This window comes from Phascolarctos cinereus, unplaced genomic scaffold (genome assembly GCF_003287225.1).
Source record: "Phascolarctos cinereus isolate Bilbo 61053 unplaced genomic scaffold, phaCin_HiC Scaffold_4;HRSCAF=312, whole genome shotgun sequence".
Taxonomy (NCBI): Eukaryota; Metazoa; Chordata; class Mammalia; order Diprotodontia; family Phascolarctidae; genus Phascolarctos; species Phascolarctos cinereus.
Window position 1 is genome coordinate 671,987,118 of NW_027555847.1, and position 115,953 is coordinate 672,103,070.

The 115,953-nt window shown below is 48.1% G+C and overlaps 4 protein-coding genes across 4 annotated transcripts; 2 read left to right on the top strand and 2 right to left on the bottom strand.

The window, feature by feature from the left end:
- Window positions 1–412: 412 nt before the first annotated feature.
- Window positions 413–24,510, top strand: DDA1 (DET1 and DDB1 associated 1). The gene is made up of 5 exons (XM_020969355.2): window positions 413–513; window positions 14,276–14,356; window positions 14,965–15,016; window positions 16,719–16,780; window positions 23,633–24,510. The coding sequence occupies exons 1-5, from the start codon at window positions 511–513 to the stop codon at window positions 23,741–23,743; spliced, it is 309 nt and encodes a 102-aa protein (XP_020825014.1). The 5' UTR covers window positions 413–510; the 3' UTR covers window positions 23,744–24,510.
- A 5,396-nt stretch (window positions 24,511–29,906) lies between these two features.
- Window positions 29,907–53,509, bottom strand: ANO8 (anoctamin 8). Its single transcript, XM_020969336.2, has 18 exons — window positions 53,229–53,509; window positions 43,971–44,081; window positions 43,606–43,738; window positions 42,930–43,068; window positions 42,714–42,810; window positions 40,881–40,997; window positions 40,292–40,419; window positions 39,619–39,780; window positions 38,927–39,079; window positions 38,431–38,557; window positions 37,681–37,736; window positions 36,987–37,061; window positions 35,111–35,926; window positions 34,228–34,419; window positions 33,803–33,934; window positions 33,443–33,553; window positions 32,051–32,690; window positions 29,907–30,693 (listed from the first exon to the last, which is right to left on the bottom strand). The coding sequence occupies exons 1-18, from the start codon at window positions 53,341–53,343 to the stop codon at window positions 30,332–30,334; spliced, it is 3,666 nt and encodes a 1,221-aa protein (XP_020824995.1). The 5' UTR covers window positions 53,344–53,509; the 3' UTR covers window positions 29,907–30,331.
- Window positions 53,510–59,237: 5,728 nt separating this feature from the next.
- GTPBP3 (GTP binding protein 3, mitochondrial) lies at window positions 59,238–67,754 on the top strand. The gene is made up of 9 exons (XM_020969380.2): window positions 59,238–59,408; window positions 62,572–62,816; window positions 63,434–63,520; window positions 63,609–63,811; window positions 64,189–64,261; window positions 64,622–64,765; window positions 65,621–65,786; window positions 66,501–66,770; window positions 67,152–67,754. The coding sequence occupies exons 1-9, from the start codon at window positions 59,347–59,349 to the stop codon at window positions 67,381–67,383; spliced, it is 1,482 nt and encodes a 493-aa protein (XP_020825039.1). The 5' UTR covers window positions 59,238–59,346; the 3' UTR covers window positions 67,384–67,754.
- Window positions 67,755–73,051: 5,297 nt separating this feature from the next.
- Window positions 73,052–90,145, bottom strand: PLVAP (plasmalemma vesicle associated protein). The gene is given in 8 exon segments (XM_020969396.2): window positions 73,052–74,492; window positions 80,020–80,101; window positions 80,491–80,548; window positions 81,659–81,939; window positions 81,942–82,361; window positions 84,413–84,509; window positions 89,658–89,744; window positions 89,746–90,145. Coding segments are annotated over 8 exon segments (1,314 nt in total). The 5' UTR covers window positions 90,028–90,145; the 3' UTR covers window positions 73,052–74,485.
- Window positions 90,146–115,953: the final 25,808 nt, after the last annotated feature.

Here is a 115,953-nt window from a genome sequence, read left to right on the forward strand (position 1 = left end):
AGGTAAGCTCTTTGAAGACAAGGACTGTTTCACTGGCTTTGTGTATCAGTGCCTGGCACATAAGCACGTAATAAATGCTTGTGGATTTATTGTTTGATTTAGCTGCTATATGACACCATGCAATGAAACCTCCCCAGAAGCATACATCTCTGGTGTTCAACTACAACTCCCATGAGGCTCGAAAGCGAGCCTCGGTCTTTCTCTCCTCCCAACCCCCCCATCCATTTCCGGAATCCTGCTGCCTCAAACTCCTGGGCGGGGTTTTTTGCGCCTTCAACCAAGCACGACAGTGTGTAGGGTGGGCGGGCTCTCCATTTCAGCCAATAAGAATGGAGTAGTTTCGGTATTAGCCAATGGGAATGGGCTAAACGTCCTCAAGCCTCCGGGGCGGGGTAACCCGGACCAATCGGTGACGGCAGCGTCACGTTGGGCAGCGTCGAGCTGGAAGTTGTTCTGCGGCGGCGGTGGGGGCGGTGGCGGCGGCGGCGGCTGAGGAAGAGGCAGAGGAAGATGGTAGGTTCCTCTCCCCGAACCCATTCTTGTCCCACAAAATGGCGCCCTGCCCGCGGGGATGGCTCGGACCCGTGCTCGGGAGCCAGGGCAGGTGCCGCTGAGGTCAGAGCCCCCAGATCGGGCCGGCGCTGCCTCGGGTCCCTCCCCTAGCCCATTGTCGCCCCTCCCCCACCCTCCCCCTCCTCTCATTGTCGCCCCTCCCCCACACCCGCCCTTCCTTTACACCCCACCCTTCCCCCTTTCCTCGTTTCCCCTTCCCCATTTTCACCCCGTCCTCCTCCTTCCCCTATTTTTACCCACCTCCGTCGTCGCTGGTCCCCTCCTCCGTCCCTCTCATTGTTACCCCCATCCCCTTCCTCCTCTCACATCCCCCCAGCTCCCCTCTCCGACATTGCCTTCCATTGTCTCTTCTCTTTACTCTCCCTTCCCCCAACATTCCTCTCCCTCATCTTTCATCCTCTAGTCTAGACACACCTATCCCCTCCCCCACTCCCGCCTCCCCCTTGGATTCTTTTTTCCCAGTCCTCCTCCTCGATCCTTTTGTCTCCCCCCTTCCTCAAATCCTGAACCACCTCCTCTCTCTGTCCCTTTGACCAGCCGCTTGAAAACCCCTTCCCCAATCCTCCAATGACTCATTTCCTCTCCCTTTCATCTCCTTACATACCTTCTCCCTCTTCGGATATCTAAGGCCCTATGGCTTCGCCATTCTTGTCACTCTCCCCCTCCCCCCTTTCCCCTTCCACCAGTGGGACCTTATCTGTCCCCCTGGCCCCTGGTCTCTGCTGTCATTCCTCCTTCTAGCGCATCCTCCCCCATTCTCTTAACCTGGCCCTTCCCAGACGTAACAGCCTCGTCAGTTTATTGCCCTAGGGTACGCTTTCCTTCCCATCTTCCAGTCCCCTCCCCCTTTGCCTCATCCTACCACCCATACCCCCATACCCCACTTGTTGGTATATCTCGCTTATAGCAAAAAACCAAAACAAAACAAAAAACCGAAACCAGTTTCTGGTTAGCTGATGTTTCCTGAGCTTTCCCCCCTCCCCCATCCTTTTTCTTCATACCTACTCGTAGGCTAGAGCTTTCTCTCCCTGTCTTCTTTCTTTCTTTTCCTATTCCTTTTCCCCTTTCCCTTTTCCCTTTACTATCTCATCTCCCTCTCTCTATTTTTGTTGATTAACAGCATAACATAGAGGGTAAATAATGGACTCAAAGATGGAGAAACCTAGGCTATCCTGCCTCATAGAAATGAGCTTTGTGACCTTGGCACGAATCATTTAATCCCTCAGTTTTCCTGTCTGTAAAATGAGGATAATAATAGCATCCATGGCACATTTCACAGCATTGTATCAAATTTATATATACCTCCATATACATACACACACGTATACATATGTGTATACACACATGCATATATAATATACACATGTATGCATATGCATACACATATGCACACACATATATATACACACACACATATATATACACACACACATACATAGTACATTGAAACAAAGTGCTACAAAATGTGAGCAATTCTTACTATTTTATCCTTTTTCCACCCCCTACCCTCCCAACTGCAACAGTACTATCTTAGTGCCTGGAAGTTGGATTTTTCTCTCAAACTTTTTCTTGAGTATCATCCCTTTGGCCTTTTCCTGAAATATTTTTTTTCCTTTTCTTTTCTGCTGCTGAGTCCCTGTGGGGATACCAGTGGGACCTGCCTTTTCCACTCTCATGAGGTGCACATTGGGGCACTTCCCCACGAACTTCAGTGTTCATACCAGACTCATTTGTTACCCTCTCCCCTTCTTCCATGTTCTACCCAAAAAATCTCTTATCCATAGGACAGTCCCTCTGTTTCTTACCTGAGGGGGATAAAGGGGTTTCAGTCCTGTCTAGTTGGTAAGACTTCACGCCTCTTTGGGCAAGTCATTTCCCCTCTGTAGACTTGAATTTCCTCGTCTTTAAATGAAGGTGTTGGGCTAGATGATTTGTAAGGTCTCTTTACAGCCCTTATGATCTGTCTCATGATCTGCCCTGACCCCTTTCCCACCTCTGCACACACACCCCTTCGAATTTATAGGGGAAGGCAGTGTCTCATTTTGTTATTGTGGTTGATTGTTTCTGTTGCAGTGGGGAAGGAGTGTCAAGCAACCGAATCTACAGTTGGGTCACTCTCTGTTGAGCAGCATAATTGGACCTTTTAGCTCCTTGAAGCTCAGTGTGAAAAAAAAAGGACCTGTTTCTGGCCCCTTTTCTCCCAGGTCTTCTGTCTGACCTGCACTGCCATCTATCTTTCTGTTCTAGTCAGTTGCTGCTGCTGCTGCGGTTTTCAGCACACTTAACAAACATTTCAGCCACTTTTGGGAGCAGATCACTTGAGTGATTTCCAAGCTGAAGGAAAGAGGGAGGGATGTCCCTTGATGCCAGTGAATGAAGAGGCCACATTCCCTCCACTGTCCCTGTTTACCATTTTCTGCTTCCTGCCACGCCAGCCTCACTCTTCTGCTTGTTGCCTTTGGGCGGGGCCTGGGGAGAGAGATGGGTGGGTGGTAAGTGCTTCATGCTTAGTGGATGACTCCCTATGCATGCCCTTTGGAGCACAGTGAATAATCATTTCTACACAGTCCCATATTTTAGGGCTCCCAGCTACAGACAGTTGGGTCTCAGTGGTTGAGGCATCAGATTTTTCTCACACGTGGCCTTGTTTTCAGGCTGACCTAAGTCAGCATTAACTGAAAATCCTGCCTTTTCTGACACTCTTCCCGCCCTTTAGTGGTTTGTGTTGTGCTTCGGGTGGAGGATTGCCTGCTGGATGTTTGATGAATGCTTTCATTGGCTTTATCAGAATGTAATACCTGGACCTCTTCTTCCGTTTGTAGGGTTATTGATTGCAGTGGTTCTCAAAGTGTGGTTTAAGGTTGGGGGGAGGGTATCCCCAAGACCCTTTCAGGGGATCATCAAGGTCAAAACAATTTTTATAATATTATTAATATACTTTAATTTCTAATATGGTAAATATTGATAAGAGTGTAAAGGGATCCTGAGACCAAAAAGTTTGAGAGTCACTGATCTAGAACATAACAAGTAGACGGTTATGGGGTACTAGTTAGCCTCCACCGAAGGGTGCTTTGAGAGGATATTTTTTAATGTGGCCTTAGTAGTGTTCCTGGCTAGATTATAATTCCCCCTCAGAATAGGGCTTGAGAGAACGTCGGCTATAAATCAAGCCTTTTCTCATATGGCTTTTGAATTAACTCTTTGATCACATAGGATCTTGCATTTTTGCTTTTGGAAACATATACAATGTACTCCAGAAGTATGGAAGGTGATACCCTAACTTTACCAAAGGGGCTGTGTTTCAGCTCTTTGCTTTGGCGTTCAAGGTCCTCCATCTGTCCTCAGCCTGTGTTTCTGATCTTTTCTGCTGTTTCTTTAACCATACAGAAAGATTTGGTATCCCCCAAACATGTCTCATTTTTTGTTTTTTGTTCAGTCATTTTTTTAGTCATGTCTGACTCTTTGTGACCTCATTTGAAGTTTTCTTGGCAAAGATACTGGAGTAGTTTGCCATTTCCTTCTCCAGCTCATTTTACAGATGAGGAAACTGAGGCAAACAGGGTTAAGTGACTTGCACAGAATCACACAACTAGTAAGTATCTAGGGCCAAATTTGAACTCAGGAAGTTGAGTCTTCCTGACTCCAGGACTGTCACTCTATCCACTGCACTACTTAGCTGCCAGTGTCTCATATGTTCGTGCTTTTAATTCAAGGTGATTGAACAAGCATTCATTCAACGCCTACTGTGTGCAATGTTGTTTGGTGCTGGGCATGTAAAGATAAAATGACATTAGCCCTCCCCGAAGGAGCCCACAATTTTAATAAGCATTTATTGAGCACCTACTATGGGCAAGGTACCTATTCCTTAAAGGTTAGTAAGATAAAGTTTCTTTGTTTAGGATGATAGCATAGTGTTGTAGAAAGAAGACTGGCCTGGGAGTCTTAACCCTTGATGTTAGTCCTGGCTTTGCAACTAATTTGCTTTTGAGTCTTAAACAGATCAGTCAGTCCCCTTCTTTGTGAATTGAAAGGGTTGGACTAGATGATTACTTGTTCTTCTAGCTCTAAGATTCTGTCATTCTAATATGAAATATTAGGTTCAAGTCAAATGCTTCCTCTTGCATGAAGGCTTCCAGATTTCTCCCTATTTTAAAGGAGTCAAGATTTTATTATTATAGGTGTTCCCCGAGCTTCTTAAACTGTGGGTTTGGAGTTGAGACTTGCAGTTTAAGAAGCCCTGCCCTATGCTAACGTGGATCTCATCCTCTCTACTCAGTCGTAATTTGTTATAGCCAGAAAAATTGATCGCTAGGTATCAATCTTTTTGATGAGTCTTTCCAAACTTAGCTCTGCTGATGACAAGACCAGTAGATCCATAATGTCAGTTTTGTTGCTGGACTTGTATTCAGGGGTCTTTCCAGCTAGAGAACCTGCCAGTCAGTCTTCTTATGTTCTCCAGGCATTTGGAATACAAAGAAATGAAATAGTCACTCTCTTTGAAAAGCCTAGATTCTGTTGGGGGAGAGAAAACTGGAAACACATAAGTATCTACAAAATAATTGTTACAAGGCAATTTTTTTTGGTGGAGTTAAGTACTAGCAATTGGGATGAGATTGTTGGAAGTCATGCTTTTGCTGAACTCTAAAGGAAACTAGGGATCCTAATAGGGATAGTGTGCAAAGGCATGGAGGTGGGGAATGGAAGGTGAGTAATAATAATAATAATAATATAATAATAATAATACTAAGGCCAGTTTGGCTAGACCAGGAGTATGTAAAGGGGAGTAGTATATTTATTTTAAAAAAAGTTTATTTTTTAACATTCTTTTTTTAAAATGTTGAGTTCCAAATTCTCTCCAGCCTCTTCCCTACCCGTTGACAAGACAAGCAGTATGATTGATATCCATTATACATGTGAAGTCATGTGTATTTCCATATTAGCCATGTTGCCAAAAAAAAAAAAGGCAAGAAAAATAAGGTCTTTCACAGTTGATTGTCATTACAGTATTGCAGTTATTGCATGCTATGGTCTCCTGGTTTTGTTCACTTCGCTTTGTATTAGTCATATAAATCTCCCCAGGGTTTTCTGAAGTCATCCTTTTCATCATTTCTTACAGCCCAGGAGTTTCCATCACAGTCCTGTACCACAACTCGTTCAGCCATTCTCTAGTTGATGGGCATCCTCTTGATTTTCAGTTCTTTGCTACTACAAAAAGAGCTGCTATGAATATTTTGTACATATAACTCTTTTTCCTTTTTTTTTTTTTAAATCTCTTTAGGATACAGACCTAGTTGTGGTATTACTAGGTCAAAGTTATGCACAATTTTATAGTTTTTTGAATATAGTTCTAAATTGTTCTCCCAAATGATTCAACTGGTTTACCACTCTACTGTCTTTTATATGGTTCTACTCACAACTCTTACCAACAGTGCATTACTATATTATTTTTCTACATCCCCATCAGCATTTGTCGTTTCCCTTTTCTGTCACATTAGCCAGTCAGATAGGTGTGAAGTGATACCTCAGAGTTGTTTTAATTTGCGTTTCTCTATTAGCTTTGATTTCTTCTTCTGAAAACTACCATTTACTATCTTTTGACCATTAATTGAGGAATGGCTCTTATTTTTCTAAATTTGGTCCAGCTCCCTATATATTTGAGAAATGAGGTCTGTATCAGAGAAACTTAATGTAAAAGATTTTCCCCAGTTTCCTGATTTCATTCTAATTTTGGCTACATTGATTTTGTTTGTACAAAACCTTTTTACTTTTACATAATCAAAATGATTCATTTTACCCCTCCTGAGGATCTGTCTCTTAGTTGGTCCTAGATCCGTAGATCTGACTAGTGATTTTTGCCATGTTCCAAAGGAAAGAGCATTACCATGGCTGTACAGGAAGGTTAGAGCCAAGTTGGGAAGAACTTTAAATGCCAAACCACAGAGCTTGTTTTTGATCCAAGAAGACTAGGGAGGCATTGTAGTTAACTGAGCAAGAGGAATGACGTAGCATTTGAGAAGTATCAGTTTGGCAGCTTTAGAGAAGGGAAGGACTTGAAATAGGAAGACCATTAGGAGAAGGTTAAGCTGTGGGCCACAGACCCTTTATGTAACAGGGGGTCACCTGCCACTCTGTGATGAGTCATGGGAGGAAATCTTCGTTGGAAATCATTAGTACTGCAGTTTTTCCCTGGTCTGTTTGTGTCTTTGTTTATATCGTTCTTTCCTCTTCCCTGCTCCAAGACTATTTATTTCTCTGCTCCATTTATTATTTAGGGACCATATCTTAATTATCTTTGTAGCGCTCCTATTTTCTAGCATAGTTCTCTGAATATATAGTATGAACTTAAACAAATGTTGAATAAGTGAATGAAAATAAAGCAGATTTTTCTTAACCTGGAGTCCATTTAAAAATGTTTTTATATTTTGCATTGGTTACTTTTCTAATACTATGTATTTTTTTATATACACTGGAAAATGTTATTCTGAGAAAAGATCCATAGACTCCACCAGACTGCCAAAGGAGTCCATGACCCAAAAATAATATCCTCATAGAGTGGTTGTGAAAAAGACACTTTATGAACTATTTTATAAATACGAGCTTGTATTAATGTAGTCAATCCTTTACCCACAACAACCCTGGATATATATGATAGTACTTTTTATTTTGGTCTGAAAATATTTCTTCTCCTTCCCATTCCCTCTAAATGGCATAATTAAGTAAATTTTTATTGGTATCTTTTGTTTTTTACATCACCAGGATTTTTCCAAGTATCACTTCTTCCCACTTCCAGAAAGCCATCCCGTGAAACAAATAATATTTTTCAAAGAAAAAGAGAAATGAGACAAAAAGGTCAGCAGAATCAATGAATACATCAAAAAAGTCTGCAAATACATGCAGTGTTATCACGTCCATGGGCCTCCCACCTCTGTACAGGTGTGGGGTGGGGATGTCTCCTCTTATCTTTCCTTTGGAACCATTCTTGTTCTTCGTGATTTTACAATATCCACTTAAATTTGGGGGGGGGTGTTTCCATTTATGTTGTAGTCATTGTGTATATTGTTTTCTTTTCTCCGCTTACTTCATTCTGTACCAGATAATGTGAATTTTTCCATACTTCTCTGTCTTCATTATATTCATTGTTTCTTATAGCACAGTAATATTCTATTATATTTATGTACCATAATTTGTTTAGCCACTCCCCAATTAATGGACATCTACTTTGTTTCCAGTTCTTTGCTACTACAAAAAGTGCTGCTACAGGTATTTTGGTGTATATGGGGACGTTCTTTTTACTCATGACTTCTGTGGGTTATAAGCCTAGTATTAGATTCTCTGAGTCAAAGTGTATGGACATTTTAGTCACTTTAATTGCATAATTCCAAAGGGTCATAATAAATTCACAGCTTCACCAATGCGCTGTGTGCCTATCTTCCCACAACCCTTCCAACACTGACTGTTCTGAATGGGGCGATTTAACAGCAATGTGAGGAAAGGGGATTGTTGTCCGTTGTGCTTGAAGGCTCCCTATTGCTACTACCAAAGTGGAATGGGGACAGCAGCCTTTGGAAGCCGCCATCTTTTCTTGGGTTTAAATTTGGAAACATGATTTGGTGGTTGTTGTCCCTGACTCCATCAAGACAACATATTTCTTGAAAGTTGGGTCAGCTGTGGTTTTCTGCTTTAAGCAAGATAAGTTAGGAAACCAAGATTCCCTGCTTCCTGTTAGGCCACTGGACTCTTGCTATCTCATTGAGGCATGTGATATCTAGGCTGTATGGTTTCAGCTTGGAATTCTCGTCTTCTGGGACAGGCAAGGGTTTTTTCTGCACCAAACCCTATTGTATTTCTTTACGTGTGAGAGAAGGTATGACTGTTGTAAGAACTTGATTTATCCCAGTAACCCTTCTAGGTCCAGAGGATCAAATCTGGGCCTCTTGCCTTTGTGATCATTTATGGTATAGAATCACAGAATCCCCAAGTTGGACGAGCTAACTTGTACTTGAATAAGAATCTCTTCCATAGCATCCCTGACAAGTTGTCATCTGCCCTGCTCCTGAAGAACCCTGGTGATAGGGATGGAACCCACTACCCCTCAAGGAAGCCCATTTCACTTTGGGACTGTTGTCATTGTTAGGAAATTTGTCCTTACACGGCACTGAAGTCTGCCCCTAGAGCTAGCTTCCTGCATACTACTCTGTTCAGCTAAATTCAGTAAACATTTATGAAGTTGTTAACTATGTGCATTGCCTTTGCTTAGCTCTGGGGAAGGTAAAGAGTTAGGAGGACATGGTCCCTGCTCTTAGGCAACTCACAATATATATATCCCATTAACTGTAATGCAAAACAAAACATTTTATATATACATGATTTCTGTATAAGTGTGTGTATGTGTGTGTATGTGTGTATATATATATATATATATGTATATATGATAGATTGTTTTATGTATGTGTGTGTGTATATATGTATCCAAGGGAGAAAAGGTAATTTCCACCTTGGGGGATAAGGAAAAATTTCATGGAGTAGCAGGGCCTTGAAGGTTGGTCAGAATTCCAAAAGGTTTAGTTTAGAGGTATGGAAGGGAGAACATTACAGGTAAAGAAAACAGCAGGAGCAAAGGCACAGAGATGAGAAAACAGGATTTTCTTGAGAAGGGCATGTAGGGGTCACACTGGGTAATTCAGTTTTGCTGTGGTGTGGCACGTAGAGGAGAGGCAAAGGGTGAAGTCAGACCAGAAGGTGTTTTCCCCACTTCTGAGAGGTAGGTCAAGTCGAAAAGCATTTAGTAAGCGTCTGCTTCATGACAGGCACTGGATGTGCAAAGTCAAAACCCAGTCCCTGCTCTAATGGAGCTCGAAGTCTAACGGGGGAGACAGTATGCAAATGACTATGTGTGAACAAGTCATATGCAGAACAGATTGGAAGTGGTCTCAGTGGGAAGGTGCTAGAGCGTTCCAGGCTTGGCAGATAGTGAGTGGAAAGGCATGGATTTAGGGAGGGAGTGTCAGGGCATGGAGTGTAGTGTGGAAGGAGTGGTAAGGAGGCCAGTGACCCTGGATCCTAGAGGGCCTGGAGAAGTTTTTCGTAGAAGGGGTCAGGTTATGAAGGGCTTTAAAAGGAGCTTTTTGCTCCTGGAGGTAATAGGGAGCCACTGGGGTTTATTGAATGGGATGTGTGTGTGTGGGGAGGGGGGGGGTGGTGTCACATTTGTAGGTGAATAGGATGATGAGAGAAAGATGCTTGTGCTTAATTTTTGGTTAAGAGATAACAGCTTCTCACCATATCTCTTGAAACTTCTGCCTCCCTCCATTGATTAGGATAGGACTTTTCCACCTTTGATGTTGCTGAGTTTCTGATATAGCTACCAGTGGTTTTTGTAGGAGCCCTGCCTGAGAGCGACTATTAATTACACACTGACAGTCTCTCTGCTGAATGCCAGACAGCAACCTTAGCCACCCTGCTGTCCGTCATGATTGAATCTTTTGAATCATTTCACAAGGCTCTCCAAACTAGAACCCATTTCTCTGGAGGGTATGGTGACAGAGGTTGACTTTTTGCTGAGAGCCACCAAGACAGTTACCACCATTTCACAGCGTTAGAGATGCAGCAGTTAGCAGTTGTGAGCCTTCTCACAAGACTTCATCTTCCCCTTTGTGGTGTGGTTGGCAAGACTGGACAGAAGCATGATGAGGGAAGGCTAAGCAGTAGCCTGCAGAACTCTTGTGATCAGATGATGTATTGGTGACAGACTGCGTACAGTATTCACAGCACCTTTTGGTTCATCCTTCAGAAAGCCTGTAGTTTTCTTAGGCCTGGTGGCAAAACTTACCGAGCACCTCCTAGATCTTCTGTTGGGTTTTCTCAGCATGTTGTAGTAACGTAGTGGCAGTGATCTCCAAGCACCAAAGAGTATTACAGGCACCCAGGAGGGTTTTGTCCCTCCTGATTGTTACTGACTTATCAGTATCATGGAGTGGGCCCCTTCTGGATCCGTGTTTAAGTATCCCTCTGTTATCGCATCTATGACATGCTGTAGATGGAGAGAAGACCATATCTGTCCTGGGCCCCAAAAGAACATGGTCTTGCCTTCATCTTCTGGTCCCTTTTTCTCTTCTTAAAACTTAACTCTTGACAACGTGTCTTACACGTAGTTGATGTTTAAACAATGCTTATGCAATTGAATAAGCCCTCCAGCCTTCTTCCTATGCCCGTTTTTCCAGGCTTTGGGCTAGCGGAGTTGTAAGAATTATGAGAGAAGTGCCAGTTTAGCCTCTACCACATAAAACTGTGACTTTAGATAAGTAATTTTACCTCCCTGGTCTCAGTTTGCTCACATTTTTAAAAAGAGTTAATGATACTTAGAGTTTTTGCAAGGGCAGTAAAGATTATATATGCAAAGGGCTTTCTACGTGAAAGGGGCTACAGAAATGTGACTATTTATTGTTACCAAGATCCTCTTCACATGGGGCCTGTTGTTTTTGGCCTCTTACCTAGAAGCTTGGTTTCCCTGTCAGACTTGATGCTTGTTTCCAATATAGATGGTGGGATTTAACTGAATGTACCAGCCTAATTGAGTTCCAGCTGTTGTTGTAAGTAAGCATCTGAGCTCCAGACCTCTCATACTTGTTCTGGAACAAGGCCCATTTTAAGGCTACACCAGGAACCACTGGTGGTGTTTGAAATGTTTAGTGGAGAATGTTTCCCCTATTGTGCCCTGTGCTGGAGGCTTTGCTGAGCTCCCACTGGCAGCCCTGCTTCCTGGACACCATGGTCAGGGAACTTGGCTCTTTCTACCATAAAGGCCCTTGTATCATGGGAATGCAAAGACCCCCAAATTAATAGTCCCAGCCCTGCTACCATTGGCTCTGTGACCCTGAACAAATCACTTCCCCCTTTTTGGGTCTCCCTTTTACCATCTTGAGGGTATTGGAGTAGAAAGGACACTAGCATGATAATCAGGAGGCCTGGGTTCTAGGCCAGTCTCCATCAATGACTGGCTCTGTTACCCTGGGCAAGTTACCTTACCTTTTTTTTTCTTTCTTTTTTTTTTGCTTTTAGGCAGTTGGGGTTAAGTGACTTGCCCAGGGTCACACAGCTAGTAAGTGTCAAGTGTTTTTGGTCTGAGGCCAGATTTGAACTCAGGTCCTCCCGACTTCAGGGCCAGTGCTCCATCCACTGCATCACCTAGCTGCCCCCCCTTACCTTGCCTTTCTAATCCTCACCTCTGAAATGGGGGTAACCCTGTGTCACAGGAAGGTGATGGTGAGGAAAGCGTGCTATAAACCGTAGCCTTAAATGCATACATGCGCGTGCGCACGTGCACACACACATACATATACATATACACATACACATATATACACTCTTAAGTGATCTGTAAGGTCCCTTCTAGGTTTCATTTCTCTCTGTCATTTGTAGATTAAGCTAAATTATGAACCAGCTAGTTTTCTTCGTAGTCACTTTAGACCTGCTTTGCCTTGTCCTGAGTGTTTTGAAAGCAGCTGAATATCTATTTGAGAATTGCTGGTCCAAAGGAAAGAGCTCTGGCTTATGAGCCGAAGAACCAGGTTTCAGACCCCAGCTCTTCTCCTTACAGAGAAGGGGAGTGATTTACCCATGACCGAAGAGGTGGTATGTAAGTTCTATTGTCTCCTTTCTGCAGATGAGGAAATTAAAAGTTTAGATGATTTGCCCAGGGTTGCCCAGTTAGTCCTGAGGCCTACAGGATACAAATTCAAGTTTTCTTGGCTCCAGATGCAGCTTTCCATCCACTATGCAACTTAGTTGCTACTAGTAGTAGTAGTAGTAGTAGAGTAAGCTAAAAAGGGGAAGAATGAAGTAGTGGCAGAGCTGAAATGAGAACTTGGCTCTTGCATCTCCACCTGTTTTGCAAGGTTCCAGGTCTGTGTTTGTCACAGTATGTCCAGTGGACATCGTTGAGAAGATCGTGGTTTGGCCCTTCTGATTGGATGCTGATCAGAGATCCTTCAGTTGCGTTCATCTTGGTCTCTCCTTTTCTTCTAGGCCGCTTTCTTTCTCTAAGGATGACCTGTGGCGGATCAGCAAGGACGACTTCCTGCTAACTCTTCTTGGCTGCTCTTTACCTCCTCTCCTTTCTTCTTTCCTTTGGAAGCTACCATTCTTAGAACAGGAAACATTCTTTTTTCTTCCTACAAAGGCAGGGAATAGAATTGTCAGGCGGCTTTTGAGGCTGGAGAGAACAGTTACAGAAGACTGTCTCAATTATGTATAATCTTTGTCAACAGCTTAGTTCCTGAGTTCCTGTTGTTAAGAGCATTGTTTAGGGAGATAACTATTGGCATAAAAGGGAGGGCTTCCTAAAGGCGTATGATATAGATCTAGAAGAGACCTTGGAGACCAGCTAATCCACATCCTTTTAGGGGTGAGAACCTAAAGCCTAGGGAAGCTAGGTGACTTGTTCAAGGTCACCGAGGGAATCAGGAACAGAGCCAGAATTTGAACCAAGGTCCTGTGCCCACTCCACAACCCTGTACTTTTTCTCAGGACTTTCACTAAAATACTGTTCAGATTCTTCTTGGTGGTCCAGAGGTGTCCCTGGGTCCTCTGAAGTCTGTGCCAGCAAAGTCAGGGTATACCAAATCAGAAAGGCTTTGTGTGAAGGCTTGGTGACCACTAATATGCCTGTTGTCAGAAGATTAACTAATAGTTAAATGTGGAGAAACTTCATCATTAGAAGGTCAACATTTACTTGAGCCACAGGCAACTTAGGAAAGTGTTGTCAACACCTGTGAAACCACGGCTTCTTCAAATGATCCAAGTATAGATGGATGTTGTTACCAAACAGTGGTTGAGCACCCCAGTGTGGTCTTTTCATCCCACTGGGGGACTTGGGCAGCCTGAGAGCGGCCAATGGCCTTAGCATACGTCCTGGGGGCATAAACAGAGGGGAAATTGAAATAATAACATTTCTGTAGCACTTGACAGTTTACAAAGCACTTTGCTTACAATCGTCCTTTGAGACAGGCAGTACAAGTATTATCCCCACTTTGTAGCCCTGAAAGGTAAAGTGATTAGTGGTGGAGTCAGGTCTTAGGTACACCCAGGGCTTAGGACTCAGGTCCTACATTCTTTTTCATAGGAAAGGAGAAGAAGGGGGGGGGGAAGGGGTAGGAAAAGATAGGGATTAGATTTAAAAAAAAGCATTTCCTGTGATTGGGAGCTGGGGAGAGAGAACCCTGAGAAGTTGTTTTAGTTGATGCTTGCCCTGTTGTCTCTGGCCTTTTCCCACTTCTAAATCTTCTTTGGTGATCTTAAATTCCTTAACTATAAACCCTGTTCTTGGTGCAAATAACTGTTTTTGATGAGGGTGGGAGGAGAGAACAGTTGATGGGAAGGCCACTCAGTGCCCTTTGTGGATCTGTTCTCATGGAAAGATTCCAGGCCAGAAAGGAGCCTTTCTTTCTCCCTTCTTCTCTGGCCACATTGTCTGAAGGGTCCTGAATGTTGGGGAGCCTGCAGGAACCTGAGGGGTGGAATAGTCACGAGGTGACCTTGCTTATCACAAACAGTAAAGGGCATCATTGAATCTTCACCTGTGTGACCTCTATCCTGAGGCCCTGGAGATCAACCTCTACTCCAGTTGGGCTGCTGTCTGTTTGCTGGCTGGTCTGTCCATGGTCACTTACTGATGCTACAGGATCTCTTCTTGTGTCTTTTCCAGGCAGATTTTTTGAAAGGATTACCCGTCTACAACAAAAGCAATTTTAGTAGATTTCATGCTGATTCTGTGTGCAAAGCCTCGGTGAGTAGAGTTTTTTGAAGGGTGGGGTGGTGTTCCTAGAGACTTTGTGGAGTGAGGCACTTTGATGGGGTGAAATGTCCCTTGCCATGAGCCCCTTCTCTTGCCAGAGGGACCTTGGAGTTGTGGACCGAATTGGCTCAGGGGATCAAGAGCCCGCAGGTAGCAGTGGAGGGCACATGGTTCAGGTGTAGTATTGGTTAATTGTAGTTTACACTTTGTTTCATGTGCTTTCCTCACCTGAAGTGAAGACACAGCACTGTGGAGGGGGAAGGACACTCGCCTGAGGGTCAAGAGAGCCGGTTCTGGGCCCAGCTTGGACATGGAGGGTGTCTTTGGGCAAATGCTTTTTCACTCAGAACTTGTTTTCCCTTCTGTAAATTGAGGAATTGAACTAGATGATAATTGAGGTGTTTTTGAACTTTTACTATTTTGTAAGCCTCTATAATGACCTCACCATCTTATTTGATGCATCACATTCTGCCTCAGTCGCACAGGGGTGTGGTTAAGGGAAAGGGAAGGATATGAGCTCTCTTCATCACATGTAGGTGCTTTGGGGATTCCTCATCACCACGTGGTTCCTAATCTCCTTCTTCCCGATTCTCCTACAGAACAGACGGCCATCAGTCTATCTTCCCACAAGAGAATACCCATCAGAACAGAGTAAGTGAAGTTGCTTTCTTGGGCTGTTGTGCTTAGATGCCAAGTGGGGATTTGGGCCTGATACCCAGGAGTTTGGAAGGAGAGCATCCTCGCTCTGCCCAGGGGAAGGATGCTGGCGTGTCAGATCAGCTCTCAGTTAAGGCCAGCCAGACCCAGGCCAGCCTGAGGCTGTGGCCCAGAGTAAGTTGTGTTTGAGCAGCTGAGCCCAGGGAAGAGGGCCTTCCAGATCTCCGCCCTGCTTTTGTCCCCGTTGGTAGTGACCTAGCTTCCCGAGCTCTGAATTCTCCAGCCAGATCACCTGGTACCAAGCCTCACTCCTTCCTTTTGCTGAAGAGGGTGCTGTTACCTTAGTTAATTAAGCCTTGTTAATTCTTACCCTCTCATCTGGGAAATTTCTACATTTGGGCCATGACTAAGTGGCAGTTTGCTTTTTACCCAATCTGTGAAGAAAGGAGTTTGCTGATTAAGAGTATAATGAATAGTTTGTGTTGTAAAAACCAAACCAAACCAAAAAACCCACTGGGTGTCATGTCAGAAAATCTGGGTTCAAGGCCAGGTCCAGTTGCTGTGTTTCCCCTCCCTCCACCCCCAAATTCACGTGACCCTTAAGAAAGTAATTTTCCTTCTGTGCTTTAGTTTTCTCATCTCTAAAATGGGAAGAATAATGCTTGCAACACTTGCTCTTAGGGTGGTTTTGAGACAGTGTTTTGTAAACTATAAAGCACCGTGTAAAAATGAGCTGCTATTTATAACAGTAAGAACAACAGCAATGCTGACATCCGGAGAATGACTGTGCCCGTGGAGCACCAAGCCAAAACAGCTACTTGTCTGGGCCTGGTGTCTGCCATTGAGGTCCAGTGGCGGGAAAGCTTTTGGAACTGATGCTCATCAGTACTCATTAGACCGCATAGGGGCCTCCTCAAGTGTGGCCAGAGGAAGAACCCCCTCTGATGGAATGATGGCTCTGTGGACGTTTTCAATTAATCATGTAAATAGAATTTCATCCTGGAGCTCGTTTGGCCCACTTGGAAACAAACTTTGTAAACTCCTCAGGCATTTCAGGTACCCCACTGAAAACACCAATCTGCTCATTACAAATCATTCTTAACAAAAAGTAGATCTCCTCTGGACCTGGCAAAGGGCTGGGAAGTACTCTGTTTACCTTGTGTCCTGAAGGAATCCGGACCACCTCATCTAACCCCTTCATTGAACAGGGAAGGAAACTGAGGCTCAGAGAGGGGAAGGGACTTGCCTGAGGTCCCATGGTATGAGGTAGAACACTGTACTTTAAAATATTTTGTAGTTAGACTTTCCATTAATTCAAATTGGTTCTGGTGGTTGGAATTATGATTTTTTAAACTGTGCCTCCTCTGCAGCGCTGAAACGACACATTTGTGTCCTAAGCAAAGTTTACAAGTTACACCCTCCCCCCCTCCCCATCCATATTGGCTGCTGGCTGCTGGAGGCTTTGAGCCTCCATTGTAGCATGCCACTGAAACACCTAAATATGGAGAGCAGGATTTTCTGGTTGCCGCAGAGATTAAATACAAGCATTTATTAAGTCATATTCAGAAGTACTCCTTGTTGCATCCTCCCCCACCCCCCAGCACATACACGTGTTACATCCTAGACATCATAGGGTGATTGATGACAAAGCATCATTACAAACTGCTGCTTTCTGTTTGTGTCTCTGCCCCTCCAGTTATCGTAACAGAAAAGACAAACATTCTTTTACGTTACCTTCATCAGCAATGGGACAAAAAGGTAAGTGCTTAAACGCTGCCCCTTGGGGAGAACACCTTTCATGGCAGAAATAGGGATGTTCAAGGGGGCATGATGGAAGGCAGCAGTCCCTTGAGAGGCAGCCTCAATCAGTCACCCAACCGACAAGCATTTGCAGGTGCTCGCTAGGTGCCAGGCACTCTGTTAGGTGCTGGGCACACAAACCCGAGAAAGTGACTTAATAGTTCTTAGGCTTTGGGGACCATGATCCTTGCTTGAAGTCAGTCAGCTTCCTCCTTGGTGCTCAGCAGATGGCCTGACTTAGAGACCAGGGTCGCCTCTACTGTTCCTCATTTCCTCCTGAGTCCCATGTGGGAGGGAGGCATTGTCTAGCATAGGCCAGTGGTATTCTGGGAGAGCAGAGAATGACAGAGCTGAGAGGGACTGGCAGATTGACCAGCCAGATCACCTCATGGTATAGGGAACTGAAGGCCAGAAACAAAAATATTTACTGCAGATCATAAATAGAGCAGTTGGCATTGCCAGATCCAGGCCTCCTGATTCCCAGGTCAGGACTCTTTTAAAAAAAAGTTTTGTTAAGTTTTTTTTTGTTTGTTTGTTTTACACCAGAGTCACTTAGACATCCATTCCCCCCCCCCTCGCCATCCGAACCCTCCCTCAGAACCACAAAAAACAGTTAAGCAAAGCCAACTGCCACAGTGACTGTGTCAGAGAGTCTGTGGAACATTCCACTCCATAGACAGACCTTGTCCTCCCTCCTCCTGTGCTGAGAGGAGGAGGAAAGTGTCTTTTAGTATCTGCCTTCTGGGATTTGGGTATGTTTCATAGTTTATGGGTGTGTGCGTGTGTGTGTCTGCATGTATGCACGAGGGTGTGAGAGACCCTCATCCTCAATCTCCGTCCATATTTGCTGTGCCCCTGAGTAGGTTTGTCTTGTCTTTCTGCCGTCTTAGGTTCATGTGCACGAATGCATACACGGACGGACACACACACACACACACACACAACACCACACACACACACACCACACACACACACTCTCTCTCTTTCTCTCTCCCTCTCCCCCCCCCCCCCCCCTCTCTCTCTCTCTCTCTCTCTCTCTCTCTCTCTCTCACTGCCAGACTCCTGTTGTGTCCATCCTATGTCCCTGAGCATTTGGGAGATCCAGGGTTCCTGGGATTTTCTGTAGTGTGGCAAGGAATTGCTGTATAAGATAGTGATTGTGAAGCCCCTTTAGGAGAGGACTTGGGTTGTCACAGAATCCTAGTGCTGGGAGGGATCTTCACAGTCTCCTCTCTCGTCCTCCTCTCTTCCACAGCATTTCTGAGAGGGGGCATCCTGCCTTTGCTTGGACCCTTAGACCTCCAGGGAGAAGGAGCTTACTATCCAAGGAAGCGGCTCACTCCATTCATGAGCGAGGAGTTCTGGCGTAGTCTTATGTCTGCTTCCTTCTCACTGCAGCTCCCTTTGCTCTCGGGGATTGAGCAGAATAAGGCCCATGTCTTATTGGTTTTTTATGTTAGTTTTGTTTTTGTTTTGTTTTTGGCTAGGCAGTGGGGTTAAGTGACTTGCCCAGGGTCACACAGCTAGTAAGTGTTATGTGTCTGAGGCTGGATTTGAACTCGGGTCCTTCTGAATCCAGGGCTGGTGCTCAATAAGGCCCATGTCTTTTCCACATCCAAATGCTTGAAGACAGTTATCATGTTCCCCCCAGGTCTTTTTATTTCCAGACTCAACATCCCTAATTTCTTCAACCAACACGGCATAGTTTCCAATAAATCAGTGAACAACAAGCATTTATTAAGCATCTACTGTGTGCCAAGCACTGTACTAGGTGTTGGGGATACAAATACAAAAAAAAAAAGAAACAACTTTTAGAGACAAGGTATGTGTATGTAAGTACAGTATACAGAAAATAATAGATACGAAATAGATCCCAGGTCCTTCCTCGGGGAGGGAGGAAACTAGAACCTGGTACAATCAGGAAACGTTGCTAGTAGTCCTTATGTTAAGTCTTGAAGGAAGCCAGGGATTTTGTGAGGTTGAGATGAGGGAGGATGGCATGCCAGGCAGGAGGCACAGCCAGTGCAAAGGCACAGAAACTTCTAGAAGGTGGAGGCCTCTATATGAGCAACAGCGAGAAAGCCAGTTTGGTTAGGCCAGGAGGAATGTATGAGGGTGGAAAGGTTGGGACCAGATTGTGAAAGGTTTTAAAAGCCAAACAGAGAAATTTCTCTTTGATCCCAGAGACAATAAGGAGCCACTAGAGTTTATGGGGGGGGGGGCATGGTCAGATCTGGGCTTAAGGAAATCACCCGGGTGGCTGTGTGGAGGATGGATCAGAGCCGGCAGGGAGACCAGGTGAGAGACCTTTGCAATAGTCTAGGCAGGAGGGATGAGGTGGCGTGAGTAGAGAGAAGGGGTTTGATTTGAGATACGTGGAGTGAGACGAGTGTGCGTGTATTCCGGCTTATCGTGATCCTTGCTAAAAGGTGGCACTGAGAAGAATCACAATAGTGGACCTTTATCTGGAAGGTTATTTTCAGGCTGGCTGAGTACTGTCTCTATATGGCCACATCCTTGTGACCCCCAGTATAGAGTGATGCACCGAACCTCTGCAGGCTAAGTCAGATCCCATTGGGACAGTGGTTCAGTCCCTTTGTACCCGTAGCCTGGGACAGTCTCTCTGGCTCAGATTCTGCCTCTCTGCTACCGCTTCTCCTACCATCTGCCATCATTCCTGGTGACTGGCTTGTGGCCGATGTGCACATAGGGTTTACAAATGCAGGAGCGGGGAGGTTTGGTTATATGGCAGTGCATGCATGTGAAAGAAAAAGAGCTGATTGTCTTAGTGGACTGCAAGCTCCAGCAGGTCAGTTGTGATATAGTAGCAAACAAACAAACAAAACCGATTAGGTCTTAGATGGCTTTTATACAGGGGCAGTCTCCAGAATAAGGTAGGTGATCAGATCACTTTTCTCTGCTCTGTTTAGGCCACTGTTTGAAGTATTATTTTCTTTTTCTTTTTTAAATTAATTTATTTTAGTTTTCAGCATTCACTTCCATAAGATTTTGAGTTTAAATTTTCTCCCCCTTCCTCCTCACCACCCTCCTCTAAGACAACATGCAGTCTGATATAGGCTTTACATATATACATTTCTATTAAACATATTTTCACATTAGTCATGTTGTAAAGAATTAGAACCAATGGAAGGAACCACAAGAAAGAAGAAACAAAACAGAAGGGGCAGCTAGGTGGTGCAGTGGATAGAGCACCAGCCCTGAAGTCAGGAGGACCTGAGTTCAAATCCAGCCTCAGACCAGTCACTTGACACTTGCTAGCTGTGTGACCCTGGGCAATCACTTAACCCCAATTGCCTTAGGGAAGGGGGGAAAAAAACAGAAGAAAAAAAAAAGAGAGCAAATAGTGTGCTTCGATCTGCAGGCTCCATAGTTCTTTCTCTGGACGTGTGTGGCATTTTCCATCATGAGACTTTTTGGTGAAGTACTATTTTCAATTCCCAGCAAAGGAGTTTCTTAAAGTATCTACTCTTAGAGGTTCTAGGAGTCACTGGACTATGTTTAGCAGAGGAGTGATGACTTGGGCTTTAGGGAGTAGTCGAACTAGGATTTGAACCCAGATGCCTTAACTCCAAGTCCAGGGCTCGTTCTCCTATTGCCTTTCAGCCTCTTGGTAGGAGGGATTTCTGCTAAGTGAGCATTGGCCTCATTTCCCTCTGAGATCCCTTCCAACTCTGGAGTTCTCTGGTTGTTTATTACACTGGCTCTGCTTGGAGTGTTGGGCCTCGTTTGGTGAGGTGCTGTAATTTCATACTCTCCCTGCCTTCTCCAACTCCTGACTCTCAGATGTAAATAGTCCCCTCAGCTGAGCCTTCTGGCCAATGCAGAGGTCGCTGTTCCGTGCCAGTTAACTCCCTCTCAGCCCCACCTGCCCCTTGTTTGCTGCCATCCAAGATTGCAGAAAGAGTGCATTCTTAAAACTGCCTCACCTTTGCAAACCTGGCAGCCCAGCCAGACTGGAGGTATGCCTGTCCCCTGCCTTCTTTTCCTCCCTCTCCCTAGTAGATTGAAGGGGGGTGGCGATGGGGGGTTAGAGTTGAGAAAACTGTCTTTTTAGCTTCCTGCCTGTGTTCCAGGAAGAAATAGGCAGGGCTGGTATGAGGTTGGTAAATCAAATGTGAAGCACAGCCGGCCCAGAAACTGGGTTTGCTTTTGGCTTTATTCTCAATAGGTAAATAACAGCCCAGTCCTGCATTAACCCTGTGTATAGAAAATTCATCTGGCAGCCTTAGAGGGGTAGAAAGGGCCAGGGCTGTGAGTTAGCAGACTTCAGTATCAATAAGCCTTTGAAGAGAGATAAGGTACTCTGGTCACCACAGCTCACATTTTTATGGCTCTTAAAGGTTCTCTTGTGCTTAAGTGTGGACAGCCTGGCTCCCTCTTAGGGTCGTTGGGAGGAAAGTGCTTTGTAAACCTGAGAGGGCTTTGTCTTGGCTCAGCCACTCTCCTGCAGTCCAGCTTCTCTGGATTGCCTATTCCATGAGGGAGAGGGGCCAGATGTGATTCCAAAACCCTCTTACAAGGAGGGCCAGCAGAGGAATATTGGCCGTAATAAAACCATTTGTGTATCCCACTAGATGGTCCATGAGGATGCTGTAGGTTTGGAGGGACAGATTCTCCAAAGACTAGATCATGATCTTGTAATAATCACTCAGGCAGAAAGCTTCAGTTGATTTTATGAGGATGGCATTGTTGTAAAGGGAGAGGTAAAAATGGAACTGTGCTTGAACTCCTCGTCGTTGTCATAGCTAGCATTTATGTAATGCCTTTATATATCCTTTACGTATATTATCTCATATCTTCCTTACAACAACCCTGAGAAGTAAATAGTACTATGTTTATTTTACAGTTGAGGAAATTGAGGCAAACAGAAGTTAAGTGGCTTGCAGTGTTTTGAGTCTGGATTTGCACTCATTTCATCCCAACTCTGGCTCTATCCACTGGGCCACCAGCTGCTCCAGTTCTTTTCTTTAGCCATCACATACCATTTAACCTCCAGCTCGCCTCCACATTCTCCCCTTCAGACTTGTTATTGATAGCCTCCGCTCCCTAGAAAAGCCCACCTGGCCCCTGAATCACTCACCAGGACAACTCAGTGTGCAAACATGGGGGGCAGGAGGAGGGGTTCTTCTCCTCTCCCTGCCTCCCTTCCTAGGATGGTAAGACTTGTTGTCCTTCCCTGTTATAGTAGAGTAAGTAGAGGATTTGGAATCAGAAGGCCTGGTTTTCAATCCTGATTCAGCCATTTGCTAACTCTGTGACTCTGGACAAGTCACTTCATCTCTGAGCCTCAGTTTTCTGATGTAAAACGGGAGCAGTACTTGCCTACCTGGGGTTGTTGTGAAGCTTAGACGAGGTATATGCATAGATTGCTTAGAGAGTGGTACAACACCAGAGGGATGTTAGTCCTCAGAATTCCCTGGCAAGAGTCTGGTCCTACTGCCTTGACTCCAGAGGCACTGCCCTATCGAGGCAAGAATATTGCCCTCGGAGCCACAGCTCTGCCACTAATTTTAGCCGTTTGACCTTGGACAAATCAATTAGCCTTGGTTTCCTCTTCTGTAAAGTAATACCTTATCTGCCTGGACAGGTTGCTATCTTAAAGTCCTTTCTGTGTCCTGAAGATCTAAGATATCTGAAGGCAGGAATGTGATCCCTATGAAGGAATTTGTTATTCTGTTACACTGAAAAAACTTGTTAGGTGTCCAGATTATCTGGGCTGACCTCAGGAAGCGTGTAAGCCAACCCTTCCCTCACATGAGCCTTTGCTCTGGCATTCCTGACAGATGTTGTTCAGTCTCTGTCCTGGACAGCCCAAGTAGTGTCATTCTACTGTCCCTGGATGTCTCACTTTGTTTCCTTATCTCGCATGCTTCACGCTGCTCTCCTTGGTATGGAGATTTGTACTTTTTCAGTTTAACTCATATTTATTAAGCACCTGCTGTGTGGAAAGTCCTTACTAGGCTTAACTTAGACAGGGTCTGTTACCCCAAGGAATTCACAGCCTGGGGGTGGGGGAGACAACCCTTAATGGAGGTTGTAAAGCATTGTTTAAGTGCCTGCTAGGTGCCAGGAGTCATGCTGGCCTCTTGGTGGAGGTGATGTTAGAAATGGGTACTACAGGAGGAGTAGGGTTAGAGTTAGCATGAGCCCGAGGAGAGCCCAGAGCATGCTTGGGGGACAGAGTGGGAACCATTTTGATTGGAGCTTTGTTGGTGTGGTAATGAGAAAGGCCTTGGAATGTCACCATGGCTAGTAAAGCCAGCCAAGAGCTCAGAGGGGAACTATCCCATACAAACTACTTTTCTTAAGATGGGGAAACCGAGGTCCAGGGAGAGAGAAGTGACTGACAGGAGTATAGAATATAGAGCCAAACAAGTCCTTGGGGCTTGTCTTCTGTAGCCCCTTCATTTAAGAGGTGAAGAAGAAAGTCCCTGCCCTAGGCCAAGCATTACGTGAGGGCTAGAGCCGAGAACTGAGCTGGGCAGGTCTCCTGACTTAGTCGTGGTCATTAACTAGTCTGTCCCACAGGCTTTTGTCCTCAGACTTCGCTGGGTGAATTGTGACTCCATCGAGCAGTGGCATTTTAGTGGCTGCTGTACTGATGGGCGAGCAGGCCTTAGGGGAAGGCCGTCTTCTTTTCTGCAGCCCTCCAGGCGTTCAGGGGTCCATAGGGTTAGGGCTGGCCATCATTTTGTCCAGTCTCCTCACTTTGCAGATGAGCCTGAGGCCCAGCACAGGCTTACTCAAGGTCACCGGATGCTCACTTCTTCCTCTCTTTCTCCCAACCAGAATGCTGCAAAGAAGAGAGACCAGGAACAAGTAGAACTAGAAGGTGAGAGTTCAGCGCCTCCCCGAAAAATTGCCAGGACAGACAGCCAGGACATGAACGAAGACACTTAGGACTCTTGCTTTCCCTCGGCACCTTGTCTACAGGCGCTTCCTGTCTTGTTTCATCAGTGTGTAAGCCCCTTCCCTCCGCACTATGCAGCCCAAACCACTTCTGACTTCATAGGAGCCAATGTATTTATTTCCGTAATTTTTATTTATGTTGTAAAATGTATGGAGTGATGGTTAAAAGCAAGTCATCAGATGGTGTAGTGTAACATTGGTAGATGCTTTTTAAAAAAAATACATGGTCACTTTTTTTTTCCAGGTTTTACTAGATCTGTTACTTAATTAACGGAAGTAGCTGGGAAAAGCTGGGAGCCAAACACAGCCTTATGTGTCTGTCCCCTCTAGGGCTCGGGCTTTGCCTAGTCCCAGGGTCTGGAGGTGGGGTTTTGGTGACAGTGTGGCCTGGGCCTTCTGGCCTTACCCACAAGCTTCGTCTGGGACCTGTTGGAGCTCACAATGTTTCCTCCCAATGGCAGGGCCCCTAGGAGGCCAGTGCGTTTGCCTGTTGCTCCACCCTCAGCCTCAAAAACTGTTGGGCCCCTTCCTCATGGAGTTGGTCGGTTTAGAAGGTTCATTTTGGGCTTTTCTTGTGCCCACTGGGCACTTGACAAAGGCTGCATGTTGGGGCAGTCTTGAATGCCCCAACTGCAGGGCCTCCATTCCAGGAAGCTGGAGTTAACAACTCCTTTTTTTTTTTTTTAATCCCCCCCCCCATCATTTTAATAAGGACTGGCGTGTTCAACTTCTCCAATCAAATAAAAGGATATTTCTTATCCCACCTTGAGTATTTGATCGGCAGCACGTTTAGTACACTTTGCACAGGGGGAGCTATCTAGTCTGAGAACTGGTTGTCTGTCCTCTCCTCTTTGGCCATTTTGATTGAGTTCCCCCAGCCCAGAGTGTCGGTCAGGGCTGGCCCTTTTCCTGGGCTGGGGGCTCAGCTGTGGTACTGTCTAAAGGCATTCACAGTCATGGGCTCTTCCTTGGGTCTTCGGAGCTTCACTCGACAGAAGAACAGAGTTTCCCTAGGCCAAGCCCATGGCTCGGGTGTGTGCCGCTCTGGTTCAGGAAGACTGGCTGGGGGTGATGGCGATCTGCTTTATCACATTGCAACAGGGAAAAGAGCCGGCTCTCAACGAAACTGGCACTTGCCTTCCAAACTGCGTCGCTCCCCGGGGGGAGCCTCCAGACTCTTCGGCCTGCCACTACCCCCAGTAATGGGGTGGGGGGATGGACAGTAGGAATTCTTAAAGTGATAGTGCTGCCGTCAGAAGGGTTCTCGTCCCCCCAGCTGGAGCCAAACCCCGCTGGCCTGTGGATGCTCCAAGGTCCCTCAGCCGGGAGCAGACGTTGTGGCTGCAAGAAGCACAGGGTCTGCACCTCTGCAGATGTCACTTGGACTGGCCTGAAACACCTGGCTCCCCCTCCCCCCCCATCACCTCCTCTTAGGACTCTGTTGGCCGCTCCAGGCTTCGAACTCCTAGATAACGGAAATGATAGTGAGTACTAAGTGTTACTGTAAGTGTTACTGTTCGGAGGAAATAAAACTGAGTTTCTTGCAGTGCTGCAGATGGGAGTGGGATTGCCTGAGCAGGCCCCTTTTTGGCCTGCTGGCAGCAATGGGAGTCTTACACCCTCCTCCTTGAGTTTGATGGTAACTTTGAAAGCATTCAGGTCTCTTGCAAGCTGGGGGGTGGGGTGGGGTGGTCAGCATCTTGGCTGACTTTTCTCTCCTTAGAAATCAAAGCTGGCAGAGCCTCAGTTTGTTCTGACCCTGAGACACGCAGCTTCAGGCTTTACCCCCCTTTGTTTCCTGGCTGTTTCCTAGGATTTCAACCCTTGAGGGAGATACCAGCCTCCTCTGGCTTTGTGGGTGGACCTCAGGAGGCTTCTTTCTGAGGCTCTTGGTACTTGCAAAGTTTCTGGGCTAGAATTTGTGGGCCTTGTTAAATCCCAGCTCTGATGCAGGTGGTGTGTGCTGGCAGACAGTTTGAGAACTGAGAGGCCTTGCTCTCTGCCTGCTGCCAGATGGATCCTGCCGAAGCTAGAGTGACTGCTGCTTTCCGTGGAGTGGAAGGCAGCCTCAGCCTGGCCCTACCATGTCTTCAGTCAAAACTCGACCTTGCTATAGGAGCTAAGTGATCCCCCTTCCCCTCCCCTCCTCCTTCCTCAATTTTAGAATGGTGGAATTGTGAGCTGAAAGTAAATGAAAACATTTTCCTTTTGCAGCTGAGGATTTGAACCTATGTCTTCTGACTCTTTATGCAATGATCTTTCCACTCTGTTGTGGCGTTGGGTAAATTTAGGCCCAGAAGGGCACTTGGCAAACCTCTTATTCACCTCATTTCCCCTTAGTTGTGGGCTTGGGGACAGACAACCTGCTTAACTTTAAAGGGAACCAGTGGGAGAAAACCTCCATGCAAATACTTCAAGGTTGTTTCTCCACTAGAAAACCTTTCGAGCATCCCCATCTAAGCAATTCTAATAAGAGTAATCTCATATTTCTGTTAATGCTTTAAAGTCTGCAAAGTGCCCTCCATACAACAGCTCTGTGAAAAGAGGGGGAATGGAGTCTTGTCTTCCAAGATGGTGTTGCTGTCTTACGGATGAGTAGATAGAGTCTCAGAGAGCTGAGCTCACCCAGGGAGTGTCATCGAGGATTCAAGCCCAGTGTCCTGACCCTAAATCCATTGTTCTTCCCACTGTGCTCCAGGGTTATTCCTCAGCTCTCATGAAGGGCGGCTTGGGGAGATGAACCTGGGCCGGTGTCCTCCCTGGACACGACCTTCACACCAACACAAAGTCAGGGATATCAGAACATTTGGAGATGAGTTGGTATAAGAGGCTGTGCCGTATAAATGCCTCACTTTTTATTTTGTATGCCTGCCTTGGCTCCCTGTTAGGGGTTAAGGATTCCTCCTAGTTTGGGGGGCAGGGGGAGAAAGACAAGGGAAGGAGTCCTGGGGACTTGAATTATGGCTGGACCCAGGTGCTTCAAACTGTGGGACCAAGCAGGCCTGAACCTAGCTGTCTTTGTCCATTCCGCACTGATGTGAGCCTTGACTTTTCCCTTAGAAATCTCTTGAAAGTTAAGTGGAACCTATACTTAGCCAATCCCAGTAGGTTCCAGAGGCGCTGAGTGTTCAGTCATCGTGTCTTTAGCATCGCCTTGGGTGGTGGTAGTGTGTGTATGTGTCTGTGTGTGGGGGCGGGATTGTGATGGCCAGATGGAGGTGAGGGAAGGCTGAGAGGAACTGGGCAGATGCCACCCAGACAAGTAAGTGCCCTCCCTGTGTTCTCGGTGTCTGATCCCTTGAAGGGGGCTCCATCTGGGCTCCTGATATGGCTGCTTCCTGGGCTCAGTCTCTATGAGGGAAGGGGAATGTAGAGTATACAAGACTTGGGGATTCCTGGGAACGCTCCCATGGCATGGCTTTATGCTGCAGAATGTAATGTGGCATTACTCTTCAGGTCCCATGTGTTCAGATACTGAGCAGGGCTTGGGGCTAGCCTCGTCTAATCCCTTAATTTTATAAATGGAGAAACGGACCCAGGGAAGGGCTTGTTTTAGGTCCCTTAGGAAACTGCTGCTAGAGCCCAGGCCTCTTTCCATAGTGCCACCACTGCTTCCAGAGAAGGAACTATCCCTGGCTCCCTGCCAAGAAGTGGTTGGTACATTATTGTGGGTAAGAATTAGTCCTCATTATAAACCTTGAGGGCAAAAAGTGAAAGTTTATGATAGCCCAGAAGGGGGGGATCTTCCTTGACACTTTCACTGGGTTTTTTCCCCACTAAAATCACAGTATGGACCCCACAAAGATAAGTGAAGCTTTATTTAATCCCTCTGGATCTCTGCATAGTTCTTTGGCCTGTAAGTTGCTTAGGTACTGGAACAGACTTCACTGGTTGCTTAGATCTCCTGAGATAGTAGGTGTTCTTATGATATTCACCAGGTCTTTTAATGGCTTTCATGGAAGGCAGCTCATGTGTAACCTCTGCCCCCCCCCCCCCGTTCTGACTCCCCTACCTGCAAAAAAGGACATAGAATGTCAGGTGGCAAGGGCTTCAGAACAAAGAACAGAATGTCTTTCCTAGAAGGGAGAGCACAGCAGAGCTGGGAGGACCCTATAGAACACTGGATGTCAGAGCTGGGAGGGCCTTTAGGACACAGATTGTCAGACTGGGGGGCTTATAGAACACAGTGTCAGAGCTAGGGGGGCCCTTAGAACAGACTGTCAGAGCTGAGAGGACCCTTTAGAACATGGAATGTCACAGCTGTGGGGCCCATAGAACACAGTGTCAGAGCTGAGAGAACCCCCTTAGTACATGGAATGTCAGAGCTGAGGGGCTCATAGAACACAATGTCAGCGCTGGGTGGGGGGGGCCCTTAGTATACTGAAAGGCAGGGCTGGGGTCAGGGGAGACTTCCTTCCTGTCCTTCCCCATCGTGAGTTATCTGTTCCAGCCACATTGGCTCATCTGCCATTCCCCAAATTCGGCATTCCATCTCTTCACCTCCGGGTCTTGGTAGACTCTGCCCCTCTGCCCCCGCCCCCCCCAACCTGGAAGACACCAATTCACCCTTAGTATGGTTAGCTTCCTCCTGGGCTCTTAGGTGCCTTCCTGCTTCCCTGGCCTGCTCCACCCTGCCCCCTAGTGGTAAGTGCCCTCTAGATGCTCACAGTCCCTTGCATTTCCTGGTATCTGGGCCAGTGTTCTGTTCTCCCAGGAGAATGTAAGTTCCTTGAGAGTGGAGCTGTTTTTTGCTTTGTCTTTGTATCCCCAGAGGCCTAGCACCACCATACCTTGAACGTACGAATAACATAGGCAGTAAATGTTTGTTGAATTGAATTAAATTGAGCATGGGAATATCCAAACTGGAAAGGACATCTGTATATCTGTATAGATCCTACTTGATGGAATAGAAGGTCCTTAGGGCAGAGACAGTACAGGGTTCAGTTTGTTTTTTCTTTTTGTCCCAAATGCCTTGCACCATAGTAGGTGCTTAATATACTGAGCCTGTTTTTTTTTTTGTTTGTTTGTTTACCCTTCCTACCTCCCTCCCTGGCTGCTGTGGCTCCCAGCTGCCTGCCACCACCATAGAAGGGGTGGAACACTTCGTGTTCCTCTCCTGCTTGGTCTGGTTTATTTAATTTATGATATGAGGAGGCCCAGATCCCAGTAGGGGATTCAGCTTCCTGCTGGGGAGAGGCAATATTGGGGCCTGTGGTTTCATTCTGTAGCAATAGTCTGTGACACTTAAGGCCATCCTGCTATGCCTTACTTACCCAGGTGACTCCCAGCCCTGCACTTGGAAGTGGCCTAAGCAGTCAGCTAGTCTGACCGCTACATTCCCAAGTGCCATTTGGCTTCTGCCTGAACGCTTGCACTGATGGGGAAACTCACTACCTCCCAGGGCAGCCTGGTCCAGTGTCAGATCTCTAATAGTTATGAAATTACTTGTACTGAGCCTAAACATGCCTCACTGTAACTTCTCAAGTCTTTTTCTGCATTTGTGGGCTAAAAGACAATAAAGGTAATTTCTTCCTTCTGTCCTCCTTCCCAGAAACAGACTAGGCTGGCTTTAGGGTAGAGAAAGTTGAGGAGAGGCCTCTTGGGTCTTGCAGCTTTGGGTGTATACCCTCACCCCCAAGATATCCCATTCCCACCCTGACGCCCACAGAGCAGAAATGTGATTCCTCTGTTGCTTCCCCATGGGGAGTTCCAAGATCCTGGGCTTGGGGCCAGCCTCCCCTCCAGGATCACCAGGGTCCAGAGGCCAGAAAGAGGAAGCAGGGCACTGCTAAAAGGAATCAGGGGAGGGGGAAAGGGAGCTGCTTTCTGGGCAGAAACATGAAGCTCTTGTCCAGTCATCCAGGCTGAGTCTTGTAACGCTGGCCCCACTGGTGGGGAGGGAGGAGGCCCAGGTTGGGCCTGTTTTCTGGGCTGACTCCCAAATCTATTGGGCAGAGCCATGAAGAGAATCTAGCCGTTGGGGGTGACAGGGTTGGAGGGAGTTTGGGTTGTCCATGCCTGAATGTGGAGGTTGGGAGGAAATACTCCTAGTCTGAGGGTAAGAGTGACCCAGCCTGGGTGTTAAAGGGAGGGAAGCAGGCCTCGGGGTGCCCCAAGAGTCATCATTCCACTTAGTATTTTCCCACCAGACAGGTTTGTTGAAATATATTTTTATTGCATTTCTGCAAAGCTTACAAAAATATGACAAAATAAATTAAGAAGAAATCAAAATAATCCCCGTTAGGTATTTCCTTCCGGATTGAAAGAAAGAAGACGGCAAAAAACTTGCCTTTTCCTCTTCGCCTCTGATCAGTGGCCAACCCTCAGAGCCCTAGGGAGTGGGTGGGGAGTAAACATACTGGGACTGGTGGATCCTGACCCCCCAGTCCACTTGCCAGGCCAGGCTAGGCACATCCTAACCCTCTCCACTCCCTCCCCTGGCCTGGAGAGGACAGGCTGGCCATCATCAGTCGTGCTCAGCCTCAGCTCCTTGCATTAATAACTCATGTTGCATATGTGAATGAAGGAAAGCCCAGGGCTTCAGGAGTGGAGGGTAGAGTGGGAAAGAGGTGGGGCTGGCTAGTGCCACCCAGCTGGCCAGCAGATGGCTTGGGGGCTGGGGCTGGGGCTGTCATCTGGAGGCAGAGGGCAGGGCCCTGGGAGTGGGGGGCTGGAGAAGCTGTCATCACCCTGAGCAGGGGGTGCAGGGAGTGGGGCAGGGACCCAGGCAGGGCTTCCCGGGACCCGGGCACAGGGTGGGCACTCAGCTACATGGCCCTCTCTAGTGCCACTCCCCTCACCCCCACAACTCCAGGGGCCCTCCCATTGCCAGCAGCCTGTGGGCGGGGGCGTATTGGGTGATGGTGGGCAGGAGCAGCGTGGTGGTGCAGGGCTCCGGCGGTGGGCACGGGAGGGGACACCAGAAGCTGGCTGCGCTGTCCCTGCGGAAGGGGAGAGGGGGCAGTTCCAGTGCAGTGCCCTTGGGGGCTAGACCAAGAGGACTCGGGCCTCGCTGGCACTGCCCCTGCTTCACACTGGCTTCAGACAGGCTTTCAAGCCTTAGGGCAGCCCGTGGGCACAAAGTGGCATTCCCCAGTCTGGGGTGAGGAGTGGAATGTCCTTAGGGGATTCCCTCGGTATCAATCTCTCGGCTACTTATCTCCTCCATGAACCAGAAAGAGTCTAGTCTGGTCCCACCCCCACCCAGCGCTGCCCACAGCCCTGTGCCCCCATGTTGGCACCAAGCACAGAGGAGCTGGGCCAGGGTGGGTTTGGGGCCTGCCCTTACCCCCAAGGAAGGCTTTATTGCTTCTAGACAATGGCTCAGGGGGGAGAGGGATGGCAGGGGAAAGCTCATCGGGTCCAGCCCATGCCTCTGATCTCCTAACCCCTCCCAGATTGGGGGGTGAGAGGAGGGAAGGTTCCTGTCTCTTGCTGCAGGCCTGATGCCCACTTCTCACTCTGGCTCAGGCTTTGCTGGGCAGGGTGGGAGGGAGTGGTGGTATCAAACCAAAAAGCACTAAGGTGAAAATCCCCCTCTTCTGGTCACCCAAGGAGGGAAGGGGGTGTGGAGTCCTAGGGAGGGTCCCTCTGTTCCTGCCCATGGCCTGGCTGGGTTGAGCTTATCTGGAACAAGCCTGGGACTGTGGCTGTGGTCTCTGCCCTACGGAGAGGACTGCTCTCTTGGGGCCGACCCTTTGTTGAGGACAGGGACCCAGCCCCCCAGCTCAGCTCTGGGGTCTAAATACTGGTTGGTGACTGACTGACCACTCCCAACTGGCCCCTTCTCCCTGATTAAGGTCTCCTCCCAGAGGACAGGTCCCTGGGCCAGCCCAGCTGAGGAGCTGGGGGCACTGGGGTTTGCATAGAGGTAGGGGGGAGGGAAGGCCATGGAGGTGGGCAGGTCGGCCATGCGGGGGTGGCCTGTCCTAGGAGGGCAGGGCAGGAAATGGGGAGGGGGTGCTATCCAGGCCACCCTTGTGTTGTCTCTAGTACCCAGAGGTTCTAACACAGAGACTGAGGAAGAACGGAAGGAAGAGGCAGTAAGTGCCTTTGTCCCTCCTAGGGGGGACGTGGCTTCGAGGAGCTGCCCATACCTAAGGGGACTGGGGGTAGCCCATAGCTCTCGTACCATACCCTCTCATGTCCAGGGGTCAAATGCAGTAGGAGGGAGGAAGCTATGGCTTTTTCCCTCCCCAGCCAGGCCCCATTTGTCCTTGCATCTGCCCCTCAATCCTCTTCTAACTGGGACCCAGGTGTCCCCAGGTCCCCACCCCACCCCAAGTTAAAGCTTATGACCTGAGCCTTCGTCCTCTGCACAGGCATCGGGCTCCTCCCCACCGGCCTCATCTGCCAGCCCGGGACGCTGGGCCTTGCTGGGAGCGCCGTCGGGTCGCACCTGCCCCCCGCCTGTCCCGTTAGATGCAGTGGTGGACTCTGCCCGGCCCCCAAAGGGGAAGAGCTTGCCGGCGTGGAAGGGCTTGGGAGGCGAGTGGCTTCGCTCTTGTTCTCGCTTGGCTTCTGGGGACTTGAGAAACTTAAAGCTGAGGAAGGCAGGCAGGCGGTTTTCTCCCGTGGGGGAGGGTGCCTGCGGCTGACGGGTAGCTGGGCTGGCACCCCCTGCAGAGGATGAGGATGACGAAGAGGATGAGGACAGAAACTTCCCCTGCAGGGGGATCATGTGCTTGAGTTTCATGACATTGTTGGGGGCAAGCAGGGAGCCTGGCCTCTTGGGCCGGTCTGGGCCGGGCCCACCCTTGGCCTTGGCAGGTGCCTTCTCAGGGGCAAGATCTGGACTGCTGCCCTCAGCCCGGCCTTCCTCACGCCCAGCCTCACGTTCCCGTCGCGCGTGGTGCTCCGCGTGTCTTTGCCGCTCTTCCTCCTCCCGCCTTCGCCGTTGCTGCTGCTGGTAGTGATGCTGAGCCTGGCGCTCGTGTTTCTAGGGATAGCCAGGGGCATGAGCGGGAGTCAAGGGGTAAGGCTGGACATATGAGGTCCAGGTGAGAGGAGGGATGGGTGGGAAATGGGATGATGCTGTGGGGAAACCAGGCATTAGGAGACAAGAAGCGTGAGAGACAAGCAATCAGAGGTCAAGGGGCTAGAACTGGAAGGTCTGAAGCATTAGGCGAGGAAGAGGTATAGGGGTACGACCATGTGTTGGCAGGAGAAAGGGCATCCATGGGACAGGATTGGGAGAGTTGAGGAACTGAGTGGATGTCCAACTGGAAAGACCAGATATGAGAGGGGGATTGATGAGAGACAGGCAGGTGTTGGAGGGAGACTTGACAACTTGGAGCTGGGAGATGAGAAATCGAGGGGAAAGTGGCTTTTGGGGACTATGAGGGTCAGTAAGGGAGAGTGGGAGGGTGACCAGAGAATAGAGTACTGGGGAAGGGCTTGGGAGGTGATGAGGAATGATAGATGGGAGCAGACACCAGGACATTCAGGAATGAGGAAGATGAATTGGAGAGGTTTGGGGAATCACTAGGAGGGACCTGGCACTGGGAGAAGCAAATCCCTTAGGCTCCAACCACAGGGGGAGCTGAGCCTGGGCGGGGCACAGATCCTGGTCCTGAATGGCTTGGGGTGTCTCACTCTGGAGGGTGAGAGTAGGAAAGGATGGGGGGATACAGGACCTCCCAGTTGCATCAGACCAGGGCTGGAAAGAACCAGAGCTGGAGATGGTCTCACCTTGAAGGCCTCTCGCCGCTGATGTTCCAGCTTAGCCATCTCCTCAGCTACCCAGGCAGGGATGTCCGGGATGGCCGCCTGGATGAGGTACTTCAGAAACAGAGCAAAGTGCTGGGAACCGGCGGGGGAGACAGAGATATGAGTGTGGAGGAGTCCTTGAGGGACCCAGGGCCCTCCCTAACACAAAGACTGGCCCGAGCCCTCAAGCGCCATACAGAAACAAAGCTGGCCTGGGCTGGGCTGGGAAGGGAATGGATGCCATGAGCCAGAGGAGAAGACCTGCAGAGTTGAGGGGCTGCCCCCTTCCCCAACCCCTGTCTCCAGGGATGCCCTCAGAAGCCAAGGCTAGCCAGTCTGTACCTCGAGCACTACTACAGAGATAATGGCGGCCTCTGGGCTCAGCCACGGGAAGAGGCGTTGAAGTTGTCCGCACTGACCAATCAGGTAGCAGTTCACCACAATGGCCAGGATGCCCATGGCCTCCATCACCTTCTGCAGGGTCAAGGAGATGGACGGGGAGAAGTGTCAGCCCAGGCAGAAGGGCCCCCTTCCTCGCTTTCTCCTGGCCCCTTCTCCCTGAGTCCCGTGTCTGCCAGTGAGTTCTTGGTAAATCCCCATCCCCGTGGTCCCTCCGATTCCTCTGAGCCCTCATCCCCTCCAGAGGGACCATCTTACCCCCCACTCCCCACCGCTGAACGCTTATCCCCCTCGCTAAGCTCCGCGGCTGGGCCTAGCTAGGGACGCCCTTCCAGGTCCCGACTGCGGGCTCTGCCCGTGTGTATCACCTGCCACTGCCCGATGCTGTCGACACGCTGCCCGAAAGGCCGCTGGAGGCCCGTGCACAGCTTGAAGGCATCGCTACGGATCTCAATGAGGTTGTTGACCAGGGCACAGAGGGCAGCCAGGGGAAAGGCAGAAGAGAAGAGCACCACGTAGCCGAACTGTACAAACATCTCCTGGTAGTCCTGGAAAGGGTCCTGGGGGTGGGGGCAGGGCTTCAACACACACCCTGGTGCTTCTGCCACCTTCCCACCCAGCCCCCTCCTCTGCCTGCTGCGGCAGAATAGAGTCCATTGAGAACATGAACACAGACTGTCAGCACAGGGGCTGGATGAGGATTGTGGGGATAGCCTTTGTTTTCACTGTTCAGTTGTTTCAGCCCTGTCTGACTCTTTGCGACCCCATTTCGGGTTTTCTTGGCAGAGATACTGGAGTGGTTTGCCATTTCCTTCCTCAGCTCATTTTACAGATAAGGAAAACAGGGTGAAGTGACTTGCCCGGGGTCACACAGCTAGCAAGTGTCTGAAGCCAGATTTGAGCTCAGGAAGATGAGTCTTCCTGACTCCAGGTTTCCACTGTGCATCCTTAGAGACCATCTGGCTCTCCTTTTACAGAGGAGACTGGGGTCAGAGAAGCCCAAGCTCGCAGAGCAAGTCTGTGTCAGAACCAGCTATGTCCTTCAGCCCAGGATCATCCCAGCTGACACCCAGCTCCTCATCCCTCAGCGGATGTGTTACCCTCTCAAAAGGCCCCCAACTCTTCCTGCCCCATGTAGCTTAGGATGTTTCCTGATTACCTCAGTTCTGGTCAGTTCCCTCAGGGCTCAAGGGCTCTTCCTGCTTGGGGGCTGTCTGAAAGTCAAGCGCAGGCCCCTTCCACAGGACTCACCTCGTATCTTTTCATGCAGCTCTCCAGCTCGGCCTGGGTCAGCTGGGGGGAGTAATCTTCCTCAGGCGGGTCGATCCAGGATGTGCGGTTCTGCTTTCGCCGTTTGTCCTCCCCCGGGCCCAAGGCCTCGGCCTCATCATCACCAGGACCCTGGTCTCGACCCTCACCACCAGGCCGTTCCCCACGCGGGCCCCCAGGTGCTTCGAGGGGCTCCCGGCCAGGACTGTCTGAAGGCTCTTCAGCGTCCTCTTCATCCTCACACAAGGCAAACACGGCCGCCGGGTCCAGGCCCTTGTCTACCATGGTCGGGCTACCCTCTTCCAGGAGGCTCTCGGGACCTGTTGGGCCTGCCCGTCGCTGCCGCTCAGCCCGCTCGGCAAAGCTCACCTTCCTTAGCTTTAGGCCGCAGTCCAGAAGGCTTTCTTCCTCATCATCTTCCTCCTCATCGTCCTCATCCTCCTCATCATCCTCCTCCCCCCCACCGCCACCACCTGCCTCTTCCCCACCCTCCCCAATTCTCCTCCGCCGCTCTTCCTCCTCCTCCTCAGGGACCCCGCAGCCCCCGTTGAGGCACTTCCGACCCCCACTGCCACTGCCCTCCTGGGCCCTGGGCTCAGGAGGCCCCGCCAGTGGCTCTCGGGGCTGGGCCTCTGGGACAGGAGGCCTGTGAGTGAGCAGCTTCAGGAAAGTCTTGGAGAACTCCCAGAGGGTGCGGGCGCTCAGGTCCCCGCTGGTCAGCCGGCGGTACAGGTGAGGCTGTAGTACCTCCCGGATATTCTGCAGGAACTGACGGGTGATAAGCAGGGTGGCTAACATCTGGGGGAGAAAGAGGCAGCGTTGGGAGGGTACTGGGGAAGGAAGAGGGGGCGGGTGGGGAGGGGAAGGGGAGTTATCCTGTGGAGGGAACCTAGCACCGTTCACTAGTGTGACTTTAGGCATGATGGTCAATCTCTCCAGTCATCGGGCTCACCCTCCCTTTAATTCCCTGTGTGACTGGCCACATCATTTCCCTGTTTGAGCCTCAGCTTCCCCAAACAAACGTTGGAGGAGATGATCTCTGTATCTCTGAGCACTTGACAGTCTAGGTTCTAAGGGTGCTCCTGCTTTCCCGGGGAGTGTTAAATGAAAAAATGGTTTAGGAATCCCCACTGATCCCATCCCTCCTTTACCCAAGGACCTGGACTTCAGTATAGCCCAGCCCCAGGCACTTGATCAGCATTTCAGTGGAATTCTGGGTACTTAGTTTCCCCCATCTCCACGCCCCCTCCTTCTAGCGCCTAGCTCCCAGCCCCACACTTAGTCCCTGCCCATCCCCATCCCTGGCCTTGCTGGCCACACCCTCAGCATGACCCCACCTACGCCAGCCCATACTCTGGCCTTGGCCAGAGCCAGGAGGCCCTGGAAGGAGAAGAGGAGAAGCTGGAGACGGAGGGCAGCGTAGGGGACGACAGCCGCACGGAGCTGGCGCTCCAGGCTTTGGGAGAGAGAGAGGATGAGCAGGAGCTGTGGAGGGACAGACATAGGGACAGGACGGATGGCAGAACAGACAGAGAGACAGACAGAGAAACAGGCAGAGAGGAGAGGAAGGGCTCAGGAAGTCACTGGGAGAGGGGAGAGGAGAAGGGTGACTAGGTAACAGGGAGGGGAGATGGAAGGGATGAAGGTGATGGAGGACTGGAGTAGGTGGGGCTGCAAGGCGGGTCATGGGCTTGCCCTGGCTCCCGGCTCCTTGGCTTCCTTGTTCCATCTGCCAGAGAGAGGCTTTGGGGCTGAGGGCCAGGTCAGGGGTCAGGGGAGAAGGGCCAGGCTTTGGAGCCCAATTGGGAGCCAGAAGGCCTGAAATTCATGCCAAGGTCTTGGGGGTCGGGTCTCTTACCTCCTTCAGCCTCTCCATGTCCTTGAGGTAGAAACCGATGTAGAAAAGACTCAGGTACGAATTTACAAACTGGAACTGGGGTGGAGGGTAGGGTGGGAGAGATGGGGCTGAGGGGCTGGGCTGAGTCTGGGGAGCCCAGGACCTTGAGGCAGGCAAGGACGTCCTACCCCAGACAAGCCAGGCCCTTGCCAGCCTCAGTGAGCTTGAGGCTCACCCCCTTCTCCCCTCGCTCTAGAACATCCTCCCCAGTTTCTCTACTCAAAACCCCAGCCATCCTTCTGGGCGCCCCCTCTAGTAAGTACTCCCTGACTGCCTCCAGCCCACAGCGATGGCTTTCCCCACTGAGCTCCCATGGCCAGTAGAAACTGAACCTTGCATTTAAATAGGCAGCTCTTCCTCCCCTCTTCCCTGTCTTCCCCAGCAGTGAAGCAGGCACTGAGCAGACCACCCAGGATCACGGAACAGGGGGAGGCACCGAACCTTCTGCTTGAGACAGGGGCCCACAGACATAACCCAACAAGGTATCTAGGATACCAGGGGCTGTGCACATTCCAATTTGGGGACAGTGACTGGCTCAGCTGATTACATGGGAACTGAGATGTTTGGGTCAGAAAGCTCTAGAGAAAGTCCCCGGCTCTGGCGCCCTCAGGGCTGGAGCCTGGCCTCCGTGGCACAGACTAGACCCCTCACTCACCAAAACAATCTTGACGATGAGGTGTTTCTCATAGGCACTCTGTAGACGGTAGTTCTCTGCCAAAGGGAGACGTGTGAGGTGGGGCAGAGTTGCTGGGGTTGGGGGAGTCAGGGTCTTGGATGGTCCCCAGAGGGACATATACCCCCCCACACTCAATTAATACAACCAGAGGCTGGGTAGTTGAGCTGTGGGAATAGGCGGGTGCTGCCAAAAGCACTGGGGGGGCATCTGCTATTCTCCCACTAAGAGATTACTTGTAGGCTAGAGGTAAAAGAGACCCAGAGTCTCAGGGCTAATGTTCCCAAACTGTCTAGGAATTGCCAATTGCCTGGGTAGGAAGGCAAAGTTTAGGCCTCTGTGGAACCAGTGAGATTCTAGAGGCCCAGTATTTAATGGGTGGCTTTCCCTGGCATCTCTGTTATGTTCCTGCCGAGGTCTTGTGTGCTGGTTGGGGCTGTGAGCTGCCTGAGGTTTTAAGCACAGAGAAGACCAAAGGGCTGGGCAGTGACAACTCTGGGTCACAAGGCTACCAGAAGGCACATCCTTAATGCTCTTCCCTACTCTTTACGGCTGGCTAGCGTCAGAGGATGTGGTCCCCTGATACCCAGAAAGAAAAGCAACCAACGTTCCCAGCAACCACACTTTCCCCACCTCTCCCACCCCCGAGATATCTTGAGGGGCAGGGTGGTGACCTTATCCCTGAGGCCTGGAGTTTCATGTCTCTGGGAAGGGGTGGGGTCCCTTGCATACCCATGTCATTAAGCCAGTAGGCAAGCTTCTTGTAGGCCTCGGCAGAGGCACTGACCAAGAGGGCCAGGCCAATCTTGGGCAGGAATCGGACAAGGCGTGGCAGCCCCTTCACACTGAGCACCAGCTCCTGCCAGGCAGGGAATAAAGGGGTCAGGCCAGGACTAAGGGTGGAGGCAGGCGGGGCTCAGGCTCTTTGCAGCTGGGATCCTAGACTTTGCCTGGAGTTGGCATCAGGGCTCTACCTGGGTCTAAGGACTCAGCCTGAGGCTGGAGACCTGGATTCAGTATGGGGCTAGGTGCAGGGCTCAGCTTGGAAGCATGGTCCTAGACTTAGCCTGCGCTGGAGGTCCTAGAGTCAGCCTGGGGTTGAGGTCCTGGATGCAGTTTAGGGCTGGGGTCAGCATTTAGCCTGGAGTTAGAATCAGGGCTTTGCCTGGGGCTGAGGTGGGTCCCTGGTTCCTGGTCTTGGGGAGGGGGAGGTGGAAAGGCATCTCACCTGCAGTTGGAAGCAGCCGAGCATGAGCAGGAAGCCCCCGATGAGGCAGGTGGCACACACTGGCAGGCTAACCAGCAGCTGGAAGAGGAGTCGCTTCCAAGGTGGGTAGTAAAACTCCTCCACGTTGGTCACAGGACTGATCCGCCGGACACCCTGTAGAGGGAGGCAGTGTTGAGACCAGCCCTGGTCCCCCTGCTCAGGTACCTTCTATAGCTCCCAAGGGCACCCTCATTCTAAGGAGAAAGTAAACAGACTGGTATTCAAGGCCCTCTGCCATCCAGCCTAGGCCCAGAGGGTTTAGAGTGGGAAGATACCTTCAGGACCATCTTAGAGACAAGCCACTTCATTCTCCATGAGGAGCCTGGGGCCCCAGAGAGGGGATGGCTCCTGCCCATCCAACTAAATTGCAGGAGTCTTGGTCCTGATAGGAATCCCTGGAATGCCCTTCCCCTGCCCATCACCACCTCCAGGCAGCCTCCCTACTGCTCCCATCCCCAGTGCCTTCCCCTTGGTCTTCACGCACATTCTCCTCCCAGTGACCAGGAGGTCTAATCTCCAGTGTCCCCACCCAGCCCCCTAAGGGCAAGGCAGGACTTGCTCCCATTCCCGCAAGTGCCTAGGATGGGGTCCAGGCCTCAGGGGAGACTTGTGATCCTAGGAGAATGGGGATGGAGGGAGGGTGAGCGACTCACCCTGAACTGGGGCCGGGGCTCCTCGATGGCTTCTCCAGGGGTGTCCAAGGTCCCCCACTTATAGGCAAACTCGGCCCCACGGCGCTTCCACTCTTCCAGAAACAGTGTAGACCAGATCACATTGAAGATGGCAAAGATTACACAGCAGATGTCCCGGCTGGTCTGGGGGAATCCAGAGGGACAATGGAAGGAAAAGGACAAGGCAGGGACATCCCAGCCCTAGCAACTTCCATCTCTAATTCAGAGCCAATCAATCAATCAGTAAACATTTATTAAGTGCCTGCTATGTGCCAGGTACTATGCTAAGCAAAAGAGTGAATCTTCCTCCTATGCCCCGCCCCCCAACATGCTCTCCCTACATTATCCCATCTCTCATCATCTTTCTGTAATAACCCAATCCCAGGCTCCCTGGACCACTGTCCCTTATGACTTCTTGCACTGTCCCATGGCCCAAGTCTCCCCAGATCTTCCAAGGTGTTGACAAGTCTCCTTGGGTGTTTGCAAATCTCTCCAAGTCTCATTGAGTCTCCTCAGTTCTCCCCATCCCCCAAGCATTATATCTCTCTGGGGACCTGTGTCTCCAGATCTCCCTGGCTTCTGGGTAAATCTTCCCGAGTGTATCCTGGGACATCCATGTCTTCCCAGAGAAGGCTCATTCCCAGAGAAGGCTCACCTGGTCAGCCTCAGTGAAGGTATAGAGCACAGAGCCAAACACAGCTGGGTAGACCATGGCAGAGGTATAGAAACCCAGCCAGGCAAAATACATAGCAATCTTCACCCCAAAGTAGTCACAAATCTCATCTGGGATTGAGAGAAGCAAGCTTTTGGCCTGGGGCCAGATGATAAGGCCTAAGACATTCCCTCCTTCCCCTCCCCAGGATCTCCCTTTGGGACTGGGGAAAGGGGCTACTCTTGAACAGTGAGAGAGGGCTACATCTGAATGGGGAGTGGGGGCGGGGGGGGGAAATGCAGCTGGACAAGAAAGAGGAGGGGCTATATCTGTGCACTAGAAGGAAAAAGCTGCTTATGGTGTGAGGAAAGAGTTGAGAGCAGTTCCTCTTTACTCCTTGCCCAAGCCCAGGGCATCTCCCCCCTTCTCAGTGGTCTCCTCTGGACTACTTCTGGGCAAGGAGAGAGGGTTAAAGCTAGCTGGGGACATGTCCAAATGAGGCAAAGAGGAGAGGGGCCATGCTTTCTTCTTGATGGATGGGGAAGGACCAATGACCACAGAGGAAAGGGGAGGGCCCAAGACCCCACCTTACCAAGGGGCTGGTTCTCACATACAGCCTGCACCCAGGACTTCATGAGGCGGTTAAGAATCCTCTGCTCATGTACAGGGAACACCTGCTGGATGATTCCACGGGCGGCCAGCTCTGGGACTGGGGAAGGAGGACGGAGGCTTGTTAGGGTGGGGAGGCCAAGGAACTCAAATCTAGTCCTTGACAGCCACGCCTCAGTTACCAACTCTAAGGATGACCTTGGTTAAGTCCCCTCTTTGCTCTGGGCCCTATTTTCTGATTTCCTAAATGGGAACAATAGTCCCTTCATTTTTGAGTGGTTATGAGGATAAAGGTGAGACAGGGCTGAGAAGTGAAGGGAAAGGAAAAGAAGGGGTTTGCTCTCTTGAGTTCTGTAGAGCCTGACTCTTTGCTGACAGACTCATTTGTCCCCAAATAGCCATGATCCAGGCTGGGGCTTTCACTGAGGCATCCCCATAATCTCAGTGAATCACTTCCAAACCCCACCCCCACCCCACCATTCACCCATGTCATTCAAGGCTCTCTCCAAAGGACACAGCCTTCCCTTTCCTCGGTCAGCACCACAGACAGCGACACAGGGATCTACAGACCTACAGGTCTAAGGTGTAGCTGCAGTTGTCCTTGAAAGGCCCATAACTTTCAAGCTACAAACACAATTCCTACCTCTCCAACCCATTTCCCAAGCCTGGAGATACTCTGGGGGAACAAGATTCTCAGGGTTCTGCCTCAAAATAGGTTAGTATGCACGCACTACGAGCATGCATGTGTGGCTTTTTTGATCAGGAAACCTGGGTTCAAATCCCTTTTTCTATTTACTATCTATGGGACACTTAATGTGTCTAAGCCTGTTTCCTCATCTGTAAAATGAAGGGATTGGACTAGATGTTTCCTAAGATTCCTTCCAGCTTTGACATTCTAAGTCCTAAGGGCCTTCGCAGCTCAAAATCCTACAACTTTCTGACCTATATATGGGTTTGTACTTCTGTGTCGGTGGGACCTGAAATAATTTTTACAATGAGAAATATAGGCCTTTGGGTACTTTTCAGAGGTACTCACACGTGTTTTAAAGACAAGGGGAGAGACAAAGAGAGAGAATCTCACTGCCCAGGCTGTCAGGCCCTTAGGCTCCCAGTCCTGTCTAATCTCTATATTATTATTATTATTATAGCTATATTTATTATTACCAAATTATGTTAATTGTCAATATAATTATGTTACTAGAATACTTTCAGCAATTAGTGATAATTCTGATCCCAGCAAAATAATTATTCATTAATGGTTGCCATAATTATGGTATATAATAATAACCTTGCCTGTGCTAAGACGTTTTCCCAGTTATAATACCTGGTGAGGTGGCAAAGGATAATTCTCCCTATTTTATAGATGAAGGAAACTGAGGGCAGGAGGGAGGAAGTGACTTATCCAAGGTGACAGGAGTGAGGATAGAAATCAGAAGAGAATCCAGGTCTTCTGACTCAACGCTGGGCTCCTTCTCCCACCACACCACTGCCTCTCTAGCGCAATCCCAAAAACTTCTAAGGGTTCCCTGTAACGCACTTCTTTTAGGGAGGGCCTCTCTCTAAGCCCCTCCTTTGACCTGCTCACTCATTTGCAGGTTCTCCAAACCGAGATCTTACTACATCCCGTCATGTGGTGGTTCTCATGGCTCCGCCCCTGCTCCCCAACCTGCCCCACAGCGGGAGGGGCTGATGTGCTGGTGGGGGCTCTCGGCCCCACTCCTGCGACCCCACCTCTCTAGCAGGGTCACTGATTGGCTGGGCTGGCTCTTCGCCCCGCCCCACCGCTCCCCAGACCCTTCCCCTCAGGCTCACTCACTGATGGGCTGGTCCTCCAAGAAGCGCACATTGTGCAGCGCCTCCCCGGCCTTGGCCCGCAGGTTCTCCAGCCAGAAGCGGATGATGCTCTGCCGCTCCTGCGGGGGAAAGATGGGAGGATGGAGTGCCTCTGGGTCCTCATCAGGGCTGTCAGCGGAGGGGGAGAGAAGGGCAGCCCTGGCCCCCGCTGGCTGTGGGGCCGGAGGGAACGGCGCACCTGGGAGGTGAAGAAGCGGAGCTCACTCTCCACGTTCTCGTAGATGAAGTCCTCCTCGCAAGAGAAGCCCCTAGTGCCGCCGCCGAACTCGGCCTTCACGGCCTTCCGCAGCCCCAGCTCATCAGCCCCACGGAGCAGGCTAGGGGGGAAGGGGTGGGGTCACGGACCCAATCCACACCCTGATGTTCCCTCCCCCAACGGAGCTAGCCTCTGAAGGGGCGGGCTTTGGAGGAGAGAATGGAGGGACCGGGGAAGGAGGACGGACCCAAAGCTGGGGTGGGGAAGAGTGTGTGGGGAGGGAGCCCACAAGCTGGGGCGGGGAGTAGATGGAAAGGAACCCTGGAGCGGGGGTTAAATGCGGAGGGGTGATGGGAAGATGCATGGCGATCAATTCCACAGCTAGGGCTGTGGGATATGCACAGGGAGGGATCCCAGATGTGGAGGGATAGATGGGATCCCAAAGCTTAGAGGGAAGCAGTGGGGGAGGCTGAAGGGGCCCAGAGCTGGGGGAGGGAGAATTCACAAGGCAGGAGCCCAGAACTAGGGGGAAAGATGCTTGGGGAGGGAGTCCAGAGCTGAGGTGAGGCAGAGCTGCAAGGAAGGAGAGGGGGGAAGCTGGGCTCTGGCTTCAGCAGGAGTGGGGCGGGGTACTGGGAGGCCCGGAGCCTGAACCTGCCTCTCATAGGTGGCAGTGAGAAAGAAGCCGTAGGTCCTCGTGTGCCGATGGTGCCGGACTTGTACTATGAGTTCAGGGATACCCACACGGATGTGATTCAGAAGCCACAGTAGGGTGTGGTCGTCAGTCGTGTCTGAGGGTGGGGTGGAGACAGAGGAAGCAGAATGAGTTCCTTGTACTTGGGCACTGTGGTGACTGTCTCTTGCAGAGTCTTTGGGTCCTGGGCCTCAGAGCCTCTGTCCTACCCACCTCCCCAATACCTGCAGGGTCCAGGCCCCTGCTCTCCCCTCCCTGAGGAATCAGGCCTTCCCAGAAGTTAGGTCAAGGGTTTGCTAGAATACAGGGGAAGTGCAGGTCCAGGGTACCTGGGAAGGTCATGAGGACATCACAGTTCTCCGTGGGCACCGTCTTCATCCATGATTTGTGGGACATGATATATCGTCCTGCCTGTAACAGCCGCTTCCCAAATAGCTTGTCTGGGAAAAGGGAAAGAAAAGAATCACTGGGGCCAAGGACTGTGGCAGAGCGCTGGACATGAAGATGGGGAACCTGGATTCACATCTTGGTTCTGGCCTTTGTAACCCTGGGCAAGTGTCTTCATCTTTCTGAGTTTCAATCTGCTTCTCTGTAAATGGAGATAATGATCATTGTACTGTCAACCTCTCCGGACTTTGCGGAGGACAGAGGGAATGTGGTTCAGGGGAAAAAAGCACTAACTCTGGGTTCAAGTCCTGCCTCTGATCTGAAAGGTAAATCACTTTATCTTGCTGGGTCTCAGTCCCCCTGATCTGTAAAGAATGGGGATGGTCATCGAGGTCCCTTCCAGCCTTGGAGCTATGATCCACATCTTGTTGCTTAGTTGTTTTCAGGCACGTCTGACTCTTTGTGGCCCTTCTGGGGGTTTTCTTGGCAAAGATACTGGAGCGGTTTGCCATTTCCTTCTCTAGCTGATTTTACAGATGAGGAAATAGGGTTAAGTGACTTGCCCAAGGTCACATAGCCAGTAAGTGTCTGAGGCTGCATTTGAACTCAGGTGTTCCTGACTCCAGGCCTAGCATTCTATCCTGTGCACCACCTAATTGCCTTCCTATTCAAATGCGAAGTGTTAGAAGAATAAAAAGTGAAGTCTTACTAAAAATTAACCTCTACTATTTACAAGTGTTATCTTTTAAAAGAATTTGGGGAAAAAAAGAAAATAAAAGAATGTTGGACCTGGAGTCAAGAGATTTAGATTTTAATCCTGCCATTGAGGTAAACAGAGTTACAGCTAGAGCTCCGTCACCTTGGGCAAGTCCCCTAACATCTTTGAGCCTAAGTTTCTTTATCTGTAAAATGAGTGGGTTTGCCTGATAGATTCTAGGTATTCTAGAGTCCAGAATATCCCTTCCATCTCTAATTCCGTGGTCATGTGTTCTCAGGTTTGTTAAAGTGTGGATTATTCAGTTGGATTGTTTCCGTTTCTTGCTCATCTACTCTGTCCCACTAATCTACATTTTTTTAAACCACTACCAAACTGCTTTGAGGATGTAATAGTTTGAGATCTGGAAGAGCTGGGTCCCTTCATTGTTACTTTTTGTTCATTATTTCCTTGGATATTCTAGACCTAACTTTGTAAACTTCTCCTTCAAACCCTCTCCCATTCCTCAGTTCCCTATTTCCGAGGAGGGCATTGCCATCTTTCCAGTCTCCTGGGTTCACAATACTGTGGAGACACCTTTTATTCTTCATTCTGTCTTGTCTCCCCTCCTCACAAGACTTGCCAAGTAATATCAATTGAAATTGAACCCTCCCCCCAAACATCTCTCACATCTACGCCCCCTCCCCCTTACATGGCCACCAGTCTAGTTCAAGCTTTCATCACCTCTTGCCTGGCCGATTGAAACAGCCTCCTAATTGGTCCCTGCCTTCATCCTCCCCCTTCTCCAGTCCATCCACACAGCTGATGATATTCTTAAAGCACAGATCTAACCATGTCACTCCTCTTTCTTAGGAAGGTCCAATGACTCCCTCTTGCCTTCAAGATAAAATACTAACTTCTCCATTTGGCATTTAATGCCCTACATCATCTGGTTCCAGCCTGCTTTTCCAGACATACTGCACATTATTTCCCTTCATGTACTCTCTGTTTCAGCCAAACTGACCTACTTGCTGTTACCGGTATCTTGCTGCCAAAGTGATCTTTAAGCACAAATCTGATGTCACGTCCCCTACTCCATATTAACTCCGATGGCTCCCTACTACCTCTAGGATCAGCGAGAAACTCCTCTGTTTGGTTCTTAAAGTTCTTCAAAACTTGGCCCCAATCTATTTTTACAGTCTCGTTATACATCTTTCCCCCTTCCCACACTGTATTTTATGGGCCAGGTAAACTGGTCTTCTTCTGTTTCTCAAACAAGGTGGTCCATCTCCCACCTCTCACTTTGTACTGGCTCTCTGCCATGTTTGTAATGCCAGCCCTTCTCACTTCTGCTTCACTGAATCACTAACTTACAAGATGAAGCTTGAACATCACATTCTACACAAAGCCTTTCCAATCTCACCACGCTAGGCCCCCCCCCAAAATAAATACAAGTACTTATTTTGCATATACAGTATTTATTCTGGATATATGTGCTTCTATTCATACATATTTCCCCTAAAAGAATGCAAACTCCTGACAGCAGGGATTATTGCATTTTTTCTGTATTTGCATATCCAACACAGTAATAATACTAACAATAGCCTGCATTTATAGATCACTTTAAGGTTTGCAAAGCACTCCACAAATATTATCTCATTTTATCCTCATAACAACCTGGCAAGGTAGGTGTTATTATTATCCTCATTTTACAAAATAGAAAACTAAGATGGACAGAAGTGAAATGACTTGCCCAGGGACACACAGCTAGTAAGGCCAGATTTTAATTCAGTACTTCCTGACTCCAGGTCCAACTCTTTATCCACTATACTATCTAGATACCTTACAGTACCTTTCATATAGCAGATATTTAATAAATAATCATAGAATGAATGAATGAATTTTACAGTGAAATATAAATGTCTCACAGCAACCCTGTGTAGTTGATAGTACAAAGATTATCATCTCCATTTGACAAAGACTCAGGAATGTATCCATAGCCACACATCTAAGAAGAGTTAAGACCAGAAAATGGACCCAAACTTCCACTCTGATCACTTTCAACTCAACCATTCTTCAAGAATATTTCCCACCACCAAAATACGCCCAAGATTTTTTTTTTGGTCTAGCCTGTGATTGTAATGGTTTGGAGGTTTCCTCCACTGATGCAAATTGTAATTAGCCTGCAACTTTCTAGGATTCTAGACTTAGAGTTAAGAACGAGCCTTTAACATCTAACTCCTTTATTTTACAGATGAGGAAACTGAGTCCCAGTAAGGTAAAGGGACTTAGCCAAGGTTACAAGGTAGTAAGTAGCACAGCCAGTATTTGAACCCATGTCCTCAGACTGTAAATTCAGGGCTCTTTTCATCGCCTTGAATTACCTGTTGGGAGCTCTGAGAGTTTAATAGCTTGTCCTCCGTCATATAGCTCATATGTGCTGGATGTAAAACTTGACCCCAGGGCTTCCAAATTCCAAGGCCCCACCCTCTTCTCTATTCACTATACCACAGTGCCTCTCCATGAAAAATGACTTATTGAAACACAAAGGCAAACACAATTATGTCACAGTCCTAAGGCTACATGGTACCCAAGCTCATTGATTGTGATAAACGGTAATAGGCAAAACTGGAAAGTGACGTAGTGTTCTTCTCGGGGAATCTACTTTGGGCTTACAGGGAGAGGCTGTTTGAGAATTTGTTGGGAACTATTTGTTGTACCCAAATGAAATGTATCAATGATAATTAAAACCTGTCAGGGGACAGCTAGGTGGTGCCTAGGTGGCAAAGTGGATAGAGCTCTGGCCTTGGAGTCAGGAAGACCTGAGTTCAAATCCAGCCTCAGACACTTGACACTTACTCTATGTGACCCTAAGCAAATCACTTAACTCCAATTACCTCACCAAAAAGAAAAAAAAAAACCTGTCCATGTAGACAGTAAAAAGAGACATTAAAAAAAATGTTGAGATGGAAATAAAAGTGAAAAAATATTAACTTACAATGGTATGGGATGGCTGAAATTTCCCCATCCTGTGACAGATTCTATTGGAGATCACTGGATCCCAGATTTAGAGCTGGAAGAGACCTTGGAGGTCGTTTAATCCAACCATCTTATTTTACAGATGAGGAAACTGAGGCCCAGAGAGAAGTCACTTGCTCAAGGTAATAAAGAACAGAAGAGGCAGGATGTGAACCCAAGTTTTTTTATTCCAATTCCAAAGCTTTTTCTTTTTCTTGGCTAGGCAATGGGTTTAAGTGACTTGCCCAGGGTCACACAGCTAGTAGGTGTTGTGTGTCTGAGGCTGGATTTGAACTCAGGTCCTTCTGAATTCAGGGCCAGTGCTCTATCCACTGCGCCACCTAGCTGCCCTGAAAGTTTTTTGTAAACTATATTTACTGGGGGGAGAGGGAGGAAAGTGGTGAGATAGAGGGTTTATTGCCCATTAGAAGGCTGACGTGCTCACAGCTTAGCCTGGGAGCGGTGGGAAGTGGGAGGTCACAATGGAGTGGCCGAGTAGGTCAACGAAGCAAGGGGACCCCTGCCACAAGCTTGTATTGTGCTGGTAGGCAGGGGAGAAGGTACGGAGGGGCTAAGGCTCTGCCAGTCTACCCATGCCCAAACTAATGCCCCTGCCTTCACCCCAATTCTCCTTTCTTGTTCACTGCTCCCACACTTCCAGGCTTGGCCAGTGACCAATCCTGGAGCCCCTGCCTGGGCTGCCACAAGACTCAGCCTCCCACATCTGCCAGCAACCAGGCCCTGAAGCCTAAAGGGGGATAAGGAAAAGGGAGCTTGTCTCTATGGAGATGGGAAAGCTCCAGTAATGAGGAGATTAGGACCAGACCCCAGTTCAATGACAAGTTCCCCCAACTTACACCAAAATGACTTCAAGCCAGGGCTGGGGAAACCGGACTCCCAAGTCTTCTTCTGTGTGAGGACCTTGCTTGGCTCTGTTCCCCCACCCCCAACCCAATCTGACTCAAAGGGTTTCCGGTTCTCCCTAGCTCTGTGTGGGTATGTCTCTGTGTGTGCACACGTGTGTCTAGCTTAACCCCTGCAGTTCATGGGACATGTAGCCAAAGGAAGATACTGGTTTCCCCAAGCTTGAGGGGCAGTACCTTACCTCTACCCTGCCATGTACCATGGGTCATTCCAGGGAGGTATCTGAAGTTTTGCTCAGACTTCCTGACCCCTCGGACCAGAGGATTTAAAAATGGAAGAGATCTTAGAAAGCATTAAGTCCAGTCCCCTTACTTGACAGATGGAGAAACTGAGGCCCACAGAAAGAAAATGATTTATTTGCTCAAGGTCAGAGGGGGAGTTAGTAGTTCAGCTAGGATGTGACCTCAGCTCCTTTGACATCTAATCTATTTCTTTTTTCACCATGCTATACTTTAGGCACCCTAGCCTGGAGACAAAGGCAGTCAGTCTCTGTCCCCAAGCCAACAGGACTGGCACTGTCAGCACCCATGCTCCCTGGCACAGCCTGAGCTCTTGTGGGGGGAGGCCAAGTTGGCTAAAGCAGGGGCAGGGAATGATGCAGCCATCTAGCCAGAGTGGGAAAGAAAGGCAGGCCTGTTTGAGGAGCAGAATGCCCAGATAAGCAAGACCTGGGGATATCCGTGTGGGGGGACACATGTGGGCAGACTACTTTACACACTGCCAAGTCTAGTCAAATCAGAATTCTGAATGTGAGTTATCTGTGGAAATCACCGAGTGTCAGTGCTCGATGGAACCTTAGAACATTAAGGAAAATACTTTGGAGCTGGAAAGAATCTTAAAACATACAGAACAGACTGTCAGAGTGGAAAGGGCTGTAGAATAAAGGGGCATAGAATGTCAGAGTCCAAAGAGAACTGAGAACAGAGAATGTCAGAGTCTTTAGTACAGAGAATAAAATGTCAGTGTTGGAAGGTTCATTTTTTTCCTTTTTTTTGTATGGCATTTTTAAATGCACAAGTAGTTTTGAAGATTAATATGGAGAAAGCACATGCCAGAAGCTAAGCTCACACTCAAGGGTTCAAACATACGGTATGATTCTATCACGTTACAGAAGATTCTGAACGTTCACATTATCCATGTGAGGTAGCAAAGACGAGAACCCAAAGAGAAAGCAAACTCCTCCCCAGCTGTTCTTTCTGCTTATCCAAGCAAACTGAAGGACCTAAGGGCCTTTTGGAGGGAAAAGGTAGAAAAGTAGAAAGATGAAGAAAAACCTCATGACATCCTACTCAAGGGATCAAATGGAATGATTACTAGGCAGTCACTACTCTTACTTAAAATCCAAGGAATATAACTATGCATCAGACTCTAGAAGTAAGGATGATTCCATTTGGGTGCCCTGTGATATTTGGTGAATAGACAAACTCTACCAGTTAGAAGGGAACTTAGAACAGAGAATGTCAGAGCTGGGAGGGCCCTTAGAACAAGGAATGTCAGGACTAAGAGAGCCCTTAGAACAGAGGTATCAGACCTGAGAGGGCCCTTAGAACACAGGATGTCAGGGCTGGGAGGGTCCTTAGAATACAGAATGTCAGAGCTGGGGGGGGGTCCTTAGAACAAGGAATGGCAGAGTTAGGAGGGCCTATAAGGGCCCTTGTGTTATAAGACACAAGATGTCAGGGCTGGAAGGGCCCTTAGAGACTATTTGGTCCACACCTCACCCCACTTCAAAGATGGGAAAGCTTAGAGACCATTTAACAAGTTACAATCAGGGTTAGGTATAGAGCCCAGGTCTCCTAAAGCCCAGGCAGCACCTGGTTCTAACCCTTCCATTTTATTCAGTGTTTGTTCAGTCCCAGGTCAGGTTCTGCACAGGTCCCACCTCCTATTCCTGATCCGTCAGTTCTATTGCTCATGGAATGCAAAGTAACTCAAGCAGTCGCCTCAGTTTCCCAGCCCTGGCAGAACATACCCAGAGACATGAATTGCAAAGCCAAATGAAAATGGTTTGGGATTATCTGTTCCTCCAAACAAACCTCTGGTGTGGGACTTCTCCTCCAGACTAACTCATAATGATGGGGACATTCAAGAGTTGACCATGTTACATAATCTCACAGTTCTGGCCCCAACGTTTCCATGCATGCTCCTGGGCAGATGCCCAGCATGTGAAGCTGCCAAGAATGATTCATCACAGCTGGGGGTGAGGACAGGGGCATGTGTGTATATGCAGGTACCTGTGGGTGCCTCTAGAGTCTGCAATTACAGGACAGAGAATGTCCAGTTGTACATAAAAACATCACGGATCCAGGACAGGACACATATTATAGCCATAAACCTGTAAATGTAACTACTTTGTCTACAGAAAGTCTGCAGACTTTAACTAAGAGTCACACAGCCAGGACAGATCCAGGCTGGGCTCTATCTGCAGATCTGGGTGGAATAACCGGGATCATCAGAAAAAGTGTAGTCAACTGTGTGTGGGGGGGGCAGGTCACCCATGTATCAAGTTAAATGAGCCCAATTTATTTGATTTTTTTTTAGGTGATAGGAAAAACTAGGCGCAGCATTGGGATAGGCCAGGATCAAGAGCCAGCCTTGGAGTCCAAATTAATAAGACCTGAGTTCAAGTCCTCCCCTGGCACAAATAGGCTAAGTTACCCTGGGCAGGTCACTAAGATTGTAAATTGAAGAACAGCAAGAGCTGTTCTGCCTTGGGGGAAGAAGTTTTCATACCAGGAATTCCCTACACTGATGAAAATCCCATGACTGGGATCCCTCCTCCTCCTTGGTCCAAAAAAGAATAGAATGGGAATTGAAGGTCCTTTGGAGAGGTCTTAGCAGGTCCCTAGTGAGAAGGAACCCCCAAATCCAATAGTAATCAGGGGGCTTTCTGAATGGTTGAGAGTGAACCTGGGATTATAGAATGGACCAATGCATTCAATCTAGAAAACCAAGGTGGCCAATCTCCAAATGGATAATGAGGAGGTCAGATACCATACTCTTGGCCTGGAGAGGTTCAGGAACTAAATTGGGACTATGGAATTTTGATTAAAGATCAGGTTGGAAACTTTAGGTATGATCTAGCCTGGGCCTGGGAAGTTTTCTTTTAGACCAGTTGGATTGGGGGCAGCATAAGGAGCTAGGGAGACTCAGGTGGAATTTCAGGGTCCTGGGCCTTCAGGCCTCAGACTGGGGACAAGAGATCAGGGAAGATTTAGCAAGTCTGAAGAGTTTAAAGTCCTAGGGCTGAAAGCAAAGGTGGATTGGCTCCAGTGGGAGCTGGTGTCCCCGGAAGCTGACCCACATCAGAGAAGCCTAAGAAAGGAAGGCTGCAGAATGCATTGCATACCTGTGTACCTGGGCAGGTAACCCAGCTGCAGATCTGGGCCAGGGCTATGTAAACATTCCTGGGCCCGTGGGCTGCTGCCTAAAAACACGTGTGTGAGTAACCTGGTCAGGTGCCAGTAGGTGTGTGCCAGCCACCTTTGGAATCTCTCTGTAGGAGCTGTCCAGGACGCTTCCCCTGTTTTATATGACAGTCCAGTCTTGGGGCACAGAGACCCCTCCCCAAACACACACACATAGTGTCTGTGGCACATAACACAGCTGTATTCCCAGGAGTGGTGACAGTCTAACCTGAAACATTCCCATCTCCTAGCCAAGGCTCCCTGATTCGGGGGCCAGGGGAAAGACTCAGGGCTCAGCCTGGGGCCATTATCTTAATCACTATCTGGGTCTAGGGCCAGGTGTAGGGCCAGAGTCTCAGCAGTCTGGGCTCTGGGGTTTGTTTTGGTTTCAAAGGCAATCTGGGGCTAGGGCTGAGTCTGGATCTGGACTCCAGGGATTCATTTGGGGTCAAGAAACAGAGGGAAGAGATCACTGTGTTAAGGAAGGCTTTAACCGGTGACCTTGGCCTCATTAGACCCCAGCTCTGTTGGGTGACAGCAACCTGAGGTGAGTGGGGAAGGAGGAGTGAGTGGGCCCAGTGAAGACAGGAGGGTCAAGGGATCGAAGGCCTGGGGGAACTCGGAGCCTGGCCCAGAGGCTGTACTCCTGAAACTGCTTCCTCAGCTCTGCCTGTGTCCCACCTGCCGTTTAGTGTTACTGACTTTGGGAGGAGGCCACCAGGATTGCCTGGTCCCGGGGCAGAGCCTCCCCCCTCCCCTTATCGAGGCCCCCTAAAGGCCCCTCACCTTGATCTGAGGTCACTGGGACTGCAGAGCAGGAGGGGACCCGGGACTCAGGGTAAGGGAGCTCTAGGGTCCTTCAGCCAGTGTCCCACATAAGGGGATGGAGCAGGAGCTGGCCCGCACATCTACAGGACCCCGGGGACTGATGGGGAGACTGGGATGGCCTCCCTGCACTGCCCGCACCTCCCGGGCCTTAGAGTGCCCAGAGCCTCGCATGCCCCCATCCCACCCCACTGCAGCCTGCCTGCCCAGGGTGGGGGGGGGGCGCCCGCAGCGCTGCAGTGCCCCGGGCCGCCCCGCCCCACCCCGCCCCTCGCAGTCCCGGCCCCACGCTCCCTCCCCGCCCGGTCCGGTCCGGTCCGCGGCCGCCTTACCCAGGACTCCGGCCCCCGCCGCCGCCGCCGCCGCGGGCTCGCCCTCCGGGGGGGGCCGCTTGCCACGCTCGCCTTCCGCCGTGCCGCCGGCCCCGGGCCCGGCCGTGTCGGGCATGGTGGCGGCGGGCGGTCCGGAGAGGGAGGGCTCAGGGGCCGCGGGGGGCGCAGCCCGGCCGGGGCGGCCGCAGGGGCATGGGGCCGGAGCCGCCGCCGGGGCTAGCGGAAGACAAAGAAAGGAGCTGCTGCTGCTGGAGCCGCTGGAGCCGCCGCCGCCGCCGCCGCCAGAGCCGCGCGATCCTGGGGGGGGCCCGTCCCCGCCCCAGAGCCCAGCCGGCCGCGCCCCCCGCCGCTGATTGGACGCCTCTGGCAGGCCTGGGCGGGGGGCCGAGAGGGCCAGCCCCGGAGCTGTGGAGGGACCCGGGACCCTGAGCGCCCCCCAACACCCCCAAATCTGACCAGCACGCTGCTGGTGTGGCTTCGGCGCCGTGGAAAGTGAATCCAAGCTCGGTCTGCTTTGGGGACCTGGCTGGGCCCTGCAGAGGCCGAGCTCAGTGCGCCCATAACCCTGGCCTGGAAGTGCATGGAGGGTGCGTTCAGCCCCTCCCCTTTTGGGGCCCTTCCCGGCATTGGACCGGTGAGAACTTGCCTGGACCCATCTGAAATGTATGTGGAGGGGGTGTGTGTGTGTGTGTGTGTGTGTGTGTGTGTTAAGAGATGGACAAATACCCACCTAACATGGATGGTAGACTTTCATTGTCCTGGAAGCAGAAGGACCAAATGCCCTCCTGGGATCCAATCCCACCCTTGGGTTCTGATAATCTTCTTTGGGTGGGGTTCCTACTAGCTAGAGAGAATGGTAAAGAGTAGGATGAGACAGATAGATGAGCAGACAGGATAGCAGGGAAACAGGCAGATAGGAAGAGAGATGGACAGGTAGATTGTAAGACAGAAGAATGAGAAGCAAGAAGGAAGGGAGGGCAGAGAGACAGACAGACATGTGGATAAGAGAGGGGAGAGACAGATGGACTGGCAGGCAGTGATCCAGAGAGGCAGACAGAGGGATAGTAGACAGGTGGGCAAGGAGCCAGCCAGCCAGGGTAGATGAGCCAGGCTTAGGTAGTAGAGTCAGGGTGTGTTTGCTAGCTCCCCCGCCCCCAACACCACCCTCACAATCTGGCTTTCTTGTCATTCCACTGAAACTGCTCTCTTCGAAGATTCTAATGATCTCTTAGTTGCTGAATCCAGTGGCCTTTTCTCAGTCTTCAATCTCCTGGATCCCTGCAACATTTGACACTGTTGATCACTCTCTCCTCTTTGACACACTTTTCTCTCTAGGTTTTTGGGATGCCACTCCCTTCTGGTCCTCCTCTTACCTCTCTGACCACTCCTTCTCTCTCTCCTTTGCTGGACCCTCCATCTTACACCCTCTAATGTTAGGTCTCCTTTGAGGATCTGTTCTGGGCCCTCTTCTCTTCAATAACACTTCAGTTGGTGAGCTCATCAGCTCCCATTGATTTAATGACCATCTCTATGCTGATGATTCTCCAATCTACCTATCTGCTCACCTCCCATTTCTAACTGCCTTTCAGACATCTCAAGCTAGATTAACAGTAGACATCATAAAGTCAATATGTCCAAAATTGAACTCATTATTTTCCCTCCTAACCCCTCCCCTCCACCTTCCCTATTACCGTAAAGGGCAACACCATCTTCCCAGTCCCTCAGGCTCAAAACCTAGACTCTTCACTATCCTGGACATCCTGGACTCTACTATCTCCCACCCTCCATGGCCAAGCTGTTGCCAAAAATGGTTAATTTCACCTTTGTAGTATCTCTCCAATACACCCCCTTCTCTCCTCTGACACTGCCACCCCTCTACTTCAGACTCTCATCACCTCATGCCTGGATCATTGCACTAGCTGCTGGTGGGTCTGCCTGCCTCAAGGCTCTCCCATTCCAATCCATCCTCCATCCAATCACTAGAAATTTTCCTAAAGTTCAGGTACAAGCATGTACTCCCTTACTCAATAAACTCCACTGACTTTTTTTTTTCCTCCAGGACAAAATACAAAATGCTCTGTTTGGCATTCAAAGCCCTTCATAACCTAGTCCCCTTCTACCTTTCTAGTCTTCTAACACCTTACTTCCAGACACATACTCTTTGATCCAGTGATGCTGGCCTCCTGGCTGTTCCATCTTGTAGTTCATGGCATTTTGCCTGGGGTGGTGGGTGTCCTCCATGCCTGGAACTCTCTCCCTCTTCTGCTCTAGGTACTAACCTTGTCCTTTAAATTCCAACTAAAATACCACCTTCCTATAGGAAGCCTTCCCCAGCCCCTTTTCATTCCTGTGCCTTTCCTCTGTTATTTCCTGCTTATCCTCCATATAGATTGTTTTGTATATATTTGTTTACTTATCTCCCCCATTAGATTGTAAGCTCCTTTACGGCAGGGACTGTCTTTTGCCTCTTTTTGTATCCCCAGTGCTTAGCACAGCACCCGACACATAATATTTGATAAAATGTTTATTGATTGATTGTCCCTGAATAAGCTAAATTATTAAATGTCTGTTGGGAGGGATTCTTGGGAATCAGAATGGGCTGAAGGAAATGGTTGGGAAGACAGGGAGCTAGCGTGTTGGGGTGCTGTGGACAAACAGGATGATGGTGGAGCTTTGTTTGTGTGTCTCACTGGAGGGAAGGTGTTTATCCACCTGATAAGGATGTGATCAAATATAAAATGGTGCCCAGGGGAGCACAGGGGTGGGGACATGAAGGGCATGTTCCGGCAAAGAAGGAAGTGTCTCACCCCATTTCCTCAAGACTGTCCCCGCTTCTCTAAGACTGTCCATGTGACTAGTTTCACCCACCCCACCTATCAGTAAAATCTCTTGTCCACTTGATTTGTCCACCTCTGGAACTAAAAGACTAGAAGAAATCATTGAATGAAAGCCCTCTGAATGTAAAGACCACTGATATAATCAAAGGGGATCCTATTGGTGACCAGGAAATGCAGAAAGCCTTTTTTGAGCTCCCAGTTTTGTGTGTACATCTTATATTCCCTTTTTGGTACACTCTTGAGGACAAGAGCTGGGGCTCCACTGAGAGGCCCACCAGGCAGAGGGGTTGATAAATGTTCCTTAAAGTATCTCATGATGACCTGAAGCAGCCTTGGGCTGGTCTGACCACTGAGCAATCTGGACAGGTATCTACTGGGCATGTTGTTACGTTAATGAATCTGGATTTTCTGGGACTTGGGCTGGGTTAGTCTAGGTAGCACCCTGGTCGGTGGGCTGGACTAGTCTAGGATCTGAGTTCTAATCTGGTCTGGTCTGGGCTCCCTGGGCTCTGGGCTGCCCAGGCACTCATTTCTTCTTTCATCTCCTGCCCTGTGTTCTACCTGTTGTCAAATAGAAGCCCTTCTTCTTCCCTTTTCAACCTCTTGCTTTTCTTCTCCAAACCTTTATTTCTGGAGCCCTGGGGTCCAAAGTCTGGGGATCCCAAAGCTCCAGGCTAGGGAGTTGGGTATGGAAGGGTGACAGGTGGGGAGGCTGAGTTCACATCAGGTTTCAGGAAAGTCTCCCTTCCCTCCCTACTCAGGACTGCACCTGCCACAGCCCTGACATTGCAAAAATGTCCAGAATCCCCTGCTGTGCATCCCAACCTAGCGCCAATCCCCACCTCCCAAGTCAATTCTCTGGTTCCTGGACTGACTGCCTTGAGAGATGTGCAGGAGGGTTCAGTTCCCTAATCTCAACACCTCCCCCCCCAAACATTCCTCTTTCCTCTACTTCCCTTTAGGAGATTTTACTCCACCAAAAGTCCTCTCCCCAGTGCCTAAGTTATGGGGAGAGACTCCCTACTTGCCCCCTACCTCATCACTTAAAAAAAAAGATTTTGCTATCTTTTGTTTTTACATAAACTACATGTCATGGTATACAGCCTACCCTACCCACCAAAAAACAGTTTAGCAAAATCAGGAGACAGACATCTGGTCTGACAAGGGAAAGGAAAGGAACAAACATTTATTAAACACCTATTGTATGCCAGGCACTGTGCTAAGTGCTTTACAAATATTATCTCATTTGATAGAGTATGCAACAGCCCCCACCCACAGTTCCCCACCTTTCTATCCAGAAGAGGGAGAAGAATTTAGTCATCTGTTCTCTAGGACCAAGATTGGTCATTGCAATTAAACAGATTCCCAGATGTGTTCGTGTTATTTTTGTCCACATCACTCTGCATCATACAGGTCTTCCTGCATTCCTTTGGATTCCACAGTCATCATTTCATACTGCACAATAATATTCCTTTACATTTATATGTCACAATTGGTTTAGTCCTCCAGTTGCTAGATGCTCATTTTGCTTCAAGTCCCATCACTTTGATTGTGACTCTCCCCTAATCCCAACCCCCATGTCTAGAGCCCTGAAGAGGGTGTGGCAAGTATCGCTTTTGCTCAGGTGATCTCCCCCCACCCTACCCCGTTTTGTCCCCTCCCTGCCCACCCCAATACCTGGGATGACTTGAAGTGGGTGGATGGTGTGGATGGTATCGGTGAACTGAGAGCCCTCGTTAGAGCGCCTAATAATGGGCCTGAGGTCAGATGTTCCAATTCCAGGAGGATCCCCCAGATCCTGACCACAGAATGAGCTCCTGACTTCAACCCCCTCTGGCTTTTAATACCATCATTACCTTCCTACCTTTCCAGTCTTCTTATCTCTTACTCCCTTGCAAGTACTCTGCCCTCCAGTGACATCGGCCACCTTGCCATACTCATACTGGACACTTTCTCCAAGTCTCCAAGCATTCTCACTGGCTGTGCTCCACACCTGGAATTCCCTTCCTCCTCGTGCGCACCCAGGTCCTTCCCTGACTCCTCTTAAGTGCAAGCTAAAATCCCACCTCTTGCAAGAAGCCTTTCCCGGTCCCCCTTAATGATAGAACCTTCCTTCCGTTATCTCTATCTTCTCGTATGTAGTAGCTGTTTGCACGTTATCACTCCCCCATCAGATTGAGCTCCTTGAACACAAGGACCATCTTTCGCTTTTCTTTGTGTCCCCAGAGCTTGGCACAGAGCCTGACAAATAGTAGGTGCTTAACAAATGCTTGTTGACTTGACTTTGCCCTAGATTGATGCTTATTCTCAAAACAAACCCTGCCCCCGGAGTGAGTCCTTGACCTCAAGACTTAGGTCTGACCCCTGGCCCCAGTGCAGAGCCCTGATCTTGGCCGGCCCTAGACTGATCCCGGGGTGAGCCGAGGCTAAGAAGTGCTTTGTGAATTCGTATTTAAATTAACATTCACCATCACTCAGGATCTTTCATGTGAACGTCAGTGCAAACCGGCTGGAACGTTCACACCACTACATGAATATTCATATCAGTCCACGAGAGACTGTGGTAGCAAATCGTATTGATATTCATCATCATTATATTAATATTCATTATCTTTATATAAATATTCATCACATCAGCCCCCTCGGTGGCCCCACACTTGGTGAACTAAAGCGAGGCTGCGCGCACTGCTTCCCGCTTCAGGGACCCTTACGTGACAGACTTCAGCACAGCACGACTTTGTCTCAACCAACCATAGAAGAGCACTGCTGAGCCTTGCGCGGGGCGTCTACGAGGATGACCAATCAAATTTCAGTGAAGGCGGGACCGTTCCTACTGCCTTGGTGGTGCGTACGTTGGCGGACCAAACACACCTCAACTGAGTGGTTCCTGGATTGGGGAGGAGGGATGGGGGTGGTACCATTGAGAAGCTAGTCAATAAGATCTTGCGGTAGGAGGGAGGGACTTCTATGGCACTGACCAATCACACCTCAAGGAAGGCAATCTATTAGGGATAGTAGCCAACCAAGCATCAGAAAGGGCGGTGCCATCGAGAAAAACCAATAAAGCCTCAAGCAAGGGCGGAACCTCCTGGATACCAACCAATGGGGCGAGGGAGGGGGAGCTCAAGGAAAGCCGCCGTGGAGTGAGTCGGGGCTTGCGGGAGGGGTGACGCCGGGGCGTCGGGGTTGCAGTCGGGGTCGGGGTCGGGCTCGGGGGTCTCGCGGCTCCGGATCCGGGAGGGGGCGCTCTTATCGCCCCGGCCCTGCCTCCTTCCCTCACCATGTGGCGGCTCCTGGGAGCCCTAGTGTGCGGGCCGGCCCAGAATACCCGTCTGTGCACCAGGTGCGTCCCGGTCCAGGGTAGGCGGGAGGGGTGTCCAGTTCAGTAGCCAAGGGGTTAACTACGGGGCGGGGCGGGGCGGGGCGTAGGTCAAACCGCGAATCTGGGAGGCACGTGGGTTCGAGTCGGCGGCTGCTTCCTTGAGCCACTGTGTGCTCTCGGGCCCGTGGCTGCCCTTCTCTGGACCTCAGTGTTGTCTGTTTTCAAAACCTCCACAGGCGTTTATTAAGCGCCTGCTGTGTGCAAAGGCCGGTTGCTCAGAGAGGAAGATGCCAAGCGTCCCTGCCCTAAAGGAGTTTACATTTGAAATTGGGAGAACCGGACAAACAAATATAATACGAGGGAGGTGACCTCTTGCAGTGCGAGGACAGGTTTTGGAGTCGGAGGACTGGCTGTGCCCCGTGTGACCTTTGGCAAGGGACTTAACCGCTCTGGGCCTCAGTTTCCCCTCTGTAAAATGGGGGGTGGGTGGACAAGTTGAACGCCGAGGCACACCCTTCCAGCTCTAGCTCTATGGTCATGATTCCAGGAGAGATCTTTGGAGACTGTCTTCGGAGAACTCTCTCGGGCTAGCAATCGGGGAAGGCTCCTGGGAGGAGTTGGCACCAGAACTGAACCTCGGAGGAAGGAATCTGGAAGGTCCCCAGCTGGGGGGAGGGCACTGCAGGCGTGTCCCGAGGCTGGGCATGGAATTTCCAGGAGCTGGAATGTCATTAACTGCTAATTGTCTGAGTATGTCTGTGCCAGGGAGTATGGAAATGGAGGAAGGCATGATGCACAGGCGGATGGAGGGTCTGATGTGCCAGGCTGGAGAATGCTAAGACTGGGGTCCTTAGCCCGGGTGGTGTCCTGGACCCCTCAGGCGGGCAGTCCGGTAAAGCCCGGGGACCCTGTCCCAGAATCATGTTTTTGTTTTTATTTTTTGCGAGGCATTCAGGGTTAAGTGACTTGCCCAGGGTCACACTGCTGGTAAGTATCTGAGGCCAGATTTGAACTCAGATCCTCCTGACTCCAGGGCCAGTGTTCTATCCACTGCACCACTTAACTGCCCTGATTACAAAGAAAAACAATTATATTGGAATTAGCTATCGAAATATATTTTTTTAAAGTTCACAGACCCTAAGTTAAGAACCTCTGGACTAAATTGAATAGTCACTAGATGGAAAAGTCAGTAGGAGGAGTCATAGAAGGTTTGAAATTTGTCAGATCTGTGCCCCCAGGGGATTGGACTAGTGGTCAACAAGCATTTATTAAGCTCCTGCTGTGTGCCAGGAATGGGTAGGTGGTGCAGTGGGTGGCCTGGAGTCAGGAAGACCTGTCTTCCTAAGGTCGCATCTGGTCTCAGACACTTATTAATTGTGTAACCCTGGGCAGCTCATTTCACCCTGTTTGCCTCAGTTTCCTCATCTGTCAAATGAGCTGGAGAAGGACATGGCAAATTGTTCCAGTGTCTGTCAAACAGAGCTAAGTTTCTTCATGTTGTTATTGTCTTATTTGATCCCCACAACGGCTCTGGGCAGCAGGTGCTGTTATCCTCGTTTTACAGATGATCTGAAGCTAAGAAAGGTTACGTTCGTCAGGCTCACACTGGGAGTAAGCATCTCCTTCTGGAGTTTTCCTTACTCTGAGCCCATCCCTTACCCACTCTGCCACCTATTGGCCTAACCCTAGAATCATAGAATTTGAGAGTTGGAAGGGACTGCAGCAGCCATCAAGTCAACAAGCATTTATTAAGCACCTACTGTGTGCCAGGGGCAGCTGGGTGGCACAGTGGATAGAGCGCTGGGTTTGGAATCAGGAAGACTCATCTTCCCGAGTTCAAATCCACCCTTAGGCACTTACTAACTGTGACCCTGGGCAAGTCACTTCACCCTGTTTACCTCAGTTTCCTCATCTGTAAAATGAGCTGGAGAAGGAAATGACAAATCACTCCAGCATCTTTGACAGAATACCCCAAACGGCATCACAGAGAGTTGGACTTAACTGAAAACAACTGAACAGTAACTTCATCAGACCTGTGCTTGAGGAAAATCACTTTGGGCAGAATGCAGTATGCGTTGAAGTAGGGAGAGCCTTGTGGCAGGCAGATCTACCAGCGGCTGTTGCAGTGATCCAGGCGTGAGATGATGAGGGTGTCGGTGTCAGAGGGAAGAAGGGGATATATTTAAGATATGTCACAAGGGGCAGCTAGGTGGCAAAGCGGATAGAACATTAGCTCAGGAATCAGGAAGACCTGAATTCAAATCCAGCCTCAGATACTTACTAGCTGTGTGATCCTGGGCAAGTCACTTAACCCCAGTTGCCTCCCCCCCCAAAAAAAAAAAAGCTAATACAAGGGTGAAATTGATAGGCCTTGGCAACAACTTGGACATGGGAGGAATAAGAGATAGTGAGGAGTTCAGGTTGACTCCTAGGTTGGGAGCTGGGGTGATTTGGAGAATGGTGGTGTCCTGAGCAGTAGCAGAGAAGTAGGAGTAGGGAAAGACCTGGGAGGAAAGAGAATGAGTCCAGTTGTAGACATGTTGAGTTTGAAATATATGTAATTCATGACTTCTTTTTTTTTAATGTTTTTTATTAATTTATTTTGATTTATCAATAATCACTTCTGTAAGCTTTTGAGTTTTGAATTTTTCTCCCCCTCCCCAAGACGGCGTACAATCTGATATAGGCTATACGTATACATTCCTGTACATTAGTGATGTTACAAGAGAGTAATTCTAGACTTCTAAGAGGCACCTAGTCTAACATCCTCGTTTTGCAGTCAAGGAAACCGGCTCAGAGTGACTCTAATGTCCCCAAGCTAGCAGACCAGTGACTTTGGCCTAAGCCTCCTCACTCCAGATTCAGTTCTCTTTCCAGCAGACCTGAGGTGTGTCAGACACATAGCCCCTCAGGCATCTGCAGCCCACAGCACTCCCAAGTGTGACCTAGACCGAGTGAAAATGTAATTGAGAAATATTTATAAAAATAAATAAAAACACACTAAAACATAGATGACATTTACATGTGGTTTTCTAAGTCAGTACGGTGACCTGCAAGGATCCTCCTGTACAGGTTAGTGGCCCTCCATTCTGTTTGGCCAGACCATCCTCCCCTGAGCCCACCCTTCCTCCTCCTGCCCGTGCCCCCACTGACTGCTGTCCTCTCCTGTCCTCTCCCCGCCCAGCCTGCGAAAGCGTTGTTCAGGGAGACCCATCTCTCGTGGTCGAGCCACTATCTTCGCCCTGTCTTCTGGCCAGGGCAAGTGTGGTGTGGCGGTCATTCGCACCAGCGGACCCGCCAGTGGCCCCGCTGTCCTGGGACTCACAGCCTCACAGGCCCTTCCACAACCCCGGGTTGCAACGCTTCGTCTACTGCAGGACCCTGGCTCCACTGAACCTTTAGACAGAGGTCTGATTCTCTGGTTCCCAGGTGAGTCAGGAGGGACAGAGGTGAGTGGCACTTCCCTATCAGTCCTTCAGTTTCCCTAACCTTTTGGAGCTAGGTTGGTACTTTCTAACGCTCCTCATTAGCCATGATTCTAAAAAGAAGTCCACAGTTTCAGGAGTCTGTCATTCTAAGAGTCCAGGAGTCCGTGGTTCTGAGCCTCAAGGACTGTACAGTTTTAAGAGCTGTGGAGTCTGTGCTTCCAAGACTTTGTGGCTAAGAGTCCAGAAGGCTGAGCCTGTGGTTTTCAGGGTTGGTGTTGCTGAGACCCAGAGCTTATGGTTCTAACAGCTTTTGTTTCTATGATTTTGTATGATTGTTGGTTTTTCCCTTCCCCTCTCCCCACCCGGTGGAAATTGGTACTGAGGTATCCTCAGAAGTTTCAGGGGAGTGACGACTGAAGCTGGGATGCAGCCAGGGCTTGGATAATTGGAGGGGGGTTGGTGAAAGGGGGATTTTCCTTCCTCCATCCCAGAGTCAGCATGGTAAATCAGGCCTCCCTCATTTCATCTGTGTGGTCATGCACCTTGCTTGGGTGTTGCCAACTTTGCTTAGGGAAGGATCCCCTCATGGCACCAGTGTCTTTCTTGCCTCCTTTCCAGGACCCCACAGCTTTACTGGAGAGGACTGTGCTGAGTTCCACGTCCATGGCGGGCCGGCCGTTGTGAGCGCTGTGCTGGGGGCACTGGGTAAGTTTCTCCCCTTTCCTGGAGCTCCCTAGGGGCCTAGCTGTCTTGGGGTACAGCAGGCACTGAGCAGATATTCCTTGGCAGGTAGGCAGCATACCGGGCCTTCGGCCAGCGGAGGCTGGAGAGTTCACCAAGCGAGCCTTTCAGAATGGGAAACTGAGCCTGACTGAGGTGGAGGGGCTGGGGGACCTGATCCATGCTGAGACAGAGGCCCAGCGGCGCCAGGCCCTGAGGCAGCTCCAGGGGGAGCTAGGACAGCTCTGCCAAGGCTGGGGAGAGACCCTAACTACGGCAAGTGAGACTGCGGGCCTGCCGGTCCCCCTTGTCCCCCTTTGGATTTTTCTTTCCCAGTTACCACTTTCCTCATCCCTCCTTTCTCATTCTTGCTCCCTTCTCTCACCTTTCCACTCCCTCATTCTTTCCTTTCCTCTCCCTTCTTCCCCTTACTCCACTATGCTTCTATGACATGAAGAGTCTGTGGATTTGAGAATTGCTTGGCCCTGAGTCTGGGGTCCACAGTTCTAAGCATATGGCCAGGGACTGGGGGCTCTGCAGCCTGAGCTGCCATGACCTATGACTTTGCCCAGACTGCTTCAGTGACCCGGAGTGGGGTGGCACCTCTTTTGGAAGGAAAGAGGAGTTTCAGTTCCCTCTCCCTACTTACACAGGCCCTGGCCCACCTGGAGGCCTACATTGATTTCAGCGAGGATGACAATATTGAAGAAGGCGTGTTGGAGTGGGGTGAGGCCCCCCAGTTCTTTCTCCCCTTCCCAGACCTCCAGGTGTCAGCTGCCAGCCCTCCCTGGCCACTCTATCCCTGACCCTCTCCAGGCAGCCCTCAGCACCTGTTCAGACACGCTTGGCCACCCCCACCCCCACCTGGCCAGCCCCCTGCTCTCCGCGGCCAGCCCCTGCTCTCGTTGGCCAGCCGCTGCCCCCTCTGACTAGCCCCAGCCCTCCCTGGGCGCTCTGTCCCTGACCCTCTCCAGGCAGCCCTCACCACCTGTTCAGACACGCTTGGCCACCCCCACCCCCACCTGGCCAGCCCCAGCCCCTTTCATTTCGCTGAAGCTTTTGTGGCTCTCATCCCTGTCCCTGCAGTGGACACTACTGTGCGGGGGCTCCGGGAAGCCCTCCTGGCCCACCTGCAAGATGCCCGTCGGGGACAGCGGCTCCGCTCGGGGGCCCAGGTGGTCATTGCTGGCCCAGCCAATGCAGGCAAGAGCAGTCTCATCAACCTGCTGAGTGAGTGAGAGGAAGGAGGCCTGTGGGGGGTGGCCCTTGATAGGAGGATGGAGAAGTTTGGGAGGGGGAGGGGGAAGGAATAAGCATTTGTTACAACTTGCCAAGCACCATGCTAAGCCCTTTCTAATCACTGCAATCCTTCAAGGTCAGTGCTATTGTTAATCCCATTTTATAGACAAGGCAATTGGGGTTAAGTGACTTGCCCAGAGTCACACAACTAGTGAGTGTTTGGTGTCTGAGGCTGGATTTGAACTCAGGTCTTCCTGACTCCTGGCCCACCATTCTATCCATTGGGTCACCAACCTGCTCGTGGGGGAGGGAAGGGGAGAGTTCCACTTCAGGATGAGGAGGAAGCTGTTTGGGGGGACGTGGAGATGTCTGGGGGGCAGAGGAAGATGTTTGAGGAGAAGAGGAGACTCCTGGGAAGAATACTTCCAGATGACAGATCGAAGAGCTGGAAGCGCCCTCAGGGCCCACCTGGCCCAACCCCCTCATTTCACAGATGACCAGACTGCGGCCCAGGGCAGTTAAGTGACTCACCCAATGTTACACAGATAGGAGTCAGAGGCAGGATTTGAACCCAGGAGGAGCTGTTTTCTTCACCTGTTTCCCCTGCAGGAGGGACATGCCTTTAGAGGAAGAGGAGACGAGAGACCTGGGTGGGGGATGGAGAGCTCTAGCCCCGTGGTCTCTTCAGGTGCCAGCTTCCCTGTGGCGCCACCAGGAGGCAGCAGTGCCCAGCCTAGGACCTGCAGGGTTCTGCTGGGATGGGAACTTGGGGGCTGACCTTGGGAAGGGGAGGGGGCCTGAGCCACAAGGCTCCTAGAAACTGACACACTCACTCGTCCCCCCGAGGTCGGAGGCCTGTGGCCATCGTGTCGCCCGAGCCGGGCACCACCAGGGACGTGGTGGAGTCAGCCGTGGACATCGGGGGCTTCCCAGCCCTGCTGAGTGACACGGCGGGGCTCCGGGACAGCCCAGACCTGGTGGAACAGGAGGGCGTCCGGCGGGCCCAGGACAGGTGAGGGCCCGGGGAGACGTGGGGCTCCCCCCCCCCGGCCTGGCTTGGGGGAGCCAGGGTCCTGTCCACAGATGGGAGCAGCAGGTCTCTGAGCACAGCTTCCAGGCTCCTGGCAGGCAGGGGCTTTTCCTTCTCAGGCCATTTTCCTGTTAAATTTTTTTCCTTCTTCTGAGCACACCCCTCTGCCCCTCTCCTAGGGCTCTTCTGCTCTGGGCTGGCCATCCCCAGGCTTCATGGGGCTTGTGAGGGGCTGGTCTTGGACTCTGGGGCCAGTGCAATCAGGTTGGGGTCCCCAGGCATCTAAGGGCTGAAGTTGGGAGGGCCTCCCTGGGCTCTGTTAACTTCTCCAAAGTAACACCTTCCATTTCCCTCTTATCCCATTGTTAGGAATCCATACATAGATGTGCTTAAAGGTTTGTAGGGCTCTGCTTTGAAAAGGGCAAGGTGACAATTTGGTCAGCCCTCGGACCAGTTGGTCACCTTCACCCCCACACTGAAGAAGCCCCCTGTGACCTAGACAACACCCAGGAGCCTTATCTCCATTTTATAGACTGGAGACTGAGGTTCAGAGAAGGAGATGGACTGCCCCAGCTGCTAAGCAGCAGGACCAGGGCGAGAGCCCAGGTCTCCCAACTCTCGGGCCTCTTTTGCAGTGGGATGATCCCCAACGCCGCTGTGACTCAGGCTCCTCCTGCTTCCCTCCTGTCCCCACAGGCTGGCTCAAGCCGACATCGTGCTGGCCCTACTAGATGCCACAGACTTGGCCTCGGCCTCTAGCCGTCACTTCCTGGAGACAGTGGTGACTCCTGGGGGACCCTCCACCCCCGGGCGCCGCATCCTGCTGGTACTTAACAAGGCTGACCTGCTGCCAGAGGGGATGCAGCCCAGGGGGCCTGCCCTGCCCCCCCACCTCCTGCTGTCCTGCAAGACAGAGGCTGGCCTGGAGGCTGTGCTGGCCTCCTTAAAGAGGGAGCTGGCTGCTGTGTGAGGACCACCCCACTTGCCTTTTTGTCTTGCCCTCCTGCCTCTGAGCTGTCTGACCTTCCGTGTGACTGACCTGTGCCTTCTGACTGAGCTCCCCTTCTCTCCATCCTCCTGCTCTTGACCACGTGAACCCCTGGTTTTGACAGTTTCTCTCCTCAGAGACTCTTGCCCTCTGACCCCCTACCCCCACCCCCACACCTCTGATCTTTGGGCTTTCAGACTTGTTTCATCTTGGGAGACTGAGGGCTGGGGTTCACCCTTCCCAAGGTAGCCATTCTTCCTGGGTGTCTCTGGTGAGAATGTTTGGTCGTGAGGCGGGGAGAAGAAGCTGGGGGCCGTGGTGGCATTGGTTCCTCCCTTAGTCATGGTCATCCCTTTCAGATGCGGTGATCCAACCGTTGGGCCGCCGGTCCTGACCCGGGCCCGCCACCGTCACCACCTTCAAAGCTGTTGTGAAGCCCTGGGTCGTTATGAACAAAGCAGGGCCCGGGACCTGGCTCTGGCTGCTGAGGAGCTGAGGGCTGCCCGAAGGCAGCTGGGCCACCTCACTGGGCAGGCCGGGGCCGAAGACATCCTCGAGGTCATCTTCCGGGACTTCTGCATTGGCAAATGAGGACTGAAGGAAGGCCAGGCATGCACGGCCAGTCGGCAGCAGGGCCACAGGATGGCCAAGAAGGATTCTCCAGTGTGACTCAGGAGCACTGGGTTTGTTGAAGAAGTCTGTAGACAGCCACTCTGCCCACCTTGGCCCTGTCTAATGTGCCTTCCCTCCTAGGCTGGGGCCTGGGCCTACTCTCTCCCCAGGAAGTCTAGGCCATTAGGCGCTTACCTCCGTCATCCTAGAAGAGGGAGGAGGTGGGATGTGGATTTCAGCTGGAGACAGGCTCCTTTACAAGAGTGAATGAGGTGGCTCAGGCATTCGAGGCCTTTGCAGAGCAGGGGAAAGGACACTGCCTGATAATAAACAGGCTTTTTAAAAAGAAATTTTATTGATATCTTTTGTCTTCTATCACCTACATTTCCTAGTATATCTATCCCCTAACTCTGGCCAAAGCATCATCCCTTATAATTAAATTAAATATAGAATAGTATATAATAAATTAAATATAATTAAAAAAAATAGACCTTAGTATTCCACACTTGTGGCCCTCCCCTTCTGTGGGCCAGTGTGTATCACATAAATAGCCCTTTGGGAAGGAGGGGCATGGAAAGGGAAGAGAACGTGAAATCCTGGCCCCCAGGGAGCCTCTGGGCTGTCCTCTGGCTCATTCTTTGTTCATTATTAAGGGTCCTTTTCCTGGACTGGGTGAGCTCATCTGGGGCCTGGCTTCCTGCTCTAGGGAGGAGAATGCCACCCCACCCCAGGACCTTTTCTCAAGCAGGGGTTTTTAGCCTTTTTGGCATTCTGGACCCCTTTGGCACTCTGGGGAAGCCTTTGGACCCCTTCTCGGAATCATGTTAATACATAAAATAAAGTGGGGGGAGGGGAGTGAAAGGAGTCTGCATTTACGTGGCTCCTATAAACATCTCATCTGATCTTCATAACCACCCTGCAGGGTAGGTACTGTTATCCCTATTTTGCAGTTGAGGAAATCTAGGCAGAGGTTAAATGACTTGCCCAGGGTCACACAGTAAGTATCTGAGGCTGGATTTAAATACACAGAATTAATTTTTTTAAATGAATGTTAATAAATAAACATGAAAAAAATACATAGGATTCCCAAGGAGACCAATTCTATTGAAATACAGTCATCAAATTATTTAAAAAAAAAAAAAGGTTCAAGACCTCCAGGTTGAGGACCCCATCTAGAATCAGAACATCTAAACTGGAAGGGTTGTGTCATCAAAATTGCACCTGAACAGAATTCTCATGCTTCTACGGCACCAATGAGTGAATGAATGAGAAAGCATTTAAGTGCTTACCATGTGCCAATCAAGCCCTCTGAGAATCGGCCATTCAGCCTCGGCCTGAAGATGTCCAGGGACGGGGAGGAGCCCACTGTCTTCCGGAGGAGCCTTGACTACTTTGGGTAGTTGTGTTTTTGAAAGGTCTTTATCTCCAGCTGCAGCCCGGCCCTGGGCCAAGGCCAGTTAGGCTCCTTCCCAGGCTGGGGTTCCCTATTGCTTCCAGGGTCAAATATAAAATCCTCTAGCTTGGAGAGTCCTTGGGGACTCCACCCCCCCATCTTTCCAGCCTTGTGAAACCTTTCCCTCGGCACACAGTGACGCTGGTGTCCTTGCTCTTCCTGGAGCAATGTGCCCCATTTCCCTGGCTGTCCTGAGTGACCGGAACCCTCTCCCTCCTCCTCTCCGTGTTTCTGTTTCCCTGGCTTCCTTTAGTCTTAGCTAAAATGCCATACTTCTAGAGAAGCTTTTCCCAATCCTTAATTCTAGTTAGTGCCTTCCACCTGTTGGACATTTCCCATCTATCTTTAGCTTGTTTGTACAGAGTTGTTTGCATGTTAGATTGTAAGCTCCCTGAGGGCAGGGTCTATCTTTTGCCCCTATCTCCAGTGCTTAGCACAATGCCTGGCACATAGTTGGCACTTAATAAGTGTTTATTGATTGACTCTTCCACGTGATGGCCCTTTGGAGAGCTAAATGTGATAGCCATTATGTGTTTTCCCCTCCCTCTCTCCTTCCCAATCTTTTCTTCAGACTAAAACATACCTAGTCCCTTCACTCAGGCCTCATAAAGACGTGCCCACCCCACCATACCAGCTCCTTGTGGGACAGAGGGATTCCATACATTCTACTTGGCCCCAAGAGAGCCAGACCAGCAGCAGTGGTTGCAAGTTGGACAGAGGCAGATCTGACAGCAGTAAGAAATAGTCCCTGAATGCAATAATCATCCAGGGCAGGGTGGGGAACCTTCAGCCTCGAGGTCACATGTGGCCCTCTAGGTCCTCAAGTGCAGCCCTTTAACAGAATCCAAACTTCACGGAACAAATCCCCTTAATAAAAGGATTTGTTCTGTAAAACTTGGATTCAGTCAAAAGGCTGCCCCCAAGGACCTGAAAGGCCACACGTGGTCTCAAGGACATAGGTTCCTCACCCCTGGTCCAGGGGGTAATAAATTTCCTTTCACTGGGGTGCCTCTGGCAGGAACCACTCGAAGCCTATTACCGAGCTCTAAAATTCTGGGAAATGAGAATTAATTACTGATAATTAGAGAGGAGATCAGAAGGTCTCGAGGAAAGGACCTCAGAGGCAAACTAGGCCAAACCCTTTATTTTTACAGAGGGAGAAAATGAGTTCCAGAGGAGTGCCTTGGACCTTACATCCCCTGACACTAGGGCTAGCGCTCTCTCCCTTGAACCACGCTGCCTTCGAAGAGACAGCTGCTTTAAAGAACAAAACAAAACCAGGGCCATTAAATACAAAGACCAAGGCTTGAAGACCCCACTGATCCCTGATCACCCTCCTATGCCTTCCCAATCAGGGGCAGGGAGCAAAATCTTCCCTCTCCTCAGTGACACTGCCCTAGGAAAAGGGTGTTTTATTCACTAAAGGCTGAATGCCCCACACAGCATGGAGGTGACTTTCTGTGCTCACAGGGGACCTTGGGGGATAAAGGATGATCTCGTGTTCACTTTCAGGGAGAGGGTAGGGGGACCTCAGACATGCTAGGTTCAGCCTACAAGTCTCCTGTTCCTTGCTCAAGTCTTTGGGTTCCAGGGCTCAGAACCCTTAGAGGAAATGGGTTGATTCTCTGAAAAGTAGCCCCTCCCCTGGAGCCCCCGAGCTTCCTTTCCCCCTCAGCCTTCCCAAGCCTTATGGTGAAGGGTGCTGGGGGCTCCTGGGGAGGGCCAGGTCAAAGGAGCTTGGCCAGCTTTCCGTTTTTTTCCAAGAATCCTGAGGCCCAGTCGGAAACTGCCCCTCCTTGTTATTTATAGAGGGGGTAGGAAATCCCCCAGCAGCCTGGTGAGGCCCCTGCTATGGGATCTGGGCCAGGGCAGAGGGTAGGGGGTGGGGTCTGAGGACCAAGGAGATCTCAGCAAGAAGAGAGAGAGTGAGAGTGAGAGAGAGAGAGAGAGAGAGAGAGAGAGAGAGAGAGAAGAGAGAGAGAGAGAGAGAGAGAGAGAGAGAGAGAGAGAGAGAGTATGTGTGTGTGTGTGTTTGTCTGTAGAAATGCCAAACACTTTTCAAAGCTTTGTTATGAGGCAAGACTTGCTTTTGAGGGAACAAGAAAAGCCTATATTCAGAAATGATGATGTGATAAAAACTAAAGTTATCAAAATTATAAAATTAAAAAACTTAAATTTTAAACAATTTAAAAATAAAATTTAAAAAGTTAAAAAAATGTATTTCAGCAACCCAAAGTTACCATCTCGGGGCAGCTAGTTGGCGCAGTGGATAGAGCACCGGCCCTGGATTCAGGAGGACCTGAGTTCAAATATGGCCTCAGACACATAACACTTACTAGCTGTGTGACCCTGGGCATGTCACTTAACCCCATTGCCTAGCCAAAAAACAAAACAAAAGCAAACAAACAAAAACCAAAAAAACAAATGAAAAAAACAAAGTTACCATCTCCCTTCCCTGGGACAGAAAGAGACCCTTGTTTCTACCTGGGAGTTAGGGAGGGTACAGGGCCATTGGGCCAGCCAGGGAGTGCTGTCCAGGGCCAGCAGGTACCTTGTAAGGTCAGGCTTGGAGAGCTTTAGTGTGGGAAGGCGTACTGCTTGCCCCCAAGGTGCCTGGGGCCAAGGGGATGCAGAGGGTCAGTCCATGGTACAGGAACTGCTGAGGGAGGACAGGTCTTGAGGGTCCTGGGCAGTCAGGGAACAGTAGGAAGACTGAAGGTGCCCTATTCATTTTGAGGGGGAAGGGTCCCTCTATCAAGAGGAGTTTCTATCGTCACTGAGAGCAGACCCCAGAGCCCAAGTTCTGGACTCTCACAGACCTCAGGGAATGGAGCAGGCAGATGTAGATGGCAGTTCCAGAATGCTATGACTCTGGTGATTAACATCTCCCAAGGGGAGCTGTGTGGATGCTAAGAACTGGAGTAATAATATCCAAAGTAGAATGCAGAACGTCAGAGCAGAGAGGGAACTTAGAATATGGAGCGTGGACCTTACTACAGAGAACAGTAGGTCTGAAAGGGATCTTAAAACCAGAATGACTCTGCTAGAAGGAACCTTAGAACCCAGAATGTGAGAGCTTGGAAGGGCCTCAGAACATGGAATGTCAGAGAGGAGAAGGGACCTTAGAACCCAGAATGTGAGAGTTTGGAAGGGTCTCAGAACATGGAATGTCAGAGAGGGGAAGGGACCTTGGAACCTAAAATGTCAGGTGTAGGGTGGGGCTGGTAAGAATCTTTGAACATAGGGTGTCAGAGTTAGGATGAAGCTTAGAATGTAGGATGGCAGAGCTAGGAAAGGTCATTTCCTTTATAGAAGAAACAGAGCCAGGGAGTGAAAAGTATTTGTGTAAAGGGTCCCCTATTGAACACACAGTTAAAGTAGAACCCAGATCTCTTGACTGCTCTGATGAATGCTGCCTCCCAGAACTGACTCATTAGTTCCTATCCTAAGGCTGTAATCTTCCTGCCTTCTTGTTAGCCCCAGTCCTAGCCAGAACACTGCGAGGAAGAAGCGGGAGCCGTGCCCACCCGTATGGATCAGGGATAGGCCCAGACCCTATTAGATCCCTCCTGGAACTGGCCCCAACATCATTGAAACCCCTTCTAACCTTGATTGTAATTTTGCACTCTTGGGGACCATTCCATGGGCAACTTTCCTTGCCATGTCTAGTGTGAGTAGTTGGGGGGAAAGCCAGGGGTCCATCCCCTCCTCCTTCTTACTCTGTGCCCCAGCAGGCCCCCAGCCAGGCCCAGTGCATCCTCAAGAGGCAGGCGTCTCTCTGCCAGACTTCCGTTCTCCGGAAATATCCTTGTCTTGAATAAACAGCTTCTTTGTCACCTCACACCCGTGCTGGGCCTGAGAACTGCTCCCCCCTGGGGTGACTCATTCTGCCCCACTTCCCACCTGGCCCCAAGTGCTGAGTTCCCTTGCTCCTGGCTGCCCCGGGACAGGTCTGGGTATAACCATGGTCCCTAAACCTCAGGGCTGGCCCCATCACCACCCACCCCTGGGTGGGTAATACCATCTTCACCGAGAAGTCTTGGGTAGTATAGGAGTGTATTGGTCACTGACTCTTGTCAGTCAGAGACAATGGCTGGGTGAGGGAGTCAATGAGGATGACGATGTCAGGAAGGCCCCAGGCTACCCAGAAACCCAGAAACCAGGCTATCCCAGAAAGGATGATTGAAGCTGGTATTTTGGGTTCAATTATCCTTTATTAGAACTTCCATGTAGAATCAGAGCATCACAGCATGAGGAAAAGAGGGGCCTTCAGTTTCCCAACTCCCTAGCTCAAACCTGAGCGTTCATGGACAGTCAGAGAACCTTTTTCCCACCACCATGCAGGTTTTACCCCCAGAACCTGGAGCCCCTTGAGAGGGAATGCTCTCTAGGGATTCTAGATTCAGGGCACCAGGAGGATCAGGAGTTCCCCAAGGAGGCTTGGTCAGCGCTGGGGCTGAGGGGTAAGCTTCTGGTAGTGGGGGTAATGGCCTTGACCCCCAGGGGTAGGACAGGGCAGTGCCAGGGGTGGGATGGGGCAGAATATAGTATGAGAGGAATAGTATGGGCGCAGGAACAGAATTATATGACTTAGAAATGAAAAGACCTTCAGAATCACCTATTCTAAGCCCCTCATTTTTCAGATGAGGTCCAGAGAGGTGAGGCCATGGTCACACAAGAAGAGAATCAGAATCTGAATCCAAGTCCTTGGATTCCAAATACCTTACTCCTTCCCCTGCATCACCTAGGCCTCTTTCCAGCTACCTCCTGGGCCAAGCTTACAGGAACCAGGCAGAGGAGAGCCTTGCCCTTCGAAGACCTCCTTGCCTTTGATTTCTGCGAACAACACCTTGCCCCCCTTCTCCCCCAGAGATTTTTGGGAAGCTCTAGGGCGTGGGGGGAGGATAGCAGTTCCCCTGGGAGCCAGAGACTGAGCTTTTCCTGCTCTTATCTTTCCTCAGTTTGGGGCCTTGTGAAGCTATGATGTGTCAGCCAGTGGAGATAACAGATAATAAAGATAAGGAGGAGACAGCGGCCGCTTAGATACATTAGTCAAATGATAAATGTTCAGAGAGAAACTGTGGGCTGAGCCCACAGGACAAGAGTGAGCGTGAAGTGTGAGCCCCTGGAGATCGGGAGCAAACAGGGCATCCCGGGGGAACGGGAAGGAAGGAGAAGAGGGAGTGCGTGTTTCCCTCTCCCCCTACTTGGGCTTACCTAGCACCCATGGACACATTTAGTGACCACGCACAGAGTCCCTCCCCCCATCATTCCAGACCCAGGGGCTTGTCTCCTACCCATGCCCCAAACGGGCCCAGAGTGGATCCTATGGTCCGTGGGTGCCTGTATGCAAGGCAAGGGTGTTTCTGTGAGTGTGTATACGTGTGTACGCGAGTATGCATCTGCATAAGTATGTCTGGGAGTGGGAACAGGGAAGTGGGAGGAGGGGAGTGTCTAAGTGTGAGGATTGTCTAGGGGTGTGTGTCTAGGTGTGTATATGTGCCAGGGTATACATGTGTACTGGGGGAGACATGTGGGCCGCGTGGACATCTGGCGAGCATCACGGTAGGTCGAGCTCGGCTTCCTCTCCGGGATGTGTCGCCAGATCCTTCTGCCGCCACCACTGCGTCAGCCGCTGCAGAGGGAGTGGGATGCAGTGTTGGGGGTGGGAGGGAGAGAACAGACAGACAGTGAGCCCCACACCCATCACACACCAGCCCCCAGCTCCCTTGGGCCTGCGTGCCTGGCGGTGCGCAGGCAAAGGCCTTCCTTTTGGACCCCGGGCAGGAAGCCTGGCTGTGACTGTGTTTTTTTAAGTGGCTGCCTCTGTTGCCCCTTTTGCCTTCTCTCCATTGTCAGCCCTTCCTTTGGGGGAGGGAAGAGGGGGGGAGAGAAAGGGAGGGCTGGAAACCCTGGGCCTCTAGACTCTGCCCTACCCCAACCGGTCTAGGCCATGCCTTCTCTCCAAAAATCATCAGACTTGGAGTCAGAGGCCGTGGACTGAAACCCAAGTTCTGTATTACCTCGGCAAGCTTTTTTCTCTGGGCATCGGTTTCCTCATCTGTAAAATGAGAGCTTTCGTCTAGATTAAAGCTTCTTAGCCTGGGGTTCCTGAACTTCTTTAAAAAATTTTGTTTTGGTAATTGCATTTCACTAAAATTAATTTCCTTTGTAATCCTATGTATTTTATTTTATGCATTTAAAAACATCATTCTGACTGCCAGAGGGGTCTACACACACACACACACACACACACACACACACACACACACACACACACATACACACACACTCACACACACACGTTAAGTATCCTTGACCTAGATGGTCCCTAAGGTCCCCTCCAGATCCAAACGCTGTTTCCCTGCCCCATTGCTGATTCTTAACCTCCCATCCTTCACACCCTGTCCCACTCCTATTTCCACTGATAGATACTGAGCTTCAAAAGTAGTCACAGCATTGCAAGGTAAAAGTGAGCTTAGAGACATCCTGTCCAATCTCCTTTACTTTACAGAAAAAGAAACTGAGGTACAGAGAGGTGAGGGGGCTTGCTCAACATCCTACAGCTAAAAAGTAAAAGATGCTGGCTTTGAGCCTAACTGTCCTGGTTCAAATCCATCCCCTTTATCAGCCTCTAGTGACATCTGGCTCTTCATCTAAATATTCTCCCACCTCCTACAGGAAGTCTTTCCTAATTTCAAAGCCTTCATGAGACTCCCTTTCTCCAAAGTTCTAGAGCTTTCATAGTCAGTGCCACGCCCCAACTCTCTTTTGAATATTCTTCCCCTGTCTCCTAGATCCCTTTCCCTCCCCTCCCTGACCTGTTGAAATCTTTCTGGCCCAGCTGAGTTATCACCTCCTCCAGAAAGCTTTGGTCAGTCATCTCCCATCTGCAAGCTGGAAACAAATTTTTTGCTGATCTCATAGCACTTTTTACTTTTCTTATGTCTTTGGCACATACTAATTTGTATTATCTGCTTGCATATTTTATCTCTTCTCTCTACCTCCCCCCATCCCCCAGTGTAAGCTCCATAAGGTCTAGGATTATGTCTTAATCATCTCTGGATCTCTCACTCTCAGCCCCCAGCCCAAGGCTCTGCACAGAGCAAGCCCTTTATAAATGTCTATGGAACGAATCTTACGATGCCTATACTTGTATGAGCTAATGGGCAAGAGAACTGGGAAGAAAAGAAACTCTGATCCTGGGATTTGGAGCTGGAAGGGGTCTGGATCAAGTCCTATGCCTTCATTTTGTAAATTAAGGAACTAGAAGGTACTTGACCAAGGTCACAAAGTCAGTAAGAATGGGTCCAGGATTTGTTTTTTTGTTTGTTTGTTTGTTTTATTTTGTTTTATTTTTAGGCAATTGGGGTTAAGTGACTTGCCCAGGGTCACACAGCTAGTAAGTGTCAAGTGTTTGGTCTGAGACCGGATTTGAACTCAGATCCTCCTGACTTCAGGGCTGGTGCTCTATCCACTGTGTCACCTAGCTGCCCTTGGGTCCAGGATTCAAATGGGTTCTCTGCTCCTAAGGCACTCCATCTACAGTTACAGCCCTACAAGAGAGTGTTCATGGATGTTCAGAGAAGGATGAGGTCATTCTGGAGCATTCAGGGAAGGCTTTCTGGTGCAGGTGCAATGTGAGTGGACCCTGAAGGATGGTTCTGAGCTAGAAGAGCCTTCAGAACATATAATCTTAGAACTGAGAGGGCCCTTAGAACACAGAATGTTGGAGCTGGGAAAGCCTTCAGAACATAGAATCTTAGAACTGAGAGGGCCCTTAGAACACAGGATGTCAGAGCTGGGAAAGCCTTCAGAACATAGAATCTTAGAAATGGGAGGGCCCTTGGAACACAACATCAGAGCTTGGGAAATCTTCAGAACATAGAATCTTAGAACCCAGAATGTCAGAACTGGGAAAGCCTTCAGAACATAGAATCTTAGAACTGAGAGGGCCCTTAGAACACAGAATTCAGAGCTGGGAAAGCCTTCAGAACATAGAATCTTAGAAATGCAAGGGCCCTTGGAACATAGAAACATCAAAACCGGGGGAACTTTAGAGATCATATGGTCCAGCCCCTTATTTTTTGTTGGAGGAAAGTAAACCAGAGATGAGAAGGAAGTGGCCTGATATCCCACAGCCAGTTAGTGGCACCAACATGATGAGAACCCAGTGTCCTGTTTCCCAGTCCGGTAAGGCCCTTGGCTGCATTTTGAGAAGAGAGCAGATTTTGTAGAGGAGATCCAAATGGAGGAAAGCGGAATAGAGAGAGTGGGGAGCAGCAGACTCCACCGATGGGCATGAACTCAGGTCCTGGGTGTCAGGGAGGAAGAACGGAGAGTGAGACCAGATGGGAGGATGAGACGATGAGCAGAGGATGGGGAGGTGTGGAAACAAGGGCCTCAGAGGCCTGGGAGAAGCAGAGTGAGGGTGTCTTACTTACGACAGGTAAGAGCTTGGGACAAGAGCTGTATCACCTTGAGGCTTTGAGCTCGGGGGCCCAAGGACGGCTTATCGGGCTTCCAGAACCTCCAGCTCCCCAAGGGTTAAGAGGAGCAAACGGGTCAGGGTAGGGCCAGACTGAGGCTTTCAGGTTTTCAAGAGGAGACTCCAAGAGAGACAGCCTGAGCCCATGGCTCCAGCCAGCCCAGGTGCCTTGGCCTAAGTGGGCACAAAGAGGGGAAACACCTTACTAGAAAGGGTGCCTCACTCCTGAAGGGAGAGAGGAGAGGTGAGGGCACAGGGAGAGTTGTTCAGTCAGTTTTGTTTGTTTGTTTGTTTGTTTTTAGACAATTGGGATTAAGTGACTTGCCCAGGGTCACACAGCTAGTAAGTGTCAAGTGTTTGGTCTGAGACTGGATTTGAACTAGGTCCTGCTGACTTCAGGGCCGGTGGTCTATCCACTGCGCCACTTAGCTGCCCCGTTCAGTCATTTTTCAATCGTTTTTGACTCTTCATGACTCCATTTGGGATTTCTTGGCAGAGATATTGAAGCGGTTTGCCATTTCCTTCTCCAGCTCATTTTATAGATGAGGAAACTGAGGCAAACAGGGTGAAGTGACTTGTCCAGGGTTACACAGCTAGTAAGCTCCTGAGGCTGGATCTGAATTCAGGAAGATGAGTCCTCCTGACTCCAGGCCCTGTGTTCTATCCACTGTACTACCTAGCTGCCCAGGGGGAGAATTAGAGGTAAAGACCCCAGGTAGCAGGCAGTTGAGGAACACGAACGCTTACTTGGCTCCAAGACCTGGCATTTAGCCACGTCCTTGAATCAGTCCTTCCCCTGACACAAAATTCTTCTTTCCCCTGACAGACTGCCAAGCCCAAGGGCTGACTTTATGAACATCGGCACATCAGTTCAACTGTGGAGATTCACTAGGCCACTGACACCACTTCCCAGTTTGTCTGGGGAGCCAGGTTCTGAAATGGGGCCTTTGTGGCCAAGAGCCAGGCTTTGGCTCCAGGCCTTTACTGTCCCTTCCGCTGGTACCGCCCTAGGGCCCCTGGGGCCTACCATCTTGGAAACATGCTGCCCCCAGCCTAGCTCACTTTTGTCCCTATAAGGCCCTGGGATCTTCAATCCACTGTCTTGAGGAAACAAAAATAAAACCACTGTAGTGGGTGGGGGAGTCTCAATACCAATACTACCAACTGGCATTTAGAAGGAAAGACACAAAGCCTAGTAAACTTGTCCAGTGCCAGAATCAGAGGGTCTCCTCCAACATCCCACCTGCCCCGCAGAGGAGTCCCCTCGTAAGCGTTCCCTGACCAAACGTCTTCTTGCCTCTGCTTAAGCTCCCATCACCTCCAACCTCTGGTCCTGGTTCTACCGTCACAGGAGCTTGCCCAGAGTAAGGGAGCCAGCTGAAAGCTCACCGTCTGCAAGAGGACTTTCCCAGTCTCCCCTCCACTGCTAGTGCAGCTCCCTCTGAGATAACCTTCCATCTGCTCTGCGTCTATCTTGTGTGCTTCTTGTATGCACCTGGTTATACTTGTTGCCTCTCCCGTTAGAATGTAACCTTTCCAAGGGCAGGAACCAAGTTCTTGCCTTTCTTTGTAACCCCAGTGCTTAGCTCAGTGCCTGGCATAGGATAAGGAGACCAGTAATGGTAGCACCCATTTCCCCAGTTTTTTAAGCCTTACAAAGTGCTTTTCTCGCACTCCCATGAGGTAGAAGCCCTCCTGTTTTTCAGATGAGGAAATCGAGGCTCAGAGGCTTTCTCAGGCAAGGGTTTGAACCCAGATTTCCTGACCCTGAAGCCAGCTGTCTTTTCACTCTTCTACATGGCTGGAAGATCTGCTTTCCAAGCCCTGCTTTGCCTCTCTCCTCTCTGTCTCTGTTTGTGTCACCTGCGTGTGAACGGTCTATTCCTGTGGAAGACCCACGGAGCAAAGTATCTTCTAGTTGCATAAAAACATCTAGTCCTACTGTGGTGCCAGGCCCACGGCTTACCGTAAGGATAAGTTGCATTAACGGAAAGCTTTCAGGTTTATAATGGCCCTGTGAGTGAGGCTTCATCATTTCTAAACCTAGCACCAAAAGGTATCGTTGAGTCCAGAACCTTCAGTTTGTTTGTTTTTTTTTGCTTTTTGGTGAAGCAATCAGGGTTAAGTGACTTGTCTAAGGTCACACAGCTAGTAAGCGTCAAGTGTCTGAGGCTGGATTTGAACTCAGGTCCACCTAGATGCCCCCAAAATCTTCATTTTTCAAAAGAAGAAACTGAGGCATACAGAGGTGAAGACTTGCCTAGGGTCACACAGCTGGCAAGTGAAAGAACTGAGACCTCTGATGCAAGTGATATTATCCCCATTTTACAGAAGAGGAAACTGAGGCCCTGAGAGGTTGACATAGCTAGCAAGTGTGGGATTTGAACCCAGGTCTCTTTTTTGCAAGTCCAGTCCTCTATGTGTGTGTGTGACGATGTCACTCCCTCTGCAGAGGCTGATGGGGGAATGAAGTGGGCACAGGCCCTAGGGTGAGGACCCCAGTCCTAAGATGGGGATGCATCTGTGAAATGGAAAGAAAGAAGAACCCTTGCCCTGCCATCCCCCAAGGATCATCTAGATTTTTTTCTCTTTGGTTCTGGCTTACAGCTGTGTGCACACACAAGTGAATATGTACAGACCCCACCCTGGCCTGAGTGGCTGAGGAGGAGCTCACCTGACTGAGTTTCCAGAAGGTATGCTAACCTTCTGATAAGTGTCCAGGAGCTTCTTCTTGAATTCTTCTAGGCCAGCAGGGTCTGAGGAGGGAAAAAGCGGCAGAGTCAGCCCTGAGCATCTCATTAGCCTTATGCTGACCTCCTGCTAGGGTGGAGTGGGCTTGGAGGGCAACAGACAGGTGTCTCATCTAAACAACCTTTAGCATAAATGAGATTTGGGGCCCCAAACTCAAAGCTTCCCACTCTTCCTTGGTTTCAGTTCTTCCAGTATTTCCTCCAAGTGTTTCTGGGGGGTTCCAGAGTCTACATTAGACCCTAGAAATGTTCAGGTGGCTTCCTCTTGACTGGAGAGCAGAGATCTGGTATATGGATGCCCTCGCAAGGCTGGCGTCAGCATGAGGAAAATGCTATGGGCAATGGAGGATGCCCATCTAAGCCCAAAAGACTCATTTCCTCTCTGGCTCACTTACCAATAGGAGCTGGGTTAACAGGTCCAGGGGGTCGAGGAATGGATAGTGTACCCTGGGCCTGTGAAGGTTGAAAGAATACACATGGGTCAGAGGGAGCTTGGTATACTAGAAAGACTAGCAGCTCTGATTGAACTACCTAGATGGCCCTGGGCAAATCATTTAACCTCCATGGTCTTCGGTTTCTTCATTTGTCAAATGAAGAATGACTTTTGAGGTCCCTTCTAGCTTTAAGGTCTAGGTCCCCCCAGAACCCAAGTGCCAACCTCCCAGCCAAAGGCCTGGGTCTCCTTGGGTCTGTCTCTTCAACTCAAAGACAAGAAGGTAAGAGGGGCTGTGCTCCTGGTTCAGCTAGGACATAGCAACCTGGAGATGTGCACAGAGGAAGCTCAGATATGTTGAGAGCCATACAATGTGCAAATCACAGAGGATACGCATCTAGAAAGGCAATCACAGACTTGTACACACACAATCATACAGATAACACACACACACACACACACACACACACACAGAGCACCAGCCCCATTCAAACACCAATCCCATCTCCAACCAAAAATAATAAAAATACATAAGAATAGAAGAACTAAGAATAGACCACATAAGAAGAAGGACTATAAGAATAGTCAGTCATTGATTTAATTCATTTAATAGGGGAAGTGAACCTGTGATTTCATTGGTAGAAGGAACTCCCTAGTGAAGAACCTCTCTCTACCAATGCAGATCACCACCTCTTCTCCCATTTGTTTACTTAGAAAGTTGCCTGGGGCATTGTAAGGTTAAGTGACTTGACTGGGGTCATCCAATCTAATAACCATCCCCAATTTAACCCCCAATCCCTCTCTCAACTCAATCCCCAACTCAACCTCATGACCATGCCCAACTTAACCCCAGTTCCAACTCCATCCCTCTTTCAACTCAATCCCCTACCCAATCTCATGATCATCATGAACTTAACCCCCAACCCCAGCTTCATCTTCTCTCAACCCTAATCTAACCCAATCCCCTCCTCATCCTCTTGACCATCTTCAACTTTAACCCCACCTCAACCTTCTCTTCCTCCTTGTCCTCCTCATACCTATGCCCAGCTCCAAACTTCTTCACTCTGGCCCTAACGTGCTCCTGATTCCCCCTCCCCAGTTCCAGCCGCCTCCCCAGACCTGGTCTTCACCTTGGTCCTGATGCAGGTTTCCAGGGTGGACTTGTTGATGTCCAGCTGACCTTTGACCAAGATCAGCTCCTTCTTCTTCTCCTCTAACTCCTTGGCCAAGGCCTCCTTCTCCTTCTGCAGCGTGGCCTTCTCTTCCAAGGCTAGCCGGGACTGCTTGACACAGTCTTCATGGATCTTCTGCACCCTTTCCTGGGTCTCCTTGGTGACCTTCTCCTTCTCCTCCCTGCAGGCCGCCAAGCCCTTCTCACTGGCCTCCTTCTGACGCTTCAGGTCGGTGTTTCTCTTACCACCTGCTCGATGCCTATCTTAAGTTCTCTGGCCAGGTTCTCGGACTTCTCCAATATGATTCTGGGCAGTTCTCTGCAGCGATGTATCACCTTGTCAGCCTCCGGGTTGAAGTAAAGCAAGGATATGCTGTCCAAAGACTTGTACAAGAGGGATTCCCGCCATACCTGCTCCAGCTTGGAGATGAGCTTCTCTTTGTCCAGTCCAGCACACAGGTCTCGGACCTGCTGGAGCTCGCTCACTACCAGCTGGTACTCACCAAAGTTATGCATCTTTTCTTCATTGCAGCCTTTGATCTGGGCCTCAACCGCTGCCTTGGCTGCTATCAGGACCTCCTTGTCCTTGTTACAGGTCATCTTCAGGGCCTCCTGCTGCACCTGGGCTGCCTTGGCCTTCTCTTCAAGGGTCTGGACCTGGGCTGTGAGGGGAGAGGGTGGAAGCAATAGATAGACTCTGAAAGACAGTTCTTTGGACTTCCCCGATCATAGGGTTTCTTAACGTGAGATCTAGGAACTTGGTTTTTAAATTATTATTGTCATTTTATAAAATATAATGGTAATTTAATTTCAGTAGAATTGGTTTCCTTTTTCATTCTCTTATTTTATGCATGTAAGAACATTATTTTGAGAAGAGAGCCATAGATTTTACTAGACCACCAAAAGAATCCATGGAACAAAAAAAAGGTTTAACTCCTCTGGCCCATCTTGAGGCTGGTGATCTCCCCCAGGGACCAAAGTGAGGTCTATCAGAGCTGGGTAGATGGAATGGGAGACAGACAGAACAGCAAATGGGATGTGAGGGACAGTCACCTGCAGACCACAGATGATAAACTTGGAGTTGGAAGGGGCTTAGAGACCATCTAGTACAACTCCCTCCTTTTAGAGATGAGGAAACTGAGGCCCAAAGAAATTAAATGACTTGCCCAAGGTCACTAAGTATCAGAGTTGGGATTGAACTGAGTTCCTGTGGCTCTAAAATTGGCACTCATTCACTCTAGTACATTCCCTCCTTTGTACTTTTGCAGCCTCTTAAGACTGGTTGCATCTTGGGAAGAATGGAGTGAGGGAAGGGGGTATTGATGTCCTACCCATTAAAAGCATGTAGATGGATAGACATGTAGAGAAGAGTCACTTTGGGTGATCCCGCCATTTACTTCCTCCAAAAAGCTGGTGAAAGGGGTCCAGGAATTGTTACAGCAGAAATGGGATTGAAAAGAGATGGCAGGAAGGAGAAGCAGGAGGAGATGAGTTAGAAACAGATACCCATCTGGGAAAAAAGAAGTCTCCAGAAGGCCTTCTTGGGGCTGATGACTCCTGGCCCCTGGCCACTGACCCCCGACCCCTGCTCTCATGGAGCATCTAGTCCAATGTGTACCTGAAGCCTCAATCTTCTGTCTCCTCCCTTCCCCTCCCCTTCTTTTCCCTCCTCTCCTGTCCTGGCCTCTTCTTCTCTCCCATTGTCCCTTGTCAACACATCAATCACCCCTCTCTATATAGGTGACTCCCACAGCCCTATTTCTAGCACTGACTTCCAGCCTGATATCCTGCCTCTGACTGTCAGCTGGTCCCTCACCAGCTCCTCAGGCTCACCAAGGCTCTGGCAAATGATCATCCGGTCCCTGATAAAGACCTTCAATGAAAGAAGAACTCACCTTCCCTGTTGCATTGTGGGAGAGTTGTGATTCCTAAGAATCATAGAATCTCAGAGCTGACCCTGACCTGAGCAGGATTCCCCTTTACAGTCTCTTGGCTCCCACAATACTAGCACTCCTCCATCTCTGACCATTTAAATTGGGAAGGGATCTTCGAGACTGAGTCCACCAAGCCATTTTGCAGATAAGGAAACTGAGGCATAGGCAGGAGAAGGGACTTTATCAAAGCTGGAATTTGAACCCTAACCTCCTCCTTCTCCCACCTAGGGTGGGGCTGTGGGGCTATGACCCAGTATAACAACATCATGATGTCATGGATAGATTTATTCCCCATGCGTGGCAGGGCTCCCTCTCCTCTCAGCCTCTGCTATCTCCAGCCTTGGGTGAAAAAGTCCTAGTTATGGCTTTATCCCACCCTCTAATGAGGGTATCCCTCAAAGATTTGTCTTGGACCCTCTGTCACTAGCAGTGACTTTGAGCAAGTCAGTCACCCTCTCTATGCCTCAGTTTACTTATCTATAACATAAGGGGGCTAGACTATATGGTTTCTGAGGTCTCTCCTTCTCATTCCCCCAGAGCTTCAATTATCCCCTTTATGCACATCTGTGTCTACAACTCTGATGTCACATGCCCAGTCTCTGATCTAGTTTTTCAAATTCACCATATCCCAATACTGCCTCTCTCCCCTCCTCCCATCCCTCTCCCCTCCTCCTATCCCTCTCCCTTCCTCCCCTCCTCCCATCCCTCTCTTTCCCTCCCATCCTTCTCCCTTCCTCCCATCCCTCTCCCCTCCTCCTATCCTTCTTTCGTCCTCCAACCTGTGTAGTTCTTTGAGACTTCTGCAAGCTTTTGTCGACAGAGTTCTTCACTCTTCAAGATGGCAATCACATATCTCATGTTGTTCTGGTTCTGAATCTGGGAAAAGGAAAGTACTGGGCTCAGATCAGGGTGGGCATTCAGAGGCATTCAGTCTCCCCCAAATCCCACAAATACAACCAAAACTGGGCGTGGGGACTGATGATAACAATAGCTGATATCTATACAACCGTTAAAGGTTTGTGAAGTACTTTCTGTATGTTAACTAAGTTGATTCTCACCCTGTGAAGGTGATAGTATAAATATTTTTAGTTCTACTTTGTCAGATAAGGAAACTGAGGCTCATGTTGGTGAAGTGACTTGAACAACTGGTGGAGTCAAGATTCAAACCCAGGTCCTTTTCATACCATGTTATTTCCCTGTTATATCATTTCAGGGAAAATAATAAAGGATTGTTGAACTGAAAATTTGAATGAAATAGAAGAAGCTAAGTTAGTGAGTAGAAGTATGGTATGTGGGAAGGGCTTTAAATCTGTAGTAAGAAGACTTGTGTTCAGATCTTGACTCTGCTATTTATTATCTTGAGCAAGTCTTTCCTTTCTCTGGTTCTCGGTTTCCTCATCCGTAAAATGGGGAGGTGGACCTAGATGATTTGAGTTTCTTTCCAATGCTACTTGCTATGATCTTATACATCTGAGAGGGCTACTAGAGTTAAAAAGTGATCTATAGCTCAGCCTGGTCCTTAAAAGTTTGTTCTCTTCATAAATGACTATAACTAGTATTATTTCTATATAAATAAATCATATTGATAGGTTCACCTCCCCCCCATCTTCTTGCGTATCTCTCCAATATCAATGTTAAGGACTCTAGCTTTCCCTGAGGTTACATGTTTGTCATCAGACTTTCCCACATACTCCGTTGTTAATGTTTTATATATTGATGATAACAATAATAATACCTAGCATTTCTATATAGCTTCAAGATTTCCAAAGTTCTTTCCATATCATCTCATCTGATCCTCATCCTAATCCTGGGTGGTAGATGCTATTATTACCTCCCTTTTTCTGTTCAGTTGTGTCTGACTTTTCATGATCCCGTTTGGGGTTCATAATGGAGTAGTTTGTCATTTCCTTCTCCAGCTCATTTTACAGATGAGGAAACTGAGGCAGACAGGGTTAAGTGACTTGCCTAGGGTCACACAGCTAGTAAGTGTCTGAGGCCAGATTTGAACTCAGGAAGATGAGTCTTCCTCGCTCCAGACCTGGCACTCTAATCCGTCGTACCGCCTAGCTGCCCTGTCTCCATTTTACAGATGAGGAACTGAGGCTGGCGGGGTTAAGTGATTTGCTCCTGGTCAAGCAGCCTCTAAGTGTCTGAAGATGGATTAAAACTTTGCCACATTTAAAAACAGAAAGGTCCAGGACCTTACTTCCTGAAGACTGATTGTCAATTGTCCTCAGAATTCCCAACCATACTCCAGGGCTGAAGTGCTCTGGGTTCTTCTTCCACGACTCCCCCCTGCTAAGCCGACAGATCTCTTGAACTCATCCATCCTGTCTCTATACTGGGTATCCTGGGGGATGCAGCACCCCGACCCTGTGAGGCTGAGGCCCTGAGCACAAAGAGGCGATGCCAAGAGGGGGAGAAGTCCAGACAAGGGGCCCGAGCAGAGGAGATAGAACAGCTCTGCTCCACGTTGGGCCTCCAAACCTCCCTCAAAGGAAGAAGGCAAGGCCCTGCTGTCTCGGGACCAGGCTAAACTCTCTCTCTAGCCCCCAGGACTTCTCGGCCTCTGGCCAGCTTTACTTTTGTCCCTCTCTCATCCCACCCGCCATCCTCTCTTAAGGCTCCTTCAGGTGGTCTCCCAGTTTTAAATTCTCCAGAACGGTTGGCCTCCTTGACTGAGTCCAGGGTGGTACTTGTACATAAAGGCATAAACACTGGGTGGGGAGCGGCGGAGGTTGGGTTGTGACCCTGGGTTTCTTCCATTTTCTGTGCATGAAGGACAGCTGATGTCTGTCTTTGTATCTGTGGCATTCACTGCCCGAGAGCCGTTGATGGGAGATTTAAAAAAATCTACCAGGAAAAACCAATCTCCCTAAAATTTCACCTCCTTCCCAATGACCTGGAAAGTTACAGAGGGTATCCTCAGCAAGTCTCCATTCTAAAGGAGAGAGACCCCGGCCCTCAACCTGGGAGGGCAGACAGAGCCCCCAAGCTCAGGGCGCCATAGCCAGAGGGGTGAATAGGCTTGTCAGAGGGGGAGATAAGGCTGCCCTTGGGGAGGAGTCCCCAGACAGAGGGGAAAACAGCCTTGCACTCGGGGACCCCCCAAGTCTGAGAGGGAAGCAGCCCTGGCCCCAGGGAGCCCCTAGTCTGAGGAGGCTATGACCCAGAGTGCCCTGACACAGAGGGGGAGACAACTCCACCTTGTTGTAGTAGTACAACTGGCCCCCACCCTTAGTGAGCCCAGAGTCTGAGAAGGAAGCATGGCTCCTGTTCTCAGAGAGCCCCCATACCGAGGGGGAAAAGGACGGACACACACACAGAAGGACATCTGGGCGGCTTCCTGTGTCTGAAATGGAGGGTGGGGGAAGGCTGGGGTGAGCAGGGATTTGGAGGGGGGTGGGGCGGGGCAGCCATCCTAAGGCCTCCTTCCAGGAGTGACCTAGAGTCTCTGGGGAGGCCTGGCTTTCGGATATCTCTTAGTTCCTGCCAGTTTCCTGATGGAGAAACTGAGGCTGGTACAATGGATGTTTCCTAAGTGCTCTCTTCCCCACACTGGGCTCCACCCAGAGAGATTTCCTGAGCTCCCAGCCCTCCCTCCTGCACCACCCCCCTCAAGCTGGGCACAGGCTCCTAGAGATGAGAAAAAGGAGGAGGCAAGGTTACTCTGGGCTCTAGTTATTACAGAGATAATCACCAGGTCTTCAACGCGGCCAGAGGGCAGCAGCCAGTTCGGTTTTGTCTCTATAATTCTCAGTGCCTGACTTTAATAAATGATTGCTGGATTAGACTGAAACTTCTCACATGTTATCACCTCCCTTTTACAGGTGAGGAAACTGAGGCCCAGAACAAGGAAGCAACTTGCCTAACCAGTCATCTAGCTGAACCCAGGTCTTCTGAATCCATGACCCTTGACCCCGCATCATTTAGCCTACCACAATTATATTGGGCCATATAATCATCATCATCATCATCATGGACAAGGGGCTCACATTTCTATAGTGCTTTACTGTTTGCAAAGCAGATGGGCAATGGGTTGCCATGGATAGAATGCTGGACTTGGAAGCAAGAGGGCCTGAGTTCAAATCCTTCCTCAGATGTAGATTATCTGTATGACTCTGGACAAGTCACTTGACCTTTTTGAACCTCAGTTTCCTCATTTGTAAAATGGGGATAATAATACTCATACAACCAAGGGGACCTCAGAACAGAGACTATCAGAGCTGGAAGAAACCTTAGAACACAGAACGTCACAGCTGGAAGGGCCTTTAGAACAGAGAAAAGAGAATGTCAGAACTGAAAGAGACTTTAAAACACGGAAGATAGAACCTGAAACCTGGAAGAGACCTTAGAACACAGAACGTCAGAGCTGAAAGGGACCTTAGAACACAAATGGTCAGAATGGAAGGGACCTTAGAACACAGAACATCCAAGCTGGAAGGGACCTTAAAATGCAGAACAATACTTTATGGGACCTGTGGGAGGCACAGGATAGATAACCTTTGTATGGTGTTTTACAAATCTTAAAGCACTCTGTCAGTGTCAGCTATGATCATTAAACCCACTTCCCTGGGGATTAAATGGTGAAAGATGGTTGTTTTCTACAGTTCGCAGGTAAGGCAGCTAAGGTTTACAGAGAAGACATCCTCTGTCTCAGATGAGCGGCATCGTGGCGCAGAGAGCCACTTTGGAATCAGGAAGGCCTGGGCTCCGACTCTTTCAGACACTCACTAGCTGTGTGCCCCACAGCAATTCACTCAAGCTCACTGGGCCTCAGTTTCCTCATCTGTCAAATGAGGGAGTTGGCCTCAATAACCTCCTCGGTGCCTTCCAGCTCTAAATATATGATCCTATTACCAAAAGCCACAAAGGAAGGGAGGAGGCTGGAGAACATCCCTAGTAGGGCAGCTAGGTGGCACAGTAGATAGAGCACCAGCCCTGGAGTCAGGAAGACCTGAGTTCAAATCTGGTCTCAGACACTTAGTAGCTGTGTGACCCTGGGCAAGTCACTTAATCCCAATTGCCTTTAACAAAAAAAAAGATCATCCCTAGCCAAGGATGGGTAAATATGGCTGCCTCCCCATACCCCCAATCCTGGCCAACCTCTGGGTATGTGACTGCTTGAGACTGCAAAGCACTTCCAATGGGCTGCAACTTGTGCAGGAGAGAGCCTTTGCTGATGTATGTAGCTCTGTGTATGATACTGAGTGTTTGAAAACAGTGGAAGAATATGGAAGAAGTGGACTCCCGTGTGCGAGATTGTAGGGGGTCCATCTAAGGATAGGGATAGGGATTCTACCTGTAATGTCATTTCGCTGGGGAAATCCCAGGGGAGGAAACTCCCTCCACCTATGCAGGATGGCACCTTCTCTCCAATTTAGCATCTTAGAGAGTTTTCTGGGTCAAGCAGCTTGCCCGGGGTCACATAGCCAGTTTGTGTGAGAGATGGGACTTGAACCCAGATCTTAGTGTCTTTGAGGCCTATTTCCTACCCCTATGCTACTGTTCCCCCTCATGACCATGAATATGTAATTGTATGCATGCAGCTGGGCGTGCCCACAGAAGAGGATGTCATGGGGCGTGTGATGGTGTCAGTAGGCACAGAACTGGGTCCTGACCTATGCCTGTAGGAAGCTGTGTGTTGAGCGTGTAAAGATGCCTACGTCTAGGTAACAAAGTAAGCATCTGAATTATCTTGGCTCCGGCACCTACTTTGGGAGAGTCACCTCCCCTCTTGGGGCCTCAGTTTCCCTAACTGAAAAATGAGGGGGTTGGAATTAGATGACCTCTGAGATCCCTTTTGGCTCCAAATTTATGCTATTGTGTGTGATGGCATGTGTGGGAGACCACAGAGGGCTCTGGGTCTTCCTTGGCCACCCCATGACTAGTAGGCACGTCTCTACCATCCCCATTAAAGAGGAGTGAAGATGATCCATCCAGAGCCACAGTATTATCCACAGCTGTCCCTTCCCTCCCCTCCAGCCCCAGCACCAGTTCCTGAGAGTCCAAACAGGGTCTCACCTGCTCCACTTGGCATTGGCGGTAACTGGAGTTGATGCGGTCCAGGTCCCGCCGGCTGCCCACCAGCAGCTGCATGATGGCTTCTCGGGGAGCGGGTGGTGATGTTCAGTTCCTTGGAGAGGTTGGCATTGAGGGCACTCAGGGACAGCAGCTGCACCGACAGGCTGTCAGCCCGCTTCTCTGTCACCTGCAGGTGAGCCTCTGTGCCAGCATGGGCATTCCCGTAGACCATGAACAGCACCAGGCCCAGGATGATGAGGAATTGAATGAGAGAGACAAACAAGAAGAAATATTTCAGGTAGTACCAGCAGCCCCGGTGGGTAGAGCTGCTCACATGGAGCCCTGTCCGTGAGTAGCTGTTTCTGTCCATGGCTGGGCCAGGAATGTTCTGCCAGGCCTGCCAGGCCCTGGGCTCTGAGGGGAAAGGGGGGGGGCGGGGCCTCCTGTTGTCCACCTCCCCCTTCCCTCCCTGCAGTCTCTCCTGCCCCATCCTCAGCAGGAGGAGTGTTTATATTGCCCTGCTTAATATTTCCTCCTCCTGGCTCCTTCCTGCCCAGGAGGAAACCAGGTCCTGGGGTTATCATAACAAGCCTGCCTAGACTTGGGGGAGTGGTAGCTGAGGGCTCAAGGGAGTGAGCTAGAGTGGGGGCAGCACCCCTGACTGCTATCCTACTTCACTGTCTGGGGTAGACAGGAATTTTGAGACCATTGGAGATATGCTCTCCATGCCTACACCTCCTGTTTGCTGAGTATGATACAGCAGAACAGCAGACTTGGAAAGGACGTTAGACCGTAGACCGAGCAAGGAGGAGCTTTAGAATGTAGAACACAGAATAGAAGGCTTAGCAGGGTGGGGGGTAGGGGAGAGATCTTAGAACAAAGAATGTCAGACTTGGAGGGACTTTAGATCATGGAATGTCACAGTTGGAAGGGCCCTTAGAATGTCGAATAGCAGACTTAGGGGGACCTTCGAACACAGACTGAATTGAGAGGGGCCTTAGGACACAGAACACAGAATATTAGGCTTGAATGGGAGACTGGGGTGGGGGGAACCTTATAATGTGTCAGACTTGGGAAGACCTCAGAAGAGAGAATGTCAGAGCTGAAGGGACCTCAGAACACAAGACGTCACATTTGGAGGGACCTTAGAACCCAGAATGTTGAAACTGGTGGGGCTCTTAGAACATAAAAAGTCAGAACTGGAAGACACCATAGAATATAGAATGTTAAAGCTAGTGGAGATCATGAATTTAGAACAGAACTGGAAGGGTCCTTAGAATATTTTTAAAAATTAATTAAGTAATTAATTTTAGTTTTCAACATTCACTTTTATAAGATTTTGAGTTCTAATTTTTTCCTCCTCTCTCTCTCCTTCCCATTCCCTAAGATGGCATGCAATCTGATATAGGCTATACATGTACAATCATATTAAATATATTTCCATATTAGTCATATTGCGAAAGAAGAATCAGAACAAAAGGGAAAAACCATGAGAAAGAAAAACCAAAAGAAAATAAAAGAAAATAGTATGCTTTCATTAGCATTGAGACTCCATAGTTCTTTCTCTGGATGTGGATAGCATTTTCCATCATGAGACTTTTGGAGTTGTCTTAGATCCTTGCATTGCTGAGAAGAGCTAAGTTTAACAAAGTCAGTCATCCTACAACGTGACTGTTACTATGCACAATGTTCTCCTGGTTCTGCTCATTTCACTCAGCATGAGTCCATACAAGTCTTCCCAGGTTTTTCTGAAATCCACCTGCTTATCATTTCTTATGGAACAATAGTATTCTATTATATTCATATACCACAACTTGTTCAGCCACTCCCCAACTGATGAGCATTCCCTCAATTTCCAATTCTTTGTCACCACAAAAAGAGCTGCTACAAATATTTTTGTACATGTGGGTCCTTTTCCCTTTTGTATCATCTCTTTGGAATAGAGACCTAGTAGTGGTATTGCTGGATCAAAGGGTAAGCACAGTTGTATAGCCCTTTGGGCATAGTTCCAAATTGCTTTCCAGAATGGTCGGATCAATTCACAACTCACCAGCAATGCATTAGCGTTCCAATTTTCCCACATACTCTCTAATATTTGTCATTTTCCTTTTCTGTCATATTAGCCAATCTGATAGGTGTGATATGGTACCTTAGAGTCATTTTAATTTACATTTCTGTAATCAAGAGTGATTTAGAACATTTTCCCATATTACCATAGATAGCTTTAATTTCTTCATCTGAAAACTGCCTGTTCATATCCTTTGACCATTTATCAATTGGGGAATGACTTGTATTCTTATAAATTTGACTCATTTCTCTATATATTTTGGAAATGAGAGGGCCCTTAGAATCTTGAATGTCAGAACTGGGAGGGACTTCAGAACACAGAAGTTCAGAGCTGGGATAGTCTTTAGAACATAGGCTGTCCAAGCCATAGTCTTGTCTCCTAAGTTTAACTGCTAGAGCACCTCAGAGCTGGGGAGACATCTTGTCTACCTCGTGCTAGAAGAAGCTTACTATAAATAACAAGTAGTCATCCAGCATCTACTTGGCGACCTTCAATGAGAGGGAACTCATTAGCCTTCAAGACAACAACTTCCATTTTTGGATGGCTTTACTTATTTTTCCTCTCATCTTCCCCAAATCTGCCCCTCTGAAACATGTGCCCATGGCTCTGCCCTTTGGGATCAAGCAGATCTTTAGTCTTCTATCCCACCACCTTTTCGTGTTGTGCATATGCCTTCCTGTTGTGTACATTTTCTCTCCTCAACCCTACCCTGAGCTCCCTCCCCGGAAGAAGAGAGTTTTCCCCTGTTTTCCCCCAGTGGTCCCTTCCCTCTCTGTATTCTCAAGTCTCTTCCAGCGATGACATTCCATGATAACATGGCCCATTGTACAGGTGGCTCTGGCACTAGACTGGTCCCATTGAGACTGGACCACCACAGTAGCCACCTGACAGGCTTCCATGCCTTCATTCTCTCCCCCTACAATCCTATCTGCACAGAGTTGAAGAATCATCTTCCTCAGACTCATCACATCTCTCCCCTGCTCAACTGCCATCTATGGTTTCCCATTATCTCCCCAGGATAAAGCCCAATCCCCTTAGCCAAGGGCTGGACAGCCTCTCCATTTTCCCTTGTTAGCCTTAATTTCTCCTCCTCCTCTTCACGCACCTTCCCTTTCAGCTCAAACAGAAAACTTGTGTATTCTTCCTTCTGTTTCCTTGATTTGTCTGAATTCCTGTAGCCTGAGACTGAGTCTGACCAGTCAGGAAATCAGGTCACAAGGCCAATGTTTGGGTCAGGAGGCTCAGAGGCTTAGGTGGAAATTGGGACAGGGTGGTTGTCGGGGGAGGAAACAGGGGGCTGAGTAGTCAGTCAGTCAGTAAACATTTATTAAATACTTGGTATGTGTCAGGCACCACATTAAATTCTGGGGATACAAAGGAAGGCAAAAATGAACATTCTAACAAGGGAGACATCCCAGGTGCCTACAAGATATATACAGAGTAGATGGAAGCCCATCTCGGAGGAGAAGGCACTAACAGCTTGGGGGTGGGGGTGTGAGGGTAGGAATGGGCTATTTCAGAAAGTAGGATTTGAGTTGAATCTTTTTTAAAAATTTTATTAATTTATTTTGATTTATCAACAATCACTTCCATATTCTTTTGAGTTGAAAATTTTTCTCCCCCTTCCTCCCCCCCACCCTCCCCAAGACAGCGCACAATCTGATATAGGCTTTACATTTATGTTCCTATTAAACATATTTTCACATTAGTGAAGTTGTAAGTAAAAATTAAAAGAAATAGGAGGAACCATCAGAAAGATGAAACAAAACTCAACAGAAGGTAAAAATAAGTGAGAGCGATTCGACTTCCATAGTTCTTTCTTCGGATGTGGACAGCATTTTCCATCCCAAGGCCTCTGGAGATGTCTTAGATCCTCGTAATGCTGAGGAGGGTTCAGTTTAACAATATTAGTCATCGCATAACGTGGCTGTTGTTGTGTACTAAGTCCTCTTGGTTCTGCTCACTTCACTCAGCATCAGACCATACAAGTCTTTCCAGGTTTTTCTGAAGTCAGCCTGTTCATCACTCCTTATAGCACAGTAGTATTCCATTACATTTATATACCACAACTTGCTCAGCCATTCCCCAATGGGATGGGCATCCTCTCAATTTCCAATTCTTTGCCACCACAAAAAGAGCTGCTATGAATATTTTGGTACATGTGGGTCCTTTTCCCATTTGTTTGATCTCTTTGGGATACAGCCCTAGAAGTGCTATTGCTGGGTCAAAGGGGCTCTTTGGGGCATAGTTCCAAATTGTTCTCCAAAATGGTTGGATCATTTCACAACTCCACCAACAATGTATTAGTGTTTCAATTTTCCCACATCCTCTCCAACATTTATCATTTTCCTGTTTTATCATGTTGGCCAATCTGATAGGTGTGATGTGGTACCTCAGAGTTGTTTTGATTTGCATTTCTCCAATCAATAACGATTTAGAGCATTTTTTCATATGAGTATAGATGGCTTTAATTTCTTCATCTGAGAACTGTCTGTTCATACCCTTTGACCACTTATCAATTGGGGAATGGCTTGTATTCTTATAAATTTGTCTTAATTCTCTATATATTTTAGAAATGAGGCCTTTATCAGAAAGACTGGTTGTAAAAATTCTTTCCCAATTTTCTACCTTCCTTCTAATCTTAGTTGCACTGGCTTTGTTTGTGCAAAAACTTTTCAATTTAATGTAATCAAAATTATCCATTTTGCATTTCAAAATGTTCTCTCTGTATTTGAGTCGAATCTTGAAGAAAGCCAGGGAAAGGGGAGACAGCCAGTGCAAAGTAATGGAATGACCCATTGGAGTTTATTGAATGGAGGGATGCTGAATGAGAGGAGATGAGGCAGAGGGGACCAATCAGAGGACCACTGCAATAGCCCAGGTAGGAGGTGATGAGGACCTGCACCAGGGTGGTGGCTGTGTAAGCAGAGAGCTTAAAAGATGTGACATATTTTGGGGGCAGCTAGGTGGCACAGAGGATAAAGCACCAGCCCTGAAGTCAAGAGGACCCGAGTTCAAGTCCAGCCTCAGACCAAACACTGGACACTTCCTAGCTGTGTGACCCTGGGCAAGTCACTTAATCCCAATTGCCTTTAAAAAAAAGATGTGAGATATTTCAAAGAAATGGAGTGAAGTCTTGGCAAGAGATGTGTGGGATGAGTGTGGAAGAGGAGCTGGGGATGATACAGAGGCTGGGAGGTGAAATTATTGGGAGGATGTTGACAAGAAGAGAGACTCCTCTTTCGGGGAAACAGAATGCATTCTGTTTTGGACAAATCTCAAGTTTGTGACGTCTATGAGGACATGCAGTTCGGTATGTCCAAGAGGCAGTTGGTGACGGAAGACTGGAGGTCAAGGCTCAATAAACAGATTTGAGAATCATTTTCCTAGAGATTATCACTGAACCCATGGGAGGTGATGAGATCACCAACTTAGATGGCACACAGGGAAAAGAGAAGAGGGCCCAATATAGACCCCAGAGGGAACCCTAGAGTTAGGAAGTGTGATCTGGAGCAAGATCCAGCAAAGAAGACTGAGAAGTCAGCCATGTAGGAGGAGAACACATAAGAGTGATGTCACAAAAACCCAGAAAGAAGACAAGCGTATGCAGGAGAAGAGTGAGTGACAGTGTTAAAGGCCGTGGAGAGGTCCAGAATGACGAGGATTGAGAAAAAGCCACGGGGTTTGCCTGTTCAAAGGTAACTTTGGAGAGAAAAAGATCATGATTGGGAGGAAGGAATCAAGGAGGAGTCATTCAGACATGCTAGAGTCTGAAGTGGGGGATGAGGGGTGGTGGGATTTGGAATGGGAGAGAGGGGGCTAGTTTGGGATGGAGGCTCAGGGCAGAGACCTGGGTTGAGGATTAAGGTAGGGGAGTTGCGGCAGTTCAGGCGGCTAAGGCACTAGGGTGGAAGTAATGGGTAATGGGGATCAGAGCTGGGGCTGGGATGTGGACTGAGAGGGATGCTGGGGACTGGGTAGTTTGGGGTGAGATGGATAGCGGGGGAATAGGAAATCATGGTCAGGAAAGGGGAATGGCTGGAAAGTGGAAGACACAAGGAAGGAAAGGATCAGAGCCAGAGAGTTATTATTGGGAAATTATTTCTCCAAGGAGAGGAAAAAGGAAATAAGTCACTTAATGAAGGTCAATTAGGCTTTTAGTAAAGTCCTATCCCAGGGCAGCCACAAGAGCCAGTCCAGAAGACTGGCAATTTTGACAATTTGTCCAGAAAACTGGAGGAGGAGGGCAGAAGCCCCAATTCTGAGAATTCCTAGGGTCAGACACAAAACCAGGCTCCCGGTAGCTGGCTCCAATCTGCAAAGCTAAAGAGTTGGCCACTGTCCAGGTAACCCCCAAATACCCCAGCTGGCTCCTTTCCTGAGGGGCCCCACTGCACAGATTTAGCATTCCTCCCCCCTCCCAAGAATGCCTTGTCTCCCAGCTCAGTCCGGGAGCTCCCTGAGGGTAAAGTGTGAAGGTTGGACAGCAGCCCGGGACAGAGCTGGCCAAGGTGTCTCCAACTTGGGGCTCTCTCCCCGGACCTTGCCAGGTTTATACAATTTCCTATTTTCCTTCCCGGCATTGTTCCCACCGGATTCCCAGCAGCCTCCTAGTTTCCTGAAGGTGGGGGAGGTCAGGGGAGACCTGGAGTCACAGAGTGGGGAGACCAGCCCTCACTCAGGGGAACAACCCACCTACCCAGAGAAGAAGAGACAAAGGCAAATGGTCTGTGGGAAAGAATACACACCAGGGTTGGATTTTGAAGGAATGAAAGAAAAAACATTTTAAGCTCTAGGGGTCAAGCACTCTGCTAGTCTCTGGGAACACCAAACAAAAGCAGAGATGATCCCTGCCCTCAAGAGCTTACATTCTCTTAGGAGCAGCTCCCAGTCCCCCACCCCAAGCCCAGGAGTGCTGGCCAGGGAAGTGTTCCGGCTGGGGATGTCTATGGACCCAAGGGGTAGCAGCTTGACATACCCTTTCTGGAAGCAATGATAGAGGTGCTTTGACTATGGTTCTTGAAGTGGGAAGGGCAGATGGAACCCACCTCGGGCCAGGGTCGCTGGTGGGAAGACCGTGGCCTAGACATAAGGCAAAGCAAGGCTAGGGCGGCCTAGATTTAGTGGGCCATGTAAAGGGACTCTCCAATCAGGCCAGCAGGGCCCAGAGCAAGGAGTTGTGGGGATAAAGGGAACAAGACCTCCTGGACCTCAGCTCTAGTCTGGAGGCATAGAGAGGCTGGTAAGATGGTCAGGGCATGCATTCAGAAGACTTAGATTTGAATCCTGCCTCAAACATTTAGCTAGCTTTAAAACCCTGGGCTAGTCACTTCACCTGAGCTTTGGTTTGTTTATCTGTAAAATGGGGGTAATAACAGCACCAACTTCAGGGGGTTGTAGTGAGGCTCAAATGAGACAATGTCTGTAAAACATTTTGCAAACCTGAAAAGGGTGTCTCTAAATCAGTTAAGAGTAATTACCTCGACTTATCTTAGGATTGTTTCTTTTTCCTTAAGAACATAACATAAATATTCCTTTAAACCTAAATTACCTATAGATGTAGTGAATGAATATTTTAACAAGATTTAATAGTAGAATATCAAATTGCTGCCTTCTCAATAGGTGGGGAGGGAAAGGAGAGAATCTGGAGCTCAAAAAATTTTTTAACAACGAATGTTAGAAATTGTTTTGCCTTGTAACTGGAGAAAATAAGATATCAAATTTTTAAAAAATAGTAGATAAATTAGAATAGGAAATAAAGTTATATAATCATAGGTTTAAGCTTAGATATCACAGGACTGTTTACTAAGGGTCAGAGTGCCCTTTTTAGAAAGCTGGAGGAGGGAATGTTGACTCTCAGGTCCGTACAACTTTCTCTTTAGCAAGTTAGTTCTTATTTTCAGTGAACACCGCAGACCCGAAACAGAAATCTTTACTGAAGGAGACTTCTCAGACAAATTCACAGAACATGAGCTCTAAACCAGTGAAATACTGAATCTGGAAATTCCCGCATTTGCCACCCCCCCCCACCATGCCCAGCAGCTGAATATTGCAAATCTACCTACTTCTCTGTAAATCCTGTGAATCTGCTTAATGAATATAATTCCTTTATTTTTTTTCTGTTATAAAGATAAGCTCTGTAAACCTGTCAAATTGTCACTAATCACTGAAGGATTAGTTGATCTGATTTAAAGGTAACTAGCTGGACTTGCTATTAAGTCATTTTCTTTTGGAAGTAACACACCTCAGAAATGTTTTGTTTTGTTTTATTTTATTTTAGACAAATTCAACACACCTTAGAGTGCTCTAGAAATGGTAGCTATTCTTAATCTATGCAGAGGCAAGAGCAGACCATTCCTTGTTAAAAAAAAAAATCTGGTTATGGCTTTATCTATGATCCTACAGCTCACTCTCTGTGTCTCTCTTTCTGTCTCTGTCTCTCTGACTCTCCAAGTTTCTGTCTCTCCCTGTCTCTCTCTCTCTGTCTCTCTGTGTCTCTTTCTGTCTGTCTCTCCATGTCTCTCTCCATCTGTCTCTCTCTCTCTGTTCCTCTGTCTGTCTTTCTCTCTGTCTCTGTCTCTCTGTCTTTCTGTCTCTCTGTGTCTCTTGTCTCTCTCTTTCTCTCTGTCTCTCCATCTCTCTCTCCCTCTCTTTCTCTCTCTCTCTTTCTCTTTTTCTGTCTATCTCTGTCTCTCCATCTCTCTTTTTTCTCTGTCTCTCTCTCTGTCTCTCTTTCTCTTTTCTCTGTCTCTCTTTTCTTCTGTCTCTTTCTCTCTGTCTCTCCCTCCATCTCTCTCTCTCTCTCTCTCTCTCTCTCTCTCTCTCTCTCTCTCTCTCTTTCTCTCTATCTCTGTCTCTCCATCTCTCTCTCTCTTTTTCTCTTTCTCTGTCTCTCTCTCTATCTCTGTCTCTCCACCTCTCTTTTTCCCTGTCTCTCTCTTTCTGTCTATCTTTGTCTCTCCATCTCTCTCTCTTTTTTCTCTGTCTGTCTCTCTCTCTTTTTCTCTGTCTCTGTCTTTCTGTCTCCATCTCTGTCTCTCTCTCTCTTTCTCTCTATCTCTGTCTCTCCACCTCTCTTTTTCCCTGTCTCTCTTTTTCTGTCTATCTCTGTCTCTCCATCTCTCTCTCTTTTTTCTCTGTCTCTCTCTCTTTTTCTCTGTCTCTGTGTTTCTGTCTCTCCATCTCTGTCTCTGTCTCTCTCTGTCTCTCCATCTCTGTCTCTCTGTCTCTGTCTCTCTCTCTGTCTCTCTCTCTCTCTCTCTCTCTCTCTCTCTCTCTCTCTCAAGCGCAGTCAGGCAGAGAGCAAGTGACTTGCCCAGTTAGTATCTGGAGCAGGATTCAAACTCAAGCCTTCCTAAATCCACATCGCCAACATCTAGGATTAGAAGTGCAAATGGGCCCATGAGATGGTGCCAGGGTCACGGGATCCTGAGGATGGTAGGAAGGGGAAGAGCATACCCCCTTCTCCCAGATGTCAGTTCTGTACTAGTTATAACTTGAATGACAGAATCCTAGACCATCAGAAAAAGGAGAGGATCTTTAGGGAAGCTTCTTGTTCACCCCCATTTTCCAGATGGGAAAACTGAGATCCAGAGACCAGAATGAATTTGCTTAAAGTCACACTAGTCTGGTAAATATTGGAACCAAGAATTGGAATCTTGTTCTCCTGATCCTTTGTCCAGACATTCTGTTCCTCTTTTTTATTCACCTTTCTCACAGGGTCTGGATCAGGGGTTCTTAATCTTAGAATCCATGACCCTGGACACAAAAAAGGTAAGAACCCCTACCGCTGTCTGCTGACCCCGAACCTCAGCTCTGAGAGGCTGGTCTGGTACAATGGACATGGCCCTTGCCAGGGAGACAGGAGACCAGCTTTGAGTCCCAAATCTGATGCTTACCAGCTGTCTGACCTTAGCCTCAGTTTCCTTGTCTGTAAAATGGAGACGATACTGCTGGGCTGACAAACCTCCCAGAGGAGGTTTGAAGAAAGCCTTTTAAAACTATAAAAGCATTAAAGAAATGAGAAGTGCTATTTTTATCAGCCCGTAATAGTCAATTTCTAGCCTGGATTTCTCAGAGAGTCACAGAATTTGAAGGGGGACATTGAACCTAGGTTCACAGACCTAAGTGGAAGTGACTTTAGCGGCCAAGCTCCTCTTTTTACAGAAGAGGAAATGGAGGCCTGGAGAAGTGTCGTGACTCCAAGCTGTGCCACACAAAAGGGGGCAGTCGCTGCCCTCTGAATCTGCTGAGCCCCCTTGTGTGCCCATGGGAGGTAAAGGAGAGGTGTCGTCTGGGACACTGCCCCCATTCCTGCCCTCCACTCACCTGCACCTCTGGCTTGAAGCCTGGGGAATCAATCACTCAACCAATTCACAAGCCTTAATTAGGTGCCAGGCACTGGTGATACAAAGACAAAAGTGATATAGCCCCTGCCTTCGAGGAGCTTACAGTCAATCTATCCAGGGGGACTGCACAGACACCTATAGACATATAAAGAACCCGACGGAAGCAGCCTAAGGTTATTGAGGGAGGGAGTACAGTAGTAGCTGGGGAGATCAGGAGAAACCCCATGCAAAAGGTGGTGCTGGAGCTGAGTTTTGAAGGAAGCTAGAGGGGAGGGAAAGGACTGTAGGCATGGGGCACAGCTGGGAGGTGGGAGATGGGCGTGGGGAACAGCGTGAAGCTTGGTTTGGCTGTATGGTACAGTGAAGGAAGAGTAAGAAGCCCGGAAAGGTAGGTTGGAGCCAGGCTGTGAACAAAGGAGTTTGTAGTTGTTCCTACAGCTAATAAGGAACCCCAGGAGTTTGCTGATCATAAGCTCATAGGATCTGGAGATGAAAGGGACCTTAGGGATCCACTGGGCCAGCCCCTCCTCACTTCACAGGCAGGAAACCTGCAGCTCAGAGAGGTGGATTGACTTGCCTAAAGTCACACGGGAAGTAAGAACCAATGTAGTGCGGCCGAAAGAACCATGAGCTCTGAGGCAGATGACCTGGGTTTGAGACTTGTCTCTGCTATATATTAAGTCATGTTGTGTTGTGTTATATTGTTTTATATTATATTATGTCAGGTTGTTACTCTTGGCCTGTTTCCCCATCTATAAAATAAGGGAGTTAGACTACATGATCTCTGATGTCTCCTCTAGCCTAGTAAGATTCCTTACTAGTAAGAATCCTAGTAAGACTCAAAATTCAAGATTCAAACCCAAGTCCTCTGAATCTTCTTCCTATCCAATCTCCACTCTCCCCTAGGCCACGAATGAATGCCTTTTGGGAATTCTTCTAATGGGGATCAAGGCTGGAAGCACCTGCTCCCCAGAGCAAAAAGGCTGGGGAGAGAGACAAAGACAGAGAAAAGAGAGAGAGGAGAGAAAGGACAGAGAGAGAAACAGAGACTGAGAAACAGAGACAGAGAAAGAGAGACAGAGAAACAGAGACAGAGAAACAGAGACAGAGACAAAGACAGAGAAAAGAGAGAGGAGAGAAAGGACACAGAGAGAAACAGAGACTGAGAAACAGAGACAGAGAAAGAGAGACAGAGAAACAGAGACAGAGAAACAGAGACAGAGACAAAGACAGAGAAAAGAGAGAGAGGAGAGAAAGGACACAGAGAGAAACAGAGACAGAGAAACAGAGACAGAGAAAGAGAGACAGAGAAACAGAGACAGAGAAACAGAGACAGAGACAAAGACAGAGAAAAGAGAGAGAGGAGAGAAAGGACACAGAGAGAAACAGAGACAGAGAAAGGACAGAGAAACAGAGACAGAGAAAGGAGAGACAGAGACAAAGACAGAGAAAAGAGAGGAGAGAAAGGACACAGAGAGAAACAGAGACAGAGAAAGGACAGAGAAACAGAGACAGAAAAGAGACAGAGACAGAGACAGAGACAAAGACAGAAAAGAGAGAGAGGAGAGAAAGGACCGAGAGAGAAACAGAGACAGAGAAACAGAGACAGAGAAAGGAGAGACAGAGACAAAGATAGAGAAAAGAGAGGAGAGAAAGGACACAGAGAGAAACAGAGACAGAGAAAGGACAGAGAAACAGAGACAGAGAAACAGAGACAGAGACAAAGACAGAGAAAAGAGAGAGAGGAGAGAAAGGACCGAGAGAGAAACAGAGACAGAGAAAGGAGAGACAGAGAAACAGAGACAGAGACAAAGAGAGACAGAGAAACACAGAGACAGAGAAAGGAGAGACAGAGAAACAGAGACAGAGAAGAGACAGAGTGAAAGGAGAGACAGAGACAACGACAGAGAAAATAGAGACAGATGGAATGTGGGGGGGGGGGGAGGAAGGAAGGAGGAGGGGTGGAGAGAGAAAAACTATTCATCTGTCCGGGTCTGAGTACCTGCAGCTGCATCTGTAGTAACAAGAGTGCAGCTGACCCCCACAGGCTGTCTTATATTGCCCCCTGCCGGGATAGCCGCAGCTGCTGGACCTCTCTCTTCCTTTAGTGCCCTTCCTGGGTCCTCAGAAAAGAGGAAGACAAAACCCAGTACCTATTCAGGATATGTTGTAGGGACTTCCTCTGATACCCAGACAGTCCTCTCTCCCTCTAGGCCATGCTTTTTGTATCATTTCTTGCTTGCTTATAAAGTGCTTAGCACAGTTCCTGGCACAGAGTAGGCACTTAATAAATGCTCTCAGGCTCTTTGTCTCTCTGTCTCTCTTTTCTCTGTCTCTGTCTCTCTGTTTCTGTCTCTGTGTCTCTGTCTCCTCTCTAATTTTTGTATCTGACCTGTAAATGTCAGAGCTGGGAAGGTCCTTAGAGAATGTTAGAACTGGGAGGGCCCTTAGAATACAGGATGTCAGAGTCAGAAGGGCCTTTAGAAATACAATATCTCAGAGCTGGGAAGGCCATTAGAACAAAGGTTGTCAGAGCTGGGAGGGTGCTTAAAACAGACTAAAAGGTACCTTAGAACACAGAAAATCAGAAGTGGAAGGGACTTAAAATACATACTATAGAATGTCAGAAGCGGAAGCAACTTTACAACTTCACCTGAAAGTTGCCTTAGAACATAGAACGTCAGAGCTAGAAGGGGCCTTAGAACATGGAATACATTAGAACATAGAATGCAAGAAACTTGAGAAAAAAGAAAGTCAGGGGAAATGAGCAGAACCAGAACAGTAACAGCAACGTTGTTCGATGACCAACTTTGATAGACTTAGCTCTTCTCAGCAATGCAACGATCCAAGACAGCTCCAGAGGACTCCCAATGGATAATGCTATCCACACCCAGAGAAAGAACAGATGGACTTTGAATGAAGATTGAAGCATACTATTTCCACTTTTTTATGTGTTTTTTCCCCTTTTGGTCTGTTTCTTCTTTCACAACATGACTAACAGGGAAATATGTTTTACATGATTGTACATATATAACCTATACCAAAATGTTTACTATTTAAGGAAAGAGGAGGAGGAAGGGAGAAAAATTTGGAGCTCAAAATTTTGTAAAAATGAATGTTAAGGCCACAGGTATCTACTAGTTGTATGACCCTGGCAAATCACTTAACCCTGATTGCCTCCACACACACACAAAAAAACCCCACGAAAGACAAAAATAAATGTCAAAAAATTGTCTTTACGTGTAATTGGAAAAAAACGCTATTTAAAAAAAGAAAAAGAGAAAAAGTCAGAGTTAGAAGGCACTTAGAGAATGAAACATAGAATGCTGGAGTTGGGAAGCAAATTTGACCATAAAACACAGAACGCCAGATTGGGAAAGAACCTTAGAACACAGAACGTAAGAGTTGGGAAGGATTAGCCTCCCATCCTACTACTGATCTGGTGTCTGCATGGGTTTCCCAGTATTCTCTCCCTGCTGTGGGACCTTGTGATAAATGAAATCTGTAGCACTCTATCTTTCTATCTTTAAGCCCAGGGTGAGAAAGGAGACATAAAATTACCACCTTGGGGTTTGTAGTAGGGAGAAGATCTCAGCATTACCATCCATAGGCATAAATAGGGTCCAGAGGGCATCATTTGTTGGTAAAGGATGGCCCCACGGTCTCCATGAAAGCTGGGATCTTACTCTTCAAGCTTATCTTCTGCCTAGAGTCACTTGAACTGAGGCAGGTGTCATCTCTACCCCCTCAAGCTTCAGGTTCTACTGCAATTCTCAGCCGGGGTACTGCTATTCTAATTCAGCACGAGCAAGGATCCTTGTCCTAGGACCAGCAGAAGCTTGCATCTAGTTCTGCTTCCTGGAAGCCTCAGCTCTGAGGCCTGAGAATGTTTGTCCTGTCAAGTGAATGTCTTTTCTTCTCCTTTTTTTTTTTTGGTGAGACAATTGGGGTTAAGTGACTTGTCCAGAGTCACACAGCTAGTGAGGGTTATGTGTCTGAGGCCGCATTTGAACTCAGGTTCTCTGACTCCAGGGACGGTGCTCTATCCATTGTGCCACCTAACTGCCCCCAAGTGAATGTCTTTTCAACCTTTTCTTTTTGTTACTCTTCCTGGCACAAAGTTGAGCCTTCATGATGAGAGACCTCTCACCCTCACTTATGGTAACTTTCCAGCACATTTCCCAAATCTGTGCAAAGTAGGCCATCACCAGGCAAAAGCCATTTATGCAGCAATAACCATTAAAAAAAAACTAGCAAACTCTAAATCTCTCCAGTTGGTCCAAGCAAATGAACTGGCAGTAAAAAGTTACTGAGGCACTCGGTATATGCTGGAGCAAGTTCATTAGCTGCTTCCTGGTCTTATGTACAAATGAACTACTAAAGGCTTCATTTACACATGGTGTAAACAAGACTGCTCAGTTTTATATTCTTTACAAGGAGCAAAATGACCTTTGGACTCTGAAAGAGTCTTACCTTTTACAGATGAAAAAAGGAGTTGGAATGGGACATGACCTTATATCTCATTATCTTGTTTACTGGTCACTCACAGCCTGAAAATTTTCAAACATTTGAAAGGAGCGTACTCTTAAGACCAGAATGTCTACATCAGGAGGGCCCTAAGAACGTAGAATGTCAGAGCTGGAAGGCAGGTTAGAACATAACACAAGCTATAAGACCCCAATGTGGCATAGAATGTGAGAGTTGAGAGAGTTCATAGAGTCTAGAATGTCAGAGTCTGGGAAGGACCTCAAAACACAGAATGTCAGATTTGAGAGGCCCCTCAGAACACAGAATGTTCACACCAGAGGCCCCTCAGAACACAGAACGTTCATACCAGAAGCTCCTTAGAACACAGAATGTTCACACCCTAGGCTGTTACCCCTTATCGACAACTGGCTATTAATTTTTGATAATTGGTTATATTTTTTACAATTGGTTATTAATTTTCTAAATATTAACAAAGATGAGTACACTCCAGCCTAAAAACATCCAGAGGCCCGGATCCATTACCGGATCCATACTAATGAGGGGATGAGGGTGTGCTTATATTTTTTCAGAAAACTTTGATAAACCTGCCTGGATATCAGAGAAAATACGTCAGAGCGTGTATAACAACTCACCACTCAAATGCAGAGTATGAGAATTCAGGGGAAGCACAGAAGGAGCCAATCTACAGTGACAAGTCACCCTCCCACATAGAGGTCAAGTGAAAGCTCCCTCTCATCGAGCGATGGAAGACTCCTGAACTTGTATTTTTAGCAATAGTAGCTTTACTTTCTGCTCAGGTGCGTAATGTACAGAATGCTCAGCACTGGACTTATTTTTCCTTTTCCACCCGGGTTTCCTTTTCCACCTATCACAAATATGGACAAATTGGGACTATATATATTCTAATAACACCCGTATATTCGGAAGACAAGAAGATCCCTATCTCCAGGACAAAGTCAATGTTACGATTACCCTCAGATCTCTAGCATCCAGAACACCTATATGTTTTTCAAAATTTAGCAACAATATTGAATCATGTCTTTTCTTTGTTACATCATTTGTTAATACCTGTTTGTCTAATGGATATGTACATTTTATTCAATCTAATACTATTTTTGAATTGGAACGTTACTTGTGTCAATTGTACTCTCAAACAATGTATTGATCATAATGACTATATTGTACTTTTGGAAAAACAATAATCATTTGTTATTTTCCCTACTAATATTTCTCATGTATAGTTCCAGAACTCTGGAAAACGTGCTCCTAAAATTATTATTTCCTCCTTAAGTCAATCAAAACAATTTATTGGTCTTATTATTGGTTTAATCATTGTTGCTTCTTTTATTGCATCTACTACTGTTTTATCTATTGTGCTTCAATCTAAAATTTAAACTGCATAATTTGTATATTACTTAGCAATGTTTAATACTTAAAGCTTAAGAAGCTATTGATTTATTGTATGAGAGCAATCAGCATTGTAAGTTAGAACCCTTGAAAACAAGGTTGCTATTGCAATGTGATAATAGAATATTTACGTTACCCTGCTACCCTATGATACTTCATGAGACAAGAGACGTACCCACCTATTGAGGGCATGGCACAATTCTAATATTACCCTCAATATTAATACCCTTCATGATATTACTGCCAATTTTGAACTGCTCAGTATGCTAACAATTGGTCTATGATTTTACAATATCAAATTTATATAGATACTATGGTGCAACAAGAATTGGATCTTTTAGAACAATCAGTAATTGCATTAGGTAAACATAACAACAATTAGAAACGCACTTCAATTTGAAATGTGATTATTGCTATTCATTTATCTGTGTAACTCCATATGTGTATTCACATTTTACTAATGTAACTATCGAACCAATATTAAAGAAGCTCCAAGGTGCCTGGCACTCTGACGATATTACCTGGGATATTAACCAGCTATCCAAAATACAACCTGAAATTGCTGATTCTCGTATTGATGATATTGATCCTAAAGATATTGCAAACAAATTGTTAGATTGGATTGATCAACTTAATCTTTTTAGGAATGTATTAAGTTCGTTATTGCATTTTTACCTTGGCTATGTTTTGTATTAATTTTGTGCTTCCTCCTTCCCTGCTTGTTAAAATATACTCGCCATGCTTCAGGTGAAATTTTTTTCATCCCTTCATCTTCTCAAGTTAAGCAGTGAGAAAGGGGAGATTGTTGAGGGCTTGCACTGATGGGTTTGAAGATACAGGGTTGTTCCTGTTCCTGTCCATTATCTAAGAGCCGTCTAGGTCAGAAGGTAGGCTCTCCGACCTCTTCCAGGCGCTGTCTGTCCCTTGAGAGGATGAAAGATTTTCAATAAACCTTGAAAGATAATCAGGAAGCAAGGAGATAACTCGGGGGGGGGGGGAAGAGAAACTCCTCCCAGTTACTGTTACCATGAGAAAAATTAATTGTTGATACTTGGGGTTCTGTTCCCACGAATGGGGCATAATAGCCCTAACCCTCAGATCAATAAACGGAGCTTGTTCATAACTTGCTACCCCCTGGTCCACATGATTTCTTTCTCTCTCTCTCACTTTTCTTTCTTTCTTTCTTTCTTTCTTTCTTTCTTTCTTTCTTTCTTTCTTTCTTTCTTTCTTTCTTTCTCTTCTTCTTTCTTCCTTCCTTCCTTCTCCTTCCTTCCTTCCTTCCTTCCTTTCCTTTCTTTCTTTCTTTCTTTCTCTTTCTTTCTTTCTTTCTTTCTTTCTTTCTTTCTTTCTTTCTTTCTTTCTTTCTTCTTTCTTTTCTCTCTTTTTTGCCTCACCAGAGATTAAACATAGTAGTGGACTCAGGTGTCTGCTACAACACCCAGCAAACTGGCAAAGATTACAAAAGATAGGAATAATCAATATTGGAGGAGTTGGAGGAAGATAGGTGCATTCTTACATTGTTGGTGGAGCTATGAATCAATACGGCCAATTTAAGATTTTTTAAATTTTTACTCAGTTACAAATTTTCTCCTCTCAACCCCATCTTCCACTCACTGAGAAGGCAAGAAATATGATACCTATTATACATATGAAGTCATGTAAAACATTTCTATACTAGCCATGTTGCAATAAAATGGCAAGAAAAATTAAGAAAAAAATATGCTGTGGGACAGCTAGGAGGAGCAGTGGATAGAGCTCCAGACTTGGAGTCAGGAGGACCTGAGTTCAAATCTGGCCTCAGACACATGAGCTTACTAGCTGTGTGACCCTGGGCAAGTCACTTAACCCCAATTGCCTAAAAGAAAAATTACGCTTCAAACTGTATCAGAGTGTGTCAGTTCCTTCTCTGGAGGTGGATAACATGTTTCATCATGAATCCTTTGCAATTGTCTTGGATCAATGTATTACTAAGAATAGCTAAGTCATTCTCAGTTGATCTTCATACAATGTTGCTGTTACTGTGTACAGTGTTTGCCTGGTTCTGCTCACTTCACTTTGCATCAGCTCATGTGAGTTTTTCCAGGTTTTTCATCATTTCTTATAGCACAATAGTATTTTATCATGGTCATATACCACAACTTATTTAGCCATTCCCCAGTTGATGGGTATACCCTCAATTTCCAATTCTTTGCCACCACAAAAAGAGCTGTTATCAATATCTTTTGTACGTATGGCTCCTTTTCCTTTTCCTTTGATCTCTTTGAGGTACAGAGCTAATAGCAGTATTGTGGGGTCATAGGTCATTCATAGTTTTATAGATCTTTGGGCATAGTTCCAAATTGTCCTCCAAAATGGAGTCCATGGAATGGCAGAGCTGGGAGGGCCCTTAGAACATGGAATGTCAGCGTCGGGAGGCACAAAGAGCTTGCCTCTTTCTGCTCCGAGATAGAGAGAACTGCTTCTCACTACCACACCAGAGACAAAGTCCTGTGAAGGTTGGGGAGGAAGGTCATCTTCCCGCCCCTCTCAGCTAATTGGGAGGAGGAGAGCAGTTTCACTCAAAGCAAGGGACAGATGGACAAGAGGCTTTGGGCCCCCACTGCATTCCTCTTCTTGCTCCTGTGGTAAAGGCAGCCACAGTTCTAAACCCAAGACCTATCTAAATGAACCCCAGGAGGTATAAAGGGCTGAACTGATTTCTTTTTCTTTGTCTTTTAAATGTTTTATTGATGCTGTTTTCCATTTTTACATCCCTTGTCACTTCCCAATGGCTTCCTCCCCCTTCCCCAATAGATCCCCCCCCCTCTAACTCACACACACACACACACACACACACACACACACACACACACACAATAAATTGACACATCCAAGTAGAAAAAATCCACACACTGACCATGATTGGCACCTCACTTCGCACCTAGAGTCTGAGAGTCAGGGGGCATGCTCCATCATTAGTCCACCAATCAGCAAACATTTCCTAAGTGCCTACTATGTGTCAGGCACTGTGATAGTTATAGACTTTATGTCGCTTGATGTTATTGCTTGGCTATAGTTGGATGCCGTAGTATGGAGTCACAGAGGCCAAAGAGAGAACTGTTCTTTTCTGCCATTCATGCTGTGTCAGGTAGAAAAGGCTTGTAGCTTTTTGATTGGATGTGGACCGGCTGCTGCAGGGGCCTTGGGTCATTCTCCTTCAGCTGCCTCCCATAGTTACCTTGGATCTTCCCACCAGTTTGGGGCCCTGATCAAGAAACTCTCCCTACCTGAGCTTCACCCAAGCCTGGCATCAACAACGGACCTGGAGGACTTTCCACCACACAAGTGTCCCATTGGGAATGTCCCCTCCTACCTCTGGCACCCATTACCGGTCCTCACGAAGCCCGTGGCAGGGCCATGATCTTGCCACCCGAATCCCAGCTTTGAACATGTTTCTTCCCTGACACATTTCCCTCTCCGTCTCACTGGATGAGTTTCTGGCATCTCTGGGAACAAACCTCTGCCTGTTTATATCGCTGTATAATGTACATGTTTGCTTTGTTTCTCTGCTTACTGAGCTGCATCACAGGGAAGCTTGTGATTGCATCACTCCCCTAAGTACCAATTTGCTAGAAATTCTCTAACCCAGCTGTTTGCTTTATCCTGACCCTTGAGAGGGTATAAAAAAAGCAGACACTGTGCTAGGTACTGGAGAGAGAGAGAGAGAGAGAGAGAGAGAGAGAGAGAGAGAGAGAGAGAGAGAGAGAGAGAGAGAGAGAGAGAGAGAGAGAGAGAGAGAGAGAGAGGGAGAGAGAGAGAGGGAGCGAGAGAGAGAGAGAGAGAGAGAGAGAGAGAGAGAGAGAGAGAGAGAAATAGAGAAAGAGAGAGAAGGAAAAAGAGAGAGCAAAAGAGTGAAAGAAAGAAAAAGAGAGAGAGAGAAAGAAAGGAAGGAAGGAAGAAAGGAAGGAAGGAAGAAAGAAAGAAAGAAAGAAAGAAAGAAAGAAAGAAAGAAAGAAAGAAAGAAAGAAAGAAAGAAAGAAAGAAAGAAAGAAAGAAAGAAAGAAAAAAGAAAGAAAGAAAGAAAGAGAAAGAAAGTCCTACTCTGGGCGTCTAGGTGGCACAGTGGCTAGTGCTGGGCCTAGAGTTCAAATCCCACCTCAGATACTTACTAGCTATACAACCCTGGGCAAGTCACTTAGTCCCGTTTGCCTTAGTTTCCTCATCTGTAAAATGAGCTGGAGAAGGAAAAGGCAAACCACTCCAGAGCTGGACACAACTGAAAATGACTGAACAGCAACGGTAACAGGAATGGGGAATAGGCCTGTGATTTCATTGGTATAAGGAACTGCAGGATGAGGAAACTCCCTCCACCAATACGGTCAACACCTTCTCTGCCATTTATAATCTTGGACTGTTGTCTGGAGTATTAAGATATAAAATGACTTGCCCAGGGTCCCACAACCTATGTGTGTCAGAGACAGACTTCAAGGCCAGTTCTCTATCTACCACACCTCTCCTGATAATGAAAGAGTGTGAAATTATGTGTGTGTGTGTGTGTGTGTGTATGTACGTGTGCATATATCTGTGCGTGCATGTCTGCCTAAGAGGGTGTGTGCCCTGGGGGTGGGGAGTACATGCATAGCACATGCAAGTCACACATGGGAACACACATGGTCCATACAAGACACATATAAAGCAGACACCAGGCGCTAGAAGGGTAAGCTCTGGCATGACTGATCAGTGGCTTGGCCAAAGTTCTGATGTTTTTCAACGTTGATTTCCTTTATATCATTGTGGTCATCTTGTCTCCTAGCTCTGCTTTCTTTACTCTGCATTAGTTCCTGTAAGTTTTCCCAGGTTTCCTTGAATCTTCCATATTCAGCACAACTTATTTCACAATAATATTCCTTTACATTCGTGCCAACTACAATGTGTTCAGACATTCCCTAGTCAGTGGGGATGCACTTTCCTTCTAGTTCTTTGCTATTCCAAAAAGAGCTGCTTTAAATATTTTTGTATAGGTAGGAAATACATTTCCCTCTGTCTTCTTGGCCTTCTTGGGGAATATGCCTGGTAGTGATCTAAATGGGTTAAACAATATATACAATTTCATGGCTTTTTTTTTTAGTATGATTCTAAATTATTTTCTAGAATGGTGAGACTGATTCACAGCTCCACCAATAATGCATTTGTATGTATCACAGGCTTGATTTTGGGTCCCAGGGAAGTAGCTGCTTTATATGAATCTCCATGAACCTAGAGATAGGGTGATTCATGAGGTGAGCAGCAGCATCACCTCAGGCTACTCTCCTTCCTCAAACATACTTCTTTTTTTTTTTTACATTTTTTATTAATTTATTTTGATTTGTCAACAATCACCTCCATATGCTTTTGAGTTCAAAATTTTTCTCTCCCTTCCTCCCTACCACCCTCCCCAAGATAGTGCATAATCTGATATAGGTTATACATTTACATTCCATTAAACATATTTTCACATTAGTGATGTTGTAAGTAAAAATTAAAACCAATAGGAGGAACCACCAGAAAAATGAAACAAAACTCAACAGAAGAGGAAAAAAAAAGATAGCAATTCAACTTCCGTAGTTCTTTCTTTGGATGTGGACAGCATTTTCCATCCCAAGGCCTCTGGAGATGTCTTAGATCCTTATATTGCTGATAAGGGTTAAGTTTATCAATATTAGTCATCGCACAACATGGCTGTTGTTGTGTACAACATTCTCCTGGTTCTGCTCACTTCACTCAGCATCAGACCATACAAGTCTTTCCAGGTTTTTCTGAAGTCAGCCTGTTCATCATTTCTTATAGCACAATAGTATTCCATTACATTCATATACCACAACTTGCTCAGCCATTCCCCAATTGATGGGCATCCTCTCAATTTCCAATTCTTTGCCACCACAAAAAGAGTTGCTATGAATATTTTGGTACATGTGGGTCCTTTTCCCATTTGTTTGATCTCTTTGGGATATAGCCCTAGAAGTGCTATTGCTGGATCAAAGGGTATGCACATTTTTATAGCCCTTTAGGCACAGTTCCAAATTGCTCTTCAAAATGGTTGGATCATTTCACAACTCCACCAACAATGCATTAGTGTTCCAATTTTCCCGCATCTTCTCCAACATTTATCATTTTCTTGTTTTGTCATGTTGGCCAATCTGAAAGGTGTGATGTGGTACCTCAGTTGTTTTGATTTGCATTTCTCTAATCAATAATGATTTGGAGCATTTTTTTCATATGACTATAGATGGCTTCAATTTCTTCATCTGAGAACTGTCTGTTCATACCCTTTGACCATTTATCAGTTGGGGAATGGCTTGTGTTCTTATAAATTTGCTGAGACATACTTCTAATTCTCTGATCCATATGTTGGTATTGAACCATATGAGCGAGTCCTTTCTCATCAGCTGAGCTGCTATACAAGACAATTAGCTCCTCAGAAACTCAGAATCTCAAAGTTACCTCAGGGATATCTAGTCCAAACCATCCCTGAAAAGGAAGGAATCCCTTCTACAGCATTGCCTACAAGTGGTTTACAATCTTCGCTTTTAGGGGCCTCCAGTGATGGGGAGCTCACTTCCTACTGAGGCAGTCCCTTCTACTTTTGGATAGCTCTGAATGTTAGGAAGCTTTTTTTTTTCACTTTGAGCCCAAATTTGCCTTATGGCATCATAGGATTTAGTGCTCGCTCTCTCTCTCTCTCTCTCTCTCTCTCTCTCTCTCTCTCTCTCTCTCTGTCTTTCTCTTGCTCTCTTTCTCTCTGTCTCTCTGTCTCTGTCTCTGTCTCTCTCTCTCTCCATTTCTGTCTCTCTCTCTTTCTCTCTCTCTCTCTGTCTCTCTGTCTCTCTCTCTCTTTGTCTCTGTCTCTGTCTCTCTCTCTCTCTCTGTCTCTCTCTCTGTCTCTGTCTCTGTCTCTGTCTCTGTCTCTCTCTCTGTCTCTGTCTCTGTCTCTCTCTCTCTCTGTCTCTGTCTCTGTCTCTCTCTGTCTCTCTCTCTCTGTCTCTCTCTCTCTCTCTCTCTCTCTCTCTCTCTCTCTCTCTCTCTCTCTCTCTCTCTCTCTCTCTCTCTCTCTTTTCTCTCTCTCACCCCTACCCCTTTCACAAATTTTTCACCTTTGATTTCATCAGAGTAAGGTGCCCCCTGGTGTTAAACCCTTTCAACTAATGCAGGTCCACATCCGGAGATGACTTATTATCTCAGAGGGTTGCCTGGAACACTCAGAGATTAAATGACTTGCCTATATTCACTTAGCTAATGTGTATCAGTAACTCAGTCAGTCAATAAGCATTTATTAAGCACTTAATGAGTCCCAGGTCTTCCTGATTCCCGGCCCAGTGCTCTATCAATTGTGCCTTGTGTGCAGCCATGGACCAGTCATGGCCTCTGAGTCTCAGTACTCAAATCTTCAAATGGATCATATATTTAACTTAACTTAAAAGCTAAATGACTTGCCCAGGATCACAAAATTAGTAATTGTCTGAGGGAGGATTTGAACTCAGGTTCTCTGACCACTGGGTTACCTCCCATCGCAGCACTGGGCTGCAGGGACTACTTCTCTGTAGCACAGAATCACAGAATTCTGAAGTTGGAAGGGCTCTCGGCAGCTGCCTAGTTCAATCATACCAGATAATAATGTCTACTGCAATACACACATATCTATATGTGTGTGTTATAATATATTATACATTTTAAAGATAAATATATAGATATATAGGTATCAATACATATAGATAGATGTGTATACATACATGTCATATTGTATGCATTATATGTTTTAAAGATAGAAATATAGATATATACAAGTATAGATACTTAGAGATATATAGGCATATATACATACAGATACGTATGTGTCATATGTATTATATTTTTATTATAATTATATTATTAAATATTTTATTTTATTTATATATTTTAAAGATAGCTATATGATATATACAAGTATAGATATATAGAGGTAGATATATAGGCATACATACATATAGATATATGTATATATGCATGTTATAATATGTGTTATATGTTTTAAAGATAGCTATATGACATATACAGGTATAGATACATATAGGTAGATATATAGGCATATATACACATAGACACATGTATAAGTGCATGTTATAATATATATATTATATATTTTAAGGCTAGATATGTAGATATATAGGTACTGATACACATAGATATATACAGATAGATATGTGTATATATATGTATTATATTATCCTATATGCATTATATATTTTAAAGATAGAGATATAGATATATACAAGTATAGATACTTAGAGATATATAGGTATATATGCATATAGATATGTGTGTTATATACACGACATATTTTAAAGATAGCTATATGATATATACAGGTATAGATACATATAGGTAGATATATAGGCATATATACACGTAGATATGTGTATACATGTATGTTATAATATGTATTATATATTTTAAAGATAGATCTATGGCTATGTACAGGTATAGATACATATAGATATATAGGTATGTGCACACATCTATATGTATATACCTATATATCTATATGTATCTATGCCTATATATTTCCATATCTATATCTATCTATAAGATATATGATGTCTTTCATAACATATATTACAGTGGGGATTATTTTCCGGTATGAAATAGACATATTTCACATATGTTTCTATACATACGTACACACCCATCGCTCTTGGTTCTACCTTCCAGGACCAAATAGGAGAAGTCTCACGCCTCATCTGCATATCAACCTTTCAAATACCAGAAGCTCCCTCTTGGGCTACCGAAAAGGGCTTGGGCTTCTCTTCTCCAATTTCACCATCGTCTGTTGCTTCAGCTGGTCCTCATCTATTGTGACCTAGAACGTCAGACTCTATGGCAGCCTCTAGCTGCCACATGAAAATGGTTTGAGGATTTTCTACAGTTTGGGATGATCTGTGCCAATTCTAACCCTGCAATAGGTAGAGAGCATTGAGTAACAGCTGGGTCGAGGTGGGTCCTGTAGGGGCAGCTTGGGTTGACTCAGCCTGGAGAAAAGAGCGGTTGGGCTTCCCCTAAGCCCGGTGGCCCTGCCCTGCCCCCTCAGGAAGGGTGAAATAGCAGAGACCCCCTTTCCATCGTCTCCTTTCCTCCCAGCCTCTCTTCCTCTCTGCACCCCTGTGAGCTGCAGTTGACTCTTGCATCACCTGCAGGACGGTTGGAGCAGGAACATAGAAGGAAAAGGGGAGTAGGTCAGCTGGAACTTTTCCAGGCTTTCTGGGGTACCGCTGAGCAGACTGGGGTGCCCTCTGCACTTTTTGTGCCTGCCTGGGATTAGATAGGAGGATGAAAGCTGGGTAGGGTTGGGGGATGAACGGCTGGGCATGACTTCACTTTCTCAGTTTCGATCAGAGTTTTCAGAGTTGAAAGTGATCCCAGAGAACAGTCTGTCCAACTCGTACCTGACCAAGAATACTCTACAATACCATAAACAATCTCTGAACTCCAGCTTTTGCTTGAAGACTTCCAGGGATGGGGAGCTCATCACCTATTGAGACAGCCCATCCAAGGTTTAGATAGCTCTAACTTCTGCCCATGGCTTTCAATTTTAGGATCATGGGGGAAAAACTCTACCCCTGAACATCAGAGCTGGAAGGGACAGAGCAACAGGACAGTGCCCCATCTAGTGCAATCTATAAGCCAGGGACTGGAACTATGATTTCACTGGCATAGAGAATTCTCATATAAAGAAACTCCTTCTACTAATACAGATCAGCACTGCCTCTGAAATGTATAATCTTAGAAAGTTGCCTAGAGCACCGGGAGATTAAGTGACTTTAATTGGTCTGTGTCAGAGGTAGGATTTGAACCCAGGTCTTACTGACCCTGAGAATAACTCTCTGTCCACTGCCCCCACACTGCCTCAGAGACCAAATCAACCTATCAATAAGCATAGGTCAGGCACAAATAGTCCATATAATTAATGGTTTAATGCCAACTTGGAAGGACGTCT

Bases quoted from the DNA above. Each gene is read 5' to 3' on its own strand.
- DDA1 (XM_020969355.2), top strand. The intron at 14,357-14,964 runs GTGAGTAGAGTT...ATTCTCCTACAG, and splicing joins ATTCTGTGTGCAAAGCCTCG to AACAGACGGCCATCAGTCTA. The intron at 15,017-16,718 runs GTAAGTGAAGTT...CTGCCCCTCCAG, and splicing joins AGAATACCCATCAGAACAGA to TTATCGTAACAGAAAAGACA.
- ANO8 (XM_020969336.2), bottom strand. From the start codon at position 53,343: ATGCCCGACACGGCCGGGCCCGGGGCCGGCGGCACGGCGGAAGGCGAG. The intron at 43,739-43,970 runs GTACCCTGGACC...CCCCACCCTCAG, and splicing joins TGTCCTCATGACCTTCCCAG to ACACGACTGACGACCACACC. The intron at 32,691-33,442 runs GTGAGACCATCT...GGCTATCCCTAG, and splicing joins AGCGGCGAGAGGCCTTCAAG to AAACACGAGCGCCAGGCTCA.
- GTPBP3 (XM_020969380.2), top strand. From the start codon at position 59,347: ATGTGGCGGCTCCTGGGAGCCCTAGTGTGCGGGCCGGCCCAGAATACC. The intron at 63,521-63,608 runs GTAAGTTTCTCC...CTTGGCAGGTAG, and splicing joins CGCTGTGCTGGGGGCACTGG to GCAGCATACCGGGCCTTCGG. The intron at 65,787-66,500 runs GTGAGGGCCCGG...CTGTCCCCACAG, and splicing joins GTCCGGCGGGCCCAGGACAG to GCTGGCTCAAGCCGACATCG.